This window comes from Xiphophorus maculatus, chromosome 23 (assembly GCF_002775205.1).
Source record: "Xiphophorus maculatus strain JP 163 A chromosome 23, X_maculatus-5.0-male, whole genome shotgun sequence".
NCBI lineage: Eukaryota > Metazoa > Chordata > Actinopteri > Cyprinodontiformes > Poeciliidae > Xiphophorus > Xiphophorus maculatus.
Window position 1 is genome coordinate 25728105 of NC_036465.1, and position 116240 is coordinate 25844344.

The 116240-nt window shown below is 41.5% G+C and overlaps 5 protein-coding genes across 7 annotated transcripts; 3 read left to right on the top strand and 2 right to left on the bottom strand.

The window, feature by feature from the left end:
* Nucleotides 1-16273: 16273 nt before the first annotated feature.
* Nucleotides 16274-56870, bottom strand: LOC102235928 (serine/threonine-protein phosphatase 2B catalytic subunit alpha isoform-like). Of its 3 annotated transcripts, none has more exons than XM_023328738.1 (14): nt 56768-56870; nt 44509-44709; nt 41579-41703; nt 37816-37927; nt 34635-34780; nt 32671-32810; nt 30566-30643; nt 29508-29602; nt 28088-28213; nt 27173-27250; nt 26995-27079; nt 26261-26358; nt 22665-22712; nt 16274-17316 (listed from the first exon to the last, which is right to left on the bottom strand). In XM_023328738.1, exons 1-14 carry the CDS (start codon nt 56808-56810, stop codon nt 17138-17140), a joined length of 1554 nt encoding a protein of 517 aa, XP_023184506.1. In that variant the 5' UTR covers nt 56811-56870; the 3' UTR covers nt 16274-17137. The 3 variants fall into 3 exon arrangements, with proteins under 3 accessions (XP_023184506.1, XP_023184507.1, XP_023184508.1); XM_023328739.1 differs by lacking the exon at nt 56768-56870 and adding an exon at nt 56129-56280; XM_023328740.1 differs by lacking the exon at nt 22665-22712.
* Nucleotides 56871-65522: 8652 nt separating this feature from the next.
* On the top strand, nt 65523-79898 carry ube2d2 (ubiquitin conjugating enzyme E2 D2). Its single transcript, XM_005811111.2, has 7 exons — nt 65523-65819; nt 67469-67532; nt 75974-76005; nt 76144-76221; nt 76391-76496; nt 77095-77188; nt 78429-79898. The coding sequence occupies exons 1-7, from the start codon at nt 65796-65798 to the stop codon at nt 78472-78474; spliced, it is 444 nt and encodes a 147-aa protein (XP_005811168.1). The 5' UTR covers nt 65523-65795; the 3' UTR covers nt 78475-79898.
* Nucleotides 79899-81530: 1632 nt separating this feature from the next.
* Nucleotides 81531-85342, top strand: cisd1 (CDGSH iron sulfur domain 1). The gene is made up of 3 exons (XM_005811112.3): nt 81531-81721; nt 83049-83251; nt 84623-85342. Exons 1-3 carry the CDS (start codon nt 81682-81684, stop codon nt 84710-84712), a joined length of 333 nt encoding a protein of 110 aa, XP_005811169.1. The 5' UTR covers nt 81531-81681; the 3' UTR covers nt 84713-85342.
* Nucleotides 85343-88022: 2680 nt separating this feature from the next.
* LOC102233176 (CXXC-type zinc finger protein 5) lies at nt 88023-91028 on the top strand. Its single transcript, XM_005811113.2, has 2 exons — nt 88023-88509; nt 89470-91028. The coding sequence occupies exon 2, from the start codon at nt 89653-89655 to the stop codon at nt 90541-90543; it is 891 nt and encodes a 296-aa protein (XP_005811170.1). The 5' UTR covers nt 88023-88509; nt 89470-89652; the 3' UTR covers nt 90544-91028.
* Nucleotides 91029-97335: 6307 nt separating this feature from the next.
* LOC102236187 (SH2 domain-containing protein 4A-like) lies at nt 97336-108888 on the bottom strand. The gene is made up of 6 exons (XM_014473339.2): nt 108561-108888; nt 105787-106145; nt 102257-102371; nt 101944-102055; nt 101644-101845; nt 97336-100077 (listed from the first exon to the last, which is right to left on the bottom strand). The coding sequence occupies exons 2-6, from the start codon at nt 105965-105967 to the stop codon at nt 99914-99916; spliced, it is 774 nt and encodes a 257-aa protein (XP_014328825.1). The 5' UTR covers nt 105968-106145; nt 108561-108888; the 3' UTR covers nt 97336-99913.
* Between the last annotated feature and the right edge of the window lie 7352 nt (nt 108889-116240).

Consider the following 116240-nt stretch of genomic DNA (forward strand, 5'->3'; position numbering starts at 1 on the left):
GCCCACCGTAAGAAAGGCTTACAGTGTTCAATTATGCTGCATAACTGACCAGTACAGTATTGCGAGGGAACGCGAAAGTTTTGCGAGGGAACGCAAAAGAAAAAAATCCCCCATGTCCCCTAGAGGGCTCCGTACTACGGGACACAGAAGCAGACTGCGCATTTTTTGGTTTGCTTGGTTCGTTCAGTGCCGGTGGATAATATTTGGATAAGTTTCGATTTTTATTTCTTAAATACAAAGACCCAAATAGACAGAGGGTGTTTTGTTTGAAATTGAGCATCAACAAAGTGTAAAATGCGTTTTGTTACATGCAGAAATAAAATTTTTTGTTCTCTGCAGCAGTTCGTTGATTTCATAAACGCAACATCGATTTTTGTACATAGCATATAGGTTTTATATATATGACGTCAAAATGGGTTGTGGCTCCAAATGCTTTCTTTTTATTGGGAGGCGGTCCCAAATGGCTCTTTGAATAGATTGTAAAGTTTTAGACCCCTGGAATTTGTTTTACATTATGTTGCATCTCATCCAGAGACGTCAGCGTGTTTAATTTCAGATTGACCATCTTCAGTTCAACTGAGCGAATATTTTGGAAAACCAACTTTCCCTGCATTTACACACTTTGAGGTATATTTCTACTACCTTTACTCAGACTGAAATATTTGTCCATTCCTCTTTGTAAAACTGCTGAGGCTTTTGGATTTAACTCTGGACTTTGACTAGACCTTTTTACCAGATGGATATGATTCCTAGTGAAAGGTGAATCTCTGCAACAGATTCAAGCATTCTGCAGCCTCAAACTGGTTTTGAGTGTTAACCTCCATTAACGTTCGTTCACCAGGTTCACTGACCCCGCTGAAGAAAAGCATTTCCCTACATGTCTTGTCTTACTTCTTATGTCTTTCATTCAGTTGTGGCTTTGACATACAGTATATAGATCTATATACTGTAGATCTCTCTCTATATATATAGGTAGATAGATAGATCTATATATACAGTACAGACCAAAAGTGTGGACACACAGTTGTGTCCACACTTTTGGTCTGTACTGTATATATATATAGATCTATATATCTACATATATATAGATCTATCTATTTATATAGATCTATCTATCTACCTGTATATATAGAGAGAGATCTATATAGATCTATATACATATATGTGATACTTTTCTATTCAATTATTATTTGTTTAAGATCTGAGTTTAATCAATCCCAATATTAGTTGTTCAACAAATTACATCATTATTGATCATTTCAGTACAAGGTAGTATAAAATATTGTGAAGAAAACTTCCCCATGCTGGAGATTTAAGTTTAACAGTAATAATAAATAAAGTTATCTTTAAAATGAGTCACTCAAGTGACCCAACAGTAGACTTAAACATCAATAACATAAATCTGGTGGGTTGTTTTTGTCTCCTGCAAACTTTGCTTTAATTCTATTCATTTTTTCTATCTAATCATAATAAATCATAGTCAGTCAGAGAGAGTCATGAAACAGGAAGAGCAGGTTTCCTGGAAAAAGAGGAAGTAAGTTTCCAGCTTGCAAATTTATAGAAATAGTTGAGACTATTCCTTATTTTAAAGCATGAAAGTTTTAAAGAATGAAAGTCTAAACATTTTGAGTAATTGGATAAGATTCAAAGTAAAATACTTATATTAATACTGGTTTACTTGTAATAATACTTACACTTACATTTGTGGGAATGCTTGCAAGTAAAACAAGTAACTTTGGTATCAAATAATTAGAATAATAGATTATTCTTGGTTTCTGTTCAGAAAAACATCTGTAATAACTCACATTAAGACTATAATAAGAGTAATGAATAAGTTATGGTTATAAAATTATAAATGAAAGCTAAATCAGAGAAGCTAAAGAAGTTATAAATGCGATTTTGACATTGAACCTGAAATGGTGTAAAATGTGTAACTGCAATTAAACATCACTGATGTTGTGTTGGAGGTAGATGGTAGGTGAAAGGTGAAAGGATAAGGGAAAAAGAGGAACTAACAGGAGAGCAGAGATGATCAACGCCTTATTTGGAAACAGGTTGTTGAACAACTTAAATGTTTCAAAGAAAAGGTTGTGCAGGCAACGGACGTAGGAGGACCATTGGGCAACCCTGAGACATTAGCACAGACATCAGGACATAATGTCTGTAAAACAGTGATGGATATGAGATCATCTGTCTGAGCAGACAACCAATGAAACAAGCACAGCAACAGTGCTAGCCAATGCAAACGCACCAAAATGGTGGATAAACCCTATAAAAGGTGGGTGCAAAAGAGGAACCTTTGGTTGGATCCTCCAGGCAGCTTCGAGCCAAGATCGAGACGGACAAAGAACTCTGCAGCTGAAGAAGAGGCGGGGCCACAGAGCCGAAGACTGTCCTGTGCATAGGGACCAACCCGTTAGCCCCGCAACATGTGGCTTCAAATGGCACTTCTCTCATCAGCTGGGTTCAGACCCCAAAGACAAAGATGAAGACAAAGGCAAAGACAAGCACCCAAGTCCTGTGTGACCTCACCATCCATGCGGAGAAGAAGCTCATCAGACCTACAGAGATCCCGGCCTTCATCGATCAACATCTTCCTCCTGCTGCAGCACCTTCTTCATCATCAGGCCAGGTCTGGGGTTTGAAAAGCCATGCTCCGTCCGTCTCTCTCAAAGGTTCCCTTTTTTAGTTCTCAGTGTCAGCATTAGGGAAAGATAGACTAGATGATTGATTTTACTTATTTGATTATTTCTGCTACTGAATTAAGCTATACTGACCCTTGCAAAACTGCCTTACTAATAAAATACTTAGCATAAAGAAAATCTAAAAGATGTTGTGGACATTCAGTTAATGAGTCACCTTAAGGTTCTTTGATGGTTGTAAAATAGCTCTGATGTTTGATTCTGGAGAGGAAAAAGTGGAAAATGTTTTATAGGTTGCTGGTAGCCCATATGTAAAACAACATCCTTGGGACTCGCCGAGTCACTAAAACCAACCTGGTTCTGTACCAAGTGCAAGTTGTCATAAAGAGAAGAGCGACCGTCAACAGGTGAGCTCTGTGAAACTAGTTGGCTGCAGGCTGCTCAGTCTGGCTAATTCACAGGGGGAAGAAGGTTGGGACACCTGGATGTAGTTCGTCAGGAACCAGGCGACTCTTTTCTCGATGCCAGCTTAAACAGAGTTTTCTTCAGTTCTGGACAGGATAAAACCCAGCAGATTTAGGAAACTCAATTAACCCGATAGATGGAGAGCTGGTAGCACATCTCACCTCTCAGAAGAGGAAGTAGAGAGAGAGAGACTGAAGAGGGGGGAGGTGTTGCGCAACAACAATATATAAAATTTGATCATTATCAGAGAGTTAACAAAGATTAGAGAAAATTTTGTTTTGCAAATGTTTTTAAAATCTGAACAATTTCCTCCCAGAACCAAATTAATAATGGATAAAGACAATTTATATGGCAGCAGGTACAGAAAACCAGGGTAGAAATCTATTGTTAATCAATTCATGTTAAATAAATGAAAAGAAAAAAATTACTTATTAAATATTTGGTCATTATTTCAGTTTGAGTCGGGCAGAACTTATCTGTTCGTTCCCATAGCAACGATCAGAAGCAGGACCCTCCCAAGAACCACAGTGACCTCACTGATGAGGTCACTGATGACATCATAAACATCACAACAGATCAAAGAAGTTCTGAGGCTTTAACTGCTTGAATCTCAACACATCAGTTAGAATCCAAACGTTTCAGTGAGAATCAGGTTTTGTGTCTAGAGAGGATTTTTGTGTTTCCAAAATGCCATACCCTTTAATTTTTCCACTTGGCTTTGGACTAGGATATCTGGTGACGACAGGAATGAGGAAAGTATTCGACCATTTCTTTCCAGGAAATGATTCAGATGAAAGTGCCTCCCAGGAGGTTGAGAAAGATTTGTTTTGGGACGGGATTCCATCGGTTCCCAGAGATCAAGCTGACCCGGCTGGGGAAGTTTCTACTGTGGCGAATCTCAAAGCTGAGCCTTCGATTTCAACAATTTTATGTCCGGAGTGTTCAGCGAAGATATCGAAAAATGACACATCCTCCGGGGTCTCTGACCTTACATGTTCCCCAGACGGCGCGTCAGGTTCAACACGCAGGAACAGCAGTGGAGCTCCAGGCAGTGAGACTGTCCACAACCAGACAACTGCCCTGAACGAGGACACAAGGTACCCCTCAAACTCTAAAGATGAAGAAAGACTGCTGGAACCACAAGTACCAAGTTCCCAAATGAAAAGATACCCTAGACGGTGCACTTTGACCCCAGAAGAGCATGAAATTTATAACAGGATGTTACTGATTCCCCCAAAGAAAACCTACTACTTTTGGGATAGCTCGACCTCAGAAGAAGAGGAAACCAGTTGGGACCGGGGGCGTGCCGTGGTGGCTTAGGGGTTAGCGCGACCCGTATTTGGAGGCCTCAAGTCCTCGACGCGGTCGTCGCGGGTTCGACTCCCGGACCCGACGACATTTGCCGCATGTCTTCCCTCCCTCTCCTTCCTGTCAGCCTACTGTCATATAAGGGACACTAGGAGGAAGAAACATTGAATTTTGCGAATAAATTATCAAAAGTTAACACCTGTTTGCAGGTTTCTCTCCGGGCGCTCCGGCTTCCTGCCACAATCTAAAGTCATCACTGTTTGCTTAATTAGTTTCTAAATTCTCCTTTGGTGTGAATAAAACATCAGGGCTGCACAGTAGCTCAGTGGGTAACACTGCTGCCTTGCAGTAAGAAAGTCCTGGGTTTGAATCCCAGCCTGGTTCTGTCTGCATGGGGTTTTCTGGTTCTCCATGTCCATATGTGGGTTCTCTCCGGGCGCTCCGGCTTCCTCCCACAGTCCAAAAAGATTTAGTGTGATTTATAATGGATGGATGTTAATAATAATTATTATTAATATTACCATTACTATATATAAATAGATATATCTATCCATCTTTGCTGGGGGATTTTAACCAGGCCAACATGAAGACTGTTCTCCCTCACTGCAACCAGTATGTGGATTTTCCAACCAGGGGAGTGAATACTCTAGACTTGGCCTACATAGAGGGTTAAATAAGTAATATTTTTTATTTATTTAACAAAGAGATTAACGATAGATTTTATTCTCATCTGTACCGCTCAAAAATGCACAATACGTCTATAAACAATTTTGGAGAATTATCCACCTTATTCCTGGAAGGTTTTTTGGGGGGTAACTGTTGTGCTGCTCCTGGTTGTACTCTAATCAGACCAAGTTTAGTTTGTGGCTGCAGCAAGTTTTCATCGCCTACTGACAGATAAGGAAACAAAAAGAATTTGGCTAAAAATTCTAAACTTGAACAGAGAAACCAAAATGCTTCATATGTGATCATTTCACTGTGTGGACAAAAAGCCAACGGAAGAAAACCCGCATCTGCATCCGAAGCAACTGAGTCAGTGAAGTAGCTAAACATGCTAGTGCGGGTTATTTGCGGCCATTTCTTCAAGTCGCCATCCCTCCCCGCATTAGCTGTAGGTAGCGGTAAAACAATATTGCCACATTTAAGCTGTGATAGCTGGAGTTCCCACATGTTTTACAGCCTAAAAGCTCTGACGAAAGCCGGTTAGCGAGTTGCTAACATGTAAACAAACGGCGGTTCCGGTTTGCGGCGGAAGTCGCGCCCACAAATCACGCAAAGCCTCATGGGGGCTCGGAATAAGGTGGATAAAGAAGTACGTAAATATTCCCTTTTCCAACGAAATAACGTCTTTGCCACTTCGGCACAAGCACAGTGACAAAGGTTCAGAGGATGAAAACACTAGACTGCGAGTAAAAATCATATGACCCAGCTTTTCACCAGCATTTAAACGCACCACTTGTGCACAAATCTGAGGCTGTTTGAAGCGTGAAATGAGTCAAAAGTGCTTTTGTCCTCATAACCGGATCAGTGCGTAAATGCAGTTTTATCTGTGTATCAGGCGACTCGTGCGAACTTCTTTAATATTTGTAGGACTAAGAGAGGGTTTGAATTCCTAATGGTCAGATTTGTGAGGTTGTAGTTAAAAAAATTGTGTGCAGAAATTTAACGTTTGTAGAAATTGTAATTGTGTACTTTTATTTTTTATATGTAATTCCTTCATATTTGTGTATGCATTTGACCACATATTTACAAGTACCCAGTGTTATCCACAGGTTTTCTTTTTACGGTTTGCAAATAATGTTTCACAGATAAGTAGAAAAAAGACAAGTAAAAAAAAGGAGGCAATGACAAAAAAAGAAGAGCTTGTATAGATTCTGAAGAACCCTTTGCAGTGGTCAGTGTGTTTGTGTGAGCTTGTATATGCTACATATAGAGGACATTTTTCACCAACAATCAAAGATCATCTGTGGAGTGACAACATTTTCCTGTCTTCACTTTTTAATTTCAATTCTAGAAGTATGGTGTGGATTATTTTTTATTGATTAGTTTTGATTAAGGTTAGGAACACACTCAGTTGTTAGGATTAAGGAAAAATATATGTATTGACTTCCATTTGGCATAAATGGAAGTCAATACACAGAGAGTCCTCTGAGTGGTACAAGAATGTGTGTGTGCTCAATGAAAAATAAAGACTCATAATCCATCCCAAAGGTTCATGCATATTTTATTCAGGACTAAAAAAGTGGATCGTCCCATGGGCCATGCTTACAGTGATGGCAGAACATTTAATGCTACGTGGACAGATCATTTTGCTTTCACCGCTGATGAAACTGGTTCACCAGTCTGCTTAATATGTGGCGAAAGACTGGCAAACAACAAGAAGTCAAATGTTGAAAGACATTTCAAGAGCAAACACTCTGTCTTTGCTAAAAAATATCCCGAGGGAGAGGAGAGAAAAAAGGAGCTGATGCGAAAGGCTGAAGCGTACGGAGCCCCCTAGGGGACATGGGGGATTTTTTTTCTTTTGCGTTCCCTCGCAAAACTTTTGCGTTCCCTCGCAATACGGTACTGGTCAGTTATGCAGCATAATTGAACACTGTAAGCCTTTCTTACGTGGGCGCCGTACTTTCTGCTTTAATATAAGGTTATGTGAGGTTTTTCCATGAATGTTAGAATCTTTTTGTGAAATATCTGAAGTTTTATATCTTTCTTTAGGATAGAAAGGCGCCACAAACCTACGATATAAACAGAAACCTTCTGTAAGTAGGAAAGAAATAAAAATACATCCTAATTTGGACTATTTCTGAGTTATTATCGCAGGTAATAAATCATCTGACAGTTTTGATTGTGTCTCTGTTGTGTTCTAGTCTGAATGGTTTAAAGAGCTGCTTTCAGTGCCGCTCCATCTCAGCCTTAACAGACATAAACATGCAGTAAAAAATAAATCGATTTTCAATCAGTGTTTTGCACCAAACAGTTAATAATAATAAACAAGTTTTCACTGAAGCTCTGTAAGAGCCATATGAATGAAATAAGTAATTATTGATATGACAGGAGCAGGAGGCTTTGACACTTAGGTGTGTGGACGTGGGAGTGACGTCACCAGGTATGAATGTGAAGGATACTGGCTTTGTGTGTTTTAGGAAGCGGTGAGCGGGGCGGTCAGTCCTTGCAAAGTTTGGAGCCTGATCATCAAAATGGAATAAATCGATAATTGTGACAGAACAAAGAAAAGGTTTGGAGTTGATTGATACGCGGACAGATGAGATTCTCCGAGTTAACCCAGAGTTAATCCCTTTACCATCATTAGTTTGTCGTGTTTTTAATAATAAAAACTTGTTAACAGTAAAAACTGTTTGGTGCAAAACACTGATTGAAAATCGATTTATTTTTTACTGCATGTTTATGTCTGTTAAGGCTGAGATGGAGCGGCACTGAAAGCAGCTCTTTAAACCATTCAGACTACGAACACAACAGAGACACAATCAAAACTGTCAGATGATTTATTACCTGCGATAATAACTCAGAAATAGTCCAAATTAGGACGGATTTTTATTTCTTTCCTACTTACAGAAGGTTTCTGTTTATATCGTAGGTTTGTGGCGCCTTTCTATCCTAAAGAAAGATATAAACTTCAGATATTTCACAAAAAGATTCTAACATTCATGGAAAAACCTCACATAACCTTATATTAAAGCAGAAAGTACGGCGCCCACCGTAAGAAAGGCTTACAGTGTTCAATTATGCTGCATAACTGACCAGTACAGTATTGCGAGGGAACGCAAAAGTTTTGCGAGGGAACGCAAAAGAAAAAAATCCCCAATGTCCCCTAGAGGGCTCCGTACTACGGGACACAGAAGCAGACTGCGCATTTTTTGGTTTGCTTGGTTCGTTCAGTGCCGGTGGATAATATTTGGATAAGTTTCGATTTTTATCTCCTGAATAAGAGGAGGACAGGTGACTGCTTTCTGTTTCTATGTTTCCTTCAGTGCGGGTTGGGTAAGTTTCGATTTTTATTTCTTAAATACAAAGACCCAAATAGACAGAGGGTGTTTTGTTTGAAATTGAGCATCAACAAAGTGTAAAATGCGTTTTGTTACATGCAGAAATAAAATTTTGTGTTCTCTGCAGCAGTTCGTTGATTTCATAAACGCAACATCGATTTTTGTACATAGCATATAGGTTTTATATATATGACGTCAAAATGGGTTGTGGCTCCAAATGCTTTCTTTTTATTGGGAGGCGGTCCCAAATGGCTCTTTGAATAGAAAAGGTTGCCGACCCCTGACCTACACCAACATCAAAGAAGCATTCAGACCCCCCCCCCCCACCTTGGCTCTTCAGACCACCTATCTGTTATGCTAATTCCTGCTTACAAGCCCCTGCTGATCAGAACAAAACCTACAGTGAAGCAGGTGAGAATGTGGACTGAGGGGGCCATGGAGGCACTTCAGGACTGTTTTGAGTGCTCTGACTGGGAGATGTTCAAGGCAGCAGCCACTTACAACGACCAGATCAACATCGATGAGTACGCCATGACTGTGTCAGCCTACATCAACAAGTGCACAGAGGACGTCATCACCACTAAGAACATTATCACCCGGGCCAACCAAAAACCCTGGATGACTAAGGAGGTACTGGAAATGCTAAAAGCACGGAACTCAGCCTTCAAGTCTGGCGACAAGGAGGCACTGAGGACAGCGAGAGCCAACTTGAACCGTGCTATCAGGTTAGCAAAGCAAACCCACAGTCAGAAAATACAGGAGTTCTTCCACGACACCAGCAACACCAGGAGTATGTGGGAAGGCATAAAGGCGATTTGCTGAAAGTAACCCTCAGAAGAAGAATGCACATATGATCAGAAACAACAACCAAGTTGCTGTGGAGTTTAAATAAAACTGACTTTATCTAAAAGATCCAAAGGATGTCAAGAAAATGCACCTGATTTGGTTTTCTGCTACTGTAGCTCATCTTCTTTTAGGTTCAACATCTTATTCATTCAGAGATGGGATTTCTCAGTTATAAGGTGTTGTGAAAATGGTCATTCCAGCTATTATTGCCTTTGTTACCTCTGGCATTAATCAGAGGTATCTTCATCCACTGAACCTCAGCTCGCCAGATATTTTGTCCTTTAACCAGAGAGATCTCACTAGATCAAAACAATCCGTCTGGTAACTAAATGTCTGGTTTTTGTCTGGTCTGATATTCAGTTTGAACTTCAGCAGGTTGTATTCTCCACAGATAGAGACCTAAATGAACTGGGTTGCTGCCATGTGGTTGGCCAATTGAACAGGTGTATCCAATTAGTTGAGTGGGGAAGTTGTGTGGACATATGACTTTGTTTAGTTCATAGCTGCTGTCTGAATGCAGCCAAAATAACGACAGTGACAGTCAGTTTTGGCTAGCTTGTTTAACTTGCTCAAAATGAACAAAGCCAACAACTTTTATCCAGATTCAGACACCAGTAAACATCTTTTCACCTTTTACTGTTCGTCCCTTTACACATTATTTAGACAGAAGGAAATGATTTTGTTTTCATGGAGTATTGGAGATTTGGAAGTCATCAGAAGGTGTTACTAATTTATAGATGATATCAGAGCCATTAAGTGTATAAATTGTTTTAATCAAAAAGATTTGTTTGTTGATCCTGAAACTTGAAAAAAATATTTCCAATTGACTTAGATCAGCAGATTTTTCTGACACACAGCAGCAGAAATATTCATCTTGTCAAAATGTGCAGATATTTACTGATGTGCTAATAAACAAACTCAACAGAGGCATCATGACATGACAAACAACCTCAATGATCTTTAAGAAAACATCCTTTAGAGAACATTTTTTAATTTGTATCATTTTTTAATTTGTATCATATCCATCACTGTAAAACAGTGATGGATATGATATCATCTGTCTGAGCAGACAGACAATGAAACAAGCACAGCAACAGTGCTAGCCAATGCAAACGCACCAAAATGGTGGATAAACCCTATAAAAGGTGGGTGCAAAAGAGGAACCTTTGGTTGGATCCTCCAGGCAGCTTCGAGCCAAGATCGAGACGGACAAAGAACTCTGCAGCTGAAGAAGAGGCGGGGCCACAGAGCCGAAGACTGTCCTGTGCATAGGGACCAACCCGTTAGCCCCGCAACATGTGGCTTCAAATGGCACTTCTCTCATCAGCTGGGTTCAGACCCCAAAGACAAAGATGAAGACAAAGGCAAAGACAAGCACCCAAGTCCTGTGTGACCTCACCATCCATGCGGAGAAGAAGCTCATCAGACCTACAGAGATCCCGGCCTTCATCGATCAACATCTTCCTCCTGCTGCAGCACCTTCTTCATCATCAGGCCAGGTCTGGGGTTTGAAAAGCCATGCTCCGTCCGTCTCTCTCAAAGGTTCCCTTTTTTAGTTCTCAGTGTCAGCATTAGGGAAAGATAAACTAGATGATTGATTTTACTTATTTGATTATTTCTGCTACTGAATTAAGCTGCACTGACCCTTGCAAAACTGCCTTACTAATAAAATACTTAGCATAAAGAAAATCTAAAAGATGTTGTGGACATTCAGTTAATGAGTCACCTTAAGGTTCTTTGATGGTTGTAAAATAGCTCTGATGTTTGATTCTGGAGAGGAAAAAGTGGAAAATGTTTTATAGGTTGCTGGTAGCCCATATGTAAAACAACATCCTTGGGACTCGCCGAGTCACTAAAACCAACCTGGTTCTGTACCAAGTGCAAGTTGTCATAAAGAGAAGAGCGGCCGTTAACAGGTGAGCTCTGTGAAACTAGTTGGCTGCAGGCTGCTCAGTCTGGCTAATTCACAGGGGGAAGAAGGTTGGGACACCTGGATGTAGTTCGTCAGGAACCAGGCGACTCTTTTCTCGATGCCAGCTTAAACAGAGTTTTCTTCAGTTCTGGACAGGATAAAACCCAGCAGATTTAGGAAACTCAATTAACCCGATAGATGGAGAGCTGGTAGCACATCTCACCTCTCAGAAGAGGAAGTAGAGAGAGAGAGACTGAAGAGGGGGGAGGTGTTGCGCAACAACAATATATAAAATTTGATCATTATCAGAGAGTTAAGAAAGATTAGAGAAAATTTTGTTTTGCAAATGTTTATAAAATCTGAACAATTTCCTCCCAGAACCAAATTAATAATGGATAAAGACAATTTATATGGCAGCAGGTACAGAAAACCAGGGTAGAAATCTATTGTTAATCAATTCATGTTAAATAAATGAAAAGAAAAAAATTACTTATTAAATATTTGGTCATTATTTCAGTTTGAGTCGGGCAGAACTTATCTGTTCGTTCCCATAGCAACGATCAGAAGCAGGACCCTCCCCAGAACCACAGTGACCTCACTGATGAGGTCACTGATGACATCATAAACATCACAACAGATCAAAGAAGTTCTGAGGCTTTAACTGCTTGAATCTCAACACATCAGTTAGAATCCAAACGCTTCAGTGAGAATCAGGTTTTGTGTCTAGAGAGAATTTTTGTGTTTCCAAAATGCCATACCCTTTAATTTTTCCACTTGGTTTTGGACTAGGATATCTGGTGACGACAGGAATGAGGAAAGTATTCGACCATTTCTTTCCTGGAAATGATTCAGATGAAAGTGCCTCCCAGGAGGTTGAGAAAGATTTGTTTTGGGACGGGATTCCATCAGTTCCCAGAGATCAAGCTGACCCGGCTGGGGAAGTTTCTACTGTGGCGAATCTCAAAGCTGAGCCTTCGATTTCAACAATTTTATGTCCGGAGTGTTCAGCGAAGATATCGAAAAATGACACATCCTCCGGGGTCTCTGACCTTACATGTTCCCCAGACGGCGCGTCAGGTTCAACACGCAGGAACAGCAGTGGAGCTCCAGGCAGTGAGACTGTCCACAACCAGACAACTGCCCTGAACGAGGACACAAGGTACCCCTCAAACTCAAAAGATGAAGAAAGACTGCTGGAACCACAAGTACCAAGTTCCCAAATGAAAAGATACCCCAGACGGTGCACTTTGACCCCAGAAGAGCATGAAATGTATAACAGGATGTTACTGATTCCCCCAAAGAAAACCTACTACTTTTGGGATAGCTCGACCTCAGAAGAAGAGGAAACAAGTTGGGACCGGGGGCGTGCCGTGGTGGCTTAGGGGTTAGCGCGACCTGTATTTGGAGGCCTCAAGTCCTCGACGCGGTCGTCGCGGGTTCGACTCCCGGACCCGACGACATTTGCCGCATGTCTTCCCTCCCTCTCCTTCCTGTCAGCCTACTGTCATATAAGGGACACTAGGAGGAAGAAACATTGAATTTTGCGAATAAATTATCAAAAGTTAACATCCTGTTTGCAGGTTTCTCTCCGGGCGCTCCGGCTTCCTGCCACAATCTAAAGTCATCACTGTTTGCTTAATTAGTTTCTAAATTCTCCTTTGGTGTGAATAAAACATCAGGGCTGCACAGTAGCTCAGTGGGTAACACTGCTGCCTTGCAGTAAGAAAGTCCTGGGTTTGAATCCCAGCCTGGTTCTGTCTGCATGGGGTTTTCTGGTTCTCCATGTCCATATGTGGGTTCTCTCCGGGCGCTCCGGCTTCCTCCCACAGTCCAAAAAGATTTAGTGTGATTTATAATGGATGGATGTTAATAATAATTATTATTAATATTACCATTACTATATATAAATAGATATATCTATCCATCTTTGCTGGGGGATTTTAACCAGGCCAACATGAAGACTGTTCTCCCTCACTGCAACCAGTATGTGGATTTTCCAACCAGGGGAGTGAATACTCTAGACTTGCCCTACATAGAGGGTTAAATAAGTAATATTTTTTATTTATTTAACAAAGAGATTAACGATAGATTTTATTCTCATCTGTATCGCTCAAAAATGCACAATACGTCTATAAACAATTTTGGAGAATTATCCACCTTATTCCTGGAAGGTTTTTTGGGGGGTAACTGTTGTGCTGCTCCTGGTTGTACTCTAATCTGACCAAGTTTAGTTTGTGGCTGCAGCAAGTTTTCATCGCCTACTGACAGATAAGGAAACAAAAAGAATTTGGCTAAAAATTCTAAACTTGAACAGAGAAACCAAAATGCTTCATATGTGATCATTTCACTGTGTGGACAAAAAGCCAACGGAAGAAAACCCGCATCTGCATCCGAAGCAACTGAGTCAGTGAAGTAGCTAAACATGCTAGTGCGGGTTATTTGCGGCCATTTCTTCAAGTCGCCATCCCTCCCCGCATTAGCTGTAGGTAGCGGTAAAACAATATTGCCACATTTAAGCTGTGATAGCTGGAGTTCCCACATGTTTTATAGCCTAAAAGCTCTGACGAAAGCCGGTTAGCGAGTTGCTAACATGTAAACAAACGGCGGTTCCGGTTTGCGGCGGAAGTCGCGCCCACAAATCACGCAAAGCTTCATGGGGGCTCGGAATAAGGTGGATAAAGAAGTACGTAAATATTCCCTTTTCCAACGAAATAACGTCTTTGCCACTTCGGCACAAGCACAGTGACAAACGTTCAGAGGATGAAAACACTAGACTGCGAGTAAAAATCATATGACCCAGCTTTTCACCAGCATTTAAACGCACCACTTGTGCACAAATCTGAGGCTGTTTGAAGCGTGAAATGAGTCAAAAGTGCTTTTGTCCTCATAACCGGATCAGTGCGTAAATGCAGTTTTATCTGTGTATCAGGCGACTCGTGCGAACTTCTTTAATATTTGTAGGACTAAGAGGGTTTGAATTCCTAATGGTCAGATTTGTGAGGTTGTAGTTAAAAAAAATTGTGTGCAGAAATTTAACGTTTGTAGAAATTGTAATTGTGTACTTTTTATTTTTATATGTAATTCCTTCATATTTGTGTATGCATTTGACCACATATTTACAAGTACCCAGTGTTATCCACAGGTTTTCTTTTGACGGTTTACAAATAATGTTTCACAGATAAGTAGAAAAAAGACAAGTAAAAAAAAGGAGGCAATGACAAAAGAAGAAGAGCTTGTATAGATTCTGAAGAACCCTTTGCAGTGGTCAGTGTGTTTGTGTGAGCTTGTATATGCTACATATAGAGGACATTTTTCACCAACAATCAAAGATCATCTGTGGAGTGACAACATTTTCCTGTCTTCACTTTTTAATTTCAATTCTAGAAGTATGGTGTGGATTATTTTTTATTGATTAGTTTTGATTAAGGTTAGGAACACACTCAGTTGTTAGGATTAAGGAAAAATATATGTATTGACTTCCATTTGGCATAAATGGAAGTCAATACACAGAGAGTCCTCTGAGTGGTACAAGAATGTGTGTGTGCTCAATGAAAAATAAAGACTCATAATCCATCCCAAAGGTTCATGCATATTTTATTCAAGAGTAAAAAAGTGGATCGTCCCATGGGCCATGCTTACAGTGATGGTGAATGGGGAGTCAGCAAAAAAAGAAAACAAAAAACACAAATCTTACAGAGAAACAAGATTAACACAAAAGTAACAAAAAGAAACAAAGAAATAAGAGACAAATAAATAAAAGAAATATCAAATTAAGAAATGAACCATAGAAATAAAGAAAACAAACAAAAGAACCTCAAAGAAATTAAGAAATAAAAAGAAACATAAAAAAAATATACAAGAAAAACTAAAAAGAGAAAAAACAAAGAAAGACAAAAGAAAATAACAGAAACGGAAAAAAACGAGAAAAAAAAAAAGAAAAGATAGAAAACGATTCAGAACCGTGGCACAATTTCTATGGCACAGGGTGTCCCAGGAGGTTCACCTCACCCAAAGAAGCACAAGATCAACCAAGGAGCAACGCAACATGAAGAGTAACCAGCAGAGAGAGAGATAGAGAGCTTACATATTAAGAATATTGTCCATAATAAATAGAACCATAATAATCATAGAATCATAAATATCAAATAACAAGAGGAATCATCGATGATGAAAGAGAGTACACGTTTTTTCCGTTAAATTCCAAATCATGGTCCTCAAGGCTCACTGTCCTGCATGTTTTAGGCATTTCCTTGCTTCAGTTCAGCTGATTTCAATTGATGACTGATTAACAGGCGTTTGTTGAACAGCAGTCAGTTGAATCATGCACATTAAAGCAGGGAAACCTCTAACACATGTAGGACGGTGAGCCTTGAGGACCAGGGTTGGGAAACTCTGCGTCTAATCGTGACGCACCGGCTCGTCCGTTAAAACGTGTCCGCTGCTGCTTTCTGTTTCTCGAACAGCACAAATCTTAACCATGCAATCATGCTTTCGGCTGCCTGAATGCCTGTGCCTCGGTATATAGAACGGTCATTCGTCGATGCTAGTTTAATATTCGTTATTCATGTTTAATCGTTAAAAACGACTCCTGTACAATGGCGAAGAAACAGAGGAGCGAAACGTGGACTCGACACTCTGAGTAAGAATCGTACCGTTGTTCTGTACAAGCGTCCAAACCAACCGAAGAACACACGTTGTGAAAAAGAAAGAAATAAACACAAACAATGATAGAAAAACTAAACCGAATTAACAATATGTACAAAATAAATGATTCGTTATACCTCTGTTTGCTTATATTAGCCAGAAAAGAACAGAAGAAGAAAAAAACCATAGCGAAAAACACGTAGCACAAATATAATCTTCACATTATTATCAAAGAACTTAACTTTTGCATGCACTGATGCGTTAATATAAATGCTTTACAAAGACCTTAATCCTCTTGGCTTCTTCTCGCTGCTTTGGCCGCCTTCCTTCGCCAGAAGAGTCCGTTTCCTCCGAACGACCGCTTCTAGCTTCGAAGGCCGGCGACCAGACAGGAAGAAAGGAGGACGAAGAGCTTCACATTTTAACCCCCCCCCCCCCCCCCCCCCCCCACACACACACACACGCACACACACACACGCCCCCACATATACATAAAGCATTCTTCTTCTAATATACTGCGTCTTGCACCCTGTGATAAAACCTCTATGTATTTACATGCAACAGATAAGGAGGGAACGGGCGGGGTGGGGGGCTGGTCTTCAAGAGTCAACGTGGAACTGGACCAGATGTCTGGACGAAGCGCTTTGGGTGGGGAATCCTCCACCCGACTCTGTATGGAGAGTGAATACGGTGCAAAGCTACAAAAGCAAACAGAAGAAGAAGAAAAGCGAGGGCTCAGATTAGACTGCGGCTGAGGTCACCTCGCCGGGCGTCGACTCTCTCAAGTGTGTGTGTGTGTGTGTAAAAAAAAAACAACAAAAGAAAATTGAACATTTGAAATAATTTTCCAGCCCTGGTCGCTTCCGGTCCCTCAGCTGGATCCACACCCACCCTCCCCCAAACGTCACACACACACACACCGACTGACGCAGGCACAACACCGTCACACACCAGCACCCCCGGCTGTTCCCCACAAACACACGGCAAACGGCAGCAGCTCTCCTCAGAGTCCTGGTCTGCTCTCGGAGGCCGTCTCCTGTTGTTGTTGTGCAGGTACAGGGGTCAGGGGTCAGGATCAGGGTTAGTTCTGAAGAACCGGGCTCAGAAAAGACCCTCAGCCTCTCTGCGGTAAAGTCCGGCTAAATAACAGGTGAGGGCAACAAAGGGAGGGGGAATTTAATCTCCTGTGTGTGTGTGTGGTGTAATGAGTGTGTGTGTGTGTTTCTGCTCTTTATATGCCTATGTACAAGACTGGGTAAATATAGTATCATTGTAGAGACTGCAGGCAGGTGGGAGTGGGGTTGTTTTTCTGTCGATCACTGGATATTGCTGTTGTTGTCGGTGCCGTTGGGCTCGCCCATGTTCATGCGGCCCATCGACAGCCCCACGCTGTTGACGGCGTCGCGTCGAGGCGGCATCCTCTCGTTGATCCGGTCCAGGCCTTTGGCCTCCTCGAAGCTGCTGATCCGGTGCTGCGGAGAGAAGCCTCGGATGGCTGCGGACACACACATGCGCAGGGTTAACATTTAGAAAAAACACAGTGGAGGCGTGTGTGTATCCAAACCCTTTGGGATTCAGAAAAAATTGACAATGAGACGTGAACGCTGATGTGAATTTCTTTTTTCAATTGAATATTCACAAGGAGGGGTGGGCAATGGGGACGTAAAAGTTTTGTCACGATATTCTGTGTTGCTGTTGTAACAATAAAAGTAACAATGAGAACTATTTACTTCTTCTTTAGGTAACTATGGATGAGACATGTTGGAAATATTAGTTTAATTATGCTAGTTTTAATGAGGTTTAATTTTAGCTAATGTTGAAATATTAGGTTGATTATGCTTGTTTTTAGTAGGCCTCAATTGGTTTAATCAACGTATAGCTTAATCAGTTGAGTATTTTAAACTAGATGTAATATTCATGGTGGCTGCATGCTGCCGGAGCTAAGCAGCAACCTGGCATGGGGGCGGGCGGGGAATCCTGCATGCAGCCACCACTTTTTTTCTTTGTGGTTTTGGTATCTGATGGTTATGGTTATAAATTCGGGTTTATTGTGAAGATGAGCCGTGATTGTTGTCTTTGCGGTTTCACTTTTACACCTGGCATTAACGGCTCCATCAGGTCGTGATCTGCAGCTCTCGCTGGAACGGTTCGCAGCCGAGTGTGAAGCGGCCGGGATGGGGATCAGTGCCTCCAAATCCGAGGCCATGGTCTTGAGCCGGAAAAGGGTAGAGTGCCTTCTCCGGGTCAGGGAGGGTGTCCTGCCCCAAGTGGAGGAGTTCAAGTATCTCGGGATCTTGTTCACGAATGGGGGAAGAAGGGAGCGGGAGGTCGACAGGCGGATTGGCGCAGCATCTGCCTTCAAGCGGGCGCTGTACCGGTCCGTCGTGGTGAAGAGAGAGCTGAGCCAAAAAGCGAAGCTCTCGATTTACCGGTCGATCTATGTTCCCACCCTCATCTATGGTCATGAGCTTTGGGTCATGACCGAAAGAACGAGATCGCGGATACAAGCGGCCGAAATGGGTTTTCTCCGTAGGGTGGCTGGGCTCTCCCTTAGAGATAGGGTAGGAAGCTCAGTCATCCAGGAGGGACTCAGAGTAGAGCCGCTGCTCCTTCACATCGAGAGGAGCCACTTGAGGCTCGGGCATCTGGTCAGGATGCCTCCTGGACGCCTCCCTGGTAAGGTGTTCCGGGCACGTCCCACCGGGAGGAGGCCCTGGGGAAGACCCAGGACACGCTGGAGGGACTATGTCTCTCAGTTGGCCTGGGAACGCCTCGGGATTCCCCCGGAAGAGCTGGAAGAAGTGGCTGGGGAGAGGGAAGTCTGGGCCTCCCTTCTGAAGCTGCTACCCCCGCAACCCGACCCCGGATAAGCGGAAGAAGATGGATGGATGGATGGATGGATGGATGGATGGATGGATGGATGGATGGATGGATGGATGGATGGATGGATGGATGGATGGATGGCATTAACGGAGTCGGGGAGATGAGATCCATTTTGCGAAATACGCTAACTGTTTGATCAATGAAAGTGTCAATGATTATCAGTAAATTTGAAAATATGACTACATACAGTCACGACTTGTGGTTTAACTATATATGTGACTGCTGTCCCAATGTCCCAATGTCTCCTTTAAGAGGGAATGTTTTTAAAGAACAACATTTGTATTTGTGGGCGTGTGAATGCTGTGACAGTAGGTGCGTTTATCAACTTTAACTTTAAAGTTGAGCAAATCCAATTGATGAAAATCAGTTTGCTTAATGGAAACATGCTAATTTCGAATGTGAAAAAACTCACGTTCTACCCGAGATTTTTCGGGTTATGATGATTTTTTAACAATGCGAACAGTTTTGAGGGATTTTAATTGATCATTAATTGGAATTTATCATGACAATGATAAATCAATATTTCTCATCACAATAATTGACAACTGATACGATAAATGCCCACCCCTATTCCTGCTTCTAGCTGAGGGTCAGGGTTTGGATAAACAACGCTTTGCCACTTTTACACCGAACTCGGCTCACACAGGGGGAGTCGACTGATCTGCTGTCTGAATGCTGAGCTGGGATTGTTCTGACCCAGACTAACCCTGGGCGTAAACCAGAAATTGATCCTGGATCAGGAGTCTGAGACATCAAGTGAATTAAACATCCTCACCCAAAGACGCACAGCTGCACAGAAACTATATCCTTAAAACACTTTGAATTTTAGACAGTCGGACGTTTGTTCAAAAGATTTATTTAGTTTTTGCAAGTGCAAGACAGAATGCAGCAGTGATTCAGCTAATCAATGCTGTTTATATTTGATCGGACACATTGATTTTTATGGCAGTGAAGTTTTTCTCTTTCTTTGAGTTCATTGAACATCTCCGTGGTTTCTCTTAAAGGAGGCTCCCGCTAAAACGATGTGGCTCGTAACCCAGCTGTTGGGTTTCAGCTTCAGCTTTTACAACCACAACCTCAAATGTGTTTAATAGGAATTTTAGGTGCAATACCAACACTCAGAAAAGCAAAGTGAAAGGGGGAAAAAAAAAAAAAGAGACTTGGTTTTTCAACAGTTCTAGAAACGAAAACTAAAATGTGTGGGATGCATTTGCCTCAACTCTCAATAAGAACTCAGTTCAACCGAACGCAATCTGTGCATCTTTCTGTAGTATTTTCCTTCTGCTTCCCATTAACACCACACGTTGTGTTGGCTCATAGCAGAAAATCCCCATAAAATACACTGGGGTTTCTTGTAAGGGGAAAAATAATCATTTAAAAAAATGTTTGCTGGGAGGGATGAATACTTTTCCAGAGCTCAGTCTGTGTTTTACCACTAGATAAAGCTCTGTAACTGGCTCACTGTGTGCTGGCTATAAAGTGTGATGTTTACAGGAAGGATTGTATGTCACACTGATGAGTCACGGGGCAGCGCTGAGGCACTGAAACAGGAAGTCACTGGTAGTTTTTTCCCCTTCCAACCGAATCATAAAGCGAAAGCTACAAACGCATCTAAAATGTTCTAAGTTAATTCTGTAATGGTGATGTTTTTCCAGATGGTTTCACTGTGGTAATGAGTGAAAAAATCATCTGAGTATATGTTGGGGAAATAAACAAATAAGGCGAAACACCGAGTCAATCAAGAACGAATCAAAATGCATTTTGATTATTATTTTATTAAGAAATTAAGCAAAGGAAATGAGCAATGACTCCCGTGACTACTACAGGGAAGTGAAGATGAAAGTACATGGCTTTTAATATCCACCATCCGTCTACAAAGAGGACAGAGAGAGAGAGAGAGAGAGTTTCTCAGCAGTTTCAGATTATTTCACCACTCTTGAATTTGCACCTGCAGACTGTGAGCCTGGACAGTTCAAAACAAGTACAGAGAGGAAAACAACCTCCCAGAAACTCGTAATCATCTTCAGTCTTCCCAGTAATTAAGCCAAAATCTTATTTGTATCAGTACATTATCTGCTTGCCCTATATAGCTAAACACTCTGAAAGCGTGAAAATCTTGTAAGAATAATAATTTGGAAGAGTGTCTTGCATCTCTTTTGAACAAAGGCGACTGTCAAAATACTCCACAACACGCTCTGCAACATAAGCTGCGAATACATAAGTACATAAAAGCAAAAGGGATTTCCATAATTTATTCATACAAACAAATTATGGACTGTACTTCAGGTAAGCTAAAGACAGCACTACGCACAAAGCGGTATGGCTAACTAGGACATGCAGACGGATCACCAAGTACTTCACTCAGCACAGAAGCCATGGCAACAAGTTGCTCAGTAGCACAAACAGACATCTCGGACCTTTTTCCCCAGCTTCGCTTCGAAACGATTTCCTGTCTAAAACTATAGAGACGTGAGGATTTTAGCCATAGAGGAATATTTGCCCCTTTACAGATTTCTTCGATTTCTGCTTTTCAGTCACACTTAGTGTTTGAGATTGGCCAAAACATTTTAATATCAGAAAAAGATGAGCTCAGTGAACTCTGAATGCCGTTTTCAAATAATAATTATATACAGGGAAAAAGCTAACTAATTATTATTTCAGTTATCGATTATTCTGGCAATGATGATTAATCAATTGTTCTGACGATTAAATCCATTAATTTGACGAAACAATTTTCACATTTTGCTTATTTTTCTTTCCTTTTTTTGTACAATATTATAAATACATTAAAAGGTGCAGAAAAAACGACAACAACAAACAATTCAACTCCATTCTAAATAAGAAAATAAAAAGTGTGTTGCCTAAAATGCGATAACTTTATGATCTTGATCATTGGCGGCACAGGAAGCATCTGCAGCTAAAAGGTACTTCCAACATCAACATGCGAAAAGCTCAGCGCTTTGTGCTCAACATCAATACATAGTATGGCTGATCTGTTGATTATTAATAGAAGATTTTTTACAGAATTTGAACATTTAGCATTTTAATGTTAAAAGCAAAACGTATATGTATAGTACATTTCAGACTTAATAACAGCTCTAAGAATGTTTTTCTTTCCACAAATAGCCTTTATTTCGAGTCTGTTTACTTTCGTTAATGATTAATCGATTACCAGATTAGTGGACAATTATTTCAGGAATCAATTAATCACAATCAATACAATTAATCGTTTCAGCCCTTCGTAATCTGAAAGGTGTAAGTGTGAGCAGAGAAAGAAGAACTGTGGAAGGGCAGGAAAACATTTTCACAGAACTGCAGTTACAGCAGAAATTTCCAGAAGCAGCTAAAAGCGTTTTTTTTTTTTTGTTTTTTTTTAAATAAAAAATTCCCTTCTGCAAATAAAACTCCTATGCAATCACTTGACACATGCATAGGCGTAGAGGCCAATAACTTGTTCTTTTCTGCACATTGGTCATCATGTGACCAGCTGCTGAAAAGCTGGGATTCAACCTTGTAAAGTTGCCCAACCTTCCTCCTAAAATCCTACTTATCTTTCTATAATAAGTAACTCATGTTCTGCTTGTAAGAAGATGGATTTATTGCATACAGACCTAAATGATCCCTTAAACATCAGGAAAAGACAGACACAGTGAGACATCAGAGTAACCGTGACCACAGCCCCACTCTTCTTCTTTTTATGGAAACGTGTCTTGTGTTGAGAGCTGCATCTGAAGACGATGTAAAGATGTGTTTGTGTGTTTAGTGGAGGCAACGCGGCGTTCCCAGGAGAAGGGAAAACACGGGTGTGTTTGCATGGCGGCTTCAGCATGAAGCGGTTTCAGGCTTTAGTTTTGAGAGGCAATGTGGTTAAAAGAGCTGGGTGCATTGTGGGTAAAGGAGATCTATGACCTCACAGGCAATGGCGGCTGAGCGCGCACAGTGAAATGAGAGTGATTTTACCTTCAGCGTCCTTAACTGTCTCGATAGCTTCAATGGCCTCAATGGTAGCTGAAGGATGGCAAAAGAAGAGAGAGAAGGAATGACAGGAAGAGAAAGAGAGAAGACAGAATCCGGAGGAGAAGATGGCAAACAAAGAAAGAAGGAGGAGAAGGAAAACGAGGTGAAGGCTGAAACATGCTGTTGTGGATTTAAATATTTGCCTCAGGGCACAAAAAGAGTGTAGGAGAGGCCATACTACACTCAAAAAAACAACTAAACTGGGTTTTTTAAGTCACTTACTGTTACTGGTGGTATGCTAATCTGACAAAATAATTTGTTGAATGAATATAAAAAATACATCAATTTTATGATTTTGTAAGAGATCAATGTATGGGTTGAGGTTACAAAAACTATCAGTGTTAGAAACACACCAGCTAGCTACGGAAGAGGATTAGGGCCACAAAAAAAAAAAAAAAAAAAAAGAATTCTGACCTTAAAGTCAGAATTCTTTTTTTTTTTTTTTTTCGGTGGCCCTAATCCTCTTCCGTATGTAGCAGACTAACCAGAGGCTAGCTGGGTAAAAATATTAAAATATCCAATCTTATTCAAGTCAGTGAATGCACCAGCATACACTGAACCGACAATAACTGTTCTGTGGATGAATGAAGTCAAACTTAGCTATTTCCATAATCAGTTACGTTTTTTTTTTTAAATAAAGTTTGATGAAATACTCACGCTGCAAGAGAGCAAGAATTTCAGCAGATAACATTAAGGCTAAACGTATTACAATAAAGTATATTTTTTCCTTTTGAGCTGTCAGTTTCTGTACGTTAAAGAACATAATTCACTTGGAAATGTCAATTATCCCTTATGCCTGGTTCACACAGCAAGATAAATTATATCAATCTTTCTTCCGAACTCCCCTTCTGAGAATCTTAAAGACGATTTGATTATTATTGAGATTATTGTAATGTAGTTAAATATAATCTTAAGAGTTAACACACTGTTGTGTGTGGTGTGTTGAGACTGATTTGGTCTGCTAGGGCAGGCATTTTCCGAGGACGAATGAGCCCGTTGACTGTGACGTGTATCCAATCAGAAAGCCAGAAACATGAAGGGGAATCCAAAGTGGCGCACCAGAACGTCCACCGTGTCTTTGTATTGTGTTTTTATCTGCTAAAAATAGACCCCGAACTATTGGCATTGCTTCTTACACATTTGTTTAGTCTGAACTCATGTTTGGTCTCGAGAAATTTTGCGAGATTTTAAATCTGACATCTCAATGTTCATGAGTAAAATCCGTCTGAGTGTGGTGTGTTGTATTTGACCAAACCTGTCATATCTATGACTCTTTTTAATCGTCATGTGGGCGGGTTCTCAGGTTTAGAAAATTAGCTGAGCATTTTCAAATCTTGCCATGTGAACCAGGCATTAGAAACTTAAAGTTCAGGAAAGGACCTCTTGGAAACACATGTCCTCCTGTGTTTGTAGTGCTAGCTATGCTAATCTAGCTATGCTAATCATGCTAACCCCTACTGTACGATGTCTTTTTGTCTTTGTTTTAAATGATGAGTGCATCTGCTTCTATCTCACTAATTATCTCTGCCAGAGAGCTTGGTATAATTTTACAAAGAGTTAAAGGGTAAAGATGGACACTTTCCAACCTTAAACCCATTGCTGACATAATAATCTACAACATAGTCTATTTATTGTGAATCAGAATAAAATTATTGTTTGGAAATGTCATTTTTTTTAGAGTCCATCCAACAAATTATTAATTTTTTGAGTGCGGATCTTTTTAATCAACTCTTTTTTTTGTTTGTTAAAAATGAACATATTTAGAACTGCATAAACACTAAACAGGGAATTCATACATGAGTCAATCTAAAAACAAACAAGCATGTTAAAATGAATTAAAACTGATTACCCAAGTAACGTCCACAGTTCTTAAAGTGACAGAGTCAGAGGCATGTTTCAGGCTTTAAACATGCGAAGCCCTCAGAGCGTTATCATAGCAGCTTCAGCTTTAGAGACCAGCTGGTGTTAGCAGCAGCTTGAGTTAGCTCCCTAGCTAGCTTTCTGTCTCTCTCTCTCACACACACACACCCACTCACACACATTTGTGTCGGTTCTGTCACCGTTTACACTTTCTTTTTCAAATTAACACCGTCCATGTTCTGTCCTGTTCTGACTCGTGTCTGTGTCCATGTTCACGCTCACACACACTCAGCAGGCTGTTAGTATCCTCGGCGCTGTGAGGTGAGGTGGAGAGAGTGAGCGAGTCAGTGAGGCAAAAAGATGAGAGCAAAGAAACAGCTGGAAAGGAGGAGGAGAGTGGGGGGCTGGAGGATGGAGCTGGTCAATGTGTTGGGAGGGTTTTTTTCCCCTCAACATTTGTTTCTGAAGGTGTGTTTCAGAGTAAAATCTGTGGAGTGTCTTTGTACTATCAGTGCAATGCAAACATAGTCTTAGCTCTGGAAGTGTCGGCCACAAACGTGTTCAGACCTCTTGAAGAGTTTCACATTTTGTCGCAAATTTCAACGCGTCTTACTGGGATTTTGTTTTAGAGACCAACAGAAAACTGTGAATATTTGTGAAGAGGAATGAAAATAATAGTGAGTTTAAAGCTACAGTGTGTAACTTTTACAAGAAACATGATTTTTACATATTTGTTAAAACTGTCTCTGTGACGTGAGAGAACAGTATGAGACATGAGATAATCTATGAAACGATTGAGTTCCTCTGCCTTCTCCCTGAGCTACTATTGCCGTCTACAGAAATGCATCGCTCCTGACCAAAAACAACTAAGAGCCAGGAGGAGGGTCTTAGTGCTGAAAATCAACCCTGCGCATGCAATGCTCAATGTACTAAAGGCGGAGAAACAACTTACTGCTACACGAAACCCGTCTACCTGCCGATCTCGGTGGCCATGCTAACCAGCCTTAGCTTTCATGGCAGACTCTGCTGTCAGGAGGAAGCTGTAGCTTAGCAGAGACTAAAGGAGGGAGGGGGACAGAGGGAATGAGCAGCACGTATGCAAGTATAATTGACAGCACTATCACCCGCCTCCTGGCTCTGATTGGTTGTTTCTAGTTAGCAGTGGGAGAAGGCAGAGGAGCTCAATTTTTTTTCTTCCGCAGATTATCTCTCATATCATACTTTCACAACATGACAGTTTCAACAAATATGTAAAATATATACACATCTTTTATAAAAGTTGTATACTGCAGCTTTAATATTAAATAAAATAAAAATGAGCTAACACTTTGTAGAGGCTGTTACAGTGTCTCTACCAGCTCTGGGTCTCTAGCAAGTGATTTTTTGCTAAATAACTCAAAGCTGAGTCAGATCAGATGGAGGGTGAACCTGCTCAGTATCAGGTCCTTTGCAGCCTCCAACAGGTTTTCTGACAGGAATTTTTGGAAACTATGAATACTTCCTTTTCCTCTTCACAAATTTGCACTGTTTTCTGTTGGTCTCTCAGAATAAATCCCAACAAAACGCATTGACGTTTGTGGCTGTATAGTGACAAAATATGCAACCCTTCCAGAGGGGTGAACACTTTTGTGAGGTTCTGTATATGTGTGTGTCGGGCTGTTTGTTTGTGAAGCACTCACCACTTTGCAGGGTCTGCTTGCCCCCGGACAGGACCCCGCTGGGCAGCATGCCAGTAGGAGTCAGTCCCTTCAGGGTCAGAACGTTCTCACTCTCCTCCCTGCAAAGGACGGATGAGAGCGGGGATGGAAAAAGGAGAAACGGATTATTGGGAGAGAAATTCAGAGAACTGCACACTTCCTCACACAGCACACCTGCAGTGGCAGATTTAAAAAGCAGAACTCAAAAATGTGATTTACAAAAGGATGCGATGACAGCTGACTTCTGCAAAAGATTAGGAAGGAGAAAGCAACTTGTAAAACATCTGTACACAGACACACACACACACACACACACAGACATACAGATAATTGGATTTTGAACAAGCCTGCGCCAATAAATCGCCCAGATCTTCTCAATTTTGGGAAATTGCCGATCGGCCAATACTTGCACAAGAAATCAATCTACCTTGTATACATTCATAAAAGTCTAAATGTCAGCCACTGTTCTTTTGTTGCTCTGCCTGAGAGAGAGGCCTGCCTGACAGACCCTTCCACCAGGTCACGTCTGCGTGTTCTCGGTTCATAATAGTCACTCGAGTGTTGCCAGCTTAGCAACTTTGTCGCTAAATTTTCCAGACAAAAAAGAAATTTGCTGCCAGCCAAAATCAGAATCAATAGACTATTGTTTTTTTAAAGGTAGGCGTTCGGCCAGACGGGTGCACACCTACATGTTGTGTGACAGAAACTCGACCCACCGTAACACGGAGAACATTTTAGCCATCTTCCCGATGGCCCGGATCTTGTTTTTGATAACCTCTTTCCTCGCTGCAGCTGCACTGGCTGTAAAACCAACAGAGAAATATAGAGTCTTAATATATCAAAACAATTGTGTTTACAATAAAAAGGTTTGTTCTGTCTTCTGTGACGTCTCACCGTCATAGATTTCCTCTCCGTCGTTCACAAGTTCATCGTCTGAGCAGATGCTCAAAACGTTCACCAGCATCTCCGTCACTGTCACAAACAGAGAAACGCGTTTTAATTGTTCTGTTTTTGAGATGTCAAATAGATCAAAACACATCAGAAAGAAGGAGCTCCTTTTATACTGTCAATGTATTTTAAGGTAAATTGTTCTGCTCTAATGTGATCCTCATTTTTTATACACAGCATCATCTGACTGCAGAAAGATTTAATCAGGATTGATAAGTTCAGAAAGCCAGAGGAGGCACAAAATCTTTTGAGCTTTTTCCTCCTCCGTTGTCCTTACTGTGGCGCCACCATGTGGTCGGACTCGACTCCTGCGGGGTAATTACAGATGGCGGGCACAAATGGGTTTTTAAGTAGCTACATTTGTGGCAGTAATGAATTTCTAAAAAAAAACAAAAAAAAAACATGTACATTCATAACTGTCTCTCTAACTGGGTCTAACTGGACCCAGAAATTATAAAATAGATTTAAAAATATAAACAATCTTATGCTTTTTTTCTATAATAAAATGCTGTGAATACAGCATGACTTGTTGTTTCCCATTCAAACACTGAAATAATTACGTAAATCAGATATTTATGTGTGGTTTCAAGGCAGATTTTTGTCTACTTGACAACATAACGTTTCCTTGTTGTCACACTTTAATAACTCATAGCATAAGTTAAGACCGACACTTCGATCAATGAATTAAATTCTGATTTGTGCCTTTTCTTCATGGTCAGATTAGCTGACCGAGGGGCAGTTTGAAAATATTTGGGTGATAAAATGTGAATGTGTCTGCAGGTACCATCAATATTTATTTACTATTGATGGGTCAGAGATCATGCAGTGTGTCCATCTGGATGGACTGTTTATGCTTGGTACCTTTTTCGCCTACGAAAGGCAGCGACCATGTGAAGACGTCCATGAAGTTGGGCAGCCAGTAGGGGTGTGGAGAGCAGTTGAACTGACGGATGTTCATCACATTGTTCTCATACTTTAACACGGCCGCTACACACACACACACACACACACACACACAATTAGGATGCTTGGACAGGACGAAAACTTTAGAAGAACGGTTCTAAAGCTGAAACTCTGACTCTGTTTCAAATACGCGTATAAAATAAACCATTAAAAACTTGTTAAAGTATTCACACTCACATTTGTCTCACATTGCAACGACAAGCCGTTATGTATTTTATTTTTATCCGATAGGCCAGTAGGACAGAAATTCAGTTATTTTTATCAACAGCTGGATTTATGAAAACCAAGAAATAATTTGGGGTTTTTGAAGATTTCATTTTTTGGAAAATCTGGATATCTTTTTTTACCAATACAGCCTTTTTGGCTTTTCATAATTCAGAGTGAAATCAGCACACCAAGAGCAGCACACTTGTGAAGTGTGTTAAAGTGTGTTAAAAGCACACTTTTCATCTTGCTTGAAAAGTGTGCTTTGCAGATTCTACTCATGTGTGGACTTTGAATTCAGGTCAACTCTACGATGGGAAAGAGCCGACGAAAGCTTGGATATGATTTGTGCTGAAATTACAATAAAGGTTGTGATATTACAACAATAAAGTCGGAATATTAGAAAAATAAAGCAGTCATTTTATGAGAAACCCAACATGAAAAACTAAAAATTAAAATGAGAAATGTTGAGCATCTTGCGAATATATGCTTTGGCATGGTTTTGGTAAATTGTATTTTATAATTAATAGAAACACTTAATCTTTTAGCACATCAACATCAAATTATAATCAGTAGCCGAACTTTGAAACGATCATGGAAACAGCTGAGTTTATTTAGAAGGAAGAATCACAGACCAAGATGCTCGTGTCAGATCCTAATAACTCTACGACTTTTTTCATTAAAACTTTTTCCTTGGAATATTAAGACATTTTTTCTGGTAAAATTTCATACTTTCTGCTAATATTATGACTACATTCTCATAATTAAACAAAAATCCTTACAGCCTGGCCCATGACACGCCACCGAACAACTCAGAAGGAGTGACTGAAGTAAAAGTCACTTTATGGAAATATTTTCTGTATCTTGTAATGTCTTTTTAGTAAAAAAAAAAAAAAAAGGGGGGAAAAACAAAAATCAATTAAAATCTAAAATCGGTTCAGTTATGAAAATAAAAAGTAGGTTAAGCCCTTTTGCCCAGAACTACATTTCAAAAACCACAAATAATCATCAATCTTGATCAAATACCTCGCGGTTTGAGATTGTCACAGGACAAAAATGTGAGTAATTTCAAGGAGTACAAAAACATTTCCACGGCCCTGCGTCTGCGCCACACCTTTGTTGTTGTAGACGTCCAGGTAGTTGGGAGCAGAGAAGATGGTGATGAGGGAGGGGAAGCCCGTCGTCTGGCTCTTCCTGTACATGCGATATCTGCGCGGAGAGAGGCAAACAAGTCGCCCACGTTAGCGCTAGTCAAATGAGACGCTGAGCTGCAGATGGAGACGGAGGGGTTGCTTCAGAGGTCTCTGCAACCAGACAGGGACTGGCTCAAAGACAGGTAGGCAGTAACAAAAATGTAAATAAAAGATAGGTGTCAATGCAAAGACTTCAGTGTTTGCAAAAATAATAGCTTAGTCTCAATAAAAAGCATAGACTTTGAATAAAAGCACTGTCTATACTTATAGTTCTGTATGTCTGGAGTTTGTTGGAGCTTGTTTTGTATGTAAACTAAGTTCTTTGTCACTAACAAATATATGGATGTCAATAAAATAAATCTAAATATTTAAATGACGTTACTTTTTCATAGATATTAATGTTTTCAAAAACAGTTTGAAAAACATGTCATCGTTTTGGTGTCACACTAGCTGTTTAGCGGTTAACAGGCAAAATGAAGGATTACGTTTATGTTAAATCTGTCTTTGTGTTCTGTTTGTGGTGCACTTTGAACAAAATGACTCGTTGATGTGAGGATTTTGTCACAGCGCCTCCACGTTACTACAGAAACTGCATCTGCAGAACCAGAACCAGAACCAGACATGGAGAAGCAGCATTCAGTTCTGATGCGTCACTAACCTGGAACAGACTTCCAGAAAACTGCAAAACAGTCGAAACACCGAGTTTTGAATCAAGTTTTCAATAAAGCTAAAAATCCATTTGTTTAGAATCAATATTATTATTGATTAATAATTAGAATATTATTCTACATATCCGTGTATTTGCTTGACGATTTCGATGATAGCGTTTGACAAAATGTAATGTTTGTGTGATGTAAAGCACTTTGAGCTGCCTCGTTGCTGAAATGTGCTACCCAAATAAACTCGACTTGACAAAAAGGCTCCTGAATGTCAAACTAACAGGTTCAATCATTTTGTAATTTGATGGTAACCGACTCACCCGGCATCCTGAGCTTCATGCGCTCTGATGATGGACAGCAGGTTGTTGGTCTGTAGGAACTCACACACTGCAGGATAACTGGCACAGAGAAAAAGACGACCGAGTTAGGAAGAAACAGAAGAGAGAAATATCCTTAAAGCAGCATTGTTATGGCCGCTCTGTGGCCAGCAGGGGGCGTCAGTGACAGCTCGGCTCCTGGCTGCAGCTGTTCTGTGCTGTCGGTGCCTGGCTGTTTTACTGCCGCTGCGTCTCCTAAACCTGGAAAACGAGCAGGAAGCGCGTCACAACGCCGCCTCGGCCTCGCCGGGGCTCGGGCTCCGTCTCTCCTCCTCCCCGTCCTGCCGCCACCATCGGCCGCTCTCCCTTATCCTAACATTCCTCCATACCTCGCAAGGAGTAGCCGGTCGTCATAGCAACAGGACCGCGCAGTCTCCCCGGGGATTGTGGGAAATCGTTTCATGCTGAAGCTGGCGAACGTCTTGGTGCGTTTGCTCGCATGCTCTTCGTATTGGCCGTATTTTTATTTATTTTTTCTTTCCTTCTGAAATCCCTGAAATGACTAAGTGAACCTCGGATGTGATTGAACTCTGCTTCCTGTGTCACATCCCAAGAACAACAGCCCCCAAACTCTACCTGAAACTTATTAGCTTCCTGATTTATAGTTGAGCAGCTCGTCACACCTGCGCCGCGCGCCCACGAGGCGCCCGGATAATTGAACCGCGCCGAGTGAGGCCAGAGAAAGTCATCCATCTCTGTTTCGACTGCTCGCCTTAATGATATTGCTCCCGAAGAGTGGCTTTGTATGTCTGTATATTGGATTTCCCCAGGCTTTTCTGAACATCAGGTTAGTTTATATCTGTGAGCTTCATAAGCGCCGGGACTCGGAGGCTAAGGGACTGCTCTCTCTTGTTCAAATGGACTGAAACTGCCAGAGCTCCTAAGGAATATTCAGTTTTATTGAAGGGAGTTTGTGAGCAGCAGCAAAGGCCTGGCGACTACAATGAGAGTATTAAAGAGCCAGTGTCATGTATTTTACAGGTGTATTCTGCCAATCTAAAATCGGTTACTCTGTTACCGTCGGTTGTTATGAAAATGCTGTATTAAATATGACTTAAAAGAAAAGTTACTTCTTAATTTAACGCTTTGAAATTGAGTCTCTGTTTCTTTAAGAAGCTTCTGCTCTTTCCGCCTTCAGGAAGTCATCCTAACATGGCTCCTCTGTCAGCACTTTAATGTTTTTAGCAGCATTTCTCTCAGAAGTAGCTCCTATAATGAGCTCAAATGATGTTCAGTTCCACCAGGGGTTTGCTAATTGCTGCTGGCTAGTCTGAAGGAGCAGAGTGAGGGAGTCGTGTAGGCGTCATGTTCGAGGCCGATCCAATCCGACTGATTAAGTTGAATTATAGGTCGGAGCCTGAAGTAAACCTCACATATTCTAATTAATATATACTTATTTTGTTTTTAGATCATAATTTGAGTAAGCAGCGTAACTTTGTCAATTTTTAGCTTTGATTTAACGTCGTCTAGCTCCATTTTGTCACTTGTAACCACAGGGTGGGTCAAGTGCGAATCATCTGGGATGTGTATCGGACTCGGGTCATAAATCTAAACTCTACTAACAAGCTATTATGGATACATTCCACTGATTATTTTAAAATGCTGCTGAAAGCCTTTTCATACAGACAGGCTTTAAATCTTGATTTGATGAAGCACATTGTGATTTTATCTTTGGAAGGTGCTAGACAAGTACAATTCTACTTACTTTTACTAATTAGTATGTTACCAAGTCTGCAGTAGACTGTTTGTTATACCGTCAGACATGCTAACGCATAATTTGCTTTCTAAAATGTCCAATATTTCTTAGAAAAGCCTTATGAGGATCCCACCAATGGTAGCTGACACATGGCATTCACAGCTGACTGACAGCATACAGCAACGTGTAGGGGAGGGGGCTCACTACGCCATGCTAGACGTATAGAAGAAAAGTGCACTTTTCTTTGTTCACTTTTAAAAGAAGGTCAAGATTTGACAGAAAACGTTTTCTGAACCCTTTATTTTTGAATGTTGCTTGTGTTGATGTGAGATCTGACTCTGTGTGTTTGTACCTGTAGAAGTAGGAGCATCCTCTGACGGTGTTGTGGCCGAAGTACTCCTGGGTCTTCTCGTTGCCAAAGTCTTCCAGGGGGTCCGACCACAGCAGGTCGCACATGGGCCCAAACGCTGGGGGCTCCTTGAATCGGTCCAACTGGGGCACGGACACACACACACACACACACACGCACACGTAAGCATAGAAAAGCACAAATTCTCACCGTGAATGTTGAAATAAAAACCTCAGAAACAGGAGATGAAAAATGCTGTTTACGCTCTACAAACCCGTCTTACAGTGATATAACCGCAACTGAGCACATATAGTATAAATCAGAGCGGAACGAGGGCACAAAACACGGGGAAAAAAAATAAAATAAACACACAAACACACACTGTCAAGAGCGGAGCATCTCCATGGCAACCCTCACCGCACCGGAGGGAGAAGATGTCACACCAGCAGATTCACCATGGAAACACTGCCATTAGAGGAGGAAGTGTGTGTTTCTTTGTATGCCGTGGCTTCTGGGAACTGTACATATTCCTGCTACAGTTTCTCTCCTCGCTCCGGCGTTATCCAGTGATTCTTTTGTATTATTGTTATTGTTTATTTTTTAAGGCATTCATAAAAAGTTGCTGCAGCTTTGCGGCTGCCTGCAGGTGTGTTTTCATTGAGCTCATCATGTCCCATTAACCCTGATAGTAGCATCTGTGTGGGCTTTGCACTGAGAGCGATCAGAGAGCGCTGAGCCATGAAGGGCAGGAAACCTGAGAGCTCTTGGCATGTTGACTCCTCATGGCCAGGTTTCTGACTCCACACTGTCAGCCAGCTGCAGCGCCGGTCATCCACATGAACTCATATTAACGCACATCGGCCAGCCAGTTTCATAATCTGTTTGAGAATTTAGCTGGAAGATGAATTTTGACTAATTTTAAATTAGGAATTTATCCGTTTCTTATTCTGTGTAAGATTTGGCATCAAGATTTAACAATGAAGGATTATACTTATTGTTAATCAAACCAATCTCCATCCTGAAACATCCAATAATTAAAAATGAACACATTACTACTAGCTACACTGGAAAAAAATGTTTCTTAGAACCAACTTTTAAAAATTTACTCCAATTTGTTACAGCTGATCTTATTTTATTTTTTTAAACAAAGATATTGTTGGAAATATTAGTTTACGTATGCTGGTTTTAATGCCATTTAACTTTAGAGCATTTTGAAATATTAGACGAATCATGATTGTTTTGAGTAGGCCTCAATTTAGGTTAGATTTAGACTCATAGTTTAATCAATACATGACTTAATCAGTAGAATATTTTTCTTAGATATAATGATCATGATTTAATTACTGTTAGTCTAATCAGTAGTTTTCTATATTAGATCACAGTTTTAATAGTGTCTAAATCATAAATTCTTCTGAAAAATCTCTTAGTTCATTATAACCAAAGAAGTAGAAAACTAATGAGAACATATAAAGTGTAACAGATGTTTTGGTACTGAAATTGATCATGTCTGTTTTATAAGAGTTTTAAGACGTTATATGAAATGTGTACTAATTTTTATAATCAAAATCTGCTGTTTGATGCACTTGGTCAGAGGAGAAGTCAGCAGAGCTCTGTGTGGTCCAGGAACCAGTTTGAGGTTTTTGTCTTCGTATTTTACTTTTTTTTTCTCAGGTAGTTAATGTTTCCTTTCTGGCTTTGGCATCTGATGACCATGTTGAGTTGCTGGTGTGATTTTATGCATTTGATTGTGTGAATAAATCCTGATTGATTGTGAATTTGAACAGTGACTGTTTTTGTGGTTTCACTTTTACACATGACATTAACGGACCTGGGGAGACGAGATAACAACGAGCAATAGGTAGAAAATATCTTATTTCTCAACAATAGCCACGCAAACATGTGTGTGTGCGTGTGTGTGTGTGTGTGTGTGCGTGTGCATGGGCGTGTGTGTTTGGTTTCTGTCGAACCTTCTTGATGTCGTCCAGTGTGTGGATTTCGGGCGAAAGCCCCCCATGGACACAGAGAAACTGCTGATTCATCAGCGCCGCCAGGGGAAGGCAGTCAAACGCCTCCATGCAGGAATCGTACACCTGTTCTGAGTACTTGATCTTACCTGGAGGTCAGAGGAGCAGAGGGACGTTTCAGCGTTCGGGACAAACACATACTTGTTCGCATGTTGACAGACAACGCTTCGAACAGCCAACATGCTAACAAACCTACACCACTTTTACTCTTTGATTAAATGGTTATTTCTGGCAGAAGTCTGCGGCTGTTCTCAGTGTTGAAGTACATTTGTATTCATATAGCTAGCATAACAGTTAGCTAATGACATAATGTGTCACAAAATTATTAGCTATTTTCACTTCTTTCAATGGCCCAGTCAAAGTCCAGAGCAACATTTTATTAAGAATATAAATACATGCCACTTTTTTTTTTTATTTTGTTTTTACAAGCCCTTTAATTTTGTCCTTCCACTAAAAATTCACGCTGTACTTTGTGTTTGTTCCTCAAATAAAATCCCAAGTGAAAACACATGGAAGTCTGGGGTTGTAATGTTAACATTTTTGGACTATGACTACTTTTACAAGGCTGTGTATATATTCAAACTCGCTACAGAAAAAAAAACAATTTCTGGCACAAGTAAAAGCTTGAAGCAGCAAATAAAAAATAAAAAACCCACCACTCCACACAGTATCTTTCTAAGAATATCTTACAAGAGGCTGTAACAATCTATTTGATGCGAAAAGGGATTAAAACACAGCCGAAAATAGATCAGAGAACGCAGATAAGTAAAGACAAAGACGGTGGATTTTTAAAGAAGGGAGGCGACAAAGCGAGGAAACTAACGGTGATGGAGAAGGGAAGGAAAACGTTAATGTTTCAGGGCACCAATAGCCGGCATTTCAGCGAGGAGTGTGTTTGTCGTCCTCTCCATCTGCCTGGTGTAGAGCAAGAGCTCGTTATTGCCAGTCCACCAGTTGTCGGCTCCTTCCACGCACTCAAACATTTATGAAGACGTATGCAGCCACAGCGCTTGCGCACACACTCAAACGCGCGCTCACACACATAGCAGATGGTAATTGAGGGCAACCACTATTCGCCACGAGCACCAGGGGAAATTAGCTTCCTCGTCCCTTGCCCAATCAGACACAGAGGAGCAAGTCCCCGAGCCAATCATTAAGGGCCAAATTAATTCGCCTCTAATCACCCACACTCGGACAGGATGCCGAAACACGGTGGCGGAGGCGGACACATACGCGGAGGGAGGAAAAGATTGAGGAGGGATGCATGGACAGAGACGGGGTAGTGTGGGAAAGGAGGGACACAAATTCCCAACGGCAGGAGGAGAAAGAGAGGAAAAGTTGAGATGAGGAGGAGAGGAGATTCAACTGGAAATAGAAAATATCCGGATGATCATGTGATCAGCTAATCCAGCTAATCCAGAGCGAAATGTTGTTGTTTTCATTTGTAATATTTTAAAGGCCAAAACAGAGAATCAAGCAAATATGAAGCAGCATGGCTGTCATTATCCAACACCATACAGCACCACATTTTGTCATTATGACCAGAAATGACAAAAGAATCTGTTGGAGGGCATTATGCTGCATTCAAGTTACCTGGGAAGTGAGAACTCTGAGTTGGGTTTGACGTCAGACTCGAGGTATTTAGATTAGAAGTTGGGATTTCAACATGGCAACGCCCATAAACAGTTTTAAACTTTCTGTAAACAAACACCACTTTGATTGACTCTTTTTAGAATTTCAGGCGTTACATGTAACGTTGATATTAGACGCACTCATACCTATGTGTCTTGTAAAATAAAGATTTTTCCACTACAGTTTATTACTGTTAATGCGAGGAGCGGCCATATTGAAACATAAAGTCCCGCCTTACAACTCGTAACTGGAGGCAATCAAAGTTGCTCCCAGTTTTTCGGTGGGAAATCTGACTTTGGAGGATATTCCAGTTTATTTTTCCAACTGGGAAGTTGAAAATTTCCATTTCTGAGTACAACTGGAACACAGCATTGTATTAAACCACCCTCAATTCAACCCCCCAACTCTTTTTGGGTTCTGACTGCCAGTTTTGCACATATATACTGAAATGTCTGCACTTTCTTATTTGTAGAATAGGTCAATCTCAGTTAGATTACACAGAAAGCAACTTTGAGCATAAGTATTTAAGCCTTTCCACAGATATTTAATATTGGATGTAAGTCTGGACTTTGACTGGGCCATTCTAACACGAGATGGTGTTTGTTCTAAGCCATTCCAGTGGAGCTGAGGATATGGGTTTAGAGTTGTCCTGCTGAAATGTGAACATCTGCTTTGTTCTCAAGACTTTGTAGCCTCTAACAGTTTTTCTTCCATTGCTGTCCTATATTTAGCTCCATCCATCCTCATTCCCGTTAACTCTGAGCAGCTTCCCCACACTTTGATTTGGTCATGTAGGTTTTTGTCATGTTTGCTGTGAACCTTCAGCCTTACCTCCTCCAAACCTCATCTGTACCTTCTTCAACCCCAACTCTACCAACACTACCTTCTCCTACCCTTCTCTCTAACTACTTCATCCCTCATTCCTACTTTCTTTGATCCACATCCCTACCTTCCTCATCCTTACCACTACCTCGTATTCCTTTCACCTTCATCCCTCCTTTGTGCATCCATAACTTTTCATCCCTTATCCTTTCTCCCTCAAATCTACTTCTTTCATCCATCATTTCTGCCACTTTCTTCATCCCTGCTTCTTTTAGTCCTCATCCCTACCCCCGTTATCCGTCATCCATAGCTACTTCTCCCTCGGTAATGTCTGATTGGTCCTCTTTAGCCCTCACTTCATCTAAAATTCATCTGTCGTCTTCTCTTAAAACACCAACAATTCTCTGAAACCGTCACTGTTGTGGCGTCATCCTCACTAGTGAAGAACATGCTGACTTCTTTTCTCCTAGGCTCCAGCTGGAGTCTTGTATTGTCTACATATACATTAATAAAACATAGTTCCCAGCATTCTTGTTGGAAAAAGAAAGGGGGGGAAAAAAGAAGCAAACATCTAAAATAACTTAAGTCTTGCCTTGCATGCCAGAGAGACAATGTCACACAGGCGGAAAGAGCATGTCATATTAGGAGGGCAAAGAGTGACAAAACTCACATTCTTGTTTGAAGGTAAAATATTCTGTCAGATGTCTACATTCATGGTTTCCTCGTAGAAGAAAGAGCGTCTTTGGGTAGAGGATTTTCAGTGACCACAGGTAGAGCACACACTGCAAGGTTCAGGAGAGAAAAGGCAGACATTAGAAGTACAACGGCTCTGCAGCTACAACCACCTTTACCTTTAACAAAAGACACAACAGTGATGGGTAAGTCATATTAAAAATGTTTCCATCCCCACTCCACATGGAGTCAAAGTACATATAAGCCTAAAGATGGACACCCTCACTAATCTTTGGTAAAACGTTTCTTAACAAGTTGAAGTATGTAGCCATTAACAAAGTTCTTTTTTTTAGTTCTGGATGAATAGTTTACCACTCCTTTCATCAGAAAGAGTTTTTTTTTTTTATTGGTTGGTTTTTTGACTTTCTGGAAGTCATTAGGGTTTTGGTCAAGGCCTTTTCAGAAGGTTCAGCTCCTGGTTGGGACATTTAGCTGTGTTTAGGTTAGAGGGCTCCATGTCCAGTCCTATGCAACCAAAATGTAAACAAACAAATTATAATAAACACGTTTTAAATCTATTCTGAATTTACTTATTCAATGTGGACAACACAAACACATTGGGGCAAACCAAAGGCCTTGTTTTTAAGCATTATAGCACATAAGCTAATTTCCAATTCCCGTCCGCCCTACCTGAACTCAACCAAAGCTCCCAAACAACTCGGTGGCAGACTGAGTAGGAACTTAGATATTTGGTTCACTCCAACGTCTTTCAGTTTATGATGGATTTAAGCTCAAAACAGAATGACTTAATTGTATAATTACAATTAATGTGGCATTAATGTAGATAACCATTCTAGCAGGCGTATCGGCCTCCCGTGTCTATTCATGCTGAGCTAAGTCATTTCTTGCTCCTTATCTTTAAGGAAATGCTCAGTAAAAACAAGTCTTGCTACAAAGGCTAATTGCATGAGGCAGAGTCTGAGCCTTTCTCTTCCCATCATTAAACCTGGACTAGAAACTCGGAGCTGTTGCAAGGATTTCCTCCCCTGAATGAGCAAGCCATACTGCCGCAATTAACGGAGCCGGAGGCGAGCCGATCCTTCCCCGGGCCCAAAGATAGACGCAAACAGCCCTCTTTGACAAGAATCGACCCGAATCAGACCACGCTCATTAGGTTAACGGGAGAAATTAATATGAAAACGGCCGCAGCTACGCGTGACATCTTTGCCGACCCGGTGCATTTCTTTCTTTCTTTCTTTCTTTCTTTCTTTCTTTCTTTCTTTCTTTCTTTCTTTCTTTCTTTCTTTCTCTTTCATTCTTTCTTTCTTTCTTTCTTTCTTTCTTTCTTTCTTTCTTTCTTTCTTTCTTTCCTTCTCTCTTTCTTTCTTTCTTTCTTTCCTTCCTTCCTCTGGTCTTCTTGCTTAGCCGGCCCCACAAATGACTCAGAAGATCTTCCCTCACCTTCACACAGTGTCGTCCCTGCTCTACATTAAGTCCCTCGCCTCGGTGCCCTTGGAAAGTGTTAACAAGGTGGCCTAAATATCGCTCCCTCGGCTCGAAATACTCTCCATGTCATACTCCATTGTTGCTCAACAGGCTTGCAAATTGTGGGTTTTGAGTCACACTGGAGATCTGGTGCTCATTTCTACCAAAGTGGTGGAAAAATACACAGTTTTTGATGAACTGGATGTCCTAAAACCAGCCTACAGTCGAAGCTGATAGGTTGCATTTCTTTTGCGTGTGCTTCTGCCACTCGCATTTATGGTGTGTTCACATCTGATGGGCCTGAAAACTTGGTTAGACTGGGGACCAAATTTGCAACATTTGTTCCATATTCAGCAGGTGCGGTTGTCTTTCACACTGCTCCAAGTCAAATGAATGAAACCCTTCAAAAAACCTGTTCCCCCCTCACCTTTGATGGCGCTGCACCAAGAACCACTGAAGGAAATGACACACAAGCCTCTGAAGAAGACACTGAGCGCAACTTCCCTCTTCATGAAATGTAAACAAGAATAGAGTGGGATTTCTCTTATGTCTTTGGTAAAAGACCTCTGGCCATTTCCCCTCCTAATGCAAGGCTCTCATGTTTGTTTTGGTTGTTTTTACCCAGAATGCCCTCCGCTACAATTCGCTTCCTGCTTTTGGAGAGGTCTACAGTACAATCTGCTTTAGTCCAATATGCATTTGAAGCACACCAGAGTTCACTTCAACCGAACCAAGAATGAAGTTTTTAGGTGGACCAGAGTTTGCTCTATTGGTCCACTCCACAGTATGCGCATTCACACCTTGCCAAATTGTCTAGGCAAAAGAGAAATCCTACTCTATTTTTATTTCCATTTTATGAAGAAGGAAGTTGCACTCAATGTCTTCAGAGGTTTGTGTGTCATTTCTTTCAGTGGTTCTTGGTGCAGCGTCTCCACAGGGGGGGGGGACAGGTTTTGTCGAAGGGTTTCATTCGTTTGCTGTGGTACACTCCAGTGAAAGAGAACCGCACCTGCTGAAAATCTAACAAATGTTGCAAATTTGGTCCCCAGTCTAACCGAGTCTACCAGACTATCAGATGTGAACGCACCATGAATTCGAGCGCAACCACGGAAGATGCAAACAGACTAGAGTTTGATTAAGGTGGGCTAAACAGGGCCGGTGTTGTCAGGACTTATATCATGTATTATGTTACGTACATAGGCGTAAATCCCAGAGGGGTGAGGAAGGGGGGGGTCTGGACCCCTGCAATCTTGGAAAAGTCTAGAAATTTTTTTGTCAAAGGTAACAAACATCTCATTCATATTTAACTATTTAACTTTTAGTTAATTAGAAGAGTTAGTGTCTGGTATTTTTAAAAAACGTAACAAGTTATAACAAGTTATAATTTAAACAGCCCATACCTTGTATTGGGAGCCATTTCAATAAATCAAATGTTAATGAGGAATTTTATTAAGAGCAGTTACTCATTTAGGCTTTTTTTATTTAGAACCTTAAATTTTTGTAAAGGTGTAGCAGAGATTAGATCAGTGAGACTGAACAAAACTCGCATAGAAGCAAAATTTGAAGCATAGTTTTATTTCTCAATAATTTGCTCAGTGAGAAAAACACATTTGATGCATTACTGGTCATTTTTGGTCTTGGAGCTTGAATGTGTTTTAAAAGGTTTTTAAACCACATTCAAGCTCCAAGAGCTACGTTACGTTTACGTTACATTTCACTGTCACTTTGCCGATCCTCTTCCCCCCCCCCAAAAAAGTGGTCTTAAGAAATTTTCCTGTTTATGGTCCCCGCCAATAATGAGATGGGATTTACGCCCTTGGTTACATAACACACCGTACAGTGTTGAAACTGTGCCAATGAGGGGGGTTCAGGTTCCCCCTGGATACCACACAGTAAACCTCAGGGCAGGGGTGGGCACTCCTGGTCCTCGAGGGCCGGTGTCCTGCAACTTTTAGATGCATCTCTACTTCAACACACCTGAGTCAAATAATGAGGTCGTTAACAGGACTCTGGAGAACTTGACTGCACTTAGAAGGAGATTCAGCTGCTGGATTCAGGTGTGTTGGACCAGGGAGACATCTAAGAGTTGCAGGACACCGGCCCTCGAGGACCAGGAGTGCACACCCCTGCCTCAGGGACTGCACACCACTAGCACTGTTTCTCCTGCACGGTCACTGCGTTTGCAGCACAGCGATGCAAAGAACGTTTCTGACTGAACGCACACCCGAAAAAGAGCAGATTCAACCGGGCGTTTTCTACGCTGCACCGTTCCTCACCTCAATACTGAAGTAGCCCCTGTCCACATAGTCCCCAAGGAAGAGGTAGCGTGTGTTGGCAGGAGAACCTCCCACTTCGAATAGCTTCATCAGGTCGAAGAACTGGCCGTGGATATCGCCACACACTGTGGAAACAGCAGTGGGCACATGTGAACAATCCAGCTAACAGACGTGGGAGTGTTTTTGCTCCACCGGCTCCATATGGCCCGACTCGCATCCGCAGCAGTAAAACCGTATCTGTCCCGACTGTCGATCTGAAAACGTCACTCATCGGACTCACAAACAGGAGAAATCGAGCATGAGGGTGTGTTTATTGTCTTCATTTATGCAAATAAACGGTGGACCATATTTCCCATTTGTTGTCGAAATTTGTCGTCGAAATACTGGTCTGTACTAAGCTTCTATTTCACAAAACAATAATGAGTCAGTGGACAAGTACCTGGACTAAGTACGTACCTACTTGAACCAGATTTTGTGGTATTACTGCACACTTCATTGTATTCCAGTGGGGTTTTATGCCACAGACCGACACAGAGTAGCAGATAATTGTGAAGTAAGAGGGAAAGGACACATGGCTTTCATCTATTCACAAGTACAATTCTGAAAAGTGCGTCCTAATTTGAAGATCTATATTTTGGTGCAATTATATTCAGCTTCGCACATGTAACTACTAATATTTTGGGCCATCCTTCGGCGCAAATTAGCTCAAGTTTTATTAAATACTACTGTAACGAAGTTTTGTGATTCAATTTATATTGGAACACACAAGTTTGTCCTTCAGTATTTTGAAAGAGCCGTTTTGGAAGGTCGCAGACTTCTGACTTAGAGGATAAATAAATATTAGCACCCATAGTAGAACTTGCTAAACAATTTCACAGTAAATTTCATTTTAGAGAAAAGAAAAAAAGGCTTTAAGATGAAAACATAGAACTTGTTCACATAGATACTTCTAAGATGTTTTCCAGACAGAGGAATGCGCACGCAGATCGATTTACACGTTCAAGACCTCAGGACTGTCTGTCTGCAGAATCTCACCATCGCCATCCGTCTGGTCTCTTCCTTCACTTTTCGTTGATGTCACAGTTCAACCTCCTCAGCATTTTATGATGCCCGCTTTCTTCCTTCTGTCTGTCTGTCTGTCTGTCTCCCACTTTAATGTCTGCTCCTGCTCCAAAAGGCTTTACTTTCATTTGACCTGGCAATCGGCAGTGACCTGTGTGTGGTCTCCTAAGACTTTACCCCAGTTTCCTCTCACAAGCTTTTCAAAAGCCTGTCAGTTCAAGTTTCAGCCCTCGGCTTACTTGACAATCCTAACCATTCTGAATATCTAACCGGAGCCAATCTCTGCACCTAAAGTTTATCTGGCTCAGGCAGGAAAACTTTCTTTCTGGATCAGAGTCTATGTGGGAGAGGAGGAACCTGACAGTAGGAATCAATATGCCGCTCGTCGGGAGCGAAAAGGTTGGCGGACCTCTGCACTAAGCTGCTTATGATCGGCTGTCTCGCCGTCTGCCCGTCTGTCTGTCCTCGTCCCCGGGGATCTGTACCTGTGAAAGCTGAGCGATGTTCCCACACTGTGTGGGCAACAGCGGCCCACGCAAAATTATCTCACTGCTCCCATTTGCATACACACACACACAAGCTGAAGCAGACGCAAAGGTGCATTAACCAAACAGAGTCAATAGGTTGTGAGTGTCTCAGTCTGACTGGCCGGTTTGTTTCTGAAAGACGTTTCTTTGTTTTTTTTTAATTTTGCTCTCACTGTATCGTCCTCCCACGACATTATCCTCCACTCAAAACATTAGCAAGGCCGGGAAATACATGCACAGACGACCAAATCCACTGCTTCACTCAGCGAAGTGGGACTGAACAGCACTCCATTTAATAAAGGCCATAAAGTGTCTAAATGACAGATAAACGTCACAGAGAACAGATTGTGAATAATTTGGGGCTCAACGGCGAACACAAGAGGAAGCAATATAATGTCATCGGCATATAACAAATCCTTCTAACAATCACAATTTAATCACTAATCAAGCCCCTACACAAGTACATTGGTTTTACAGCATTGGAGCAGATCCAGTGTCAAATGTTTAGAATTTAAAACCCAGTTAGTCAGTCCAAATCTTACTTGGGTGCTAAAGAAAAGCAGGAAATAACTATCTTCAGTTTTTACATATTCAAGCTAGTGCCAACCTGACACACTGAATATTTACCTCTCATGAATGTTCAGCTGTTTCCACTGTCAGCGCGCGTTAGTACTGCATTTATTTGTCTGGAAAGCATGTAGCATCACTGATACTAAAACTGGCAAAGTAATGTAAGTTCGTTTGAATTTGCAATTTAACGCCTTGAAATTGGGCCTCTGAAGCTCCTGCTCTTTCTGAAACTCCGCCTGCAGGAAGTCATCACGACATGGCTCCGCTATTAAACACATTAACTGTTTTATCAACGTTTCACTGAGAAGTAGCTCCTGTAATGAGCTCAGCTGTTCCAACTGGTGTGCCAATTGCTGCTGGCTAGTCTGAAGGAGCTGAGTGGGGGAGGCCTGCCCTGTCAGGTGGAGGCTTGGAAACTGCAGCTCCGAGGAGGAGCGTGGTCCTCGAAGGCAGAGCTAGGTCCACCAAGGCGTTTTGTGCAGCTGAATGGTTGCCATGGAGATTAAAGGATTTCTTAAACACGCATGAAATAATCAAAGCGACACTCCAGGTCTGTTTTTGACAAGGGCATAAGATAACATGACGTAAAGCTTAAAGAAGTACATTTTTAGATTATTCTACAGCAGTCGGTCCCTTTTACGAAGCTAGCTACATCTTATGCTAACTACTAACATCAGATAAAGTTCATAAACTGCTCCCTCGTTGACACCAACCATCTCATTGCTGCTGCACAGATCTGTTTTACTCTTCCTCCTGACCGGAGCTCCTTACCCGTGACTGGCGCCTCAATATCCAACATGGTGCGCTCCTGGCGCAGGATGGCGGCGCCCTCATCGATGATGCGCAGGGCCACGGCCTCCTCCAGCCGGCCCTCCTTTGTGAGGTGAGCTTTGAGCAGGTCCACCCGCGGGCGGCCCTCCGAGTCAAACACCTCCTTCATGGTTAGCCGGTGGGCCAGGGGGAAGGGGACCGCTGGATTCACAGACAGAACAAGGAGGAAGACACAAGACAGCGTTATTCAAGATGGCCGCGACGACTGTTAGAATAAGTACATGGACGTAAAGGATGGCGGGTGTCTGAGGATTTTGTGAGTCTTTTTATCTTTCTTTTTTTTTTACGGGGTTTCTTCTCAAAAAGCTCTGAATTTTTCAGCATGATTTCGTTCACATGTCTGCCTCTTTTTATGCGTGCCAGTGTGTGAGCGAGCGATCTGGAGGTCTGCGCTCGCTGCACTGAAGCAGGGGCCTGCCGGAGTCATCTACCCGCCTCTGTTCTGCAGTAACGTCTTTCTTACATAATGAAGGCCCCCAGGGCCCTGCTGGAGAGGGGGGTGGGGGGGGGGGGGGGGGGGGGGGCTGGACCCACGACGAGTGTGATACAGCAAGAGTGCACAGCTGCACACACACGGAAAGAAACACTCCACTAAACACTCTTACGCATAATTACAGACCAGGTTTGGAGCAAGAAAAAGAAAACACCTATAAAATTTTGAGAGAAACAGAAGGGCTAGAGCGCTGGAGTGCATGCGTGCATTATGTATGACACAATGGTATTAATACGGAGGGTAACGCATGTTTCACCTAACACACACACATACACACACGCAAGTAAAAGCTCATAAAAGGTATTGTTATGGAGGATCCACGGACCCTGTTGGAGCCCCATCAGTGGTAACACAGATAATGGCCTAGATCAGACACTAAAACTAGGCCTGGCTCTCTCTCTCTCTCTCTCTCTCACACACACACACACACACAGAGTATGTCTTTCTATCTTCACAAAGACTTTACATTGACTTCCATTAATTGTTCATTAATTTCTTTGGCCTAACTATGACCTTAACCCTAAACCTAACCATTACCAGTACATGCCCAACTGTAGCCTGGTGCAAACCAGCATCTTGTTCGACGCTTCGCTTCGTCCAGAGGACCTGGGCTCTCAGCTATTGAGAAACGATTGCTTCCTGGAGGCATGGACTCTGTTGAAGTTTGTCCGTGACGTATGTATAATGCGTCAGTTCGACGTTATGACGCTTACTGGAAATCGCCTGTGCTGAAAACAACCATTCTCCATTGCAAAGAGAGAAGTGACTCGCTGAACGAGGCGGCCGTTTAGATGAATTCAATATTTGGAGGTGTGATCAGCACGGACTGAACGGCTTAGTTCACTTCCTTTGCTGCCATTGCTAAAACTACCCAGAAAATCGAAATTATCGTTCACACCCTCTCCTTCTGTTTGCTGTTTGGCCTGGTGGATATGGGAATCCAAGTCAGTGGGAGAAAACCCAGACTGAGCACTAATGGGAAATGAAAATTAAGCAACAATTAAGACAATGGCCAGACTTGCCTAAACCTTGCCTGGACTCAATTCATACCTTAGTCCTAAACCCAGATCCTTACCCAATAACACCACTTCTTTTGGTGTTGGGTTCGCTCTTTATGGAAGCCATGAAGAACAAACCCAACAACAGAGTATGTGTTAGGAAAATGGTTTTCACAATATACCAAATACAAGGCCACTCACACATTTCAACTCTGTCCCTTTGCTCCTTCTTTACCTCCATTTCACCTCCTTTTTCTCTTACAGCATAAATCCTTCTTATTGCTGCTTAACTCTCTTAACTCTTGAAATCAGAAGTCTTAATTCAGTGGCTTCATTTCCTTTGCTGAATGAACCCTAACTCAAACCGAGACAGAAACACGCCGCAGCCCACAAACAGCACGTTCACTCCTGCTCTGTTTTTTTTCCCTCGTACGCCGTTCTCTCATTTAGGCCATCACAGAACACTTTTCTCCAGAACCTATTTCGGGGAACGTTGAACCTGTCTGGGACGCATACAGACTCGCTCCAGCGCATATTTGGGTACCCCTAAAGTATCCGAAGGTACCTCAGGGGCTGTTTGAGATTGCAGTTGTACTTCCTCAACCTCCACACTCCAAACCGTGACACTTTTACGTGCCTCGAGGTTGAACGCGACACACAAGAGACCCTGAGACGTCCCAGGACCCTCGGGGGGCCGAGCGCCGGGGGCGTCTGTTTTCCTTCACTCCAGAACGGCGGCACTCCAACGCTGAAACCAGTTTTGCATAAGAAACCATGGACTGATTAATATTTCAAAAGGTTTTGGGCACTGCAGGCTGTCAGATAACACAAGCCAGAGAAAAACAAAAAAAACTAAGAATTACTCATGCATGTAAGAATATGTGTGACTTCTTATTGAAAAATAAGGCAGCCAGTAACAAAGCATCCTGATGGCATATACCATTGAAAAAAAAGACACATATCTGTGTTGCAGTAAATTTCCAGTTAGGGGATAAAGCTTCAGTTTGGGTGCATGTCAAGGCAATGGAGGCAGAGGGAAAGAAGTAGAGAGTGAAACTCTTAAATTGTGCGAGGAGTGTGAAAGTAGGGCAGGTATGAGAGAGTGGAGAGCAGCTTGGGGAAGGAAAGGAAATAGAGATGGGAAACTTTAAACTAAAACAAGAGAAGATGATGATAATGATATTCATCAATGTTTGATGGCTATAACCGTTTTCGATCCCATTTTGCCAAAATGTTGAATTAAAAAAAAAAAAGAAAAAAGCTCCATATTGAGAAGAAAAACCCACGCCGGAGTTTAGCATGCTAATTCTTTCTGAATCACGTCCCACAAACATGCATGTTGTGTTAATAGTCGACGCTTGGTTTCCTCCCCTTCGTGTGTTAGCCCTGACGTAGCCGATGCGCGCCACACCTCCGGACCAACATCGACCGCAACCCTCTGAGCGATCAAGCTGGAAAAACTGATGGATTGATGCTCTACCTCTAAAGCTTTTTCTTCTTCAAAAGCGATTTATGTTTTCTTTCCCGGGCGCAGTAACAGATTGATCCGACGTTAATGAATATTTAATTGCGCACTGAGATTAATAAGCCTGGAGCTGAGCGCTAAAGCACGAAAAGCGTATTATAATAAACAGTAAACTCCATGTTTTGTTGTAGCTGTAGAAGAAAATTTGGGACATTTGAAGTTTTGACTCAAGTTTTACAAGAGTGGTTTTAAAAATAAACTATGCTGCAGTGCCTTTGTGTGGCTGGGGTAATTATTAACGTGACACTTTACATCTGGAGGAAAACGACATAGATCATCGCAAATCAAATCAATGTATTGGATTATCAGTGGATCACGAGAAAACGGGACACGAGTGAAAAAACGTCTGTAGTTTCACTCGGAAACGGCTTTTGTGTGGCGTTGTCTTTGTGCCACCAATCTGAGTGAGCCGTGAAACTGGCACGAGCGCACATATCTTTGTAAGCAAATGATCTCATGCGCGATCGCTAACTTTGCGTCTTCGCACGTGAAGTGCGGCTCGTTTTCATCCAATCAGCATGCTCCTTGGATGTAAAACAAACAAATCGAAGCCGACTAGTCGAAATGCTCCAGGAAGTGACAGAAGTTACAAAACAGAACTGAGAGAAAAACACAAGAAAACGTGAATTTCTTGAAGGTCTAACAATAGCTAAGAAAGCAAATATGCTTATTTTGTGCATTTCCGGTAACATTTCTACATTTCTTGAGCTGCTATATGATGTGCCACAGTCAACTCACATCCCCTGGATTTTAGAAAACCTTTCATCAATCAGGAACCTAAGCAGTAGCCGCCCCATTTTCCCACGAGGACGGGCTCCTGAGAACCAAAAGAGTGCTGTCAAGCAACAACAACCAGACAGGCTTTAATCTGAACTCTGTCACAGCAGACCTTTCTGGTTAATATCTAAGGCAGCGGTTTGCTTTTCGGGCGGCGATGCTGCTTCTCCCAAGTTTGAAGCAACAAAAAGGGAAGTTAAAAAATGTCCAGAGTGGGTTATATCCATCAGCTGAAAACACACCGTACACAGACAGGTACTGTAGTCACATCAGCAGCTTAAAGGTTTTCTTTGACCAGATATTACCGACCACGCTGGCTTGTGCAAAGTGGATTTCGCCCCTGTGAAAATAAACACACAAGGCTGGTACCAAGTATTTTAAACCTGTCCCGGCTCATCTGAGGACTTAGGCGCTTTAGTTGATTCTGTCGCTCCGTGTTGTCGCTCACTAACTCATTTATGCCGGACCATCTGTTGTGTTCCTCCTTGTTCTTCTGAAACTTGTTTGTTGTTCGGGTCTTTTGTTTTGCTGCCTTCGATTCGCTGTAGTACATGTTTCACATGAGCGGCAGCCATATTGGATACTGAATGGGCTGCTCGGCGACCTCTGGCTCGGTTTGAATCCCAAATCCAACGGGAGTTTTGGTTTTCCAACTGGGAATTTCCATACAATCAGAAAGCACCATTGACGGTCTACACTTTTAAAACAAACTATTTTATAATTTTATTGCTGATTTCTTAACAATGACTGTTAAAATGTACATTTATGTTTGCTAACAACCCATGTTTGATGCATCAACCCTCCTCTTTAGCTGCGGCTAAAGGTCGCAGGATAAGTACATTTAAGAATAGACGTTTCAGGAACTTTTGTTCTTCCTGTCTTTATGTACTAGATGCCTAAAAACATGCAACAATAAAGAGTAATACATTCATAGCGAACTATAGGAGGCCAAGAAATACTACTGTGTCCACACAGTTTAAAAACAAACAAACGAACATATATTTGACATGAGTCAGCCACCCTGACACAAATATCAGATTATTTCAATGCCTCAACCAAAATATGTCAACATGAAAAATGAAATCAAGAAAGTGCCTTATCCAGCTGTACATTTGTGTTTATTGTTACTGGCTAAGCTTCAGTCACCCTGGCAGGTTCCCCTCTCTTTTCAGCCAAGATCCTGATTTCTTTTTTTTTCTTTATCAACGGGAAAACCACTTTTCTTGGTTCTTGTCATCACTTCTGGTCGTCTAATGTGCCAGTAAGCTGAAAAGGAGAAGACCCAACAACTCTTTTTTTTTTTTTTTCAAACATTTTCCAACAACACGTTATAGTAACCACCAAAGTCTCACTTCACATGCTTTGTGAATGTTCAAAACGTCTGGAACTCATCTGAGGAGCTGACCGCTACCAGACCCGAAGAAGACCATCCGCAGTTTTTGACTTTATGGCTAATGCATCGTCATTGTCTTTCAGTTGATTATCAAGAAACTTTTTATATCTTTGTGCTGACTTTGAGAACGCTACATGGACAGACACTGGTCTACATTTCTCTACTCTATACGTAATTACAATCCCATCAGGGATGAAGGCCTGCTGACCTTCCTAAATACAAGACTTACAACTAAAAGAGACAAACCTTTTTATTCTGTGACTCCTCTAAAGGCTGACTAAAAACCTTTTTTTTAAAAAAAAATCTTCCCTGTTTGTTGAACTTTATCTCAAAAAGTGATATCTGGATAAAGTTTTACTTGCTTATTTTGTGGTTGATTTTGTCTGTGGTAAAGTGGGGTTTTAAACAAAACCATTAGCTAACGCTAACGCATTGTTAATAATAATGTAATGTGTGTGGTTAATGAATGAAGGTATTGGTTGCTTTAATGCAGTGGTCCCCAAACTACGGCCCGCGGGCCAGATGCGGCCCGCCTCCACATTTGGTCCGGCCCCCTGAACAATACCAGAGTATTTTCATATATGTGCATTTTTATTTGATAAGTTGGACTTTTGCAATAAAATAAATGTTCCTTAGTAATGAACTTTATTTATTATTAACTACTAGTTAGCAACTATTTTATACATGCATATAATTGACCCTATCCCTTTTTTCTTATGTGGAGAACCCAGTGTTATTTGGTTATTATTTATTTCATAAATAGTGTTATTTCCTGACTTTTGTTCTCTGAAGAATCCAGAAAAGGTTATTTGATTGTGCTTTCTGAAAAACAATACATTTTTATGTTTAGCACTCTTACAATTGTCACACTTTTTCTGTTACAAACTGACCCCGGCCCCCCATCAGAGAAGGGACAAGTTATGTGGCCCTCACAGGAGAAAGTTTGGGGACCCCTGCTTTAATGTCTTAATCTGGGAACAGACTCCCAGAAAACCGCAACACAGTTGAAACACTGATTTTGTTTAAATCAAGACTAAAAACACACCTGTTTAGAGTTGCCTTTGATTGATAATAACTGGAACATTGATCAATATCTTTGATGTGTGTTGATGATTTTAACAAATGCACTTAGCAGAACGTAATGTCTGATTTCACAATTGGTGACTATTTGATGTGATTATCTTGTTTTTTTTTAATGTTTGTCCACTTTAATCTGCCTCGTTGATGAAATGTGTTACACAAAAACACTTGACCAACTGATAATATCGTGCACCTCATTCAACGTCACAGGTTAATTCACGCGCATCTATCATTTTATCTTGGCTCAACGTGAGAACATACTGACTGAAAAGCGCAAAATAAGCTAACGGCCGAAGACTTTTACAGCATCTTCCCGCTGCAGTTCGTGGCGGTTTTTGATTCTCGGCCGATCCTCCACAGATGAACTCCTCTGTGAGGAATTTCTGAAACAGCACAGCTGCCAGCTCAGCCAAAAATCTCCACATTGCAGAGCAGAGACAAAGAGAGAGAGGAAGAGAAGAAAAAAAAAAAATCTATGACATAGCTTTCAACCAAATCTCCTAAATTTGTTCGTCCGGGCCCAATAGCCTAACTGGAGCAGAATCTGATCTGAATCAGATTGCTATTGTGCGCATCATCTCTAATGGCTAAAGTTAATTATGGGGGGGATATTTCATCAGTTTAAATGACAGAGGGAGGCAGTTCGCCATCAGGAGGTTCTGGTGCGGGAGGCAGGAAGTGACAGCGAAGCGAGAACAGACTGATCGGAGGAATGACGACAGAAGTCAGCCATGACGCGCCTGCCCTTCGTTTGAGCCTTTTACTGCAGAGGCTGCAGGAAAGGACTGACTTGTGCCGCAAAATTATCTGAAAGTTGCACCACTTGGGTAGAAACGCAGCTGCTGTTGCTTTTCTGCAGCTATGATGCATAAACAGTTGAATCCAGATGTGACACAAACTGTCAAGCGTTTCCTTTTTAAGGTCAGTTTACCAGTATTATTTCTAGTTAGATGTCTGAGGAATGAGAGTTTTGTATTATTCTTACACGTCAGAAGGTTATATACTTTATATGAACTTAATATTTAGTAGAACTTCCTGATAAATTCTAAGACTCGGGTCAAATGTTTCGGTTTTCTCCTACTCTTGTCCCTCCACACAGAACTGATGTAACATAGCCAAGTTTGACTAACCCTTACAAAACTTGATAAAGCTCATTTATAGTCGGATTGTTACGTGTGGCCACTCTAAAACATTTACTTTGTTGCACTTAAGTCATTCTAAGTAATCGGTGGCATGACTGGGGGTCATTGTCCATTTGGACGACCCATTTGCATCCAAGCTTCAACTTCCTGATATATTGCTTTAATGTTTCCACGTGATGCCATTTCTTTTGTGAAGTACAACAGAAATGTTTCCTCTATACATCCACTCTTTCCACCATGATGTAAGAATGCTCCTTATGTAAATTTCAGTTCATCAGACCACAGGACACGATCCCGAGAACCAAAGTAGTCTTTGTCACAGTGTGTTCAGAAAATGTAATCCAGATTTGTATTTGCCTTTAGTCTGACGTCCTGAACAGTATGGCGATGACATTCTCATCGTGTTCTCCTCATAATTGTTGGAACTGGACGATGGTGGCGTCTTCAAACACCTGGAAAGCTATTCTCAAAAACCGAGCCCATTTGTGTAACAGTTGATTCCCAACCCCAATCCTAATCCTCCACTGACTTTTCATAGGCCTATGAAAGCTTTACAACGCCATGACAACGCAAACACAAATAACAGACTTAATAATCACTCTTTCACAGTAAACTTTAAGATGGGATTAGGACAAATAGACTTCATTTGTGAAATGTGCTCAAAGCTCTTTACACTAGAGCCACATTTAAACCGGTCGCACTCACAAATATGCTCACGTCTCAACAACAATACAGATCAGCAGCTGGGGGTTAAGTGCCTTGCCCAGTGGGACGTTAACATGCGGCAGTAGGAAGCTAGAGTCCAACCCACAACTTCCAGTTTGCGAGAACAGGAGTCTCCTCACTGAGCTGCAGTGCCTTTTGTTGGTACCGCATCTCTTGTGGTCCTGCGCTGCCGAATTAATATCTGAAAGCTCACAGCTGGGCAGGATATCAGCACCTCAGCTTGTGATTTATGAATGGCCAGAGGGCGCTGAGAGAGAGAGAGAGAGAGAGAGAGAGGGAGAGAGCTCAGGTTTTGCCGCTTTACAGAGGAAATGTTTTGTGTAGGTGGCTACTGTCTGGTCAAAGTCACCCAGAACCCGTTGCCATGTTTACTCTCTCCGGGAGCTCGTGAAATGTTCAGGATTGGCTCTTCTCAACGCTTGCCTCTGCGTGAATAAACGACGGTGGGAGGAATTCACGGATGAAAGAATGAGAGCAAGAAATGAGGATGCGTGTGACGGAGGGAAGACCCAACCGTCTGTGTGTCTTTGTCCGTGTTCATCCGCCGTTTTCTTGACCCATATCCGGTCAGCAGATTTGTGGTTCTTTGAAGGGGATTTTACGGGGATGCGAGACAGCCGATGAGTGAGGACCGTCAGTTTACACAGCGGCTCACACTAACACAGAAACAACAGCCCATCCCTGAACAGCCTGTCCTCATTAGACAATCTCTTTCTCTCTCTCTGGAGTACCTTCTCTATAAATAGTCCCTGCCCTGCCACCCTCCCCACAGGGCAGAGAGAGGCCTGTCAAGGTGGGACCCCCGACCCTCAAGGATATCACCAACACACACACATACTCAACCACAATTAACACGGAAAGCTGGGAGAGAACAGGACACGAAAGGAAGTACACCAAAAGAGCCCCCAGGCTTACCAGAGGGGACTTTTCTGTGTGTGTGTGGGGGGGGGGGTGACAAACTTCCCACTCGTGTGCTTAGGCCGAAGACTACAACTCACAAAAGAGATGCGTGGCAAGCCTTAATATGTGTCCGTACCCTTTGATTTCACCTATTTGTGAAATCTGAACATGTTTCCACATGTTTGATTGGAATATTGTGTAAGATTGACTGCAGCTTTAGCTGGACCCTGCTTTAAATACACTTTGAAACCACGACAATGCATGTATATCTATGTAGTTATAATTGAAAACAGTTTATTGACTTAAAATCCTGCCCCCCCCCCCCCCCCCCCCCCCCCCCCCAACCCCCCCAACCCCCACCCCACCGGCCTCCACGTTCTGCGTTACGGCCCTGCGTTTGGTGCCAGAGAGCAGAGCTCCTACTGCGGCTCCACAATTCAGATGGCTGCTGCACAGGTTTGTGTCACTTATCTTAATATTAATAATCATAATGGCGTTTAGTTGCACAACTTTACGGACTCGTTCATTCGTGGCTGTTCTCACGTTTATTGCGTTGTTCATATTAGTCTCGATGTTTCCAATGTTCTGGATAGCTCGACGTAATTCGACAGGTAATATATTAACTTGACATTAACACAGCGGGACGGATCATCCGGGAAATGATGGACAGGGAGAGCCTGACTAAAACTGGAGGTCAGACACATTCTGGGGTTTCTGTCTGCTTATTTCCAAGCCCAAACGAGCAACTTCACGGTCAAAAACGAGGCCAAAAAGACTCATTAAATTTGCTAAAAAAAAAAAAAAAAAAACACACAGCCGCTTATAATAAAAGGACTTGGTTTTTCTACAAACAAAATGAGCATCTCCCTCTTCCCTCCATCGTTTACGTTTCTGTCGCATAGAAACGGCGATCACTCGACAAGACGCGTAGAGGAAATGAAATGAAATTCCAGAAGAAAATAGTAACGCAAAATGATTTGTGATAAGTAACTGTAGTCTGACTCCTGGATATGACACAGCAACGCGTTAGATTACTCGTTACTGACAAAAGTGGTCCGACGTCACTGTTTACATGTATAGATGCGGACCAGGGTGGACGGCTGGTGGATGCTGTGCTGCACAAATCTTTTTAAGCAAACATTGGGCAAAAGGCAGCATAATTGCAAGAGCTCCCACCCCCTCCGCCCCTCTCCTGCACTCCACGCATCTTCCCCACCGCTCCCATTCCACGCACGACGCACGCACGGAATACCGGGGCATGCCCAAGCGACGTAACGTATGCAGCACCTGCTCCACTTCTCGGAGGAGAGGCATAGAGAGACGAACTTTGAGTATGTGTGAGTGAGTGAGTTTGTTTGTTTTTTTTTTTAGGTGGAGGATGGCTGGGTGTGGGGGAGGGTTTGTGCGTGGAAGCCGCCGTTTTGACCCGATGAGCACGGCAATCTGTGCAAGCTCGACGGATCATGACCCGAGTGGATCCCCCCCACCCCACCCCCACCATCACCCATCCTCTCTTCCTCTCCCCGCCGTGGCCGCCCACGCTTAAAAGCAAAAATAAATAAATATATTTTTTTTTTTCAAAAAGCGACACTTTAAACACATTAAATATTCCGTAATCCAGCGGCGCTTCCACACCATTAGAGCGGCAACACAGACTCGGGTCTACGTAGCGCAGCATCCCTAAGCTCCATTTTGTCTCTCGTTTGAAAGTCGGGAAAAACAAGAGAGTGAGGAGGGGAGGAGGAGAATGATGGTGATGGTGGTGGATGAGAGGCGGAGGCTGGAGGAGGGGGGGGGGGGGTGCAGGGAGACCTTTAAGGAGACGCGGAGGAGGACAGGCTGAATCACCACTTTGGGGCCATTGTGAAAAAAAAAAAACAACAACCCCACAACAAAATAAGAAAACAATCGACTTCAACCCCAATGGCGCCTTTTTGGATGCCACACTGACTGACTCTCTCAGTCGGTATGGTGATTTCTCCATCAGATTTCGCCACATTACACACGCGAAACTCGGGCACGAGGCCTGGCAAAGTTACCATCCTACACACACACACACACACACACACACACCCCACACACACACACACACCCACACACACACACACACACACCCACACACAAACACACACACACCTGCGGTCCAAACGCATCGATCATCGGACTTTGGCTCCGACTGGATCAGAAAACGCGAATGTAGGTCAACACACTGGTCCATCCAGAAAAACAGGTAGATCACCATAAGAGTCTTTTTTTAATTATTATTTTTTAAAGGAGGACCCCCCACGCCCCCCTCCCTATCCCCAACCCTCTCCGACCCCCCCTGGCTGACACAGTGACACCTCTTTCCAGCCCCCCCAAACCCCCGTTCTCCTCAGCATCCCCGGGCATCGTTGCAGCATCATCCCGTGACACTACCCGCATCCGCAGCATCAGCACCACATCGACGATCTTCTCACCAGCCGCCGCCATACCAACCCCCCCTTCCCCCCCTCCTTCCCTCCCAAACCCCCTCGTTCAGTTTACCTTTATGTCTGCCTTTGGCCGTCATCGTCACGCTGTTTGGGGTTTCATTGGAACGAGATGCTCGTCGTGTCCCCTCTCTCAGTCAGGCAGTGCTTTCCTCCCCCCAACCCCCCATCTCCGCCTCTCTCTCTCTCTCTCTCTCTCTCTCTCTCTTTCGGTTCGGGTATTATTATTATTCAGTAACACGAAACCACCGCTAGGAGAGGAGCGCGTGCAGCTCGTGCGGCAGCAGCGTGCGGTGTCGCACAGTTTTGCCTCCGCTATATGCAGAGAGGAGGAGACAAGATTCCCTCCCCCACCCCCTTCACCTCCCCTCCACCCCCTCCGCTAGAAAATGGGGTAATGCCTCGGTGAGGGGGTGAATTCTAATAGAATAACGAGGGAAGACCTTGATTATGGCGTATCATGCCGGATACCCCCACCACCACCACCACCAACCCCTCCCTGCCTCCTTCAAAGGCTCACAGGCGCATGCATGTTGACTCGTCAGCCAAATGTCCACCCTTTTTTATTATTATTATTATTATAATGAAAACGCTCCGCTCAGAGTAATAAAAAAACAGGACACACACATACACACCCACGCACGCAGATGAAGCGCGTTAAGAGCAGAAACGGGCGCGGAGGAGCGCTGCCTACATTTGATCACCCGGTCCGTCGGACTTGCGTTGCTGTCGGACATCCTGGAGTCGCGACGGGAGCAGAGCCGATGGAGTGGGGGGAGGGAGGGAGAGGGTGAACGGGGGGTGGAGGGGGGGAGTGGGAAGAGGGAGTGGGGAGCTGCTCTGTCTTCTTCTGTCAAAGGCCGAGATGGTGGTGCTGTCGGGTCCTCCGACAAGCGTCGAGAGTGAACGCGGTGGCAGCTGGGCGCTCCTCCCGCTGCAGCAGTGGCATCACTCGGTGGAGGAGGCTCGGAGCTGCCGCGGACCGGGGAAGCCTTCTGCTGCTGCTGCTGCGCCTGCGGTGACTTTGGGGGAGGAAAGGCGGATACCTAGCCGCCGCTGTTGTGGCATGCTTGGATCCCGAGTGTTTTTTTGTTGTTTTTGTTTGTCTGTCTGTTTGTTTGTTTGTTTGTTTGTTTGTTTGTTTGTTTGTTTTCCAGAAGGGGCGGGGGGGGGGGGGGGGGGGGGGGGGGTCGGGTTGCTGGTATAGCTGGGGGTGAGGGTGGGTTGGTGTGTGGGGGAGGGGGTGGAGTTGTGGGGGACTCTGGAGGTTAGGAGCCGAAGAAGAGAGAGAGAAAGAGAGAGAGAGACGTTTCCAGAGTGAGGTTTTTCTCTTCAAACCGCCTCTGGAAGCGGCGCTGCGCAGCTGGCAACACCCCGGAATGGCGAAACAAGGAACTCCCACGCAGATTTCACGCACACGTGGATTGCACACACGCCCCCACCCCACACGTACACAATGAAACAGCCAACACACACACACACACGTGTGCATGTACACACTTGTAGGCTCATGCTGCCATCCCGTGGAGACACTGATTACAGGGCTTCCCCTCCGCCCCTTTGAGTAACTGCGGAGTGGGCAGTTGTGCGTGGCTGCGTGCGTGTGCACGTGAAACAAAGCAGCGGTTCAGTTTGATGATCACTTGAACTGAATGCTTTTTCATTTTGTTCAAATGGTGAGAAATGCACTCTGATCATTAATTGGTCAAAACAATCTGATTAATTTAACTCAGTCCATGGACTGGTGGTGGTGGTGGTTGGGTTATGGGTTGGACCCAGCTGATGGGTACCGGACAGAACCCACGCATAGAGAGAATATGCAACATCCACGCTGAAGTCCCAAGGGTTTTGAACCCAGGACTTTCTGGTGTCAACAGGGCTCCCAATTTCCATCGTGAAAACCTGGTACATCACCACTGATTTACTCATTTAAGTACTAAACAAATTTGGTCACTTGTTGATTATTGGTTAAAGAAAAATTTAAACATTTTGTCACCTTTCTAAAACAATGGCCCAAGTTTTTTATTTATTCTTTATGGGTTTTTTTTACCTCTCTTTTTATTCTTGTCAAAAACATGTTTGGAAAGAAGGAGGGGTTAATTAAATTATTATTATTATTATTATTATTGGCAATATCCCTTTTATATAAAAAATGGAGCTTCTGCCATTATTTCAGGAAGGTGACCAAATATTTTGTCGACCTTGAATAAGAGGCTCATCTTGCTGTCACTAATGCCGACTTTAGCAGTAGTGTAGCATTAGCTACACTGTAAAAAAAAAAAAAAAAGAAAAAAGGCTCTAATTTATGGTAAAATACTGGCAGCTGTGGTTGCCAGAACTTTACTGTCTTTATATGGTAAAATTCTGGCAACCAAAATTGCCAGTATTTTAGTGGATTTCCCAATATACGGTAAAATAACGTATTTCCTACAATATGGTAAAATAAAAAAATGAAAATGTGGTTTTGCCGTAGTAAATACGCTCATACTGCCTCAGGCAGAATGTCTTGACAACCGTGACTTTAGCAGTTCAGAACTGCAAACTTCTCTAAGCAACTTACTGTAAAAACAACACATGTACCGTAAAGATTAGTCTACGGAAGTGAAAAACACGGCAGGACTGTATAACACATTGACATTTTATTGTAAAAAAATAAATAAATAAAAATAAAAACTTTATGGTAAGTTACCGGTAGCCATTTTTACCAGAATTTTACCATAAAAATGACAGTACAACACACAAGGAAGTGTAATTTGTCCACATTTCAATATGGAAAGTCCATGGGTCCTGGGTCCATGACAGATAAAGGGTTTGAAGATAAGAAAATTTAAATATTAAATATTTTTGCAGTTTTTCTCAGTTTGGGTGCATTTCTCAGAACAGAATTTAAACTCTTAAAACTACTTGTTCAATCTTCAAATTATTGTGTCACTTCTGCACGTCAAAGAAGGAGTTTCTCATTCCTTTGAGCAAGTTGCAAATGCTTTTGTAGATCATGCAACTGATTAGGTGCACTTAGGTTCAACTGTTAAACCAAAAGGTTTTTGATATTTTCAAATTATTGTGGAGGAAATTTGACCCTTTTTTTTCACGACATTGCATTAGCTACAGGGATTCATTTCTGCACGCCTTTCTTGAGATCTCAGTCTGGACTTTGACTGATCCAGTACAACACCTTGATTCTTTACTTTTTCTGCCAGTCTGTTGAAGATTTCCTGCTGTTTTTGGCAGTGTTGTATAGTAACAAAGTAAAAATACTTCACTACTTTACTTAAGTATATTTTGGAGTACTTCATACTTTCCTCGAGTATGAAAATTTTTGATGACTTTCACTTTTACTTCACTATATTTCCGAACTTAATTGCGTACTTTTACTCCGATACATTTTCAATGTGTGGTTTAGTTACTCGTTACAAAAAAGCGAGAGAGAGAAACAAGGTGTTTTGACCCCACCTACTGTTTAGCAAGTAGCAAGCAGGCTACCGAACAAAGTCCGTAGCCTACTTGCCTGGGCTTGTTCATCACCACCAATAGGATACACCTGTTTCGCTTCTCCCATTAAACACAAAGCAAGTCTCGCAATCAGCAGCAGCCACTTGGAGGAGGAGACGGAGACCACAACGACTGCAACTACGTCGGACACGGCTCCAGGGGAACCACCAGCTGGTGACGAGAGCCCATGGCCTTATTTAAACACAATACACTCTTTCGTGGGTGTTAAAGATTCGTCGTACCGCATGCAGTTTATGTTATTCCTGCCTGAAGATGTGGAAATTCTGTCTTACAAAAACTCCCCGTCCAACTTGAAGAAACACATCGAGGTAACGTCTTATGAAATGGTTATAATCCTCCTGTTTCAGTAACTATAGCTTGGTCACTAGACACTACTGTATTGTGAAATCTTGACCATAAATGAACTTTGTTTGGCATTGTTTCAGTTCCACACGTGGTGTATTTAGCTGAGGCCTAATGTTGACTGTAGCAGGCTACCTAGACTCCTCTGTTCAAGGGGGACAGAAGCCATAGCAATAGCAATTTAGACTAAATTTAACAAATATAGGAAAGGCATGCAAGTTCAAAACCAGGTTTACAGATGCCAATAAGCTGCATTTCCCTCCCAATTCTTTTTTTCTTTTGCATAATGACCAGTTGTGTGCACCACCTACTGACTGTAGCATTGGCTGATTCACTGATTTGTGAAGTAGAGTAATCGTAACAGCTCTTTCTCTTCATGTTGGCCGCATTTTCTGTACTATTTATTTTTCTCATTTTCAGCACTGACCTTACTTGAAGGGAAAACTTAAGGTTTACAAAAACTTTGTATTTTCTGTCCTGGAGGGTTTACTAAGAAGCTGGTTCAGTTGTAAAGCAGGTTAAGTTAACCTTGTGCTATAGGTAAAGCACCTAATTTTCTTAACTAAATGATGCCTGCAGGTATATCTATTAGCAGGTTTAATTTTGCCTGCACTTGGTTGTGTACATTATTTTAAGTGTATTTGACAAGTTTACCAAAATATAAAAAATGTCATTCAAACTGCATTTGCCTTGTTTTACTTTTTACTTGTACTTTTCATTACATTACTTGAGTACATCCATTTTTACAGTAATTTCCATACTTAAGTACAAGAAGTTTCAGATACTTTAAGACTTTAACTCAAGTAACATTTCAGTCAGTGACTTCGACTTTTACCAAAGTCATATTTTGGAGAGGTACCTATACTTTTACTTGACTCTGAGATTTCAGTACTTTATACAACACTGGTTTTTGGATTGACCTTCAATAGCTGAGGTCAAGCTTCAGCTATTGGATGGCCTAACTTTGATTCCAGAAAACATTGACGTTCAGAGGACAACTTGATGATTGTAAGGACAAAGGTCCATAAGGCTGCAAAACAAGCCCAAATCATCATCCATCCACCGCCATGCTTAGCAGTTTCAAGTTTGCTTCAGAAAAACGAAACGGAAAAACAGTACACTGTTTTCTGTTGTCATAATTGTCTTTATGACAGTTGCTGTTTGTTTTTTTTCTCCAAATGTGGCACTTGTGCATTGACCAATCATCTCAACTTGATCTACTCTAAAGGACAGTGTTCCAGACGTTTTTGTGTTGATTGAAACACAACTTTGCAACGTCATGTTACCATACACTTCTGAGAGAGAAGAGGCATTGTCTAGGTAGGCCTTCCAATAAAGAAAACCACATACTCATTCAGTATTTTTCTAACTGTGCTGTCATAAAATTCATTATTTAACATTCCAGCCAAGTTTCTTGTCCGGGTTGTAACTCTTAGCTTGTTTTTTTTGTTTTGTTTTTTTTACAAGTTTTCTGATTTTGAGTTAAATTTGCTGGGGCACCTTGCCACTTGGAAGACTAGCAGCTGAGTTCAGTGTCATCCATTTGTAAACAAACGTCCTCACTGTAAAATTGTTCAAATATTTTGAAAAATTAAAATGAATTCTTTGCCAGACTGGTGGGGATTATTAGTTCATTCCCTCTTCTCCTTGGTATTGTGTTCACACACACCAGCACACTCTCAAAATGTCTCCTTTGAGCGGTGTCTCATTTGCTATCCTGTAAAACATTATGCTGGTTCATTACAACACAATATGGACAGATAGCGGCTGCTGTACATTATCAACTGAAATCTAGAGTTAGTAACCACGTTCTCACAGTATTGAACCTTTTCCTAACCCAGGTGCTACTTTTGCTTTCTGTGTGCAGCTCACATATTGGGCCAGACTTTAGAAAGGGCTTACAGTGGCAGTAGCCCAGGGCGCCAGTTTTTTGGAGCGCCCCACAGATTATTATTATTTTTTTAAATTTTATTTGCAAACATTGTACTTTGTACAGGGGTCATAGGCCCATATCCGCTGAGTGATAGAAATATTTTGGGATTGCCATGTATACAAACAATACTCAAGTATTTGAACATTTCATATTTTACATGAAATACATGGAGCTACTGGCCAAGGGACGTATTAAACCTACTGTCATTAGTTGGTGTCATCAGGTCATACACAGTCATATGTATAACTACCTATTAAAGTATTGTAATTTACATTATCAACATATTTTTTTATTTAGTGAATGGGGCACCAAAAACGGTTTCCAGCCGACGATTGTTAATCCGGCCCCGCCTGGGCAGTTTAAACTGACACCAAGCTAACGGACGGCTTATGGAGAATTTGGCCGTCCTGGACGAGTGAAGCGAGGTGAAGGTGGAGGGTACGAGAGGGCAGCAAAAATAGCAACGCGCTTTAAATGACAAGCACCAGACACCGGCTGATTCTGCAAACCTGCACACTCACAGGGCCGTAGTGACGGCCGAGTTTGACAATAAGACAAGAAGTGACAGCTTGGGAAAGCATGGGTGGACAAAGAGCAGGGAGAACAGCCAACACTCACAGGAATTAGACCAGCAGCAGGAGAGGACTTTACGGCCTCGTCCAGCTCCGCGGGGACGAGCCTGGAGCTGGTTTCCGATTTTGAGGATGTTCCGCGGTTCGAAAGAGTCACGATTTCAAATCTGCAAAAAGGTTTCTCTCCTTCCAGTTGAGAAGTTGGAGGTGTGTGTTGTTTTTTTTTTTCATGACTTGTTAGAGACAGAAAGTCCAGGGGTTTCTGCAGCCGTAATGAAAGCACACTGTCCTCATTGTTTAGACGTTTTGCTGCTACGAAACACCTGATTCAAGGAAATGAAGCTCGTCTGAGTTCCCGTTTTCATCCAGGTGCAGTGTGTCTGGAAAGGATTCACACCGCTTCACTTTTTCCGTAATTTGTTGTGTTACAGGCCTTACTCCAAACTGCTTCAACATAATCTTGTTCCCCAAAAAATTATCCACACAATTATGACTGTATGGGAAGAAAGAAAAAAAAAAAGGTTTGGTGTGTTTTACAAATTTATGAAAAATAGAGAACCAAACAGTCTCAGTGATATGTGTATTCACAGCCTTTCGTTCATTTCCACAATGACAAACTGAAGAGTTTCAGTGAGGTTTCAAAACTCATCACAGATCTGAAATAGCTCTGGTGAAAGTTACTAATGGTATTCTCATTAAAAAGGATTTGTGTCTGTACTGGTAGAAGTGATCACATTATTTTCTTAGAAGAGCCTGAACAGGTCTATCGTGATCAGGGAAACGGCACTCGATTGGTTTACATTATATTTATCCGATAGATTCTAGTTTGTTCATGCCAACTGTACATATTCAAACTTTAAGATAATTTGTCGAGTACCACAGGACTGAGTGCTTGTTGCTATATATATATATATATGTGTCTGTGCTGTGTGTGTGTGTGTGTGTGTGCGTGCGTGCATTTCCACTGTTATGTTGACGATATTCAGGTGTATTTTTCCATTAATTCAATCAATTAAATCCAATCAATTAGCTAGACTACATACATGTCTTGAAGACATAAAAGCATAGATAATATTTAATTTCCTGCTTGTAAATAAATATGTAAATAAATTTTAAAAAAACAATGAGTGGCGGAAACGGGCTTCCATACTCAACAAAACCCTTTGACAGACAAATGTATTTTTCAAGGATCATTTTGATCCTCGGTACTAAGGTAAGGAACCTTGACATGAGATTGTATTAAACTCCTAATTATGTCCAACGTGTTTCCTGGAGGTCCTGCTTTTGCCCGTACAGCATTCCCAAAAGTGAATAAAAGTATTCTGTTCAGGAGTGACATAATAATAAAAAAAAGCCCTTGTATTTATTACTTCTAGGTTGGACATCTGTAAATATATTTATTATGAACCTCGGAAATTCAGCAGAAACTGCAGTCGGAAATCTGAATTAAGAAGAGAGATCCTATTTCTCCCATTTTAGCTTCTCTTCAAATCTCGAAAACAAGTTTGTTCTTCATGCATATACAATTTTTGATTCTGCGGTTGAACTGTAGTCATGCCGTGTCTTATATATAAGATTAGATTATTCTGGATGTTCTCAACAGAACACTTTGCTTTGCCATCAGACTACGCATCGGAGTTTCCAAAAGTGCTTACAAGTAAACTGTTCGCTTGGCTATTTGGTTCACTTTATCGCTTTATCATCCACTGACGGGGGTTTACAAAAAGGACCGTACTGTTCTTTTAAAAATATTACAATCATTAAGATTTTATCCGAGGTCCAATCGCAGCCGGTTGACCTTTTTTGAACCCAGCGTTCAGCTAAGGATCCTCTGCTGACACCGAACCTGTTCGGGATTACTCCTTCCGTCTGGTGACGTAGCAGTTACAACTGTAAACACAAAGCTCCCCGCTGAGCGAGCGAAGCCAGACGACACCGCAGCTCCGGAGTTTAGTAAAAAAAAAAAAAAAAAAAAAAAAAACGCTGTTTGGATCATTTTGGCTCCGCGTCCAAAGAACAGCAGCAGCAGCAGCAGCTCTCTGCTCAGGCGCACTGGATGCAGCAAAGCGTGCAAATCTGCGGAGCGGAGGGCTACCGAGCGGCAGCGCAATGACAGATGCGCAAAAAAAAAAAAAAAAAAAAAAACCCAAAACAAAACAAAAAAAGCACTGCTTCACTATCTGCTGGGGGACTTTCAAAATAAAACACAGAGATCTTCATGACCACTCAAGCACGGAATTAGCTAACGTTACAAAATTTTGTATGAAAATTAACCAAGCAGATGAATGAGGGTGGGGGGGGGGGGGGGGGGGGACCCTGTTTTTATGTATTGATTTGCTTACTTTTGCGATTAACACGATGCATTTATGTATTAACCAATAAATGCATAAATAAATGTACCCATCTCATTTATGCACTTTTTTCCCCAGCCCAAGCAATAAATCTAACCTCGGTTATCTACATATTGTTCATGTACGCTTAAATTTATTTGTAAGCGCTCGTGAACACGCAGAGTTCAATTAAATGTTTGACTGGCAGCAAAGCACAAGTTTTATTTATTTATTTACTTACTTATTTATTTGTTTATTTACTTGAGCAATTGAATATAAATGCAGTATTAAACATCCCATTCAATGTCACTCAATGAGGAACCAGACTACCGAGCTTCAAACTGCCGGTTTTGCTTTCGAAGTTTTGAAATTGGTGTTTGCAAATTATAACGTTGGGTTTGACAGCACTTTATTGGACTACATAGGCTCGAAATCGTTCTTACTGAATTGGAATCAGATTTAATTGAATCCCACGTCAATATTTCGTGTCACTTTTTCTGTAGGTCTTCCAGTGTCAAAGAAAACCCCAACAATCATTTGAGATTTATTCCAATTGTGTCTGTAAAAGTTGTAAAAGTTAGACTACTAAAATGGATAATCAACTTTAAGTTTTCATATTAGCTCATTTTAATTCGTGGTGTTAAAAAAATTAAATAGTGTACATTTTGTAAAAATAAATAAATAAGTTGATTTTTTTTTTTTTTAAAGCACCATAACAACAAACAAACGCGTTTACTGTGAAGAGAGTTGTCCGGAAGTGCTCTTCTTGTTGCAGCTCACAGGAGCGCAGGCAGGCCGCAGTGATTTGGTAGCCGCTGCAGTAGGAGGAAGGACCGCGGTTCTACTCCTTCTATCTTTCAGTTTCGCCTCAAAATATTCCTCGGCGGCTCCTTTTGGCAACACACGGTGACCGGTGTATGTAGAGACGGTGTTTTATGATTCCCTGAGCTGCAGTTTCCACCAACGGACGACGTGGTTCACCAAACGCCATTTTAATCGCACGTTTTCCCTGACAGAAGCGCTAGCACAACAATGGCTCTGAAAAGAATTCACAAGGTAAGGAAGTGAACGGCGAGGCCCTGGATTTTGCAGTTTTGTTGCGGATTGTGAACCGCGGCTGCTATTCAGACGCTTGTCCGACGAGTTTATTGTGCCGAGAGCCGTTTTAAACATTACGAAAAGCCCTTAAAGTTAGTTTCGTGTGCCGACGAGGGATCGGCGAAAGGCTGGTGACGGTAGTGATGGCAGCGGTCCGTCGTCTCTTAACTGGAGCCGCTTGAAATGGGCCAACTTGGCTGTTGACGGAGTAGCTCCTCCCGGTCCTTTTTTCCGTGGGGTCACGTTGTGTTTACATTTAATCTCGTTATGTCGGATATTAACGTTAACCTGAAGTTTAACACATCTCCGGGTGTCACGCTATTAAATACGGCGGCGTGCTAGCTGTTGGTGGTGGTCATCCCGGTGGTTGGCTAATTCGGGGAAGCTAAAACGTTCGCTTTATGCTAGCTAGCCGTATTTAACAATATTTTTTTGTAGTTATCCACACAAGAATGGCTTCTTCGGTTGAGACTGAACGTATATCCCGAGGAGCACTTGTATACAGCAGCCTAGCTGTCTGACAGATTTTTTTGAAAGGAAAAAAAAAATGCAGTAACTTGGTTTGACAGATACCTCTTATGTTAAGCAGCTAACGGCAAGGCTAACCATAGCTCAACAAAGACGCTGGTGCTTAGTAAATAACACAGCTGACCGTTTATTGGCGTCAAAATGTTTACGTCTTGCAATTATTTTTTCTTTACCGGTATATATTACTGTATCATCTCATAGGTAACGATTGGTGTAGCGCCAGCTAGCCTTGTGTACCCTTGTAGCTGCTCTCTTTATACAGACGGCACATTTTCAATTCTAATGAAGGCTAGTCGTGTTGTGTGCGTCTTTCACTTCGTTGTTCCTTGTACACTAAGGATGAGGTAGTCATAAAGAAGTATTTGATAGCTGGTTGTATAATGCTAATAATTTTTGACGTTGTGGAAACGGGCCCGTTTGCTTGTTGGTTTGCCTTTGATCGCATGTTGCTATGAAATAAAGAGCAGGACGTCGTTATTTTTAATTGTTCAGCTTTTTTTTTTTACTACTTCTCTAAGCTACACGTTTTATTGTGTTATTTTCTGTTGTAATTCAGTACTGCTAACACATGTTTAATGTAGCCGAGCAGCAAGCGGAGTCTGTCTTAACATGACATCCTTGTGCTACTGTTGAACCTCAACAGATAGCTCGTATGCTAAAGTAGCATTTTCCACTGTAATGTTGCGCCGTGCCACACATCGTTTATTACGACTATACGTGATCATAAAAAAATATGCTGTCATACTATTATGTTTTTTTTTAATTTTTTTTTAGGTTATTCAGTGCAGCCTCGATATCCGGAGAAATGACGTTACGTAATAGCTGTTACTGCGCTAATCAAAGCTTACTGCGCTATAGTAGACTCATGTTAAAGGGGATGAACAAGTTCTCGTTGCACTATTTATCGCAATCTGCAGTTTCAGAGTGGATACTTGAACTGGGGTACTTAAACAATTAAGTTCAAATTGATTATATTTCTATTTCAGTTTTATTTTACTATTCCTTAACCGAAACTCTGAAGCAGAATGTGACCAAAAAATGGTTTTGTTTGTTGGTTGTTGTTGTTTTGTTTGTCATAGGAGTTGAATGACTTGGCTCGGGACCCTCCAGCCCAGTGTTCTGCAGGACCAGTAGGAGATGACAGTAAGTTAAGACGTCAAAATCTGTACTGATTTAAAAAAAAAGTTATAATAATAATCTAACAATCATCATCGTCATCATAAAAAGGAATGACTGTGCATTCAGAGTTATGCACATCCTAAATTTTGTTGCGTAAGAACAGATGGGAATTGTTGGTGTGCTAACAGGTTTGGATGCATATTATGCTGTTGTACACAGTGTAGTATCTGTTCAAAGGAATCAAGCCTTAGAAAATAATGGACCTGATCAAAATGAGTTGGGTTTGGATTGAGATTCACGCTGTAAGATTGTGATTTTGTCCCGCAATATCAGTTATATTTTCTATAACGTTTATGCATAGTTCTTCTGAGACACAAGTAAGGAACAGAACCTGTTTTGACAGTCTGTTTAAAATGTTGAGCAAGCTTTTTATGTACTTATACTGTGCAATAGATTTCTTTACCTAATAAAGTATTTTAATTCTGCACCAGTAGTGAGTTGCATTGAGGTTAAAGCATTGTAGTAATGTAAATGGAGGGAAGTTTTCCTTTAAGATTTATCACCATGATTTTCCAAACTGACTTTCTGTCTTGCAAACACAAAGTCTCACAGCAGCTGACAACACACAGAAACGATTAGGTGAATTGGAGGATCAAATATTACCAATAAAAATAAAAAAAGTAACACATTTGGTCAGGTTTACTTTTTCCTTTGCTTAAAGTTGAGAGTTTATAAATTGCTTGATTTTTAATTATGGATACCATTCTTTTACACGATCCCCTTAATTGTTCAAGTTTATTTCTAAAAGTGCGACAATACCTATTAATGAACATTTACATGTAAATTCACGGGACTCTAGCCTTGGCTCATCACAATAACAAATTTTGCTGGGCGATTAATTGTGCCGGAAATTATTGCAATAAACGATAATGTTGTCGTTTTGAGACAATTTTCAACTAATATAATCAAAAAGTCATAATAATGCAAGTACGTCCTCTCAATGATTGATAGACTTTGATTTCCAAATAACATTTGACACTGGGACAGGAAGACATTTTAGGTATCCAAAATAAATAAAAACAAAACAATAAATTAAATGGATTATGAAGAAAAAGCATGTTAATAATAATGTGGCTCAGACGGGGAAAAAGGCAAATCTGCCAGTTAACACACGTGACAAAAAAAGAAATTGCAAACTAGCTTCTTTGTACTGTGTGCCAAATGTTTGCAGCATTCTTCAAAATGGCGCCATTTAAATAATATTAAAGGGCAGCGTCGCTTTATAGATTACACAAACAAGCACGCAAGTGGAAATTATCGCACTCATTTGAATTTATCATGCGAATAACTGATTTAATGTTTATTGTGACTGTATAGATGCTAAAACACATTATAAAAACAAGGATGAAAACCACTTTCCCCTAAAGGTGTTGTCAACCCACTTTAGCTTCAAACATACGATTACTGTATTGGTAACTATGAAAGGTACAACTTGTCCTGTAAGATGATGTAGACGCAGAAAATTCTACAAGCTTCTTAAAGCTGCCGGTAAAGCGGGTAACTTTTATTAAAAAAAACAACAAATGTTCCTCTAAGTCAGTGCTTCTCAATTCCGGTACTCAGGCCCCCCTACCCTGCATGTTTTAGGTGTTTCCCTGCTGCCACACACCTGGATTGAATCTATGAGTGATTAACAGGCTTCTGCAGTACTTGATGGCTGCAGAACAGGTACTGCAATCATTTGGATCAGCTGTTCTGAAATATGGGTACAGCTAAAACATGCAGAGCAGGGGGGCCTGAGGACTGGAATTGAGAAGCACTGCTCTAAGCGGAGAAATCTGGTCGAGACCCGAAGCTTTTAAGGAAGTCTGCAGACAGAAATGTCAACATTTACGATGACAAAAGGTGTTAAAACCCAGAATAACGACATAAGCTTTGTGTTCTCCTGGATTTTTTCTTGGCTTAATTTTTTTTCGCCAACATGTCCACATCCCCTTATTTATATTCTATTCCTATGACTCTCAAAGCAGGTTTTTATGTTTCCTTGCCACTCACTGATTAACAGAACATGGCAATAAAAATCTGTCCGAACACTCAGCTTAAACCTTCATAAACATAGCTAACCATACAATAATATAATTTGCCATCATTTAGCACCTTCTTATTTTCATCGTAATTTTGATTTGATTTAATTTGGCCAGTCATGCAAAAGTCATGATAGACCATTTTAAAGTAATCTTTTATAATTACTAATAATCTGCTGTAAAGAAATATTCCTACACAACTCCAGTAAATGGGTCACTCATATTTATTTTGTTTGGAACCTGGGATTCAATGTGTCATACTTCATCAGTCGACTGCCCCAAATGGTGTCCAGAACTTTATTTGATTGGATTATGAATCTGTGAGTTACGAACCAGACCTGGAGCTAGTTTATCTAGCGCCCAACTCTGTAATCTGGTGGTTCCAAGTCAACCTAAAAATAGAAACTAGCTGCAGGAATTTGTCCTACTCCCCTTTGAAGTCCATCTTAATGCGTTGTTACTTAATGTAAAGACTCACAACGAGGCCAAAATTAACTTCATTAACTTTGTTGATCACAACTTTGAAAGTAGGAACGCAGACTGAACATAAAGCTCAGGCCGTGTCCGTTGGAAAGGAAAATGAAAGTATCAGCGCTGAGTCCCGTGCATTGACCTAAATTCAGGAAGCATTTCTCTTTTTGTTGTGTAAACACATCCAGGAAATACCCAGACTGGTTTCTCAAAACAGCGACGTATTGTTCTCTTTTCTTTTCGCGCTATGGGACATTCATTTTAACCTTTCCGTCAATAAAGCTGGGATTTTGCTAATCTTGCTTCAAGTAATTTGTAGTAACTGCTTTCTTGAAGTTATATCTGTCCACCATTTTTTGTTTTTTGTTTTACTTCAGTTTAAAAGTCTGGGTGAGGTTCCAATAAATGAGAGAGCTCATCATACCACATGAGTGACATAACTGTGAATTATTCAGACTTTCGTTTACATTTGGCTCTGATTGGTTGTTTCTGATCGGGAGCGGTGCGTTTCTGCAGATGACGGCAGAATCACTGGAAAAAGCCAGAGGAACTTGGTTTTGTTATCATTTTCATAGATTATCTGTCTCTTATTATAGTGGCATGACATATATGCCGCAGTCTTAACAAATGTATATTAAATTTTCTTTTATAAAAGCTACCTACTGCAGCTTTAATACTGAAAACAATTGGTATGGGTTCAAACATTCAGTGCACAATGCAAAGCAGAAGGGAAGATAAAGTAATGTTGCGATAAAGTAATGTAACTCGCAGAATTAGAAATCAAAAAAACTATTTGGACAATTGATTCTTAACCTGTTGATCAGTCACCATGGAGATTTATTTAATTTAGACGTACACATACTTTATTATCACTCAACTGTACGTTTAAAAGGTACATATTGAAATCAATTTTGTTACAAGGCTCCAATAATAATAACAATAAAAGTAAATAATAATATTAATAAAAGAAAATATCACTATATATTTCCAAGATGTTTGGTTCAGAGTGTGTAATGTCGCATAACGATCTAGAGTCAATGCACAGCTTCAGTTATTACAACTGAAAACCAGCGATCAGCCTGTAACCTGGGAGTAGTGATGGACTCTGACCTGAACCTCCAGAGCCACATAAACACAGTTACAAAGTCGGCCTTCTATCACCTGAAGAACATTTCCAGGATTAAAGGACTAAAGTCTCAGCCAGATCTAGAGAAACTAATTCATGCGTTCATCTTCAGTTGCATTGATTATTGCAACAGCGTCTTCACAGGTCTGTCCAACAAATCAATCAAACAGCTGCAGCTGATCCAGAACGCTGCTACTGGCGTTCTCACTAAAACCAGGAAGATAGAGCACATAACACCAGTTTTAAAGTCCCTCCACTGGCTCCCTGTAGCTCAAAGAATAGACTTTAAAATACTGTTGTTAGTTTATAAATCACTGAACGGCTTAGCACCACAATACATTAAAGATCTGCTGTTGTTGTATCAACCTTCCAGAACCTCTCAGGTCTTCCGGTTCTGGTTCTGCTCTGCATTCCCAGAACCAAACGAGGAGAAGCAGCTTTCAGCATCTATGCACCACAAATTTGGAACAAACTTCCAGAAAACTGTAAAACAGCTGAAACACTGACTTCTTTTAAATCTCGACTAAAAACCCACCTGTTTAGGATTGTATTTGAAATGTAATCAGTTACAAATTTATTAATGTAACTTGACTTAATGATTGATTCTATGTTGCATTGTGATTCTGTGTTTGTAATGATGTAAAGCACTTTGAAATGTCTTGCTGCTGAAATGTGCTATACAAATAAAATTTGATTGATTGATTGATAAAATGGTGGCTTACACAGACTTAAAGAAGCGTTTTGCTGTTTTATACAATGTACTTTAAGCACCGTAAATACCAATAATGTCTATGAGCGCCAGCGATTTGATACAGCTGACTGTGACATGAATGCGAGAGCACTTGGTTAGCTTTAGCTTCAGCAGTTACCTTAGTTTCGCTCACGGTTAGCTTTTAACAAAACAGACATTTAGCATGTTTTAAGGACTATTTATAGGCCATTGAAAAGAGAGGGAAGGTTAACTCTGGTAAACGAAGTAAGCTCACGCATAATTATAATGACTCATCATAAAACACTAATAATACCACAGGCCTAATGAAGTGTTAAATCACTCAAAACTTTAACACTTCAACCGATACTTGAATATCAAAACCGATGTTCAAGTAGTTTTCTTAAGCTAGTTTATCTCTGCCCAGACACAACCTTTTACTTTTGTTTTATGAAAAGTTTTTAAGCACATTGACGTCGAACAGGATTCACCACATAAGTGACGCAATTGTAAATTATTCAGAATTATCCACAAAGCCGAAGCTTTTGTGGAAAACTTCGGCTGGGGAAACAACAGTGAGCAGTTAGCGGCTCGGCTAGTCGCTAACTGTTCGCTAGCGGCTAACTGGGAGTCTAGCCTTTAAGTCCAATAAATATGTCTCCTTCAAATCAGGAGCTGTCATGTAAGAGGTTGACTTCTGTCACAGAGCTTCTGTTAACATGACGTCAAATATTAGCAAAGTGGGTGAATGCAGTGCATTCTGGGATTTACAGTTTTTTTTAATACCAGACTCTTTCCTCCCTGTAGTTCAATCCGTCATTGCTGGAGTCACAATTTTAGATATTTTCCTACACTTTTGACACCAGGAGCTGAGATTACAGTAATGTTACTGAATTAAGGTTTTTCCTCGAAAGATGTTTTTAGTAAAAAATCAAACTACTAGTATATTATCAGGGTCTTACAATCCCATGTTTTTTTCTTGTATTGTTTTTTAGAATTTTATTTAAAACAACCAATGTATTGACGCAAAGAGAAACCAATTTGTCTGATACAAGCAGGGTTTCGGGTAGTTGCCTTTATGCCCCCAAACCATTCCACCTAATCACACAACGCCTCAAAGTTAGTCATTGTCTTAAGAGCTGCCTGTCTCGACACAATTGGCTTAAACAAAATAAAAAATCTCCATCTTACTTCCGTTGACAGTCTTTGCATATCGGAGCAGTGATTGACTCCTTAAGTATTTGGTTGGCGTTATTTCTGGCAGGTTCAGGTATTCGTATTACCAAAGCTGCTTTTGTAAAAGTCCCCTGATTTGCTGATAATCGGTTAATTAAGAGCTCAAAATAGCATCGTCTGGTTCTCAGCTGGCCTTTTAATTTTTAAAAGTGTGATACCGAACAATTTTCATCATCTAATGGAATTTATTTTCGACCTACCTCTCTGACTTTGGACTTGCCGTGTCTTTCACTGTAAACGTAACCGAATCAGGCCTCTCGGACCCGTACCGCAATACCTCATTTAAGCACGTATGGATTTGTGGATACTGTCCACTAAGCAACACAGACTTGAGCGGATTAAGCAACGCGTCAAAGAAGATATTTGATCTGGAGGATTTTCTTTTGTCGTGTAAAGTAAATGAGTCGAATCACTTTTAGTCCTCACTGAAAACCAGACCCGTTCATTTACATCCAAACTGAACCGTGAAAGGGCAGAGAGGCCGTATGCAAAGTGGCACACCGAGTCAAATGGCAGCATTTTCTCTAACGCCACACTACATCCTGCTCAAACATTTATACATTTATTTATTAGGACTTTGTGAGAATAGTAGATTCTTGAATGGATGTGTTAATATACTAGTCAATTGACGACCAATCATATTTGACTCTTATCTGTAATGTTTAGGTCAAATACTGAAGACTTTCACAAAATGGCGCTGTTTTTTATCTATAATTTATTTTGGTATGGTGACCGCCAGAAAAAGTGGTTTAATTCATAAACGGGGAATTATCTTTTTGTTCTCTGTTGGATTAGAAACTACTGGCTTAATGCAAGAATATTTTTATTTTGGTATATTTGTGTGATGGTCAACGTTTGCTCTAATGAGCTTACATGAGGTATATTCCATAGTAATAATAATAAATTTTAAAACAATAAAAAAAAATGGAAATGTCAGTTCAGACAAAACGGAAACCTCCAGAAACGCCAGTAATTTAAAGCAATAAGGGATCAATAATTCCATCGTTTTAGCTTTACAGGACACATAATGTAAAGTTTTTGTGTTGTTGACTGAATTATAATCATAAGAACAAGCTAGATCAGCCCACTGATTTATGCAAATCCACAGAGTTTGACATACACACACACTGTGCTGTACCTGTAAAGCTGCAGCAGACGCTACCTGGGTGAGCTGATGGTTATCATGACTAAAACACCTGGGACCGACTCCCACGCCGTTGTTTCATGTTTGAGAGTTGAGACTTGTTCAGGTATTATGCCTCACCAATTCCTAGAGCTTGAAAGCTTCTTGTTTTCAACTCGGTCCTTTGTGCTAAATATTTACCATAGTATTATTATTATTATTAAAAACACTGTACTCGTGTGGAAGTGCATATATGGTCTTTCCTTGCTGTAAAGATAGTTTACCTGTTAAAAGAAAAAGTGCACAATGTGTTTATCTGGCAACACTAGCTGTGTTTCTATTGACCTTATAGCGAAAATTGGAATTACGAGAACACATATGCTTAATAAAAACACGGCAATTTTTAAAAAATTGCTGCTTTTGTGGTTTTTCCGCTCTATTGATATTGGTGTGTTTCAAAAGAATGTTACTACTGTCGGAAATGATGAAGAAGACGACAGGAAGTGGTGGTTGGAACATGGCGCGCAATGTTTTTTTTGATGACTTATTGTGTGAGCAAACTTATTTACAAGTTACTTTAACTCGTCTTATTTAGAAAAGTTGTGAAATTATACTTTTTATTTCTGACATTAGCAGAATATCCGCAGTTTTGTGCACATTTTTAATGGAAACACAGCGATAGTTGCTTAAGTTGTTTATTTTCTAAAGACTAAAACAAGAGGGGGAAAAATACTGATATAGCTAATAATTTTGAATCTATCTAATTTTCTAATATTGTTTGTCAAAGTTTATATACCTAACCTTTATCTGACTTGTACTGTCCTCAACTTTGAGACGTAGCAAAATCTGTGGGCATTTAGAGACTGAAAACGGAGAGAGTTTGTAGTTTCGATTCGAAAAACAAAATATGATTTTTCAGCATTGTATCCGCTGATCAGCGATCAAGATGAGATTAACCGTCTCTGATGTCTATTTGGTTTGTTTTAGCACCGCTACTTCTACTGCTTACTTTTGCCCAATTCAACGAAATTTCAACGAAAGTGTTTTGTGAGCGTTTCATTCCAGTGCAATAACAAGTCACTATGTCGCAAGCATGATTTGTCAATCACTTCATGCTAGTAAATAACAACTAAATCATGAACCCAACAACTCAAAACTTAAAAAATATAACTCTCTTGGGGAATGTTTTAGTTTGTTTTATTGATTGTGTGTGGATTTGAAGCGAGTTTTGGGTTTCTTTAAGACGCTAATGCCTCACCATGAGAAACATCAGCCTTAACACTGTTGCCATCTGTGTGTCATTTCCTGCCATCCGACATCAAATAAACCACCGTACAACCTACAAAAGACTGTTTTTTTTGTTTTGTTTTTTTTTCTTGCGATGCAAAATTTTTGTGGGTTTTTGTTGTTTTTCAGATTGACACATCTTCGCAGGCAGAACGGTGCTTGGACACTTTTTTTTTTTTTTTACATATTTGTCACACTCTTTTGCACATCATAACACCTTTAGCAGGAGTACTTTTTAAAATCTACTTGTCTTGTGTATATATATATATATATATATATATATATATATATATATATATATATATATATATATAAACCAAAGCAGTATTTGGAGTGAGTTCCAGGCTTCCTGTTGAACAAACATGCGACCTTATTCATTCTAACATTATATTCTTTGCGTTTCATAACCAACTTCTGTTTTTGTTGCAGTGTTTCACTGGCAAGCCACAATAATGGGACCTGTAAGTATTCACTTGCTCGCCTCTGACTGTTTTGCTTGAATGTTCCTTATTAAGTTTTGCATGAGCTCTACGTAGAACGTCAACTTTGGCAGACATTTTTTGCTACTCTTTCAACCAGAATGTGTCTTTCTGCTTTAGAATGACAGTCCTTACCAGAGCGGGGTTTTCTTCTTGACCATCCACTTCCCCACAGACTACCCCTTCAAACCGCCAAAGGTAACTAGGACGTAGACGCAGAGACGTGTGCGTAAAGAAGCCGCGTGACTGAAGTGACCTTACGTTGTGCAGACTTCCTCAAAAACAAACACAACCAAAAATACGACGGCATAGTTTCCCGCGCTGCTTGTTGCATACCCTCCTCACGGCGCCGTTTCTCTGCTTCCAGGTTGCGTTTACCACAAGAATCTACCACCCAAATATCAACAGCAACGGCAGCATCTGTCTTGACATTCTGCGATCACAGTGGTCTCCAGCTCTCACCATCTCCAAAGGTGAGCTGCTCTCTGCAAGCTGACGACGTAAAGCAGCCGTTTCCTTTCAGTTTTAGTATTTTTTTCCATTGAAATTACTTCCTATGTGCTGTACTGTCCTCTTGCTGAGCTCCTCTTTTAAATGGCAGATTTTTGCATGATTTGTTTGATTTTATATCCTGTCACAGTAAGCAACACATGAGCTAATCACATGATAAAGTAAAACAAGCTCGGTAATCTCCATTTGCATGATTTGTTGTTTTTCCCTTTTCGCTCTCTTTCTACTAAAAACTGGATAACAAAAGTCTTCAGTCTGAATGAGCTCCCCCGCCGCCCTTTCTTTTCCTTTCTTATTTTGAAGGGCACTTTTGTTGACCTTTGGGATTTCATAATTCATTTTAGTGTTTCTGTTGTTTGTTTTGGATATCTAAAATGTCTTCCAGTTCCAGTATTAAATGTTCATTGGAATTTAAAGTTCGTTAATCTTTTGCATTATGCCATTGTCATTATATTACTAGAAAATAGTGTCAAAACAACAATATTATCGTTTATGACAGTAACTTCTGCTAATGGCGTCAAAAGTGAAACGATCGTATTGTTTTCCTGCGTTTCATTTCAGTTCTCCTGTCTATCTGCTCCCTGCTGTGCGACCCGAACCCGGACGACCCCTTAGTACCTGAGATCGCCCGCATCTACAAGACTGACAGGGAAAAGTACGCTGTCGTCTCTCTTTTTTTCTCTTTTGTCTTTTCTTCGTTTTCCCGGGATCCATTTTGTTTCAGTTTTCATGCATCTGTGACGATCAGCAGTGCAGATGGATAGATGACAGGCCCGTGTAGCTGTGCTAGGAGCGTTTCACACTGAGGACACCATTGGCTCACAGTTGGGTTTGGGCTAAAAGTGTTTGTCTATTTAGCTTTAGTGTTAATTCTCAAGAGCATAGCCAGTTCTAGAAAATACCAACAACAAAAAAAAATCAAGGAAGCTGTCGAACAAATGAAACCATCCCTGACCGAAAAAAGCATATATACATTTAGCATGAAGATAGTTTTTCATGCTCGTTTACTAGATCTAGTCAACCATCCGTGCGTTTATTACCGAGATGCCCGGATCAGAATTTTTCTAGCAAAATGTCCATTTCTGGTTTTGTAAATCTTTGACCTGCCACAACCAGTTTCAATCAAATTTAATTTATCTTTAAGAAGGTCAAAGAACAGGACTCAAAATATTTAACCTAGGTTACGTTCACACAGGCAAATGTTTTTTTTTTTTCCATCTTTCCTCATATCGGACTTCTTCCCTTCAGTCTCAACGACCCAATTCTGATCCTTTCACTCCCCCAGAAAAAACCCACTCTGTGCCACTTACAAATTCGAATGCGTTTGCGATTTTTTTCAACAGTCTGAACGGTCACGTTGCATTTCGTCCGACTTTTACGTCTTTGACGCGAGACGTGCGTCATAATTCTGCACTAGAAGAAGCCAGACGCTCTAAATCAGGACGCAAGCAATGGCTGCAAATTATGATTATGAACTTATGAAGAAGTCTGTCACTGAAGCTCATCATGTCACAATCCTACCACTCTCAGCTCTGACTGCACATCCGAACAGAAGCTCCTGTCGACGCTCCACATTTTGCTTTCGTGTTATGATTTTGTGATGCAACATTATGACTTTATTCTCGTACGACTTAATTCTTGTGATTTTATTATTCTCCTTTTGTTAGCGTGGCCCTAACACTCCGGCGTACAATCAAACCTAAATGTGTTCAGATTATTTAGATGCTTCAACTTCCCTATTATTTGACGTGTGAACCACTTGGCAGCTGCTACCAAGTCGTAGCTATTTTCTGCTTTCTTTTTTCTTTTTTTTAGAATGCAGGAAAGTTTAAACATGAACAATACAAAACTAACCTTGTTTTGTTTGTTTTTCTTTCTCTCTTTTCTGTCCACAGGTACAACAAAATAGCCCGGGAATGGACACAAAAGTATGCAATGTAGTGCTGGGGGGTAGAAACATGGCCAACCACCTCTACGACGTAAGGTTAGGGGGAGATTCAGATGTAAAGAGAGAGAAAAGACAAAAAACGACAAAAAAACAAACAAATACTAAAAAAAACCCATACAAAACAAATGAGAAGTTTAAAAACAAGATCTTGTTGGTTTCCATTGGAGTGCTTTCTTTGAGCCATGCCCCTCCTTCACCACAGCACCTGTAAAACTCCCTCTGTACCCCCCCCATCCCACTCCCTCTCTGTTTGACTTTCCCCCCTCCATCCTGCCCCCCAGCTCATCTGCCCATCCTCCAGTGTACACTGTCAACTTTGAAATAGAAAATGTCTCCTCTTGACCGTACTCTTTCCATCCCCATGTTTTTTTTTTTTTTTTTGGATCCCATCGCTCCACTTTCTCGTTTGATTCCATTTCGACATCCAAGCAGGCTGGGCTGTCGCCCCCCCCCCCCCCAAAAAAAAACTCTGCCTCCTCCACCATATATAGCCCTTATTCCTGCATGCCTGCACCCTCCTTTTCCCCCATTTTTACTAAAGCATTCCTCTTTAGAAACTGCAAAACTTTGAGGGGATCTTTGTGTTTTTGTTTTTTTCCCCCCCTTTTTTTGTTTTTTTTAAGGGGGTGGGGTGAGAAGGGTTTGGGAAAAAAAATAAAAGGGGGACTTTCTCATTTTGTTGAAATTTCCATCTGCGAAGGCGTCGATTCAAGACAGCAATTTTCGCACGCGAGTCGAAGGGCACTCTGTATTTTATAAAATAAAAAAAATATGAAAAACTGCGCAAGTCATTGCAGGCTGTGTGTAACGGAGAGAGAGAGAAAACAAAGAAAAAGAAAAAAAAAAAAACTCATGGCCTACTTTGCTCTTCTGTTGGATTCTATGAAAGGACTTGAATTTATTCACACACCTCATTCTCCTCATTCTCCCCTGACCTCCTCTCCCCTTTCCACGCTCTCCACCCAGGTGAAAACCCCATCATACACACGGGCACACACACATTGCACGCACAGCTTGTAACCCTACCCCCACCTCACCCCTCTGTCTTCACCTTTTCTTTTTTTTTCCCCCTTTACTCTCAAAGTGGAGATTCTGGACCAGCTATTTAAGCATTTTCTATGTTTTATTTTTATTATTATTATTATTTTTTCTTTCTCTGCCCCATGTTTCTTTTAGGTTGCTTCTTTCCCTCTTATTATTATTATTTTATTTTATTTTTTTGTTCTATTTACCCTCCTGCCCTCTTTTACCTTTTTGCTATTGTCAAATTTAGCGGCTAACATCTGAAATGGCTACGGGACTGGCTTGGGCTCTGGGTGCGAGGAGAACCCACTCTTCTTGCACAAAACCTCTGTATATTGAATTACCTGAGAGGCTCGTTGAGCTTTGTGTGTTGATTAAACTGTGTAATAAAAACCTCCGACTCCTGTGTTGACTCGTCGTCAGGCTCGTTTGAAAAGACGTCCAGGCGGCGGCGCTCGGCGTTTCGTCACGTTCGTGGTGAAGGTCTTTGGAATTTTCTTTTTTTCTTGAGTCGTCTGTTAGGAAACATCTGAGCGGAAACTCAAGCGACAATTTATCTTTTATTTTTTTTCAAGGGAATACAAAAAGCCGAGACACTCTGGTTTTAAGGTTTTTGTCTCGCATAAAGATGGAATGTTTTCATGGATGTAAACATTCCAACATTTGGACACCAAAAGAACCAATTAACCGGATTTATTAATGGTTTAAATACAATCTTAATGGATGGGATGGGCTTTTCTGTTGTTGTTTTTTCTCATTTTTCTTCTTTTTTTTTTTTTAATCGTGTTTGGATTTTCAGGCCTTACTTTTCTGACATTCAAAAACCAGAAATCTGAATTTCAGAAGCAAACTTTATTTTCAATGTATTTTGATATGTAGACATGAGCTTTTAGTTTTTCTTTTTGTGCAAAATTACACTTGCGTTTTTGTCCAGTCCAACTTTTACTTTTACTGGAGGAACACAAACAGGGAAAAATGAATGTATCGGCTTTTAGGGATTGATGAGAACCCCACAAATGGATCTTGTGGGAATTCATGTGGAATTAATTTTACATTATTTGTATGTCACTTATACTATCAAAGATCACATGTTCTTCTTTAAGAAATCTATTTACTCTTAATTTGCTTCGGCATCTAGCTGAACTGCTATATTGAGTCAAACTTGTAAAATAGCTTTTTGCTTCCTAGCATTATAAACAAACATTTATTTGCTTATTTTAATTCTATTTTACAAATGAAATAAATCCAGGTCGATATTTTGCAGTCAAACATTCTCCTCTTTGTAAAACCGCTACCTTATTTTTCCAGTATTAAATAAGTGGGGCTTATTTTTTACAAGAAAGCCATTTTGTCGCCCTCTGGTGGAACCTTGTAGTTATTTCAGTTCAAAATGCATCATTGATTCCAAAGGGAAATTAAATGCAAGTCATATTCAAAGAGTTGTAGCTGCTGATGGCTGCGGGCAGGACGGATTTCCTGTTGCGGTCTGTGCTACAGTGGGTCTGACGAAGCCTCCGACTGAAGACACTTTTGCCGTAAAGCAGTCTCATAAAGAGGATTCTGGCGGTTGTTTGTCATTCTGTTGATTTTTATGAAGAATCCGCCTTTGGGCCACCTTTAGAGCTTTATGAGCAGCACCAGCCTTCTTTACTTGGTTTATGATCATAAACGTCTATTAAAACATTTGTTATGTAGGTTGCTATACTAAGCACAAACGATTACTAAGCACAAACGATTATCTTTAATTATATAGCTTGCTTTTGGGTCTGGGAAGAGACACTGACTCGTTTAAAACGAGAGCTCTGAGCTTGTTAACATAAAAAGCGAAACGCCTTGGCTCGAGGAATCATTCCCCGTGTTTCACTTCAGCATTGTTTAACAGAGAATGATTTAAGAAAACAAACTTCGTCAATCGTGCTTTTTTTTGTGTGTTTAACTTCCGTCTTTAATCTATTAAAAAGTGAAGCCGGATGTACTTTCCCCATAAACATCTTGTTCCATGAGCTTGCTCCCGATTGGTCTATCCGATATGACGTAGCAGTAAAGGGGCCGGACAGAGTTCCGTGAAGCTAACCGGTTGACCTTGCTGCTTACCGTTGACCGAATACAACCCGCTGCGCCGAGAAAACGCGACAGGTCCAAGTTTACGTGATAGCTGGTTGATACCTCTGTGTCCGATGGCGGCGGTCCACAACTCCGGTTTCAGGTTAACCAAAGGTATAGTATGAAAGCTAGCTAATAGCACGCTAGCTTTACCTGAGTTATTTAATTAGCGCTGAATCCAAGGCGGCGCGTGTCTGTCTGCCACCTATTAGGCAGCTTTACTACCGACTGCAGAGCAATTACGCAGCCTAAGCGACCTACTAAACTGTTTTAACCTGTGAAACGTAAGAAAGTGGGACATATTTCCTCTGTTTCGCCTCTTGCTTCGCATGGTAACCCGGGTGATATTTATCTAACCTACTGGTCAGCCATCTGAGCTCCAGTTTGCATCTTCAATCGGTCAAACAGGTAATCTAGACCCAGCAGCCATGACTGCTGATCCTGCAGACGGGAAACTTAAAAAAAAAAACAAAAAAAAAACAACAACACCTCTGTTTCTGTTGTCTTACCGCCTCTGTATCATGGGACCGACTAGATCAGGATAAATCTTGTATAACAGGCAGTTTCACATTGCACTTCCATTGGTCGGTGTTCAGGTTTTTATGTTGACATTCTGGAGAAAGTTTGTAGTATTTTCCAGATCCAGCATATTTTTGAGTGTAGACCTACGTATGGAGACTGACGACAGATTGTTGTAAACATCTGCATTTCAAGGCTACAATTTATAATTGTCCATCAGGGCCGTATGAAGAAGAATAAGGGCCCCTGGGCTGGAGCCAGTTTTAGTGCTGTATCCTAAAGAGACGTTTTACTCATGCAAGTCACAGTACGTTGATAGGTAGGCCTACAAATTAGAAGGTATGAATTGATGGATGGATGATTTAAAACATCTGGCAGATGTCTCCATGTTGGTCCCAAAACGATGCGCTACGTGTTATTAATGCAGAATTTGTCAAATATTTAAGTTTTGTTGAAATTAATAAAAATCCAGCAGTACTTTAAAAAAAACACAACGTGTGAGAAATGAACCCGAGAGTTTAATAACATTTAATAACATGTTATTGCCGCCCGCAAAACCTGGAACCCTGGGCTAGTGCCCTTGAGAGCCTTTTCTAATGTCTGTCCTTGTCTCCCGTTTATTTTTCTATCCACCACCTTTCTCTTAATTTCGGCAGGCTTTTGCATATGTACTTCTAAAATTGCGTGAGTGGCATCTTGTAAACTCTAACGTTAAAAATGTGCAAGAATCCTGGTTTACACACACAACGTAGAATCCAATTGATCTGTTGAGCGGCCAGCCGGATGCACAGCAAATGCAGATCGAAAATGTCAGACTTACTCATCCGCAACCAAACCTGCAAGAGTGAACCACCAATAAGATTGTTCCTTCTCTTTTTTTTTTTTTTGTTTTGTTTTTTGTTCAACGTTTTCCTCTCTCCAGAACATTTCTTGGTTGCCGTGCCAGTGGCCGTCATCTCGGCAGCTGCGGGCTTCCTGGTCAGCCGCTACCTGAGCAGCCGCTGCTGCAAGAAGCATCACGTGAACACTTGCTTCAGCAAAGACAGCCCCAAGGTGGTGCACAGCTTCGACATGGAGGACATTGGCGCCAAGGCCGTCTACTGCCGCTGCTGGAAGTCTAAAAAGGTCAGACGCACACCGAAAAACTGCAATATGTGATTTGAGATCCAGCACAGAGGAATTTTCTACTGCAAGTCTGAACACTTTTTGTTGTTGTTCTTTAGACTTGATTTCGTTGTGATATTGTTTGTGGATGAGTTTTCCCCTGCAGTTTTGTACAGGGCTTTAATGAACAGTATTCAAAATATTATTTCTAGAATTAGTGGTCTATAATTAATGGAAGTATCGTGTGTCAGAGCGCTGTTGCTTTAAACCGGAACCAGTGAGCAGCTTTAGTTTTAGTTTAGATAGAATTGCCTAAATTATTTCTGTTTGCTGAATCCCAGAAAACTTAGCAAGGAAATATATCTGATTTTTAGGTCAATTTTGTAACTTTTGCACAAAACTTTTGTATAAACATAACATTTTGTTAATTTAGTTGACCTTGCCCCTGCTATAGAAAGTAGGATACTATCATAATATGCTGTTAATAACAATTATATCATAAAATAATGAATTGAAGCTGTTTTGAAACAAATTGTGGTGCTGAAAAAGTTTGATTGGTTCAGATTTTTTTGTGGGAAATGTTCGAGATGCACCGATCCACTTTTCCCACTTCCACTTCCGATACGGATCGCTGAGGTTTAGTATCGGCATGTACAGGAAAAACAACGCTGAATGAACCTAAAACCCTTTTTTTTTTTTTCTTTTTTTTTTACAATTTAGATATAAATGTGCTGAATTACAAATGTATTTGATAAATCTGCACTAAAACACACCGACGGCTTCTCAAGATTGGTCAGACAGGTAAAAACAACTTCAGTCTGTTCGGTCAGCGAAATTAGGAGAATAATGGCCAATGGAAAATAAATTAAGAAACTGACTAAAACAACAGGTTTTGGTCAATTTTGGTCAACATGTAAAAAGTAAATTCCAACAAACCTTAACAAAGTGCAATTAGGGATTATAAATGTAAAGTAAAATGAATAATAAGGCATAGAAATATACTGAATAGACTTGCCCTTATGGATCTGGTCAATTGTGACCGATACGCGATTTTAGAAAAAAAGTTTTCTATATATTGACCGATACAGATATTAATATCGGATCGGTGCGTCTATAGGAAAAGCGTATAAAAGCTCAATAAGTGTTGCAAGGCATTCAGACGTCTCAGTGGGAAGTGGTTTCTTTCAAAGTAGCTACTTCTTCTCCACTGGAAATAGTTGAGATACTCTTCTTCTCTCAATAACAACATCCACACTAAAAGATTGTTGTCCTCAGCAGGACCGGTGTGACGCGTCCACCGACCTGCTGTGTGTTTGTATCGCACCGACCCAACGATGAACGCAACGTTGGGTCGGTAGTTAAAGTGTGACTGTATTTCCATGTCTCCTGCAGTTCCCGTACTGCGACGGCGCCCACAACAGTCACAACGAGGAAACCGGAGATAACGTCGGGCCGCTCATCGTCAAAAGGAAAGACGCCTAGCGCGCCGCCAGAGACGAACCCGTCCCATCGTTCGTCAGTACCGCTGTGTTCTCCCTGCGGACGAATCCAGAACATGCCAGAACACACTGCAGATGTTTTTTTTTTTGTATTTTTTATTTTTATTTTCCATAATTCCCAAAATTGCCGCACCGATCAACATGTTTGAAACGGGATCCAGGTCAAGGGACTGCGACAGTCATTGCGGTTAGCGTCGGGGCGTCGGTTCCCGGGGTTGTCGGCCATGACCGGAGCAGGCGGTCCAAACATGAAATCGTCACCACGCTTCTTCATCGGCACGGCGTTCATGTCGAACCCAGCACAGGCCTTATTTTATCTTTTGTTTGACGAACACGGCAACCCATATGAATGTGACATGAAATGTTCAAGTTTGTTTTGCTGCTTCACAGCGCGTGTCTTAAGCGGGGGGGGGGGAGGAAAAAATGTTTAATGTTGAAACACTATCTGCTGTCTGTGTGCGGCTTCCTGATCAAACTGCGTCTGAAGGTTAAAACCTTTTAACGGATCTATTTGTGCTTCTTCATCAGATTGATTTTTTGTTTGTTTACTGGCTGCAGCGTGGTTGAGTCAGCGTGCTGTTATATTGTTAATAAAACATGTTGAGTGATCTAATTTGTTGGCACAACTTTTTTTCTGTTTTTTTTTTTTTTGGGGGGGGGGCCAAACTCCACCTCAGTTTTAACCAGGAGCGCCGTGTTTATGGATTAACATTGTGTGGGGATAATAAGTCAACAGCTCAATGTGACGACTGCAGTGTGTGTGTGTGTGTGTGTGTGTGGCCTTGGCCGAAGGGGGCTGCTGCTGCTGCTGCTGCTATGCTGCAGTGTCCACCAGCACCAGTGGCCATTTTAAGACGGGTGGCTGTATTTGTGTTGACCACTAGAAGACGCTGTGTTTACACGGATGGTCCAGGCCAGACGGTGTAGTAACCGTGGGCCCCTGCCTCCATAGTGACACGCACGCTCGCTCACACACGGATGCACACGCACGAGGTGTCTGGCTGCGTGCCAGATGCACGGAGGACTCTCAGAAGAGGTGGAGTGGACTCCGGCGCTCCTGCGTGGAGGAGTCGCCTCCTGTATCAGGCGGCGCTGTTTGGACGGGAGGCGAGTTAAAAGGTAAAAAACCAATGGCGGCAGATGAAAGATGTTGCTATTTATCAGTAGTTATAATGTAAACTTTAACGCACTTTAACTATTTTTCCATCTCTCTTTTTTTTTTTTTTTTTTTTTTTTGGTAAAATGTCACTGAATTTATAAATGAATTAAATGAGCGTGTGTGTGCTACAGTGTTATTAGGAATGATGCATATCATTACCTCATTGCTTTAATTAAAACAGTCAGCCAATCTGCTCGTAGCTTAGAAACTGCATATTTTTAAACAGCATGACCTTAATGAGAGTTATGGAAGGCGCTTCTTTAAGTTCAATACACAGCAGCTGACTATTAATTTTTTTAAAAAGTGAATTAAAGTGGCAGCATAGTGCCGTTTAATAATCAAATTAAGTAACTATTATATTTTAAAAAATGATGTACATATCAAACGACTTAATTTGATGCCCTGAAATTGGGCCTTTGTCTCTTTAAGAAGCTCCTGCTCTTTCAGACACTCTGCCTTCAGCGTGTCACCCTTAATTGTTTCTCAATTACGTGTTTGCAAATATTCTTTCGTGTGTTGGACTGAGAAATAGTTCATATGATAACCTCTGTTCCACCAAGTGCTTGCTAGTCGCTGCTGCCGCTAGTCTGGAGGGACTAGCGGCAGGAGTGGCGAAGGAGTGTTCGGTCGTAGCAACACTGCAGGTATAATTTTGATGAGGGGATAGCATCATAGCAGGATTCAAAGCTCAGAAAAGTCAAAGTTACATAATACAGCTCCTTGAAATTACCCACATTCTGATGGAGTCCAATCGTCTGATTAGTGTGTGTTAGCCCGTTGCTGCGTGCTGCTCCGTTAGCTTTCGCATCTTTACTGTCTGTTACATGGTTTTCACATAGCCAAATTGATCTTTTCTGTAATTACAAAGAAGGGGAAACCTCACAGAAGCCTCGTTTCAGTCAAAAACAACTGAGTTTTTGTTGCTCTAATTACATAATTTACATCCTGGGATTATGGAAATGGGATTACCTGCTTTAATGTACTTGAACATATTAATAATTTGTTGTTGTTTAACTTAAAAGAAATGCTGCATATTTTTAGGCTACAAACTAAATACAACTCTCCACTTATTGTGTCATCTTAAAGGAGTTATTCTGATGACATTTGGGAAATAAAATAAAATAAAATCTACTTAAATGAGAGTTCTAGTGCTGTTGGGCTCCCCCTGTTGGCCTGGAGGCCTGATTAGCTTGCCTTTACCTTGGGGCCGCTCTTCATACGGCTCTCAGGAGAAACTGCGCATATCATTGGGTTTAAGCCACGCATGGCAGCAGTGTAAATGTTTTTTCTGTTTATGTGAAGACTAAAACATTTATTAGGAATAAATGTAGGTTAATGCAATTTGCACTGATTTGAAACAATGCTGTTACCTATGTGCAATGTTGTAGATGTAATTAGAGAGTAATAAATATGAACAAAAGAGTCGTCATTAAAAACCCAGTTCCCTTCATACGTAAAAATAGATAATTTTTACTTCTACAGTTAAAGATGAATCAATATAATACAGCAATGATCACCCAGAGTAACATTTAAAAACGGACCAAAAATGTCCATTTTGTATGAATAATACACTTTAGTCATAGATTTTAAAGCCTGATCGGTTTGTGAGGATTCTGGCGCTCCTGGGTGCCTCCTGCTGGTTTGGAGGTCCTAAGCAGCCGTTTAGTTCGCTTATGCCTTAGGCTGGCTCCATTTGCAAGTGAACAAATAACACTAGACTCCTGTTATTAATAAAGCTAGAGACGGCCAGAATTTGAATAGGAAGACTATAAATGTTAAATCAGCCTGATGATCATCAGAAAAATAATTAGAACCTATAATATTCATAACGGTAATAAATACAAAATATTAAAGAAATGTTTTTAGTTAACTCGGTGTGTTGCATATGTAAATATAAATATTGGCTTTGCTATTAATGATCAATTTCACACATTAAATGGTATCGCTAAAAAAAATGTGTAGCTAGATAACAGCGCCCCCTGCTGGTGTGGAGGCCCTAAGCAGTTGCTCCGTTTACCTTTGCCTTAGTTCTGCTTGGATGAAGCTACACCCTGCAACGGTGGAGTGCCATCTCAATAACTAAAATTGAATTTACTTATTTATTTAATTTGACATTAATCAAAACTTTATATTGGGTTTTTATTCGTACGGAGAGAGAAACCATGTGAAAATCCATTGAATAGTGACAATAATAAGTGTTGTATTCTATTAATGACAAAATGACCATTTAAACACAAAATAATAATAGCAGTAACAACAACATTGGGCACAGTAGCCGGTGTTTAATTATGTCTCTGGAAGAACGGTGTTAAAAAGTGATCCTGAGCTGCGTGGAGCCGATGGGTGTATTTGGGTTTTAATCGTCGTCGTCAGCTGGACTGCTCCTGAGGACATCACGGGGTCGCTCTGACCACACGAGCCTCGGTCGGCTGCAGAGTCCACTTCGCATTTTGAGCGACGCCCCCAAATTCCGTGCAGAGTGTTTGCAGACCCTCCGGGACGGAGAGGTGGAGGAGGAATCGGCAGCTCCGCCGTCCAACATACGCTGTGCGATCGGCTCGACATTAGTTCATGACTTCGTCACACATTTGACAGGAGAGGCCGGGGACCGCGTTGGGAAGGTAAAGTGACGCGTTTTTTTTTCCCCTCATCGCACTTCCTGTTGATTTGGCCGTTTTTTTTTTTTTTGTTTTTTTTTTTTTTTTTTGTCGCCCGATTTCCTCTCCCTTCCTGCGCGCAGCGCCGTGTCGCAGCGGCCACTCGGACTGTGGTCAGCTCGCCGTGGCGTCGGTCCTCTTAGGTAACCTCATTCAAGCTAAAGTGATCGATTACGTCTCCCGATCGACCCCGTCGAAAGGGCACGAACTCATACTTTGTAATAACATACACGATCCGCGTTTAGTCGGCGGTGTTGTGGGCTTTTTTTTTTCTCCCCCCTCCACCCCCACCCCACACACACACACACACACACACACAAACGTGGACACGGAATATAGCCTGGTCTTTTTTTATCCACAGCACCCGCATCGTTGCGCACCTCGCTCCTCGTCGTCGATACCAGACAAAAGACAGCCTGTTTTTTCTTTACGGTCCCTTATTTGGTGCTTCTCGGCTCCGCTTAAGCCCTGGCTGGCACACATAACAGCAGTCGTCAAAATGTATTTGAAAAGCGCGCTCCACATTTGACCTGCGCATATGCGCATATCTTTGCATATTGTTGTCGCTCTGTTATTGATTGCATTGATATACCGTGAAATTCTTAAAGGGATACTGCCTCCTGTATGCGGAAATCCGTTGCAAGGCATGCACTGTCTCTGTCTCCCTCTCTCTTTCCCTCTCGCACATACACTCACACGGATCCCTGCTTCTGGTTTTGTAGCAGTTTTACTTCCACGGCTTTATGCATAATGTCTCGTGCTTTAACTCTTGCTGTCTGCCCGATAATTCCCCGACACGGTTGAGTCGCTCTGCTAGGGGGGGAAAATACAGATCCCGTCTTCCCTGTTTACTCTCTTTCTGTATCTGTCTCCCCAGCATTTCTATTCTTAACCTTCCTGTCTTCATCCCCTATTCATTTCCAGCTCTCCAGGACTCTGAAGCCGCTGCAGAGAATGGGAATAGGGACACAGGCCAAGGCTTGCCATTTTGGCTGAAGTAACAGCAGGACAGTTGTCAGCTCCGCGTCAGCTTCAGTCCCCTTCTCCCACGCACACAAAAACACAAGGGCAAACCGCCCCCCTCCCCACACACACCCAGCCACTGCCATGTCCACTGCCGTAGACATCGCTGGCCCTTCCTCCCCGGATCAGGCCCACAGCAGTGCTAAAATCCCCAATGAGCCCCTGAGACCGAGCCTTAAGCGCTCCAGCCACCCCTACAGCCTCTCCCATTACATCTCTACCCCTTCCCCTGCTGTGGACGTCAAAGGCCTGATCCAGCCGTCCCCGGCACAGGAGCAGCGTCCCGCCCAGCCCAGTAAGCCCCGCCGGGCCCCCTCCTGGCCCGACATGTGGGAGTCGCCCAGCGGGCTCCACCTGGCCCATGCCGCAGAGCTGCTGATGCGTGCCGGACTGCTGGCTCTCACCCCCGCCACCACGGAGCAGGCCAGCCTGGGCGCGCAGAGCAGCCAGCCACCTAAGAAAGAGGCTGCGGAGGCTAAGGGCGGAAAAGGAGATGGCGAGGGAGGCGGGTCTGGGCCAGAGGAGGACGAAGAGGACTCCTCTGGATGCAGCACTGACTTCCAACCCTTCCTCGGCGCCTGGTTCCCCTTCAGCCCGGCTCTGTTCCCTCTGGCGGGCTTTCAGATGGGGGGAGGCCACTGGAGGAGCACGGCCGTGGGAGCGGAGGGCATAGAAGGTCTGGTAGCTGAGGGCTACTCCCCCAGCTCGCTGGGCGGGGGCGGCGCGGGGCGAAGGAAGAGGAAGAGGTGCGGGGAGTGCGTGCCCTGCCGACGTCAGACGAACTGCGAACAGTGCAGCAGCTGCCGCAACCGCAAGAGGGGACACCAGATCTGTAAATACAGGAAGTGCGAGGAGCTGAAGAGGAAGCCCGGGGGTCCTGGGTTCGACAGCAGGGTGTCCGGGTTTGATTTAAGGGGCTCCGATTTTACTTTGGGTCTGGCGCAGGAGCGAAGCAACGGGACCCTGGACGGATAGTAGCTCCTGCGTTGGCAGAGGCTGGTCGGATGATTGTTGGGAGCTGTAGTTTACGGGACACCACAATAACATGCTCGGACTGCGGTACAAAGCTCCGTTTAAGAATGTCCACACCTGTTTCCATCCTTTCTTTTGACAATCAGTGAATATGGGAGAGGAGGAAATAGAAAAGAAGGATACCAATGTGCGTCAATATTTAGATGACAACAAAAATGCCTGTACATAAGACTGTAAATATCTGGAAAACATTATGTCCTTTTTTTACATTGCTTTCCAGTTTGGATGTACCGTGCTTCAGCATAAAGACGGAGCCAAAATGGGTTTTTTTGTTGTTGTTTCTATGGAGGAGTTTCTTGCTTCTGTTGTTCTGACGTCACTGCATCAGTAAGAAATGAATGAGTTCAGCCTTGGCTAAGTTATTTCCTGTGCTACTTGTACTGTATAGCTCTGTTTGCCCTTTTGAAATAAAAGAAGTTTGCCATGTGCTACTTGTGTATGAGGTTTGTGCCGCTCCTGTATGCCTGGGTTCATTTCTAATTGACTGTTTGGAGCCATGTTTGAGTTTGCTCTTGCACATGGGCTCTACCGTGTCGGTGCAGTTGTTTACCTCTTGAAGACCTCTTCTGGTGTCATTGCTGAACCTTTGAAGGTTTATTGGGACCAAAGGTCAGTCCAAGTGCAACAGACAATAGTTTTGGGGTTCGGGTTAGGGCTCAAATGTGTTCCAAGATTGGGGTTTATGGCTGTGATTGGTTAGGGTCTGGCACAAATGGGAGTTACTGACGCAAATGGAAGTCAATACAATTTCCTGATATGTTTAGAAATACAAACTAGTGCAAGTGTATACGGGTATGTTACCTTGTTTGAACCTTTTCTGGCATGGTCACCGGCTGTTTCAAGACCCTATGAGGACCGAAGCCTGGTCTAAATTGGGTGAAGCATCTCTTTTACGGTTAGGCGTTGTTAGGGCAAAGGTCATGTCTAGGGGTTGGATTTGGCACAAATAAGGTTACTGAATTAATTGGAAGTTAATACAATTTCCGTATATGGTTAGAAATACAAACTAGCGCAAGTGTATTCAGGTATGTTATTTTGTTTGAGCCTTTTCTTGTACAGCTACCTGTCTGCTTAAGACAATGTGGACCAAGGCCTGGTGTTAGTGGGGTGAAGTGTCTCTTTTTGGGTTAGGGTTAGGCCTCGGGGTTGTGCTAGGGTTGGGCACAAATGGGGTTTCCGGAACGAACTGAAGTCAACACAATGTTCTAATAAGACTAGGAACACAAACTTGTGTGTATGTGTGTGTTTGAGGTGGTGTGGATTATGAGTCACCTAATGGTGTGGCTGAGAGCCTTATCGCAACCCCACAGACGCACACACACACACACACACACACCTACACGCCGCTTTGGCACGTCCGCACGCTTGGGGTAAACCTGACATGCACACACAATCACAACACCACCTTATTTCTCCCTCTCTACGTTCTTCTACGCATCACATCCAAACGCACAGATTTTTAAAAGCAAAAAAAAAGCAAAAAAAAAAACAACCACAGCCAGCTGGACTGAGGCTACAGGGAGGCGCTTTTCTTCTTCTTCTTCTTCTTCTTCTTCTTCTTCTTCTTCTTCTTCTTCTTCTTCTTTTTCTCTCTCCCCCCCTCCCCCCCCCCTCTCTCTCCCCTTCTCTCCTCGCTGCCGTAACGATGGCTGATGTGATAAGACCTTCTTCCTCGGCGCCACACTCCAGGGGACCGCAGGGAAGACGTAACCATGGCAACGGCCGGCCCGAGGTGTCACGCTATAATTGGGCCACGGCTGCACTTCCTGTGAGCCTTCAGTCAGGGGATCGCAGAGGGACCGCGCGCGCGTATCAATGTGTGCGAGCGTGCAGCTGTGTGTGTGTGTGTGTGCGTGTGTGTGTGCGCGTGTTTTGTCAGGCACACACAGAGAGAGAGAGAGAGAGAGAGAGAGAGAAAGCACTGCACGCCAGCCAACGCAGGACACTGCCAACTCATGGAGAAAAAGCAGCGAGCTCCAACATCACGCTATTACAACGCTCCCACTGAATGAGAAACACAGTCTTTTAGTTTGAGCCCACAGTGTAGTGTTTCTTCATCTCCCAGACAAAAGGGGAATTTCAAATTCTTGGATCTGCAGCCCCCCCACCACCACCACACACACACACACACACACACACACCTCCCCTTCTCTCTTCAGTGCCTTTTCTAGTGATTTGAAGCTTAATCCCCCCCCCCCCAACCTACCGCCACCCTCCCTGGTCTTGACACACACATGCGCACACACACTCGCACAGACACACACACACCGGAAATCTGTGTCACCCGCTGCCCAGCAGGTCCAGTGACTCCCTGAACGCCTGCAGTCTGGCTCCACTGGCCTGCAAGATGGCAGGAGAGGAGGAGGAGGAGGAGGAGGAGGAGGAGGAAGAGGAGAGGAGAGGGCAGGATAGAGGAGAGGAGGAAGGGGGAGGGTTCAGAGAGAGAGAGAGTTAGTGGGGGAGAGGAGGGGGGTGGAAAGCGGATCTGGGATGGGGGGCGGGAGGAGGGGGGAAGGGGGTATGGTGAAGGGCAGATAGAGCGGAGGGGTGGTAGGTTGGTTGGTGTGGGGGGTGGAGGGGGTTGTAGGGGTCAGGGTAAGAGAGTGGCTGAAACATGGGGGAGAAAAAAAAGATGAAAAGCAGGCCACAGGGGGAGAGAGAGAGCGAGAGAGAGAGAGGGGACACGCGGGGAGGAGGACGGGGAGATGGACAGCAGGGGATGAAGATAACGCGGGCCCAAACAAAGAGACGGGGGGGTGGGGGGGAGAGATGAGCTCGAGATCCGGGCCGGAACGCGGAGATGCCGGGGTAACGATAGACGCAGCGTCCGGAGCTCCGGTGTGCGCCGTCACAAAAACCCCCGTGGAGCTTACATATGTTAGCAGCACTCTGGAGGGGGAAAAACTCTCCTCTCTCTCTCTCTCTCTCCTCTCTCTCTCTCTCTCTCTCTCTCTCTCACACACACTGCAGTGGAGCAACCTGCCAGCCCCAAGGCAACCTGCACTGCTGCTGGGCGGACCCTCACTCAGGAGCCAGTCCTTTGAAATGTTGGCCACAGCAGTTCGCTAAGACACTGTGTCTCATTGTGAATGCGTGTGTGTGTGTGTGTGTGTGTTTTCTCCTCCTCTGGTTGTATTCTCACTGTAGCAGCCTCTCGGCACCCGGCCTCTTCCTTCCATGTGTGTTGTTGTTGTTGTTTTGTTTTTTTTCCGGTTTTATTCTTCGAGCTAACTCCCAAACACACACACACAATGGCCTTCTTACATCTACGGAAAGAAAAAAAAAAAAAACAACCTCTTGCTCATCTGCCCCTCAGGTGATATTTTGGTGACACAGAGGCCAAAGGGGTCTCTTGACCTTTGACACTTAAATCTGTTAAAGGTGGATACAGAATAAGCTGAACTCTCGAACAACACTAGGTCTGTCTCGTTTGGCTGCTTCCCGAAGCAGAAAAAAAAAGTGAGATAAACGTAAAAAAGAAAAAGAGAGAGAGACGCATTTATTCTTGGTGATGATGGATACGCAGAAATCTGTTAATCTTTAGCCCGCTGCTCTTTTTTTTTTTTTTTTTTAAAGGCACGACGGTTCCAGGAAGTTAAAGCAAAGCGATAACACCTGCTGGCTGCAGGGATGTTTCATCATGGCTTGTCTGGAAGCCACCTCATGATGTCCAACTGACGTTTTCCCCTCCGTTACTAAGCAGGAACAGTCTTTCACTACGCACTTCAACAACGGTTTAAATGTAATAGAACCCGGCGAGGTGTTTAAACATTACATTTTAATAAATTAATCTGCAACAGGTTCATCTTTACCAATGACCTTCGACTGTTGATCTAAATCAGCTGAGAAATGTCACGTTGTTAGCATTAAATTACATTGAGAATATGTAATATGTGGAAGAAAATATTAAAACAAATTGTGGATAAAAAAACCAAAACGTTAATACTTAATTACTCATCTAATGAAACCCGTAAGTCAGAATGCAAACATAATGTCAGCTAGCAAGTGTCTGTCAACTCTCGGAAGCTAGCACAGAGCTAGCATGCTAACAGTTGCGTAGCTGGTGTCGCAAACAATTTCAAGCTGTGACGTAAGACATGAGATGTGACACGTTGTTGGCCAGCAGCAAAAGAAAAGTTAAGGAGAATCTAAATATGTGAAAATAATATAAATCATGTATTTTTTTTAAATTCTCAATTCAGTTTACAAAATAATACTTTCCAGTTTCACAGTTTAATTATGAAGCAAAATTAAATAATAATAATAACAAAAATTTTTGGGAAAACTCAATTATTTAAGACAAAACTGAACTCATTAACAGGACGCTAACTTGCTGCATTCAGCAGGTTAGCTGCCAAGTCATGCTTGCTAGCCGTGTTACCATGCTAGTGGCTGCTAATTAGCACAACAGACAAACTTATCATGGGACTCGAGCTTAAAGCTAACTTCAGCAGTGTCATTCATTCGCACCAGTTGAATGTAATCTACAAAAAAATCATACATTTTCCATTTATGAAAAGTAATTAGATTTTTTATCTCTTTTTAAGATGTTTATTGGAGGGCCTACATGCCACAATTGCCAAAAGTCTACTATGAATTCTTACAAGATTAATTTAGGTGAAGTTGTTTAATGGTGGAGCTTATTTTTGACTAAATACAATTAAAAATCTGGGATTGACAGCAAGTCAAAACATTTGCCAGAATAGACAGATTTCTACCTTGTTCAGTTAACAAGTCCAAAGTCCAGTTAATTAATAAAATGTACTAGTTTTGCCTGAAATAATGAGCTCCTAACTGTAGCATACTGTCTGCATTAACAGCTTGCAATCCTAATAACATGGTTTCAATGACTGACGGAGTTCAGCAGCAACAGTATGACGACAAGGACAAATTTGCACTATTTTCCTTGACTGAGTTTTGTTTCTTACCATCTCTTTTAAGTCACTTAAGATGTTAAACGACATTTGAATAAATTATTCTGCAACCTGGGACCATTCAGTCACCTAATGGCTGATTACTAGTGATTTAATCTCCCTTTGTTGGCATGCTTTTCAAAGCTGCTGCCAGTTTCTGCTCTGCCGACTCTCTCTCTGTCTGTTTAACCCTCATTCGGTTCCCACAACAACTGTCACAGCCGAGACACTCTCAAGGCCAATTACCGTGACTGGCTATATCATATTTGAATGAGGCAATTTCAGTTCGAATCTTTCACTCAGCCGTTTATGGAATTTGCTCTTTAAAAAGCTGCATAAATGCCTTTATTAATCACTTATTGAAGAAGAGGAATATGCCAGGCTAAGTGAGGGAGTTTCCCTAAATGTGACTTAAAAAGTAGTTTTGCTAATCCTACGTTGTTATGTTGTGTTGTGAAGTATCCCTCACTCTTACGTGATAAAGATTTTTGTTAGACTAACACAAAGCAGTGCATAATTGTCAAGTGAATGTAAAATAAAACTTTTCTTTTTTTTTCCAAAAGAAAAATCTCAAAAGTGTGGTGTGCATTTGCATTCAGCCTTCTTTGTCCCAATGGTGAAAATGACAGAATCTTCCATTTATTTACCATTGAACATTCGAAACAAGACAGCGCACGTGTCCCTGAATACGTCATTCACCTGGTGAAACACGGTAGTGGCAGCATCATGCTGTGCTGATGCTCTTCTTCAGCAAGGATAGGGATGCTGGAGGCAATCAATGTAGCTAAGGTAACCCAAGAGGAAAGCCTTTTAGGAACTGCAAAAGAGTTGGGACAGGAGAGTAGGTTTGTCTTTTAGCATGCTAACTACTCTTAGCGTAGAGCTAAAGCCACAATAGGACACTTTAGATCTAAAATCAATTAAAAAAGAGATGTGATCCTAGATGTGCGAAGCTAATAACAACAATCCTCCACAGACTTGAATCAGTAGTCAGATTTTTATTTGTAAAACTAAAATGTCAGAAAGCCTGTGTCATTTTCCTTTCACTTTGTGTTTAAACCAAATCTGAGTGTAAAACAGTGACGTTTGTGGTTGTAATGTGACAGAATGTTTTTAAAAAAAATACATTTTTCACAGTATTATAACGTAATTGATAAACTTGTTCAAATCATTAAATACTTTGTAATGACCACTCTTCTCTCCGATGTCATTTGTAGTTTCCCGAGGAGTCGCCAACACGACCTCAGCTAGCTACCTGCTAGCCCCCGCTAGCATCCATGGACCCAAACCATCTACAGTGGGCCGACTGCATTACAAGAAGTCAATAACGGGCACTTTCTAAGAGAACAAAGATGAAGCGACTCCTACAATGCTTTGCTGGGAAACCCAACACTGTCCTACTATATATAGCGGGGCTTTTCACACTGTGTGCATGACTGCTTGTGTTAAGTCACATGATTCAAGATATATGGGTGGATAGACAGGCTCACACACACACACACACACTCACACGTACACGGGCTGATGGCGTGGAGGAGGTGAGGGAATGCGGTGAGGTTTATTGAGTTGAGTGTGACGTTTTTCTTCCCGTGACCAGACTCTCATTTGCTCTGTCTCCCCAAGCGTCTCGGCCTCTGTCTCAGCCCAAACCACATGCTAATCAGCTCTCCGCGCCGTCCATTTGATCTCCACCAGGCGCTTTTCTGATGCATCCCGCTGAATAGATAATCACTGTGCAAATCACCGATAAAACTCGGCTACGTTGTTGTCGCATCTATCTAAAAATTTAAATCTAAGAAGGGAAAAAACACGCAGAATACAGTTAACGTGTTACGATTTGTTCCTTTTTCCTGACATAGACAACAGATAAATAGTACAAATACTTATATTTGGGTATAATACAAAAAAACAAACAAAAAAATGTCAGCAGAGCCAGCATGAGCAGGGATTCAACTGGTGACCAAGTAAAGTGAACACATGACCCACAAGTTATGTAGTAACTACATCTCAAACAAACCATAAAATACAAAGACTGTTGCTTCTGTTCTGTGTGGCTTCACGCTTTTCACAGCTTCTAATATCTGATGGAGTGTGGCGCTGTCCACACTCGGGGTTCTGTTGGAGTCTGTACAGAATTTGCTAAAAATGTTATGACAAAAATAATGGCAAGAAGATTTTTTTTCTTGGATGATAGGAATTAAATTTTTCATTTTTAAAAAATGTAAAATAAACAGAACTATAGCTTCACCATATGGCTACACCTGTTCTACCAGTCTCAATTTGTTTTTTGTTTTTTTGTTTGTTTAAAAAAAAAAAATCTGACTACAAATTTTGAAGTTTCAGATAATTATAGTTTGTACGTGAAGTCGTGAGCTCTCTGGGGCACCCTGCTGGCTCGGAGGTGTCATGTCTTGGGCTGGCTCCAGCACGTGATCACGGGTGTCTGACTCACAGGTGTATGACAGGTGAGTGTTCAGGATTTAAACTACACGTTGCGCCTAAATACACAGAGACTAGAATTTCTTGTAAAACAAAATCCTCCTCAGTGGATGACAACAAGCAGGTATCATGAGCTTAAAGATTCAACAAGTTTTTATACAAACAGGTTTGCGTCTCTTTCTGAGCTCCTTTAATTACCCCAGCACAACTGTTTCTTTGTTAAGGATGATGACGATGCATACTGTGCTTGTGGTAGCCACAGCTGAGACAAGAAGATGAGGAAGAGATCTCATCAGGCAGCGCAAGCTTCATGCCATCCTAGTGCAAAATATGTAAGTTTCTTCTTATTTTAAATATAGGCATCTTCAGGCATGTATTCCAGTCTATAAAGTCAACTTCACTGTGGAGGTTTGTCCTGTTTTAACTATGCTAATATATCCCTTTGTGCCTCCCAGGCCCCGCAGTATCACTTGGCCGTTGTTTAATGCTAGCGTTAGCATGCTAACATATACAGGAGAATGACTGAATATGTAAAAATAATATGTAGGCATCCTCAGGCATGTATTCCAATCGATAAAGTCCACTTTATTATGGAAATTATGTACAGTTTTAACTGCTCTAACTTGCGTTTGTGCTTCCCATGCCTTCTGTATCATTTAGCTAACACTTAATACTAGCGTTAGCATGCTAACACGTCCAGAAAGTCGCATTTACCGTCATAGCGTCATAGCTTGCTAATGTGTTGATTGGCTCACTAAACGACACCAGAAAGTGCAAATTTAAGGCTATAAATATTTGTTTGGGAATGTCACTATCTAAAGTGCTGCTGAAATTTTCCCCATAGAGCCAAATTAAGAGAAATAGATGTCCTATTGAAAGTTTTCTTTATTTTATTTTATTTTTTTAAAAAGTCCTTTTCTCTAAAAGTAAAATTTGGTTTAAAAGTTAAAGTTGAAACTTGTTACACATAAAGATATCTATTTTATAATATGATTGAAAAGATGTTTAGAGTTGATCAATCGAGCCAACATATTGACATATTTTCTGGGCTAAATTCAGAAATTGACAGAGTAGCCAAACTCGTGTTGGGAGAGCTAGAAGATAGTGAGATTTAAGACAGTTTCTTGCTAACCTTGTATTAACAACTTCCCTTGTGGCTGAGTGGCAGCTCAAACGTGAACCATTAAGTCATTTGCAATAGAGTATGAAATATAAATCAACAAAGAGGCGTTGCTGTCCAGAAACTGCTCGGTGGTTTTGTTCTAACACTTGGACAAGTTCTTGAGCAATATATCTGGAGCCTCAAGGGCTCCTGATGAGCAGGTCGGTGCTTGTCAGCGAACGAGTGCAAGGGAGCGTTCCCTTGTGAATGTTGAGATGTGTAATTAAATTGTCTAAAATCCCTTTAAGGATAAAGGTACAAGAAGTCCGTTTCACTGTGAGTCCATTTGTTTTATTTCATTCCCAGGATCCGCTGACAAGACAGAACGCCCAGAGCTTATATGAATATGAACATGAATGAATATATGTGACTGATTGACGCTTTTTGGTTTCCAACTTCAGCAAAGGTCATCCCAGTATAAAACCACTGTGTTTTTCCATTCAGCAGCGTGTTTGTGTCTACGTCCTGTGGACATGTCCCCCCTCAGTGTCTGCCTCGAGATCACAGGCTCTGCAAAAATATAAGAGTCTGAATTTCAGTTTCCCCCACTTTAAGTACACAGTCTCGCTCTCCTCCACAGACACTTCTCCATCTGCAGGTGGAAATTTTAAATTGGGTTCTTGGAAAAGTTCAAAAAAGGACACTTGTCCTTTTTTTTTTTATTTTTCTTTTGCAGTGTATTTATCCCCCACTTGGGTCCTCAAGCAGGAGTACGAATGAGCTGCGGCGTTTGCGTCAGCTCCCACTCCTCAGGGGTCGGGTGTGTTGACGTACGGGAGGCTGGAGACACGGCGGCTTCTTAATGGACCAGCGCCATGCCGCTTTTCTGTAGATGAGCCGGTTTGACAGGAATGGGTGGTTTTTTGCAGGCGGGTGGTTTGCTGCAGGCATCGTCCGCAAACGCCTTCTTGAGATGAGCCACACGACCTTCGTTTTCTGACGTCTCTCTGCGCCGCCGAGTTTCTGAAGAAAAAGAAAAAAAGAGAGAGCGAAAGATCAGAAGAGTTCCAGGAATTATTCCTCTGTTGGTTTTGACTAAGAGAAATTTCAGTTACGGTAGATGAGGAAGAACTTGAGCAGAATACTCATAACCCGGGTGAAGTTCAAATTACAACAAACCTTAATGTTTTTATAGGGTTTTTATGCAATGGGCCAACATAAAGTGGTGTATAATTGTAAAGAGGAAGAAAATGATGTATGGTTTTCTATATTTTTAGCAAATAAAAATCAGCAAAGGGTGGCAAGTCTTTGTATTTAAGGTGCCCACTCTTTTTGGCAAAATCACTCAAACTCAAACTGACTGGCACAATTTTCAAGTCCTGCAACCGAATTTCATTTGGATTTTGGTCTAGACTTTAATTTGATATTCTACTGCAACTCTGGCTATATGTTTAGGGTCCTGTTGGAAGGTGAACCTTCACTCCAGTGTCAATACTTTTGTAGCCTCTAAGCCAAAGACCAGTATATCCGTGGTCCTTCACACCTTAATCATCTGTAGCCTCATTAGCTTAAGCCTGGTAGCAACCAGCCCCTTGTTCTACGCTTTGCTTCGTAAAGAGCATCTGGAATATTGAATATTGAGAAACATCATGTTCTGGAGGCGTGGCCTCTGTTAAAGTTTTAAATGTTATCTAATTGCTAATGTTTGGTCGGGACGTGTATATAATGCGCCAGTTTGACGCTATGAAGCTTACCAGAAATTGCCTGCCCTATAAACAACCCACCTCCGAGAGAGAAGTGCCGATCCAAACGAGGCGGCTGTTTGTGTCAATTCAATATTTTGAAGTGTGACCAACACGGACTGAACAGCATTGTTTACTTCCTCCGCTGTCATTGCCAAAACTACAGGCAGACTACAGTTTAGTAGTCGGCACAGAAAATTGACGTCATTGTTCACAACTTCAACATCTGCTCACCGATTGGCCCGGTAGCAAAACTACAGGAGGAATCCAAATAAATGGGGAAAAAGCCCAGATGGGCACTGAAGGAAGATTTGCGTGGAAAGGCAATGACCAGGCAGCCTTGGCTGTCAATCAGGTTCTATATTGCCCTTCTAATGACCTAATTATTTGATATGGTTGTGATGAAAATGAGACTCCTGCTGTAATGGGTTTCTTCTAGGGTTGACCTGTATTTAAATCAATGAATGTCTCACAGTTAGAATGGTGTGTTCAGGATGATGTGAAAGTTAGAATTTCCTTCTTTCACATTGTTTGAGTGACTAGTGGCACGCTTCCTACATATAACTTTGGTTTTCATTTTGCAGTGTTTTCATCCACACACATTCACTGTGTAATGTGGCAACTTTATATGGTCTTTTTCTTGCTACTCTTCCGTGAGGACTAGAAGTGATTGTATTGTCAACAGATTTCCCCACCTGAGCACACGATCTTTCCAGTGACAAGCTATTTGGCAATGGGATACCTTCAAGTTTGTAGCTACAAATGTGAAAATGTTCAAGAGGTGTGTACACTTTAGAGAGGCGCTGCATATTTCAGCTCCTATAGGCAGGAATCATCCTTCTCTCACCTCCATCCTGTGGAGTGACTCTCTCTGCTTCTGACTGGTGGCTTCGTAGCAACAGGCTTCTACGAAAATGCGGCCTGTAGACGAGGTTCAGGTCAATGTCGTTCTCCAAGCTGTCGTCTTCGGGGTCCTTCGGGTCCTCGTCAGTGCTGCAGTCCGCCACCTCCTCCTCAGACGACTGGTTGATTGGTGTACCTGGATCCTCCTGCGTGTGATTGAGGATATGCTGATCAGAATCCAACGGCCGTTTTTGTATTCTAAAACCCGCCTCCCACATACAAACTCACACGGAGAGGGACTCACATTAACATCTGTGAGAGGGAGCTTGGCATCGTCTTTGATGCTGAGCTGCTGGGCATCACTTCCTGGCAGCAGGTCCACCGTCTGGATGCAGTTCCTGTTATCACTGAGGAGTCTGTAAGGGAAAGATATCCATTGTTGTTTTTGCAGACCTCCCAGCTTACGGATAAATATTTTGACCTCAGCATAGCAAAACGGGTAATATTACAACCGTTAGCTTAGAATCATGTTATTTTAGAAAGCAATTTCTTTTATTGTTTTACATTTTTACTGCCCTATACGTTTATAGATGATTGGCAGAGTTTTCTATTTCTACCTGTTCATGTGGTTCTGCAGAACCTTGGAGGACCTAAATTCATCCACCTCTCCGATTATAGTCACGCTCACATCGCCGTCCCGACTGAGGAGCCAGCTCACTTGTTTACTGGAAGCTAGAAACAAAGAGACAGAAACAAAAATGTAAAAAGTGGTCCATTTGTTTGTTTTCTACCCCCCAAAATTGAAGACACTCAGCAGGGTTCTGCCTGAAGCAGACCTCTCAATAGCTGATTTCAGCCAGCAGGTGGTGCTGTCGCACAAGGATAAATTCGGTGTTTGTTTGGTCATCTTGGTGTCATTACGTATTTAGCTTTATTATTCCTTGAGTTAATTGCCAGTTTTCTAATACAACATGTAATACACAACATTATTGAACCTGAGGTAGTAAAACGATAAGAAAATATAGGAAGTAAACAGCAGATGGTGTTTCTTTTTAAATTAATGTTTCACAGCTATTTTAAGTAAATAAAACATACGTTACAATTTTAAAAACTTTATAGATAAACATCTCAGTCACACCCTGGAGAAATAACAATAACGTAAAATTTTTCCCTTATCGTGACGCAGTGTTTAAAAATAAGCCACCCGTCACAATGAGCGACAGCCCAGGTGTTTTCCATGACTCTACGGATGAAGATGAAACAACCTGCCGCGACGTCACAGACGGGGGCGTGGCTTCAGAAATTCAAACCCAGAACGTAGCGCTGCGCCGTCTGCCAACTGAAACGCGGTTTAAAAGGCCACATAGAGCGATATGTTATCATCAGGGACACATGAGCGACGGTCACATGAGCCCTGAACGCAGATTTCCAACAAAGGAGGCCGTGTGTCTCACCGGCGAGCACCGCCGCGCACAACGGGGCATTGTGTGACGTCACTACAGGCCTAAATCTGCGCGTAAACACGTCTCCGTGTTACTGAGTTATATCAGTCAGATAGGGAGACGGAGAGGCCGTTTCCATTGCATAACGGAGACCTACTGCCTTTGTTACCATCAGCAGGAAAAATGGAATACGAGTGTTGGGGCCATACTAAGAAAAATAAAGAAATCACGAGAATAAACTCGTGTAAGAATAAGAGACGTACAAGAATGAAGTTGTAGCATTATCAGAATAATGTTGTAGTATTGCTAGAATTTAATCACAATATTATGATTTTATATTGGTAATACTACCAGAAAAAAAGGGAAGAAATGGCAAAAAATATACTACTTTAAAACTCAAAAGAAAAACAGTTTATTATTTGGTAGTATTTCCAGAATAGAGTCGTAATGTTGTGACTTTAATCTTGTAATAACTTCTTCTGGTAATGCTACAACTTTGTTCTCGTATTATTTCAACTTTATATTCAAACGACTTCTGACTACTGTGACTTCATTCTCATTCGAGTTTATTCTCACAGTTTTGAATTTGTTCTCGTATTATTTAGTCTTTATTCTCGTACGACTTCTCGTAATATTATTACTTTATTCTCAAAATATTCTGACTTTATTCTTGTATTTATTTTCCTGACAGTTTGGTATTTTCATTCATTACTTAGCAGAGGGATTGTAAAATATCCAAAGTAATCTCAAACCTGTCAAATAATCTTGTCTCAACAAACAGCGCTCCCCTGAAAGACCAAACCCACAGTGAGACATGGCGGTGGCAGCATCATGATCTGAGACGCAACCATTAACAGGTCTAAATATCAGTTTTGACCCCAATTTATCAAATATCTAGTAAAAAGTAGAAATTCATAACAGAAAAAATAAATTTTTGGACTTGTTGAAGTAAAGGTCCGGATTAAAGTAAATTTTAAATAATCTGAGGGATGGTGGACAAGCGGGTGTCATGGCAACATGATTTATTTGGAGAATTTCTTCTGGGTAGAGAATACTACCAACTCCAACAAAGGAAGCTTGAACGCTGAAATCAAATCCTTCCAGCAGAATTTTGTCTTTCAGTTAAATTGTATGGGATGAAGGTCCCATTAAATGTGATAAAAGTTTATCAAGGTTACATTTTTTTAAAACACAAAAACATTAATTTTTTACAGCGACCTAAACACCTTTTAGAGTGACGGAAATAGGTTTAACAGTGTCGTACTGTGACATTAATAAGTCTAAACGAACATGTTGAAGCCCGTCAGTAAAGACGTCTAAGTGGAGCATATCTTCTGCAATGCTCACACACGCACGCCCACGCACGCACGCACACACACACACTCAGTCTCTACTCAGGTGACATGGCAGAGATTGGGTAAACAAAGATGGTAACTTGATATGCGGTCTAAAGCGTGGCGACTCCCGAAACCACAGGGTTTACTCAATCTTCTTCAGCTTTCAGCCCACACAGCAATTGGGCTGCCGGAGACAGAGGCTTTCAGTTACACACACACACACACACACACTGTAAGTACACTCCCTTTGTGCTGCTGAACTAGTTAAGATGACAGCGTCTTTGTAAGATAGATCAGCACTTCTAATGAAGAAGGGTTGGGTTTGATGACTAAAACACAAGCTGAAAACCCCCCAAACACTTCATTTGATTGGTAACATTAGAGACACAACTCCTGCTTCATTACTTATGCACACTTTGAGTTTAGAAGATTACAGAATTAATTATTTGTAAAATAGCTTACAAGTGTCGTCTTCACAACATACCTATAGATTGTTTGTTGCACCCAAATATTATAAATAATAGATAGCTGGGGGAATTATAAAAACAGCTTTCTTGTTGTCATTGGTTACCCTCTGAACCCTAAAATGTCTTAAATAGTAACTAACTTTTAAGTTAAATTGATGTATTTTTCAGCCATTTTCGGGCTATTGCAGCCCTTTTGCTAACTGTAGCTAGTTATTGCAGAGTGGCATCTTATAACTTAGCTTTAGCTTAGACTGGGAAACTGAACAACAGCTGACAAAACATTGTTATTCAGACCAAACTAAGAAATAAACTAACTACAAGTATATATAAGTTCAGCAATCTGTTTTCAAAGTCAAAACAGACTGACTTTTGGCTAGCTTAAAAATGTATAAAGCTGGCTGTCAGATTTTATTAGCTCCTCTCAGACAAAAAGCAATGGATTGGTGGATTTAAGCGGAATTACCTTTCAGGCCTTAAGATAACCTTTAATTCAGTCATAGTTTTATCAATAAGAAAGTTATTTGAAGATTTTTTTCACTTCTAGGCAGTATTAGAAACGCCATTTTGAAAGTTACAGCTACAAATTGTACAAAGACGTAGCCGTAGGTCAGTAGGACATTTTGACTGTATGGTAACCTTTCAGTAAAAGTACAGCAGTTTTATTGCTCATGTTGTATCTATCTATACAGATAGATCTATCTATCTATATAGATAGATCTATCTATATATAGACAGATCTTAAACAAACACACAGCAAAAAATGTTGCTCCTCCTGTTAATGCCTCATCCTTTTTGTATTACTGAGAATAACTCTTGCTCAGTATAGCTAACTGTAATTAAATCATGAGCTCTCCCCCTGCCAGTCTAACCGGTACGACATAAGGAGCGCTGTGCTCCATACCTTTCTTGGCCTTCGTGTTCCTGTTGGTCCTCCCTTCTCTCTCTTCCTTCTCCTCGCGCACTCTCCAGCGTCGTACCTGCTCCTCTCTCATCTTCAGAAACAGAACCCTCTTCTGCTCCTCGCTGAGGGCCTCCAGCACCTCGGGGTCCACCCACATCTCCTTGAGGATCTGAGCCAGCATCTCGTCTCTCTGTCCGTCCCGCAGTCGCTTCTTCCTGAGTTCGAGTTCCCTCGGATCGGGGAAAGAGGAGGAGGAGGAGGAGGAAGAAGAAGTGGTCTCCTTTGTCAGTTGTGTTTCTCTGGACGTGGAAGTCAGGAGTATCTGGATCGGTTTTGGCCGTCAACACTTGTTGCCTTTGCTGTGAATGTTGGAGAGACAGAGAGATTAGATTGACTGCATTGTTCAGTCCCTCTCCATTCACTTGTGTTTTGGCTGGCAGGACACAATGGATGCAAGCAAATAATGCCCCCTCTGCCACACAAGTGTGTGTGTGTGTGTGTGGTGGGGAATGCTGCTGGGTTTCTAAACACTGAAAGGCAAACAGGGGCAGGTTCAGTATGTCAACACACTCACAGGGTGGGGTGCTAATGACTCCACATTATCTGTGAGTAACAGACACTGAGACGAGAAACCCTGTTCAATAATTTATTTCAACAGACATGCTTGGGGTTTTTTTTTTTTTTTTTGCACCTTATCGACCCACGTGACGCCGACGCTCTCTTCCAATCAGGAACTCCACAAGTTGAAAAAAAAAAAATCCAGGAATTGCCCCTGACCTCTTTCTTGCTCTCTGTGTGCGTGCGTGTGTGTCAATAAAAGCAGTCTCGGTCTTGCACGCACTTTTGAAAAATACCCAACCAAAGAGCCAATAGGGTTCGAGTCTGTGGTAACTATTAGCCAATCTACACTTGTAGAGGAGGCTGGGGGCAATATAGTTTCATAGTAAGAAAAAAAAAATCAAAGATGAAAAAATTGAGAGCTTACGATGAATTTGCACATTTGTTTAAATGGGCAAAAAGTAAATTTAAAAAAAGAAATACAGTTGAATTTTTTTCTGTGTAGAAACTTATGTGTCTGAAAGTCTTCAGAGAGTTGATAAAGTCAGTGGAGCAGTTTGCCTCTCTAATAGTTTATATCCATATTTTGCACACACGCACTTTGCAATTTCATCGCTTTCTGCTTCCATTTTATCCCCATAAACAAATCATTTCAAGCCCATATACTAAAACCAATCCACATCAGGTAGCTATGCTTTTTTGTTGTTGTTGATGAATTGTGGCAATAAATAGTCATAAAAGTCTTCCAGTCTAACACATAATAAAATTTATTATACATCATTTTCAGTAAACTTTGCATTACACCCCGTTTCCATTGATTATGGCTCCGATCCCGGGTTGGCCCCTGTTAACGCTCATGAAATACGACAGATTACGATCAAACCGAAACATGCCACTTCCTATTTACTGGAGTCATATAATCATATTTCATAAAAGCAGACTAGAGGTCGAATGCAGGAAAGCGATCGCAAATCACTTGGTTGTCGAAGCCGATCCAGATCTATTAACACGAACGTGGGCGGTGTGAAACGTCCCGCTGCAGAAAGGTGTCGGCTATGAAACAATAAAAGCTATTAAAATTATACATTTTCCAACTGTTCAGAGCATTTCTGTGCACTGCCATCCAGCTGGCTTATACATTTTACTCAACCATTACAATAAAATAAGTGCTTTAAGCATACATATGTCTGTAAAGGTCTGCACAACATGGTCAAAATAGCAATAAGTAAACATCATATAGCATTTAAACAGCTGTAATTATTAAATTGTTTTAGCAACAGAAGGAATACACTGCAAAAACACAAAATCTTACCAAGTAGTTTTGGTCTAGGTTCTAGTGCAAATATCTTAGTACACTTTAAATAAGACTAAACTAGCTTGCAAGTAACTTTTAAACAAGATCTAGGAGCTTGTTTTAAACATAATTCCTGAAAATTAAAGGAAAAGTACTAATTTTAAGTTAAATAATCAGCTAGTGGAACAAGACATTTTTCCAGTATTATAAGTTAAAATGTCTTGTTCCACTGGCTGACTATTTCACATCTAGCTAGTACTTTTTCATTAATATTAACGAATTATCCACTTAAAACAACGTCTTGCTAAAAAGTTACTTGTAAGTTAGTTGTCTTATTTAAGAGCACACTAATACATTTGCAGTAGAAACTAGACCAAAATCAGCTGGTAAGATTTTGTGTTTTTGCAGTGTAATTCAAAGAAAAGCAGTCGGCTCGCTTTGAAGTCTCATGTTAAATGTATTTATTTATATCATGCCTAATCTCTACGAGCACTAAAACTGTATTATTTATGACACCCGTTTTTGTATATCAAGCACATAAATTCATTAGGAACCATTCAAAATCAAACTCCTTCGACTTTTAGCTTAAATTTACCATTTAAGCTAAAAACATCCACCTGTGGCTCAGTGCCCGCGTGCTAATTAGTGCCGGGGTTTCTTTTTCTTTTTTGTCTCCTGCCCCTCTCGCTTGGAGGGGACAGAAAAAGAAAGCCGGGGGAGAAGGAGGGAGGGAGGTATGTGTGCGCTGCATACAGAGGGGATAAACTTTGAAAAGTCTCTCAGTGTGAGCTAACGGCGGCCGTTTGAGAGCGACGGACAGGCGCGCGAGGCGAGCGGTAAATGAGCTCGGACGGACCGTGGAGCCGCCATGACACAACAAAGGAGACCGGGCCGAGAAAGAGAGGAGGGAGAGCGGACTTACTCAGCGTCTGCCAGTCGGTAGCATCTCCTCGCTCCGCTCTTGATTCCCGGTGCTTCTGCGGGCTGGGATAGATGGGTGTGTGCGTGGCGTGACAGAGCACGCCTCTCTCTCTGAGTGTGTGAAAAGCTGAGGTATGAAAGCTGAAGTTTTCTGGGCTGCATTTGTACTCACCGGGAGTGGGACGGGCTGGCAGTCATCTTTTCTTCCTCCTCCTCCTCCTCTTTCCTTCTCGCATCTCCAGCTTGCGTCGCTGCAATGTTAGCTAGTAACTAGTTACATTTACTCTATTACATTTACTTTAGTCACTTTTTGGAAAAGTGTACTTTTACGAGTAATTTTTACTACCTTTATTGCCTTTGACTTGAGTAAATTCATAATGAAGTGTCGCTACTCTTATTTGAGTAAAATTTGTTTGAGTTTGTTTTCATCAAAAATTCCCCAGACGCAGACACACACCTCTGCAGTCTTTGTTAGTTTCATAAGTTCTATATTTAAAAACAGTTATTTGGAATAATGTTTCTTTTGTCTAATTTTGTAAGTATTTTTATTTTGGCCCCTTAAAATACAAATATTTCCACATAACTTTATATTTTGGTGCGTCTAATTATGTAATTTTTAAACATTAAGTGACACTCGAGCAGCCTTTTTACCAAATACTTTTCTATTCTAACTTGAGTAATTTCTTGGAGAGCTACTTTTTACTTGAGTAAAAATATGTTGAATTTGTGCTACTCTTACTTGAGTACAATTTTTGGGTACTCTACTCATCTTTGAGTGTTGCACAGAAAAAAGATAAGGAGATAAAATGATCAAAATGGCACATGACCCGCCGTAAAACACTGGTGTGTTTTACTGCTTCTAATATTTCCATGCGTCACACAGGACAAAAATGTAATCATCCACACAGGGTCAGTAACGTTTCTCCCTGCAGAATCAGAGCAGAATCACTTCTTATTATTTCAAATCCCATCAAATTATATCTCCAAGGCTCACTTTTCTTTGATTGCCTTCGTTGTCTTCCTTGAGGGAAATCCTGCCAGATTCAAAAACCGCCGATCACAGCAACACATGCGCAGGAAGGAAGCATGGGCTGCTTATCCTTTGGGATTTTTTTCCGTCAACAGGTTGTTGACACAGTTCTGGTACCGGCGGCCATTGTTTTGGGTTTGCTCTGCTGCTGCCAGATCTGACAAGCCAAAGTGGATGGCATGAATATCGGTCGCATACCTGAGAGTGATTAAAGCTATTCATAGCAAGACGAAGAAGTCACATGTTCATAGCCAAGACGGTTGCTGCAATCTGTCATTTAGTGTGTGATGCAGATTGCATAAGTGCAGGGATTTTTTTTTTTTTCAGGGACTTTGAAAGGAGCCTGAAAAGTGAATTGTTTCAAGCCATCATATAGTAGTACAAACTACTATTTCCCTTCAGTGTAATGTATCAGACACAGCAAGCACTTAATCTGAAGGAAAAAAATCTGAAAAGAAAGTCACCTGAAGCTTGAAACATGAAGATAAACACACATGTTTTCTTGTTTCTCCCATTTTGAAGAGTGCCCAAAGTAATTGGGTCTTTGTGTCATGTTATATTCAAACTTCAGGAAAACAGGAAGCTATAGACTGCTTCAAAATGCAGAGATGCACCAATCTTGTTTCCTTGCCAATTTCTGCTCTTCTCTGATCTCTAAAATGCAACGGTGATGCATTTACTGACCAAAAGCAGTGGGAGTTTTCACTTTTTATAGGAATGTGAATAACATTAATTAAAAAAAAAGCTTCAGCAACCTTTCTCTTATAATAAATATTAGAAGATGTGACTTATGGATGGAATAAGTAAACAAAAACAACTAATACTAACGTATCTTATATTGTTTAGTGTATCAATTTTTTTTGACATTTCCTAAAAATACGATAGTGAGTACATACTTTTATTTATGTAATATATTTGAATATCTTTCTACTGATCCAAATAAACTTGATTTATTGAACCTCTATTGTGGATCTATAAAGTTTGGATTTTGTTCAGTTTGATTTAATGCAACTAGGATAAGAAATTACTTTATTCTAAGTCTCATGCAAATCTTTACCAGATGTCTAGATAAATGTAGAGGACATTATGTTACAAAATGTTATAAAGATGCTAATTTTCCAGCTGCCTAAATAAGTACATTTCAGTTTTTCAAGAAAATATTGACCTGGTGAAACAAATTAAGCTTGCGAACTGGTTTGTAAACGTTTTATCTTTGGATTCTGTAATTATTCATCGAAATGTGGGAAACACCTGACATCATGAGACCGGCCATGCCAACACAACTAAAACAAATCCACCATGTGAGCTAACAAATAAAACAGAAGAAATGTTTTATTTAAATACATTTTCAAGTTTGTATTAATTTAGAATTACACTTATTTCTACATTAGAGATGCTAGCTAAGCAAATTAGCTTTCTTGCTCATCTTTTTCTTGTTTCAGTGGCGTAAAGGAGTGAAATCACCAAATGTCCAGTCCAGGAACATTCACTCTGAACCTCCACTATGTTTGACATTTCGCAAAATGAAACCAAGCAGCTGCCGCCAGTAGATAGCAAAGAGTTTCCACCAAAACCAGTGTTTTCAGTGATACCAGACACCTGTTTGTTTACTGCTCAGTCCGCCACTAAGGGGGGGCAAGAACCTGGTGGTCAGGTCACGGATCTCGGACAGCAGGAAGCTGTTACTTTTACTGAATTACACTGATGTGTCAGGGGTTTTTACCTGTATTTACACAGATTAGGTCTACTATAGTGTGAATTTTAATACTCGCCTAGGTATTAAGGTGAGCCTGTAAAACTTTCTGCGTGATTTCATTTATGAAATGCCACCCAAGTGAGGTCATGCTTCTTTATTTTTCTTTACAACTTTCTTCCTTGAGTATTAACGCTATTTCCCACAAAGAAGTCACCTCCCGCTTAATTACCCACAGGCCAAGTTCACTGAAAGCTAAAAATGCTAATGACGAACAAGCAGCCGGGAAATGTTTTCCACCGTGTTGCTTCTGTCACTCTCATACCTTTCCGACACACCGGCACGAGAGGCACACCTTGGAAAAGTACCGAATTCAGTTGAAAAGAGAACAAAAAGATGAAATAGTGCGCCAACAGCACCCTCTGCTGGAGACAACCAGGGTAGCAGGTTATTTTGATGTAACGGGTTAGTTGAATTAGTTTGCCTAAAACTCCTTCTAAAAAATCAAATAATCACATCCACATCTTTGCATTATTTATGTGTACTTAAACCTTAAAAATAAAAAATTGAATATTTATTTTTATGAATTACTAGGGACGTATTGCATTGAATAGTAAACTCCTGTTCACCTGTAACAATATGTGATCTCTTACTAATATAAAATGCACAGAATAAAAACAAAATGTCAGCTGACATAAACAAATTGTATTTTCCTGCAGCTACACTTTAACAGTGACAGTAAACAATTATCTGAACATAATTTTTCAGATGGCTACTATTAGCATTTGCACTAGTATTTACGTAATAGTAGTCATAAATAAGCTTCTGGCATTAGTCTTGTAGGATTTTAGTCCATTTTTATTGGCTGAGATGATGCCGTTGGTTTGAAAATGTTGGTTTTACACACTTTAAGCATGTGTAAAATACTTGGAAGTTTTACATTTTTGAAAATGCTGCTCATTTTCAAAAGAGTAGCATAATACTTTCACCATGCTTAGCAGTTGGATACATTTTCTTTCTATTAATATCCTCACTATAACTCCTTCAAACATATTTCTGGACACTGCAGCCAATTAGTAAAATCAGTCTCCTCTAACCATAATAATTTCCCTCTGAATGCATTTGAGGAACGTTGGAAACTTGGTTTTTATACTTGATTCAAGCTTTATGTTCTGTAATCCTTCCATCCTGAAAGAAAGAACCGTTCAAATGGATAGCAGTACAGCCCTGGAATAATGACAACATGAATGATTCCTTTTGAACTTTACTTTTAATCCATCAAATTAGATGTGATGCTATTATATGCATGAAAGCCTTAATTAAAGCTTGTTCCACCCAGTCATCTGTTTGACCCACATCATCGATCAGCATTTTTTTTGTCCTTTTGTACTAATTAAAGGGCCAATACTATGTAAAATCGACTTTCTGAGCTTCACGTCATGTCATAATATTATTCCCTCATCAAGGAGGAATGTTGATTTAATTCTTTAATGAATTTTCTTGAGAAGTCCTTCAATCTGTATGGCAACAATTCAGCTGTGCAGAACCCCCAGGTGGACCTAGCTCCGCCTTCGAGGACGAAGCTCCTCCACAGAGATGCTATTTCCGAGTTTCCACCTCACAGAGCAGCTCTAACCCAGGGCTCCTCCTCTCAGCTCCTTCAGACTAGCCAGCAGCAATTTGCAAACAGCTGGTGGAACTGTGCAACTTCTGAGTTCATTAGAGGAGCTACGTCTTAGAGCAATACTGGTAGTGATGTTGTTAAAGGGTTAATAAAGGAGCCATGTTGGAATGACTTCCTGAAGGTGGAGTTTCAGAAAGAGCAGGAGCTTCTTAAAGAGACAGAGGCCCAATTTCAAGGCGCTAAATTACGAAGTCAAATATCTTCTAAGTCAAATTTGATATTTGTAGCATTTTCATAACAGCTGGAGGGGACATACTGTAGCTACTTGACTGTGCTATAAAATGGCACTGTGTGCCTGGAAAATACTTAACACTGTCCTTTTAATATCAAAGCAGGATTAAGCACGGAATTTTGTCACTCCTCTCCAGTCTTACCAGATGCAGATTCTCTACTAAACCTAATGGGAGCGGCAAGGCGATGACAAACAATCTACAGGTCTTTTTTTTTCTTCTTTTTAACCAGACTGCTAGCAGGTTAATCAGGTCAGGTTTTTTTTAAAACCTGTTTTTACAGCTTGATTTATGTAAAAACAACAAAAAAATCCCACTCACACATGGCATAAAAAACATCGCTGTGACCTTTCACCCCGGTAAGATTGAACATTCACTTTTCTGCGAGAAGGCACCGCTGAAACCGACCCCGCGCATACTGACGCTCTCGTTACAGGATGCAAATCTCACGTTTTTCATCTACGACAAGCCGCATACAATAAGTCTCCGGTGACATCAGCGGTACAATCAAAGCATTCTCTGTTAACCTTGATATTAACGGCGGGCGCCGTGTTCCTGCAGACCAGGATCAGGGCCGATCTGATCCTCCACGGCGAGCAGCGACTGGTCTTCCCCAGCTCTCTCTCTCTCTCTCTCTCTCTCGCCCCTCAGCTTCCTCATGTTTAATGCATGTGCTGCAATACAGCCGGGTTTATGAAAAGGATAAGCATTTGTATACACACGAGAGATGGACGCGGTCAAACGGAGCATAACGAAATATCCAGAAAGGATCCATGGCCAGGATAAATGGAGTCGAGCCAAGTCCTCCATCACTTAACACCCTGCCATGATGGTGTGTTTTCAGAACAACAAGACGCAGGCGGCGTTTTGTGTAGAAATTTGCCATAAGACTGATTTTTACTTATGCTCCTGAATGTAATCCGGCAGATGCGTGCAAGGTTGTGCAGGATTTAAGAGGAGAAAAATGATGTGGGATCCTTCGTTTGGTGTAAGAATCTGCTTCGATTTAATGGATTTTCACGCCTGTTACAAATCCCACTGTTTGTAAATGCACCACAAGTCTAGAGCAAATTTCCAGAAAACTACAAACCTGCTGAAACACTGATTTCCTTTAAATCTAGACTATACCCCCCTCTTGTTTAGACCTGGTATGTAATACTGCTTATTACTTGTAAGTAATTTTTTTCTTCTTTTTTCTTAGTTAAGATATTTGCGCTAAACAAACTAAACCAGAAATACTTGGTGAGATTTTGTGTGTTTTTGCAGTGCGGAGGGAAATTTGCACTCATCCGCCACTAAAGCTGTTCAGATTATGTGCTTGTGCGTGCCAAAGTGACAGTGATCCAAAACCTGATGCCAGCTGTAGATGAGGACTTCACTATCTGAAATATTCAGACATATTCTCCCCAAAATCAGAGAACGTATGAGCACACAAAAAACACACTCCTACAGTGCAAAAGCACAAACTCTTACCAGGAATCTTTGCTCTAATTTCAGGTTCAAATATCTTATAAAGCTTGAAATGAGACAAAACTAACTTAGAAGTAACTTTTCAACAAGATATAAAAGATTAAGTCAATAATTTTTGAGTATTTATTTTAAAAAGTACTAGTTCCACAGGCAGATTATTTTACTTACTTAAGTGAACAATTATTGACTTAAGCTCCTCTATCTTGCTGAAAAGTTACTTGCAGGTTACTTTTGTCTTCTTTCGAGTGTACCAAGATATTTCCACTGAAAGCTAGACCAAAACTACCTGGTAGGACTTTGTGTTTTTGCAGTGTGCCATGAGGCGGTTCCACTGGATTCTTTAAAACTCACGTCTGTTAATAAACGAGCTGCCGTTCTGAAAGTTTTCAGCTCTTCGGGAGAGCTGCGGTCCTGTGGGTGAAGCATGTTATTGTGGGCTCCTTGTTTACAGCCTGGCGCGCAGCGGCGGCGACGACAGCGGCAGCCCGCTTCACCCTCAACGTGCTGACCAGCAGGCCCGGCAGATTCCCGATCTGCGCAAACACAGACACATGCCACGTTTTGCCACCATGTTGTCAAGGTCACGTGTTTTCTTCTTTCCCCTCGTTCTCCCCCCACACACACACAGATGCAGTCTCTCTCTAAGCAGGAGCTGAAAGCGCTTCACGGTTTCTGTCCTGACTCTGGCGACTGCGTCTCCCAGTGGATCTGTCCGTGTAATGGGGAGTAGTAACGTGTCAGCTTTTTCATGCTTATAATGATCCAAACGAAAGGCGCGCTCGTATGGCAGTGTGTGTTTTTTCTGTTGCACACACGTCACCAGTGCTGACATCCTGCATTACCCCCTTCCGCACAGGCGGTAATGAATGCTGATGAGGTATAGTGGGAGGCGATGGAGTCGGACACAAAGGCAGCTAAATAACGATGTCCATCGTGAAGGTGGGCTTCAAGGTTTCACTTCTTTTTCTTCCCTTTGAAGCCGTCACATAAATCTTATTATACAAGGCCATCATGCCATCACCAGCTACTGAATGGCTGCTAAACACACACACATCACTTTTCCCCAAGAGAGCATTTCTGAAAACACAACAATGCTCCCGTCTATTGTTTTGTGACATTCACAAACACGTTGTTTTCCTAATTAACCTTTTTTCAAATTTTTTTTTTTTGAACTCTTCTTTTGGACAAAAAGAAATGCCTACAGTAGACCCTCCAGGTCTTTTGTGGCTTGTACTGCTGCATCAAGCAGACTGGGGTCTGGGCCATTTGGGGGCCGTTTGGAAGCACCATGGGCTCTCTGGTTGTTTCAGCGTTGGCAGTTGTCCAGCTGCTGCAGGTACACAGAGTGGGGCTTTATACCAAAGTGGAAGCAAAAAAATAATACATTTGTTTGGTCATTTTACCACAAAATTCATCTGGAAAGTGTGGCGTGCTCTTATATTGTGTATTCTCAAATTCCCCTGTTGAGTCAATACTAGAGATGCACCAATCATCTATTCCGATATTGAAAACAATTCTATATAAGGTATTGGTGACGATGAGCGCAAATGTATTCAGTCTGATTATTTATTTTA

Excerpts from the sequence above, each read along its gene's own strand:
- LOC102235928 (XM_023328738.1), bottom strand. The coding sequence starts at position 56,810 with ATGTCCGACAGCAACGCAAGTCCGACGGACCGGGTGATCAAAT. Across the intron at positions 32,811-34,634 it reads CACTGGACGACATCAAGAAG|TTGGACCGATTCAAGGAGCC; the intron begins GTTCGACAGAAA and ends TCCGTGCCCCAG. Across the intron at positions 22,713-26,260 it reads CAAGCAGACCCTGCAAAGTG|CTACCATTGAGGCCATTGAA; the intron begins GTGAGTGCTTCA and ends GCCATCCTTCAG.
- ube2d2 (XM_005811111.2), top strand. The coding sequence starts at position 65,796 with ATGGCTCTGAAAAGAATTCACAAG. Across the intron at positions 67,533-75,973 it reads AGGACCAGTAGGAGATGACA|TGTTTCACTGGCAAGCCACA; the intron begins GTAAGTTAAGAC and ends TTTTTGTTGCAG. Across the intron at positions 77,189-78,428 it reads TACAAGACTGACAGGGAAAA|GTACAACAAAATAGCCCGGG; the intron begins GTACGCTGTCGT and ends TTCTGTCCACAG.
- cisd1 (XM_005811112.3), top strand. The coding sequence starts at position 81,682 with ATGGCGGCGGTCCACAACTCCGGTTTCAGGTTAACCAAAG. Across the intron at positions 81,722-83,048 it reads CGGTTTCAGGTTAACCAAAG|AACATTTCTTGGTTGCCGTG; the intron begins GTATAGTATGAA and ends TCCTCTCTCCAG. Across the intron at positions 83,252-84,622 it reads GCTGCTGGAAGTCTAAAAAG|TTCCCGTACTGCGACGGCGC; the intron begins GTCAGACGCACA and ends TGTCTCCTGCAG.
- LOC102233176 (XM_005811113.2), top strand. The coding sequence starts at position 89,653 with ATGTCCACTGCCGTAGACATCGCTGGCCCTTCCTCCCCGGATCAGGCC.
- LOC102236187 (XM_014473339.2), bottom strand. The coding sequence starts at position 105,967 with ATGCTGGCTCAGATCCTCAAGGAGATGTGGGTGGACCCCGAGGTGCTG. Across the intron at positions 102,372-105,786 it reads GAACACGAAGGCCAAGAAAG|CTTCCAGTAAACAAGTGAGC; the intron begins GTATGGAGCACA and ends CTTTGTTTCTAG. Across the intron at positions 102,056-102,256 it reads CTGCAGAACCACATGAACAG|ACTCCTCAGTGATAACAGGA; the intron begins GTAGAAATAGAA and ends TTTCCCTTACAG.